This window comes from Crinia signifera, chromosome 6 (assembly GCF_055691185.1).
Source record: "Crinia signifera chromosome 6, ASM5569118v1, whole genome shotgun sequence".
In the NCBI taxonomy this organism is placed as follows: domain Eukaryota; kingdom Metazoa; phylum Chordata; class Amphibia; order Anura; family Myobatrachidae; genus Crinia; species Crinia signifera.
Window position 1 is genome coordinate 100,390,048 of NC_139222.1, and position 144,179 is coordinate 100,534,226.

At 44.5% G+C, this 144,179-nt stretch overlaps 2 protein-coding genes across 5 annotated transcripts; both read left to right on the forward strand.

Annotated features, from left to right (window-relative positions):
* Positions 1–48,770: 48,770 nt before the first annotated feature.
* On the forward strand, positions 48,771–80,484 carry SPO11 (SPO11 initiator of meiotic double strand breaks). 3 transcript variants are annotated; one of them, XM_083146546.1, is made up of 14 exons: positions 48,771–48,852; positions 51,136–51,274; positions 56,091–56,204; positions 57,366–57,454; positions 58,262–58,328; positions 60,933–61,041; positions 64,566–64,652; positions 66,310–66,346; positions 68,403–68,512; positions 68,940–69,039; positions 73,960–73,997; positions 75,657–75,733; positions 76,958–77,069; positions 80,048–80,484. In XM_083146546.1, the coding sequence occupies exons 2-14, from the start codon at positions 51,144–51,146 to the stop codon at positions 80,165–80,167; spliced, it is 1,191 nt and encodes a 396-aa protein (XP_083002672.1). In that variant the 5' UTR covers positions 48,771–48,852; positions 51,136–51,143; the 3' UTR covers positions 80,168–80,484. The 3 variants fall into 3 exon arrangements, with proteins under 3 accessions (XP_083002672.1, XP_083002671.1, XP_083002673.1); XM_083146545.1 differs by lacking the exon at positions 48,771–48,852 and adding an exon at positions 50,568–50,633; XM_083146547.1 differs by lacking the exon at positions 48,771–48,852 and adding an exon at positions 50,577–50,594.
* Positions 80,485–92,910: 12,426 nt separating this feature from the next.
* RAE1 (ribonucleic acid export 1) lies at positions 92,911–108,886 on the forward strand. Of its 2 annotated transcripts, none has more exons than XM_083146549.1 (13): positions 92,911–93,065; positions 95,470–95,566; positions 95,645–95,749; positions 97,531–97,623; positions 97,912–97,998; positions 98,136–98,222; positions 99,269–99,340; positions 100,544–100,651; positions 102,807–102,913; positions 103,014–103,089; positions 105,963–106,157; positions 106,242–106,331; positions 107,457–108,886. In XM_083146549.1, the coding sequence occupies exons 2-12, from the start codon at positions 95,477–95,479 to the stop codon at positions 106,326–106,328; spliced, it is 1,107 nt and encodes a 368-aa protein (XP_083002675.1). In that variant the 5' UTR covers positions 92,911–93,065; positions 95,470–95,476; the 3' UTR covers positions 106,329–106,331; positions 107,457–108,886. The 2 variants fall into 2 exon arrangements, with proteins under 2 accessions (XP_083002675.1, XP_083002674.1); XM_083146548.1 differs by having other exon boundaries at positions 106,242–106,327.
* Positions 108,887–144,179: the final 35,293 nt, after the last annotated feature.

The following is a 144,179-nucleotide window of genomic DNA, read 5'->3' on the forward strand; positions in this document are numbered from 1 at the left end:
ATTTTCCCTGCACAGAAACAAAATTACTCACCCAAATCTAATTCTCTCTGCACATGTTACATCTGCCCCCCCTGCAGTGCACATGGTTTTGTCCATCTAAGAAGGATTTTGTCAGAAAGAATGAACCAAAATAAGGCCCAGAGTGGGGCCAGTCATTTTAACAAGTAATTAAATGGTCTAACTAAAGTTCTCAGAAGAAGTTTACAAATCCTGGGAATCTTGTCCTTGTTAAAACAGCCCTGAAGTTTTACTGGCAGATCCAAGGTCTACAACCTCCAAGCATTGACCCGTGATGTTTCTCCTTTGCCCCAGCCCCACTTATATCAGTGTTTAATAGACTTGCTAGAGTGAAGTATAGCTGCTCATTCATGTAACATCTTTTCTAGCTGTTTTAAGGCTTTCTTTTGTTATTTTAGGTATGTTAAGCAGTTGTATTTTTCTTATAATAGTTTTTTCAGTGGTTTTATCCCTTTTGACCTCTAGGTCATTCCCCAACTCATTTGAACTGGATTTTTTTGTTGTTGCAATATATGGTTTTAGAACTTGTCATTTATAGATTTATTTAGCACGTTGAATTAAATATTTCCTTGAAATGCATTGTACACACATGCATGTACACACACAGTAAGGCTTACCATTACACCATCTGTACTACAGATGGAGCCAGCTTCAGCCAGCCCGCCAACGTGACATATCCAGTGCGGTAGCGGAGGCTTGCAGGGGGCGAGGATGTGCGGTTCCCTCGCTTGCGCGTCCCATCAGCAAGGCGACGGGGACCGGGTGCTTCCCTACCCATCTCCACTTCAGGGACACAGGCAAGGAGTGGGGAAGACGGGTAGCGGTGGGAGAAGGCTGCAGGGGTTTCTGACAGAATGGGGCCCGTGAACCCCATTCTGGCAGGGGACGGTGCATGGTGATAGAATGCAGTGTAAAAATAATGCAGGCCAGTATTTATCCTGCACAGAAACAAATTAACTGACACAAATCTAACTCTCTCTGCACATGTTACATCTGCCCCACCTGCAGTGCACATGGTATTGCCCATTTTGAGAACAAATTTGTACTGCGATCAGATCTGAATAAGGGCCATAGATTGTAAGCTCCTCTGGGGCAGGGACTGATGTGAATGTTCAAATATCTCTGTAAGGCGCTGCAGAATATGTGTGCGCTATATAAATAACTGTTAATAAACAAATAAATAACGGAGTGATTCTTCTAAGCGATTTTGACTTCATAGTCAAAAATGCTTAGAAGGTTAGTAAAAACTGCTGAGGGCGAAAATCACTAGGCGATCTGCAATTAAATGTCAACCCAGTATGTTAATTCTAGTATAGTCAAAATCGCCTATAGACAAAATCGCTGGAGAATCTAATAAAAAATTGCTGCTACAACTAGTCAAAATCGCTTAGTCACTATCGCTCACTAGCATAAATCACCCTGTGTGTGCACCCCTTTACAGAAGTTTCCCTGACCATGCCTGTACTCGTGGCCTAGAGCAGGTACTACAGCACTCAGTCAGATGATAGCAAACACTGCAATACAAGTTATTGTGAGGTTACATTTTTGGCCAGTCCATACATATTCCCAATTAGATATTGGGTTGGGATGGTGGCTCACACATACATGTTAATACATTGGGCAGTATTCAATGAGAATTTTGACGATGTGCAGCGAATCCCGTTTAGGATTCGCTGCACATTCGCCACTGCCCGCCGCATTCCGGAGCCTCGCCGGCTCCAGTATTCAACGAGTCAGGGGCTCACTGCCCCTGACCGGCGAATTTTAACTCCTGCAGTGATGCCGCAGGGAGCCTGAGGACGGCGGCAGGCAGGGAGATCGAAGTCTCACATGTAAAACCCTCTGTCTCACATCTGCACCTCCTATGGCAACCTTGTTTACTGTCTTTTGGTTTATTGTACGTGCTGTCTGTGCACAGACAGGTACATGCCTAAACCTTCACTTTTCATTGCATAAAATATTATTTTTTCCCACTAAATGCCACCGTTTAGCTATATCTGGTAGTTCCCATGTTTGCATTACTATAAGAGAGATAGCGGAGGACCTAGTAATCTGCTGATGGTTGTAGCATGAAAGACGTTAATGGAGCAGAGTTGTGTTTTATAAACACTTCCGAGCTTTCCCCAAGAGATGCATTGCCTGGAGCAGTGAGCATATTGTCAGAATTAAGTGTTCCTTTCTTTGGACTCACAAATAGGATTTGAATGAGGTCAATTTGAAAGACCCCGAAAACATTTTAAATGTATCTTCTAGGAGGCCGTACTGGGAGGTTGTACCGAATATAAAAAAGAGCTGTGTGTAATGGTGTGTGTGTGTGTGTGTGTGAGTGTGTACAAGGGCGGGCTAGATGTGCCAAGTGGTTCCTATCTGCTGTCAAATTCTTTGTTACAGCACTGTCACATTTATAGGGCAGTATTCAATGTGGCCGGCGAGGGGGTTAATCGTTGAAAACCCCCCACCGTTTAACCCCCACACTGGCCGTTCAACATATCCAATGTTCCGGGGGAACCTTTGCTGGCACATGATGGCGAGTATTCCCCCAAACAGCGAGGTCTGCAGCTAAATGCCTTGCTGTTTTGGCGGCTGCACATGCCATTTCCACGTAACTGTAAAAACCCAGTGAGGTGGAAACGGTGTGTGCAGGGGGGTCAGTTGAATACTGACCATGCGAGTTATGACAGTGAGCAGTCAGCACTGCTCGCTGTCACAGCTCGCAGAAAGCATTGAATACCCCTCTTAGACTCTGATCCAGCAACAGTTTAATCTCCACTTTCTTTTCTGTACATTGCAAGGGGAATGGCTCATTAGGTCGGCAGTCAACAGGTTGTCCACTATCGGTTGACACATGAAAAAGATTGACATGCTTTAGTTGGACATGGACATTATGTCGACATATAAATGGGAAAACATTGACACGCGGCTTTCATGTTTCTTGTGTCTATGTCAACATGGACACTGTATAAGTGCACCGCTGCGCTCCCTATGCTTCAGGCGCTATTACATACATGTTCCCCCTTTTTGCCCACGAGAATGGTAAAATAAATCAGTTACATTTTTTTTTTTTTTTTAGGAAAACCTCATGTCGACCTAAAGCATGCCGACATTTTTCAGGTATATACCTATTGCCTGTCAACCAATAGTGGTCAAGCCATTGAGTGTCGACAAAGACACTGTCAACCTGATGACTGCATACCATTGCGAGTCATGATAGCAGGGCACTGTTACCCTGTCCGTAAAATGGGAGCATATTCTCCACTTCACTTTATTTAAATAATCCCATCACAAAAAAGTGCAGTGTCTTTTTGTTGTTTGGTATTGACGGCAAAAGTAGGTGCATTTAGCATGGACCACCTCTGATCTCTTAACTCGGCTGTAAAGCTATGCACTCTACTGTTAATGAAAATAGCTGACATTACAAGAAATGTCTTTACCATGCACTTTTGCTGTTTATTAAATGTCTTTGTATTTTTACACTGAATGCATCATTGCAAGGTGTTTCTCACTAACGTGTGCTGGTGCCGCTACTGATACCCCTTTTTCCACTAGCAAAAATAAAGCACTGATTCCACTTAAAAGAGGAATGCGAATGGCAAGGCCGCTATTTTTAAAAGAGGCAGTATAACGCTTCAGCAGAGCGAGACATCCACCCAGGGAATGTTGCACTGCATTATATGACTTAGCCATTCTTTCCTGTATTACAACATGTACTTTTTAATTGCAGCAGTTTGTACCCACTTTCACCAGTGCCAATGATGAAATGCATGCAGCCAATCAATTCACCAGAAATCACACAGGCTTGCCAGCCAACAACAAATGCTTTTTTCCTGTTTGATCTGATTTTGCCCTGACTGAGGCTTTATGAATGAGCAATTTCATGAATGTAGTTCATAACACCACCTTAATATAATATTAATGACTCTGGTTAAAAACAAGCTCTGAAACAGGTTACCTAGTAATGATCCATTAATGCAGAATGGATAAACCCCACCAAAAGTAAACCTGGTATCCATAAAGACTACCTGACTGATTCAGGATCACTTGGTGTGATCCAAATTCATTCCCAGCCATGATTATCGGGGTTTGTGCATTTCTGCGAATGTGCGAACACCGAAAGCGAACGGCTTTGGCAAGTTGCACACTAGCTGGGCCCTTCACTGCCGGGAAAGAGGGCTGGGGTTGGACACAGGGCTGGACCGATGTAAAGCCCAGCGTTCAGGCAAGCGGCGTCTCGTCGCTCGGTAAGCGGCGATTTCGTTGCTTACCGATCCAACAAGAATCAGGCCTCAAGAGTGCAGCTCTCAGTAAGCCTTGGAATGGATTCAACATAAGCTTACTGATTGTGGTTACTTTTATGTTGTCTAGTCTGATTCTTAAGTGTGATATGACCCATATTAACATTGTGTTTCTCTATGACTTGCTGTATAAAACCATTGCTGTTGGAAGGCAAAAAGATGGTAATTTGCTTGTTGGATAACCACAGTTATCAGTACTTGTAAAATAATCTTGTCATAATGACATACAGTACTTGCAGCTGTATTAGACACAGTGCAGAACCAAGTGACCGGGTTCCTTGTAGAGAGTCTCTCTTCCCTGACCAGTAATGTGTAGAGAAAAAGTAATTTTCCCTCATGCTTTTGATCATTTTGTCTGGCAGCCAAACACTTGACTTTCCAGATAGAATAAAAAAAAAAAAAAAAAACAACAGATGACAGCATTTTATTTTCAGCTCCTATTACCTCTTTATTACATGTTACCATCCAGCCTCAAACACAAACCAGCTGTGTCCTCTCATTTAGCCCCAAATCACAGCTAGATACTGTACTGCAGGGTGCTAATAGAGCAGAGCTCCTCAGGCCAGAAGCAGAAGTATCCTATCCTGATTTACTGCAGCCCCTATGAATCTGTCATGCCCCTTCCCCCCCACCACTTGTGGGGGACAGTTACACTTTTTGGCATAGTTCCCCTGTGGGGTGGGGGTATGAGGATTTACTGGGGGGAGGGGGTGACTTTTTTTTGACCCAGCAGCACAGAATGCCACCAACCAAGTGTGAGGGAGAGCCTAAGGGGGAAGGCAGCCCAGCCCCAGCAGAGTGAAGAAAATGTGGGCATGGCACGGTGCCACACCACATCGCAGAACCACACCCCCTTTTTAGGCGCACAATTCCAGCACGCCTAGTGTCCTCAATTTCATCTGCCAGATGTTGGGAGGCATGGTCTCTGGAACTGATTCAACAAAAGCCTGCTGCTGATTGTGGCCACTTTAATGTCTATGGTAATTCGTACCCTATGTTACCATAGTTTACTCTGATTAAAGAATCACACTGGAAATATCCTATACTCATTTACTTCCCGTTCAAAGAAAGGTATACTGTTTAAAAAGTACAGATATATATTAACTTATCTCCATTGTCTTTTTCCATAAATTCAACTTTTCAATGTTGGCAGTACAGTTAAGTGCGTGTGCATACATGGGCAGACTAGAAAGGCCAAGTGGTTCTGATCTGCTGTCAAATTATATGTTTCTATAATTCTGCAATATAGTTGATTCAGATCTCAAGTCATAGAAGTTATTTTTTGTCCGTGCATTGTTTCCAGAGGAGTTATGCAGGATTGGCAGTCTGATTCCTTTTTATAAAACAGCTCAAAGGACATTTAGGGCAGAGCATGGTCAGATTTCTTTAAAATCTAGGAGCCAGGATGAAAGTGTAAAAGACAGACTAAAAATAGGGACAGTTTGCGCAATTTGCATCGTAATGCCTATTACACATGTCACACACCCATTACATATTATACCACATGCCATAATGCTCATTACACATTATGACACACACCATAATACCTATTGCATATAATGCCGATTACATTTTTTGCCACATAAGTTCTGCTTACCTACATGCTCGTTGCTATGGGTTTCATGCTTGATACCAGGGGTTGCATGCTCTTTGCCAGAAGTCACATACTCTGACAGAGGTTAACATGTTTGTTGACATGGGGTTAGCATGCTCTGCCAGGAATCACATGCTCTGCCAGGGGAAAATGCTGGTTGCCATTGGGTGACATGCTATGCCAGGGATTACATGCTCTGCCACAGGTTAACATGATCTGGAGGGGGTTTACATGCTGCTCTGTCACGGTTTTTCATGCTGCTCTGCCAGGGGTTTACATGCTCCTCTGCCAGGGGTAATTATCCCTCCTCCTCCCTGCCATTACCATGCACAGCAGCTGTATTGTGATACCTTCTCAGGTAAGTATCGTCTCCACTCTAGGATATAAGGTCCAGGATTCTCTGTCTTTCTTGGTGAAGATCGGTTTGTATATGGATGATTTCTTCTCTTGCAGATGACATACAGCGACACAGTACTTAATTAACTGAATTTATTACAATTCATGAATCACAGAAACAGTACAATTTCAACAAGTCATGTAGTGAATCATAAAGAAAACACTCTTGCAAACATATAGTCAATTTATTATACTGGAACCAGAAGTTATTCCTCCAGTCTCCAAGCCGATTCTCCTTCGCTCCTCACATTAAACATACTTCGACTTACCGTACATACTATAAGGAAAACACCAATATCAACATGTATACAATGTGTAAGATATAACTATGCCGGAATTCCGGACTCCGCTTTAATACTACGTTATGAATAACTTTAAACTATTATTGCGCAATAATTTGGTACCCTCTTTTAACTAACACAGAAAAACAATATTTGTTTTTTTTTTACAGAATGTCACCCTGTGGCCACAGTTCACTCAGTAGAGATACACTGGATATTCACGGTAAGTTGGATACAATTACTGTTCTGTCCTTAAAATAAGGGTAATCCACACAGTACTACAAATGTTAACTCCTTTCGGTTCTCATGGACAGTAATGTGGGGTGGTTAGAAATAACACTACCACTTTCCAGCTGGAGTATTTACTACAATGTATCCTGACTCTCTATCCAGTATTATTCACTTCTCTCGCTGCAAGGGGTCAGAGAATGGTTTCCTTCACAACCTCGGTTTACAGTGGGTGGCTTTACAGTACTGTCTCAGGTCACCTCTCGGATTATAGCTGGACGCTGTTTAGTTAATAATTAACATTTCCTGAGGGGTCAACTATTGTAGAACAACTCACTGTGCTATGGCTTGTATGTGATGCCTGTGGAAGAATTACTAGCAACCACCAACTATTTTCTGCTCTGCTGACCAGTCCTTGGTGACATGCCAGTTTTACAAGCACTAACTATGCTTCTGGTGCTTTGCACGTAGCCTGTTTAGGGGCGTCCCCTGACCTCTTAGAAGATCGGGTTTAGCCCTCTGCTGATGCTCTTTCTAGGTACCACTACCAGGGGCGTCCCCTGGCCTCCGGAACACCGGGTTTAGCCCTCTTCTCTGGTATTTTACTGTGTAGGCGTGACTAATGTCGAGCTGTCTTACTAAATGCTGCGCTAGGCTGGTAGGGGCAGGGTTAAACACTTACCACTCCCCCGGACGCCGTCTCTGTCAAGCACAGCCGATTGCCTCCCTTCAGGACACTGGAGCCGCGTCACTCTCGTCAGCTCCGCCTCCGTCAGGCACCGGCTCAGGTCTCAGACTAGGGTTTGGCCTCCAAATGCCTCCGCCGCCGCCTCTTGTGACCGCTGATGTCCCCCAGTGCTGAGGACGCGGCCGCTGACACTCCTAGGATCCCGGAGCTGCCACTCCAGTCTATGGTGACGCCCCCTGACGATGCGGCCCGCCTCTTCTTTGGACGCCGTTCACCTCCGCCCTTGCTGTCGCTGCTGTCGATGCCGCCCAGCGCTTTCGGAGGTGAGATCAGCCACAGACACCGGAGCCTCCGTTACCGGTATTTATTCTCTCAGCACCGCTGTCCGCCTTCCAGTCCAGCTGCGTAGCTCTGCCCAGTCTGAATCCCGGAGCGAACTGCGCAACACCTCAACGGCTCTCCCCTTCTTTTTCTTGGTCCTCGCGCTGGGCACCGTTTTTCCCTCCCCAGCGCGTGCCATATAACTTTATTACACCTTGTCTGAGTGGGCTCCATGGGGGCTCGCGCTGGTCGTGAGTCCCCCAGCTTCATTGATGTGTCCATCACTAGCCTCGTTCCATGTATTAAATAATAAACGTGCTGCTTTATCTTAAAGTCCATTTTGCCCTCTGTGAGGGCCTTTATGTGTAAATAGTTCCAGCATACCTTTAATATGCCCTGCTGGGAGGGCATATGTTCAGAACATACAAAATACAGTATCTTATATTAGGAATATTCAGTAGGGCCTTATATACCCCACATGAGCTTATCACATTTTTCCGGGGTGGAATCTTGCATGTCCTCATGCACTTTACTTCCTACATTACAAACAACATAATATCACTACTACATATATACTTCTAAATCAGGAGAATTTACATTTCTACTCTTAACTATTTTTTCTTTAAACAGGTTTGGCTCAGTCTCTAAACCGGAGGGGTTTCACACCCCTTGTACTCCTGGCTGGTCTTTCCGGCCTTTGCTCTGGATCAGCTTGTTCGGGGGCCAAGTCAGGACTACCCGGTTGGCTTATATCTGCGGCCCTCTTATCACTTGTGCGGTTGGACGTTGCTCTGTTTATTCCGCCGTGCGGAATAGCACTATTCATGAATAGTAACAAGTCCATTGGGTCCTGCATAAAGTCTTCGAAGCTTGGACTATGATTCTTGGTTTCTGGAGGAGGCATTTCCGAAACGTCTTGTTCCCTCCGAGCTTTATAGAGTTTCAGGTTGTTACGATGGATCATTTTGACATTGCGAGTTCCTTCTCCCTCTTTCCTTATTCCATACACGACAGTCTCAGTTGACGGGAGGTGAACAACCTCATATGGCGTGGCTTCCCAGATGGGGTCTAGTTTGCTGCTTCTCTGATTATTTTTCTTTAAAACTCGATCTCCAACTTTCAAGGGTTCTGCCTTGGCGTTCTGATTATAGTCACTTTCCTGCCGATAGTGAACCTCTCCCATTCTCTTGGTGACCATCTCTTTGGCAAGGTCCATCCTCTGTTTGTGTTCAATCACCCAGTCGGTTTGAGGAGAGTTTACATTTTCGGTGAAGGCATTGAGTTCTAAGTCCGCCGGCAGTTTCCCCTTTCGCCCAAAGAGCAAATAATACGGGGTATGTCCAGTTGAGGCGTGTTCGAGATTATTGTACAGATACGTAAACTCGGGTAACAACGAGGGCCATTTTAGTTGGTCAGCTGGGGATAGGGCCCGGATTCTTCCTAACAGGGTCTGGTTAGCTCTCTCACAAAGTCCATTGCCCTGTGGATGATAGGGCGTAGTTCTGATTTTTTTGCATCCATAGGTGTCACAAAGTTCTTTGAGTAGGTGTGCCTCAAATGCTGGACCCTGATCAGTAAGAACCTGTTCTGGGAACCCGTAGGGTCGGATAAAGTTCTTTAAGAAGGTCTCCGCTGTGGTCTTAGCGGTCAAGTCCCTGACGGGGACCGTCACCATAAATTTTGTATAATGGTCTACTATCATCAACGCATATTGATATCCTGCACTGCTGGGTCCCACTTTGACGTGATCCAACGTCACGATTTCTAGCGGATAGTTACTTTGGATGGGTTTCAATGTTGCCTTCTGATTTGGTTGCACATTTCTCTTAATTGCACAAGCGGAACACTCTTCAATCCACTTTGCGACATCAACATGTAGTCCTACCCAGAAAAAGTTCTTCCTTATAGCATTTTCCGTTTTCTTCGTTCCAAAATGTCCAGATTTTTCATGGTAAGCTCGCAGAATTTGAGTTCGCTGTTCTGCTGGAACGAGTATTTGATTCAGATGGTCATGCGTGCAAGGGTCGATGCTACTCTTAACCAACACCCCGTTAATGAAGCTTACTCGATCTCTGTGTCTTAATAGTTGGATCAGTTCAGAAGGAAGTCTTTGCCGTTCTTCTTTGTTGGGGACTTTCTGGGTGGCCAGGAGGAGTTTGAACTGTTGTAGCACATTGTTTTTGCCTTGCAAGTCTCTCCAATTCCATTCTTGGTGACAAGATGCATCCTCCTGTACAGCCGACAAAATAATCTCGGTGTTTCGGAGAGTAACTGTGTGTTGCTTGATGGGCATGGGACCAAATAAGGGAATTTCGACTTCTTCCCATTGGTCTTCCTTTTCTGATTCTGCCTCCTGGGGTAGCCTCGAGAGAGCATCAGCATTGGAGTTCATTCTTCCACTCCTGAATTTTATTTTATACTGGAAGTTCTCTAATCGGGATACCCATCTTTGTTCCAACGCCCCTAATCGAGCCGTTTGCAGGTGTGCCAGTGGATTATTGTCGGTATATATAGTGCACGGAGTGGCAGCGAGGTAGTCTTTGAATTTCTCCGTTACTGCCCATATCAACGCCAATAGTTCTAATTTGAAGGCACTATAGTTCTGGTCATTCCTTTCAGTTTTCCTCAAGCCCCGGCTAGCATACGCTATGACCCTTTCCTTGCCGTCCTGATCTTGGGCTAGCACAGCTCCTAATCCTAGGTTGCTGGCATCGGTGTAGACCTTAAAGGGAAGATCATAATTTGGATATGCCAGCAAGGGGGCCTCGATGAGTAAATTCTTTAGTGTCTGGAATGCTTCTTCCTGTCGGCTACCCCAATTGACAACGGCGTTCCCTCTGACGTCCTTCCCGGATACGCTTCTCAGGAGTTCATGCAAGGGGTTTGCAATCTTCGCGAACCCGGCTATAAATCGCCGATAGTATCCGACGAAACCTAAAAATCTTCGGACATCCTTTACAGTGACAGGTGTTGGCCATTCTCGAACTGCTTTTATTTTTTCGGGGTCTGCGGTTACTCCCTCTGAGCTGACGATATGTCCCAGGTATTGAACACTAGTTTTAAGAAGATGACACTTCGAAGGTTTTAGCTTGAACCCGTACTCCGCAAGCCGTTCAAAGACTTCTTCTAAGTGTTGGAGATGCTGCTCGTAATTACTGGAGAAAACGATAACGTCGTCTAAGTAAATGAGCAACGTATCAAAGTTCTTAGAGCCCAGACAGTGCTCCATGACCCGTTGGAATGTGGCTGGAGCGTTGGTTAATCCGAAAGGCATCTGATTGAACTCAAATAACCCCATTGGGGTGGTGAACGCAGTCTTTTCTATATCATCTGGAGCCACGGCGACTTGCCAGTACCCGCTTGTTAGATCGAGGGTCGAAAAGTACACAGCCGATCTTAGAGCCGTCAAGGATTCTTCTATCCTAGGGAGTGGATAAGCATCCCTATGCGTGACTGCATTCAATTTTCTATAATCAATGCAAAACCTTAGCTCTCCGTCTTTTTTCCTGACCAGCACTATCGGTGCAGCCCACGGGCTATAACTGTCCCTGATCACTTTGGAGGTTTTCATTTCTTCTATCATCTTTTTCACGGGCTGGTACAACGCTGGAGGAATCGGACGGTGACGTTCCTTGATGGGAGGAGCAGACCCAGTTGGAATGTGGTGATAGATGTTCTTGACCCTTCCGAAATCGTTAGCACTCTTACTGAAGGTTTTCTCGTTCTTCATCACCAAGCGCAACACTCCGGTCTTTTCTTGTTCGGTGGTATTCTGGTCCCCAATCTGCAGTTTCTCCCACCATAGGGTTTCTTTTTGAACTGCCAGTTCGTCTTGGTGACTTATTGCCTGTTGGAAGCGGGGTTCTTCTGCGTCTATGATGTCCTGAAAGTTGACCTCATAAACTTGTGCCAAGGCTTGAAATCTTGGTATCTTAATAGCATGGTTGTGGGGATTTAGGACTCTTACAGGCACTCTCCCTTGTACCACAGTTACTAAGGCTCTGGCCACTATGAATTGCTCACCCCAGGCGGTGTGCCTTCTCTGGATAACTGCATCATAGTCTTTTCCTTTGGGCCCGATCTTAGTCTTGCACCATAATACAGTTTCCGAATTTGGAGGCAAGAGTACCTTCCGCCGCTCGGAAATACGGACACTTCCAATTTCTCCTCTATTGTCCACAAACCTTTGGTGACACTTCAGGAAGCGGATGGTCTGTTGTAGGGGTCGTCTTTCAGTAAGAGTTCTGGTGGATAATTCTTGTCGAAGGGCACTAATCAATTCCTCTGGGCAGTTCCTTAGGACATTCATTCCAATAATTATTGGTGGTAAACATTGATCTTTGACAGCTGTGACTAAGCATCCCTGACGGAGGAGTCTAGCTTGTCCGATCTCAACCTCAGCCTCACAATACCCACAGCATTCAATACTCTGTCCATTGCTTGCTAGTAGTTTCAACCAGGCCGGTGGTGGGGCTATGATAGTGTCCTCTCTCCAGTGCTTAATAAACTCGCCCCACTGAATAGTGGTCACTTGCGACCCAGTATCCAACAAGGCTGGCAGGTTAACTCCATTAACTCTAATTTCAATTATGGGACAACACCCGACGAATTTTGGCGTCCATTCTTGTGATGTGGGACCTTCTACTGCGGAGTCTCCCGACGGTTGGTCCCTGCCCTCGGGATTTCCTCGTTTAAAGGGTCAGTGCTGCGGCAATTCCGCTCTATATGCCCACTTCTCTGACAACGTCTACAGATAGGCCTTCCTTGTTCGTCGAATTTGTCCGTAGGCAGTCGTCTAGAGCTCCACGAAGCACCTCGCCCTGCACTACCGTAAGATGGTTCTCTCCCCATCCGCCATGATCTCTGGGGTGTCTGTGTCTCTTTCAAGGTTCTCAGCTCCCGACATAGCTCAGTCATTCCCTGGGTCAACTCAGCAATTTGCCCCTTCATTTCCGTGATATGATCTTTAGGGGTAGCAGACTGGCCTTGCTGGAGAGTGGTTTCAACAGGTGGGTTTACAGTTCCCTTCTTGTGTTTATCACCTAATACTTTTCTGATCAGCTCTTTGAAGTCCGAAAAGCTGATAGGTGATTCCTGTCGGTATAGCATTTTTACTTGTCCCTTGAGGTTTACATCATAAATGCCGTTAAGGAATTGATTGGTTAGAGTCTCATTTTCTTCAATAGGTTCTTTTGGGGCACACAATTTTATATCTTGTAACGCCTCCTGCAACACTACAGCATATTCTCTGAGTGTCTCATGCGGTTGTTGTTTCCTGGAATAAAACTGTGTTTTCAGTTCTGATAGAGTTTTGGTATCGAACACTTTTGCCAGCTTGTTCAATATAACTGTTGCTGATTTTCTTTGACCTTCTGGCCACGACTTCACTTCCCTTTTTGCGAACCCCTTCAGCTGAGCTAAAAGTATCTCTACTTGTTGCTTTTCATCCAATCTGTATACTTGAAACATGGTTTCAATCTGTTCTCTGAAGTCACGGAACACATTTGTTTCAGTCGTCTCACTATCTCCGGTGTAAGTGGGGAGCCATGGTGCCCCAAAGTAATAGGGCATGGTTATCGACGCCGGTTTGCGTATTGTAGAGCTTAATGTCTCTGTTGCACCATCTCCTTGGCCCTTGTCACCAAACATATCCTCTTGCTCCTCTTGAACGTCGTCTTGAGACATTTTAATCTCGGTTGGGGTTTCTTTCGCTTTTAATGTACGGATCCTGTTCGTCGGACGCCAATTGTGATACCTTCTCAGGTAAGTATCGTCTCCACTCTAGGATATAAGGTCCAGGATTCTCTGTCTTTCTTGGTGAAGATCGGTTTGTATATGGATGATTTCTTCTCTTGCAGATGACATACAGCGACACAGTACTTAATTAACTGAATTTATTACAATTCATGAATCACAGAAACAGTACAATTTCAACAAGTCATGTAGTGAATCATAAAGAAAACACTCTTGCAAACATATAGTCAATTTATTATACTGGAACCAGAAGTTATTCCTCCAGTCTCCAAGCCGATTCTCCTTCGCTCCTCACATTAAACATACTTCGACTTACCGTACATACTATAAGGAAAACACCAATATCAACATGTATACAATGTGTAAGATATAACTATGCCGGAATTCCGGACTCCGCTTTAATACTACGTTATGAATAACTTTAAACTATTATTGCGCAATAATTTGGTACCCTCTTTTAACTAACACAGAAAAACAATATTTGTTTTTTTTTTACAGAATGTCACCCTGTGGCCACAGTTCACTCAGTAGAGATACACTGGATATTCACGGTAAGTTGGATACAATTACTGTTCTGTCCTTAAAATAAGGGTAATCCACACAGTACTACAAATGTTAACTCCTTTCGGTTCTCATGGACAGTAATGTGGGGTGGTTAGAAATAACACTACCACTTTCCAGCTGGAGTATTTACTACAATGTATCCTGACTCTCTATCCAGTATTATTCACTTCTCTCGCTGCAAGGGGTCAGAGAATGGTTTCCTTCACAACCTCGGTTTACAGTGGGTGGCTTTACAGTACTGTCTCAGGTCACCTCTCGGATTATAGCTGGACGCTGTTTAGTTAATAATTAACATTTCCTGAGGGGTCAACTATTGTAGAACAACTCACTGTGCTATGGCTTGTATGTGATGCCTGTGGAAGAATTACTAGCAACCACCAACTATTTTCTGCTCTGCTGACCAGTCCTTGGTGACATGCCAGTTTTACAAGCACTAACTATGCTTCTGGTGCTTTGCACGTAGCCTGTTTAGGGGCGTCCCCTGACCTCTTAGAAGATCGGGTTTAGCCCTCTGCTGATGCTCTTTCTAGGTACCACTACCAGGGGCGTCCCCTGGCCTCCGGAACACCGGGTTTAGCCCTCTTCTCTGGTATTTTACTGTGTAGGCGTGACTAATGTCGAGCTGTCTTACTAAATGCTGCGCTAGGCTGGTAGGGGCAGGGTTAAACACTTACCACTCCCCCGGACGCCGTCTCTGTCAAGCACAGCCGATTGCCTCCCTTCAGGACACTGGAGCCGCGTCACTCTCGTCAGCTCCGCCTCCGTCAGGCACCGGCTCAGGTCTCAGACTAGGGCTCGGCCTCCAAATGCCTCCGCCGCCGCCTCTTGTGACCGCTGATGTCCCCCAGTGCTGAGGACGCGGCCGCTGACACTCCTAGGATCCCGGAGCTGCCACTCCAGTCTATGGTGACGCCCCCTGACGATGCGGCCCGCCTCTTCTTTGGACGCCGTTCACCTCCACCCTTGCTGTCGCTGCTGTCGATGCCGCCCAGCGCTTTCGGAGGTGAGATCAGCCACAGACACCGGAGCCTCCGTTACCGGTATTTATTCTCTCAGCACCGCTGTCCGCCTTCCAGTCCAGCTGCGTAGCTCTGCCCAGTCTGAATCCCGGAGCGAACTGCGCAACACCTCAACGGCTCTCCCCTTCTTTTTCTTGGTCCTCGCGCTGGGCACCGTTTTTCCCTCCCCAGCGCGTGCCATATAACTTTATTACACCTTGTCTGAGTGGGCTCCATGGGGGCTCGCGCTGGTCGTGAGTCCCCCAGCTTCATTGATGTGTCCATCACTAGCCTCGTTCCATGTATTAAATAATAAACGTGCTGCTTTATCTTAAAGTCCATTTTGCCCTCTGTGAGGGCCTTTATGTGTAAATAGTTCCAGCATACCTTTAATATGCCCTGCTGGGAGGGCATATGTTCAGAACATACAAAATACAGTATCTTATATTAGGAATATTCAGTAGGGCCTTATATACCCCACATGAGCTTATCACATGTATGAGAGCAGGTTTGACCGCAGATCGGAGCTACCACTGCTGCTCCTGATTGGTTGCTGATCCGTAAACTGCAATTGGCTCCCCATGCCAGCTTGAGCCTTGAAATAGCCATGGCAGGCATGCTCTCATACAGCCAGGTAGACTGACAACTGCTCTGCCCGGCTGTTACTGGCCACAACCAGATTCTGTTTCCTCCACAAAAAAAAACTGGTCTCCAAGAAGCAAAATCTGGTCATTGTGGCGACTTGGCCCCCCAGGGTTTGTCGAGCCCTGATTTAGGATCAAATATAGTAGGGTGTTAGACTCAGAAAGTGAGAGATTTTGGGAAAGTTTTCGCCAATCACTTTCACTGCAAAACCAGGTTGATTTGGCCATGTAATTGATCACCGCTTGAAAACAAATGGGAAAACTCTCCAAAAATCTCTCACTTTGTAATTCTCAAACCCTATTACATTTGACCCTAAGAATCATGCTTTATAGAAAATATTGGTACTTGTGTTAGTTTATTTTAGATAGTTGTGGCGAGCGGAGAAGCCATGCTGGCACCGTGAAACCAAAGTACCAAAATATTTATTGTACACTGCCGCAAAAACCTGGGTTAACCCAATATGTGGCCCAATGCAAAAGGAGTTAATCTGGGTCCAGTGTCCTAGCTGGCCTATAGAGGTGTCATGGGAAGGACCTGTGCTAAGTAAACAGATCTTGTTCACTGCAGTGACCCAAGCAGGACCCTGGAAGGTATAAAAGGCAGTGGAGCACACAGTGGGAGGTTGAGTACCCAGACACCCCCTCCCCAACAAGCCGAGAATATTTTTTGTGGGCAGAGCAGGATCGGGGCTACTTGTTTGTGGCTTCTCAGACAGTTCCGCTCATCAGGTGTATCAAGATATGGTGGGGGGAAGCTGCGGGCACCCAGACAGTGATGGGAGAGGCAGGTGTTCGGCAGCATTCAGCTCTGGAACTTAGGCTGCGGGTACACAGACAGCGGCAGCAGGCAGGCATTGGGCTACACTCAGCTCAGGCTGCAGGCAGTGGCGGGAGCAACAGGCACTTGGCTGTCAGAAAACTTCCAGGTGCAGATCTCTTATAGTGGGTACACATGGTGCGATTTTGCTTGCAATTCGATCCCGATTCGATTGGGATTGAATCGAATGGTGCGCAAAATGCATTAAATTTGACTATTTAGTACAGATCTTAAATTTGACTATATAGTACATTATACATCCTGATGACAGGGTCGCCAAACCCTGAAACGTTGATGACTATGGACTAATTTCTAATAAAGTCCAATCTGCTTTCACCTACAAAAAGTCTCCTAGTGCCACTTCTTCATCTGGTATACATTCAATATGACACCTTCCTCACCCAAGGAGGCACAGGAGCCAGTACATCACTGCAAGGATTGCAGCGCCAAGACCTGAGTGACAGGTCCTTTCTTCACTCGACATAGAGTGAACTGGAAGGCACCGGATCTCTACTTTTGAACAAAGGTGTGCTGCTACTGTGACTGTGTGTATATATATATATATATATATATATATATATATATAATAGTACTCTGCTCTCCATAATTTGTATGTACACAGAAATGCAATGGCAGTGCTGACAGTACATAATCCAAACAAAAAGGACTTGGAGCCCTTCTTCATTCAAGCCACTTTAACATAAATTTGAAGCGTTGTGTTACCTGAAGGTCTCCAAAGGTGGCTGCTTATATCAAAAAGTTGTCAAAATCAGTTTTTGTATGGTCTCAATGGCCACTTTTGCTGTAAGGAGCAATGTCAGAATCACAGACAAGAAGATTACTAATGTCTGTAATTACATTACTTCCTGACTTAATTGCATGATGTCATTCCTGCCAATATCTAGTTGCAGGGCTGTGAGAGATTTTGTGATGGAAGAGCATATGCTTCATATGCTGATCATTAGCACTCACACCCTGCTGGTTATAACATTTATTCAGCATGATATTGTCATACGATGCAGTGCTAGTGTTTAGTGCTATGGACCTTGCCAGTTTCACTACCCTGCCTGCCATTTGCCTGACTTCAGATTGCTATTTGACTATTCTGTTTGCTTCTTCTCAAACTTCAGATTGTATTTAGAGACATTCTTGGGTACGTGTGTATTATCACGGCGCCCATGCCCATGGATCGCATGCCTTATCGCATGCCATATCGCGGGGCTCGCCACGCTTCGGTTGATTATAAAATCAACTCCACGCCGACGTGGATAGTGGGGGTATGAACAAGTCGGGAGGTCGCATACTGTGTCCCCTGGCGGGGCTCGCTGCGCTCGATTTGCATACAATGCGATCCGCGGGCATGGGTGCCGTGATAATGCACAAGTACCCATTCTTGTTATCTGCCAGCATAGAGCAATTGTGTGTATTATCATTATGCTGCTAGCCTCCTGCCCTGACTGTTGGCCTATATATATTCTTTATGATATATGCTGCCTGGCCAAACTTGGTTATTAGCACAGTGACTCTCCCTGCATGCTAATTCTCCACCCCACCCCCAGCTGCAGCTCCAGCCAGGGCCCTGACACACTGCCCACTCCCCCCCCCCCCCCCCCCCCTACAGCCGTAGGATCCATCCTGCTGTGTTGTATAGGGAAGATGGCCTGTTGAGCCCTTCTGCTGCTGTGAGTAGCATGATCAAGATGGCGTCGCAAATGGCTGCCTAGGAACTGTACACTCAGCCATATGTTGACCCGTGTCTCCCCTGTCTCGTACATTGCACAGCAATCTATATCTGTACTGTCTCTGTTTATCTGTTACATGTGATATCTGTACTGTCTCTGCTTGTATTGTTGTCTGTCTAGCTGTTGTGGGAACCAGTAGCGCTGCTGATGGCTGCCTAGGTGCAGGGCTGCTCTTTGCTCTGCAGACAGATTTCTGTGGAGAGTGAGCAGCCATCATTCTTTCCTCTGGACGCTTCTCTGGACTTTTGTATGTATTTAAAAAAAAAAAATGTAAGACTTTTTTATTCTATTTTTGTATTTTTTTATTTTTGGGGGGCTATCTTTGGACTTATTGTGGAGAGTACTCCGGATGTTTTTGGGATCCTTTCATTGTTGGGGTGAAGGATTTTTACTGTTTTGCTACTGTACAATAAATAATTTTGAAGAGACTTTTTTCTGGAATATTTTGGAGTCCTATATTGGCATCAGAGATCCCCATTTTTTAAGGAGAAAAGATACCATTATATGTGGTAAAACGCCCCTACAATTGTGAGTTGGGTACGCTAACACAGCTTTTCCAGGGACCCCATTTCTCTTGGTATATATTTCCCCCATCTTTATCTTTCTAAAGCACAAGTGGAGTTACGGTGGAGGGAACCCCCTTCTACAAAAAGAAACCTTTACAAGTGTTTTTTTGCACAATCACGTATGAGTTATGGTACGATATGAGTACCTTCTGGTCACGCTAATATAAATACTCAACCACTTACCAATATTTCATACCTCTAATACAAGGAGGTATATTACTATTTATCTGACACAATTTTTTGTTATATTTTCACTATACCATTTGGAGAGAAATACGGACCATCGATTGAAGTTGAGCCTCACCAAATAAAGAACACGCTACGTGTATAAAGATACATCTTTCCACGTGAGTTGGGGTACGCCAATATATCATTGGTCTTCATATGGAAGAATAATCTCTCTGAGTAAAAGAAACCTTTATATGTGTGCCTTGCTTATACTGTTGGTGAGTAAGGTACGATCCAAGCACCTCTCCTTATTTGATAAATCAAGTCACAGGGTGTTGATTTTTGACACACAGTCAACATAGTATAAACCTATATACTGTACCTTTTTCTTCTTCACGTTTGTCGACGAAAATTGAGGAATATACCGTGAAAGGGAGTCACTGGAATAAAAAAGAAACTGCTACGTGCCTTTACGCTGCCCTACCTACCGTTAGTAGGGTACGCCTACCCATCTTTCACAAAATATCCATTGCGTTATTTTGGTTTGTCCTTGGGATGGTCAGATCTAACCACCATCTTCTCTTCTAAATTTTCCCCATATGGTCGAGAAACCTCTGAGGAGAACATAGGAAGATTCAGAGACTACAATTCACTTTGCGCCCGTGGTTGGAAATCCCCATTTGTGTATATTGCTCTGCGGTATGTGTTCCCTGTGTGATAACTGTACTGTCTCTGCTTGTATTGGTACCTACCTGGCTGTTGCAGGAACCAGTGGCGCTGCTGATGGCTGCCTAGGTGCCGGGCTGCTCTGCGGGTATATGTTCCCTATGTGATAACTGTACTGTCTATGCTTGTATTGTTACCTGCCTGGCTGTTGCAACGACTAGTGGCACTGCTGATGGCTGCCTAGGCGCTGTGCTACCCAGCAAATATATGTTCCCTGCCTCTATAGTCCCCAGGGTACATGTATGTATTATGTATATCTGTACTGTCACTGCTGAACTTTTACCTTACTGTCTGTTGCACAGCAATCCAAATCTAATTCCTAGTAGTAGTATACGCGAGTATACCTGGCCAACAAAGCTGAGTCTGATCATATACCTCCACACAAACGATCCCTACTCACCCCTTGTCCCAGCTGCTCTAGCTTTACCTCCTCCCTATCTGCCAGCACTGCCTGTCCTAAACATCCACCTTGCTCTAGAACTGCCCCCTGCTATGTGCCCCTAACCCCAGCACTGTCTGTTGCTAAACGTCTCCTAGTCGCCGCCCCACAAGTATTGTCCCGGTGGCTATCTACCATTATCCACTACCTATCTTCCAGCATTGGCTGTATGGCACATATTTGCCTACTCTCTGAGAACAACCAGGTGGCTCCCAAAAATTGAGTGAAGCTCTTGTCCTGCATGGAATTTTATATTGAATTAAAATACAGGCAACCAATGGAGGGACTGACAAAGCGGATCAGCAGGCGTTGAATGACTAGCTAGGAAGATCAGCCTTGCAGCTGCATTGAAAGATTTACTGAATCATATTAAATTGAATAGTCAAGCATACATTTTGGGAGCCAATGGACTTTATCTATACAAAAAGACAAAACTGGAAGAGATTTGGACAACCATGGAGGAGGTCCTTCCAAAGCAGTAGAGTTGTATTCACAGATATTACTGGAACATTTAGGAGCAAAACAGTCATCCCTGTGTTGTAGAAGGGGAATCAGTGTATCGTTACATGACAAGACCAGTGGAAAGTGAAACGTATAGACCCATAAAGGAAGTCTGCATTGTTTGTAACATGCATGTCGAATTGGTAATTACTGCGTTTGCATTTCAGATGGGAAAGATTAAGCTGGATCCCGGAGAGTGACTGCTTTCGTTTGTAGAGAAAACAAAAGGGCAATTAGAAATTAAAGAGGTCAGAGGCCGGGGGCAGTTTAAGAAACAGAAGCCTGAATGAATGAATTAATTTAGATCAAGTAATCTCAACTAAATGGGCATTCGCTTTGAAAGCACTTTGTATTGCCAAACAGGTGGATAGGACTAAACTGAGGGAAAGGAATGGGTTGCTCAGACATAAATAAGCAAATAAACATTTTTGAAGACATTAATGAGGTAATGGAAAAAATTGAAGAGAGTGACCCAAATATATAAATTTGATTTATTACAATTAGGAAGTACTTGTAGAAAGCATATAACAAAGATATGTATATGAATAACAGGCATAGCCATATTAAGGCGGGGAGTGCAGGGGATATTTTACCCCAGGGCCCCCAGTCTAAGCACAATGGCATATCTAAAGCCCGTACACACAGGGTGACCCATCTTTTTGGCTGAGCAACGTGCTTCAGCACGTTCAATCAGCACACATCGCGGTGCACCAATGACCGTGCTGAGCGGGGCAAAGCCATGCGATCTAGGGAAAGCCCTGTGGGCAATAGAGACCGCACCACTGCAGGGCATACACACAGCGATCAGTGCTCCATTTCCAAGGAAAAGGGCTGAAATCACCCTGTGTGTATGCCCCTTAACTCTCCTGATTCCTGTCCAAGGCCCTTATTCTGGTTCACTCGCAAAGGCAAATTCCTTCTCAAATGGACAAAACCATGTGCACTGCAGGTGGGGCAGAGGTAACTTGTGCAGAGAGAATTAGATTTGGGTGGGGTTTTACTGCAAAATGAAATCTACAGTATATTGCAGAGTAAAAATAAAGCAGTCAGTATTTACCCTGCATAGAAACTATGGGTGACATTTAATGTGATGTGAAAATTTGATTTTTGCGATTTTTAGGCAAAAAACGTCCAAAATCGCATGTCAGTGCGAGCTGTCTCTGCAGGAGGGAGGCAGCGCTGGACCCTGGGTCGGTAAGTATATTGGTGTAAAAGTGAGGTGTGTGTTTGTGTGTTTAAAAAAGTTCTACTTTTCTCTGTGTGTGTGTCTTTTATTTAAACACTATTTTTACAGGTGGACTACAAGTCCCAGCAGGCCCATTAATGCCCCGCATGCTGGGACTTGCGGTTCGCCAAGTCCCAGCATACGAGGGAGGCCTGCTGGCACTTGTAGTTCACCTGTATAAAGCAATGTTATGAATGAGTGTTTTAACCCTATCAGGCCGGCGTCCAAAGCCTGGGGATGCCGGTGACGGCCCCAGGCTTCAGCCCTATATGGGTGAAGCCTGGGGGGGTGGCTTTATTGGGGGGTCCCCAGGGACCCCGTCCAAGGCTGACCAGCCACTGTGCTCATGGCTCGGCCAGGGGACCTTATGTAAAAAGAAGTGTCCCCCGGCTGTGGCATGACTGTACCCAGGCATTACATTATTAATTTAATCTAATATAAATAGTTCATACCTCCCAACATTACCTATTCCAGGAGGGACAAAAACCTCTCTATGGTTACACAGTATCTCATTCTAAGGGTCAATTATGTGGTAATGGACAGGATTCACTTCTGGATGGACATAATTTGCTTACTGTATTACATTGGTCATAAATAATTTGAATTGTCATGGACCACCAAACCAGGGCAGCTCTGCAAGTCCCCCATGGCACCCCATGATACCATGGCACAGAGTTTGGGAACTGTTGGCATATGCCTTGCCCAGGTGGTCCATTGCTTGTCCTGCATATAAATTAGCTTTGTTACATTGCCAGTGCCCTTGAGTCTGCAATCTAACTCAGCATAAAACCCAAACAGGCATGTATTGTTAATGGAATGCAACCGCATTTGTCCTAAAGAGATTAGAGAGCATTTATCAATGTGTGCAATGTTGTTATTTATCCTCTGCATTGATGGTCCCAGGGAGGATTTCCAGCCTCTTTACAGAGAAGTGCTTTCTTTAGTCATTTCACGCCATTCTGGGCCAACACAAGCCTTCATTGATTAGCTCCAAATGGTAAAGTGGTTTTTGACAGATATATGAATAGCATGTCAGCTGATTACGCCACAGTTTATCCCAATTTATTGCACAGTAAGCACTAAATGTTTTTTTACTTTTAACAGTTGCTAGCTGCTTATTTTCTGTCAAATGGCAGGAACAGTGTGTATAAGAGGTATTAGCAGACAATCTTATGCAATAATCCTGTTTAGGATAAGGACTTATTCCAGTGCATCACTCTACCCATCCCATTGAATAGATTTATTTTTACTTGAGTAACCAGTAGCTTTTTTGGATAGATTAAACAAGGCTTCCCTGTGCATCTAAGATGACTATTAACTTTATATAACGTATTATGCAGCACTTTACAATTAGAGTGGGCAATCCCGGGATCACGGGATTGGACTGCACATGCGCAGTCTAATGCCGGGCAGCATCTGAGCAATTGCTCAGGCCCGGATGGTCCTGATGCCCAGCCTGCAGCATTATGCAGTGTGCCGGTCAGAGGTCATGATGTGCAGGCCAAACAGCCGCTCTGCCCACCCACAGCTACACTGCATGACTCCAGCTGCCCAGTCGGCGGTCCGGCTCCCAGCTACCCGGCTGCCCAGCCGCACAGATACCGGCTGCTCCCACCCGCACCCTGCCATAAAGGTAATGGTGGGGCATTTTTATATATATATATATATATATATATATATATATATATATATATATATATATATATATATATATATATATATATATATATATATATATATATATATATTAGGGAAGCCAACCCCGGCAATCCTGGGATTGGGCATTTTTCAATCCTGAATTCCGGGATTGAAAAAATGCCCCGGGATTGGCATCCTTAACAGATGTTTGAATCACATCACTTCCTTCTAAGGGGTATATTCAATGCTCTGACGGTGAGCTATGATGGCGAGCAGCGCCGATAGCTCGTTGTCAGAATATTCAACTGCCTCCTCTTCACTCGCCGTTTCCACCTCACTGGTTCTTTTCAACGAGGTGGAAAGGGCAAGTGTGCCCATTAAAACGGCGGGGCTTGCCACAAAATGCAGCGGGCTCACTGCATTTGCGGCGAACCTCGCTGTTTAAGGGAATCCTCGCTGTCCTCTGACGGCAAGTATTTTTGCTAATTATTGAATACGGCAAGGGGGGTTGGACGGTGAGGATGGCTTTTCCTCGCCCTCCAAAAAAACCATCCTCCCCGTACAAACCCCCCTCGCTGCCCGCATTGTATGCACTCCTAAGTGTAGCTAGAGGCAATTTTAGACCTTAAGGGGGCCCTAGCAGGATACCGGTTTTGGACACAGCGTTCCTTCACCAACAATCCATAGCACTATATTTTTGCTGTTGATTGCAGCCAGCATTGATAAAGTACCTTGGTGCATGGTCTACCGATAAATGGTCAGTCTTAATCGGGCTCTAGATCTTTAAGGAGGTAGGCTTACTACATGTGTCACATTTAAAGTAAACTGACTGCATTCAGTGAATGAAACAACTTTGTGACTCCAAACATTTTATATCCTATCAAATGGCAATAGGAGAGCAAGCAGGTCCATGTGATGTCATGCCAACATGCGATAGTCCTGCAATGCTCCCCTGGGACAGTTTTTGATGACCAGGATATCTTTATGGGCCCTCTTGGGACCTTCTGGGCTCTTGGCAGTTGCCTAGATTGCTTTGTGAAAAATCCGACTCTAATATACAGTCTAAAGGCCCCTATACATTAGGTTGACTGGTCCGGAGGACAAGTCGGTCCTAATTTTCCCGGCAGCTCCCCAGGATGGCTCAAATACGATTAGGCACTTGATGTGCCAAGTTTTGCATGTGATAAATCGCAACTCCTGGGGAGCTGCAGACGGAGAGCCAGGAGCCGAAACTGCGAAAAAAAACAAAACAACATACAGATTAGAGCTCTCAGTCAGTCAGTGACTGCCCATTAATTTGTATGTTGTTGGTTTTTTTTAATTTGCCTCTCCCGCCTGCCTTTCTGCACCTTTTACACACCGCACCAAAATTTAAAGCTGGGTACAAAGCTAAGGATTTAATTGTCCAATATACCTGAGAATCTAACATTTGTTACTGAACATTTTTTACTGTCCTTTCTTCCCTACATTCAATCTGTCTCCAAATCATGTTACATGCATCTAAAAAAGATACTAAAATACGACTGTATCTCACACAAGACACTACTTAGGGGGGGTACTCAATGTCAGGGGTACGGCTGTCAAGCAAGCTCGACAGCCGTGCCCCTGTCCCGTTCTCGCTTTGCTCGACGTGAGTTCGGCGGTCAGGATTCAATTTCCCGAGCGGCGAGAAGGGGGCGTGGCCGCGAGTTGAGGACGAAAATAGACTAACTCCGGCAGGGAGCTCGCCTATTTCCGGCTTTTCTCGGCAGAACGAGCCCGACAGCTTGTGATGTCGGGCTCGTTCTGCGGAGAACCCCTGTTCAATGCTGTCGGGGAAGACAGCATTGAATAGGGCCCCGCAGCCATCTCCCCCGTCGGGAGATGGCTGCGGGAGCACGACAGCGATTGAATACCCCCCTTAATCTCTTGTCCATGCACTCATTATATCCTGCATTGATTATTGCAATAGTCTCCTAACTGGTCTTCCCAAGAACAGACTCTTACCACTGCAATCCATTTTAAATGCTGCTGCTGATCTAGCAAGCGCTCATCGTCTGCTGATCCGCTCATCCCTCCATTGGTTGCCTGTATCTTACCATATTCAATATAAAACACTTCTACTCGCATATAAAGCTATTAACCATACTGCACCAGCATATATCTCTTTACTTATCACAAAATATCTCCCATCTCGACCACTCCGCTCTGCACAAGATCTGCTTCTCTCTTCTGCACAGATCACTAGCTCCCATTCACTATTACAGGACTTTCATCGGGCTGCTCCCATCCTATGGAATGCCCTTCCACGCACAATAAGACTCTCCACTAGCCTCCAAACTTTCAAGTGTTCCCTGAAAACTCACCTCTTCAGGCAAGCCTATCATATTTAAGTTCTTCATGCATAACTCTGAGGCACTTATGTATTATATAGCTTCCCTTCTGGACTTGTAACTTGGTGGGACTGCTATGCTATTACTGGTGCCTGTCCTTGTGTTTCCCTCCTATATCCCTATAGATTGTAAGCTTGCAGCAGGGCTCTCTTACCTCCAAGTCTGTCTGTTGTTACCCAGTTTGTTTTATCACTGTCTACTATTGTAAAGTGCAACGGAATCTGCTGCGTTATATAAGAAACTGTAAATAAATAAACACTGACAATGAACACTCAGACAAATTGGTTAATAAGTTTGATTTAATAAATGTAAAGCTGGCCATACATCTACAGATCGATTGTCAGATTGCGGTGGTTGGAATAAAATCCTGGAAATGGATGAGAGCAAATGACAGTTGACCATTTGCTTTGAAATGCTGGAAAACTGCCAAAAACTGTCATTTAGAAATTACCATTTATTTGTTCCAACCAACCCAATCTGACATTCGATCTGTAGATGTATGGCCACCTTAATTGAACAATCATTTTTGTTAGTTTCAGCATTTGGAAGCAAATGGTTTATAGTTATTTACTCCCGTACGATACCAGATTTTTGTTCCCACCAGACAGATTGGACAAATAAATCTGTAGGTGTGTACCCAGCTTAACCTCTCTGCACATGTAACATCTGCCCCACCTGCAGTGCAGCATGGTTTTGTGCATCTGCAATAATTGCAGCCTTGCAGTGTCCCGCGGCGGGAGGGGGGGGCAGTTGGGAGTCCCCCTTGTCCCCCGTGAATAGATGCTGTGCGCATGCGCATGCGCATAGGCTAAAGACATAGCCAGCAGCTCCTAGAGCCGCTAGAAATGCCCTCACATCGCCGAAAGTGACATGGCCTTGTGACAATAGGCCACTCCCCTTGCCGTGAGGCCACACCCCCAACAATTTGGACACGGTCCTCTGGTGTGAAGCGTCTCCCTTCGCTCCCATTCAATATTGGGAGGTATGCTCAAAGGGTTAAAGGAAAACAGTACATTGACAGGGGTAAAACCTCCCAGGCACAAATATTTGAAAAATGTTTTTCTTTTATTTAAATCACTGTAAATGTTATAATAAGAGGCATTACAAATATTACATCTTTTTGCTTACTTTTTGGAAATATGCTCCGTGCACTATTAAGGAATAACTTTGCAAAGTTTTTATGATGTGAAACCATTTAATCTGTGAGATGTAGCACTGCCCAAGTCCACTGAAGGTGCCGGATGCTGGCCAAACTCTGACATTTCTTTAAAAAAAAAAAGATTTTGGCCGGCATCTTGCACCTCCGGCGAATTCGGACAGTATTATTTCCTGCTTAATATTTGCTTTCTCTTTCACCAGAAGTCAACAGAATCCAGGATGTTAGTACTCAGTGTTAATTTAAATGTTGTTGTAGTTCATTGAGGTACATAGTACATTAGGAGTAAGTTCTGCCCCCTGGAGATTGGGCAGTAAATAAGGTAAAGTTACCTGCAGGTCAGACACCCTGGGCATGACACTAGCTATCGCGTCATCCACAACACATGTGTATTTAATAATATAAAATGACAGTCGGTAGACAAATAAAAAGCAGGCTTAGCAAATGCACATTGGCATCATACCTATAAATGCAAATTTCAGAAATATAATACACTGTACTGGGTACGTCTTTAGTTTCACGGTGGCAGCTTACGCCGTCAGCGTAGCGTTCCTGTCAGAATCAGCGTAGTGTTCCCACGGCCAGTGTAGTTAGCGTAGTTAGTCAGAAGTAGCGTAGTGTTCCCGTGGCTGCTACGTTATCAGCGTTGGCTGCAGCCATGAAACTGAACAAGTAACTACCGTACTGTTGCCGGGAACAGCATCTCAGTCCCCGGCATCCCTGGCAAGCCTACTCAGCGCCTCTCTCACACCGCCGGCGCCAGCATGATCCCCTCTCTTTGGCGGAGAGGGGATCATGCTGGCGCCGGGGGAGAGGCGCTCCATCTGTTTGATACACTGGAGCGTCTCAGACGCTCCAGCAATGAGGCACTCCTGCGTCTGAGTGGCTATTACGGCAGGGTACAGCAACCCTGCGTTACGTGTCCTCCCAACTTTTTCATACCCCCACTATCCACGTCGGCATGGAGTTGATTTTATATAGTGTGGCGAGCGCACCCTCGTGGTACTCGCTGCACTCTAGTGCGGTGTGAGAGAGGCACTGAGTAGGCTTGCCAGAGATGCCGGGGACAGAGATGCAGTTCCCGGCAACAGTACGGTAGTTACTTGTTTAGTTTCACGGCGGCAGCCTACGCTGATAACGTAGCTAAGGCAGCCGTTGAGCTACGCTGATAACGTAGCTTAGGCTGCCGCGTAAAACTACACAAGTAAGGCAGCCGTTGGGCTATGCTTATAGCGTAGCTTCAAACGTAAACGTAAGCTGCCGCCGTGAAACTAAACAAGTACCCTGTACAGTATTATTTAGAAACCGCCCTGCTGCAGGCAATAAATTTTATTAATTGTATTATTACATTTTAGGATTGTAGAGCATCACTATATATATATATATATATATATATATATATATATATATATATATATATATGACAGCAGGTAGTGGACCAACGGCGCTGACAGGTGCAACTACTCCAGCCAATTTAGAAGAACTTGGTAATCAGGTTGATTTAGCAAGTCAGCACTAAATCCAATTTTTAGGACTGCAGCCTCCTCCAAACTCCCTGGACTCTGGGAGCAAACAATGGATCTGTCAAAAAAGAGGACAGGAGGGGCGCTCCATAGTGCATAAATGACAGTTTTATTAAAATGATCATAAAACCACTTTCAAAAAAAGAGACAAACAATTGCTTGTACCATAAAAAAGAACGCTGTGGGCTGGGTACCACAAGGCTTTTGTATATACAACACGACCCGGCAAACTCCTACCAGCCGTCCGGAGCACTATCGCCAACCAGGATCACCCACTGGGAACACCGATGGTGAGAACAGCGTGTCGTTGGAAGCCGTAGGAACAGAGGTGTGCAGGGGAGCCGGGTACACACACAGCAGACGTCACAGGCCTCACCCTAACTAGTTTCGTAGTAAAACTTCATCAGAGGGCGTGGCCTGTGACCGTCAGCTCAGAATATTTATCAGAATGATCATCCAATCAGGACACTGCAAAACAGGTGCTCTATACTAGTGCTGAATGAAATGGTGCTAGTCATTAGTTTAAGCTGCCGCAGGTGGTCTAAAGTCAAAAGATTTCTAAGTATCTTCTATATAGGGAAAATAAAATAAAAGAGGCACTAACGGAAGGGGAATAATTTAACTTTACGTATAAATATAGTTTACACCTCAAATATGAGGTTTAAGAAAAATATCATCCAATTAGATTATACAGAAAAAAACTTTTTATATACAATGGCGGCCGGCAATAGCAGAACGCAGTGTTGATGACACAAATGATCACTCTGAGTCACAGTAATACAATCAATTGGATACATAGCAAACCATAAATAAAGAGGTACAAGAATACATACATAAAATGACCCCATTATATATAAGTATACACAATACATAATATTGAGAAAAAAATACATATATATTTATCATTCTATTGTATTGGTCGACACATGTCGACTATTATTAAAAAGCATACAAATTAGTCATAAAATATCTCTAAAAATACAGCTATGCATGAAGAATAATGGCAAGGATTCCAAATCTTACTAGGCATCTGAAAAACACGCACAAATATGGATAATTGTAAGTTATCAGAGACTGTGTTGATAATACCAAACGTACATAATATGACAGTTGATACATATACAGGCTGGCTCTAAACGAAGCAATAATATAAGGCAGATACAAGTATAATAGCAACAAGGTTGACATAAAAAAGGGGATAATATTAACGGTTAATAAAAGGAGTAATTTCGTACCCCTCGTTTAACCCAGCGGGGGTGAGGGTCCCGAGGGTTATAATCCAAAAGGTCTCACGCCTTAGGAGTGCCCGATCTCTATCTCCACCCCTTTTATTCGGGGGTACAATTTCAATTCCCTTCCATCTCAAACCACTCGGATCACTATAATGGGAGTGTTTAAAATGTCTAGACACCCCATGGTTCAGAACACCATGTTTAATGTTCCGTGTGTGCTCCAGTATGCGGGTTTTTAAAGATCTTTTCGTTTTCCCGACATACCGGAGGCCACAGGGACAGACCAACAGATATACAACGTAAGATGAATTGCAATTAATAAATTGCTTAATTTTTACACATTATTTGATGTTGATTTGAAAGACAACCCTTTATCAACTAATGGGCAGATTTTACATCTGCTACAAGGGAAACAACCTGTCAGGTTTAGAAAAGTGGTAGAACTTTCTCTGGGGTTCACAATATCTAGCTGACTTTTAGACACCAAGTTTTTAATGGTCTTTGCCTTGGTGAACACAATTTTGGGGAGATCTTGTATATGTGGCCCCAAAATCGGGTCTCGTCTCAAGATATGCCAGTTTTTCTTTAGAATATCAGAGATCTGCCTCTCAGAATCATTGTATTTTGTAATGAAGAGACACTCGTTAGAGGAACTTAGGGCTTGATCTTTCTCTTTATACTGAATAATGTCTTCTCTAGCTGAGTCTCTCGCCTTATTCAGGGCTGAGAGGACCACTTTCTGGGGATACCCCCTTTCTCTAAATCTTTGTGTATAGATTTCGGACTGAGCATCAAAAGTATCTATATTAGTACAGTTCCTGCGTAACCGCAGGAACTGGGAATACGGGATATTATTCTTCCACGGTTTATGGTGGCAACTTTCGTATTCAAGATAGCTGTTGCTATCGACACTTTTGAAAAAAGTGCATGTCTCGATGTGAGAAACTGATGGAAAATTCTCAACACTCAAGACTAGATCCAAAAATTCAATTTTAACCTCCTGAAAATTAGATGCAAAAACCAGATTAAATATATTGGTATTGATGTCATGCATAAATTCATCAAACGATATTTTGTCCCCTCTCCAAATAATCAAAATATCGTCGATATATCGACGGAAAAAGAAAATGTTAGAACTAAGGGGTCCACTCAGGACTTGGGTTTCCCACTCTGAGCTGACGGTCACAGGCCACGCCCTCTGATGAAGTTTTACTACGAAACTAGTTAGGGTGAGGCCTGTGACATCTGCTGTATGTGTACCCGGCTCCCCTGCACGCCTCTGTTCCTACGGCTTCCAACGACACGCTGTTCTCACCATCGGTGTTCCCAGTGGGTGATCCTGGTTGGCGATAGTGCTCCGGACGGCTGGTAGGAGTTTGCCGGGTCGTGTTGTATATACAAAAGCCTTGTGGTACCCAGCCCACAGCGTTCTTTTTTATGGTACAAGCAATTTTGGGGCCACATATACAAGATCTCCCCAAAATTGTGTTCACCAAGGCAAAGACCATTAAAAACTTGGTGTCTAAAAGTCAGCTAGATATTGTGAACCCCAGAGAAAGTTCTACCACTTTTCTAAACCTGACAGGTTGTTTCCCTTGTAGCAGATGTAAAATCTGCCCATTAGTTGATAAAGGGTTGTCTTTCAAATCAACATCAAATAATGTGTATAAAATCAAGCAATTTATTAATTGCAATTCATCTTACGTTGTATATCTGTTGGTCTGTCCCTGTGGCCTCCGGTATGTCGGGAAAACGAAAAGATCTTTAAAAACCCGCATACTGGAGCACACACGGAACATTAAACATGGTGTTCTGAACCATGGGGTGTCTAGACATTTTAAACACTCCCATAATAGTGATCCGAGTGGTTTGAGATGGAAGGGAATTGAAATTGTACCCCCGAATAAAAGGGGTGGAGATAGAGATCGGGCACTCCTAAGGCGTGAGACCTTTTGGATTATAACCCTCGGGACCCTCACCCCCGCTGGGTTAAACGAGGGGTACGAAATTACTCCTTTTATTAACCGTTAATATTATCCCCTTTTTTATGTCAACCTTGTTGCTATTATACTTGTATCTGCCTTATATTATTGCTTCGTTTAGAGCCAGCCTGTATATGTATCAACTGTCATATTATGTACGTTTGGTATTATCAACACAGTCTCTGATAACTTACAATTATCCATATTTGTGCGTGTTTTTCAGATGCCTAGTAAGATTTGGAATCCTTGCCATTATTCTTCATGCATAGCTGTATTTTAAGAGATATTTTATGACTAATTTGTATGCTTTTTAATAATAGTCGACATGTGTCGACCAATACAATAGAATGATATATATATATATGTATTTTTTTCTCAATATTATGTATTGTGTATACTTATATATAATGGGGTCATTTTATGTATGTATTCTTGTACCTCTTTATTTATGGTTTGCTATGTATCCAATTGATTGTATTACTGTGACTCAGAGTGATCATTTGTGTCATCAACACTGCGTTCTGCTATTGCCGGCCGCCATTGTATATAAAAAGTTTTTTTCTGTATAATCTAATTGGATGATATTTTTCTTAAACCTCATATTTGAGGTGTAAACTATATTTATACGTAAAGTTAAATTATTCCCCTTCCGTTAGTGCCTCTTTTATTTTATTTTCCCTATATAGAAGATACTTAGAAATCTTTTGACTTTAGACCACCTGCGGCAGCTTAAACTAATGACTAGCACCATTTCATTCAGCACTAGTATAGAGCACCTGTTTTGCAGTGTCCTGATTGGATGATCATTCTGATAAATATTCTGAGCTGACGGTCACAGGCCACGCCCTCTGATGAAGTTTTACTACGAAACTAGTTAGGGTGAGGCCTGTGACGTCTGCTGTGTGTGTACCCGGCTCCCCTGCACGCCTCTGTTCCTACGGCTTCCAACGACACGCTGTTCTCACCATCGGTGTTCCCAGTGGGTGATCCTGGTTGGCGATAGTGCTCCGGACGGCTGGTAGGAGTTTGCCGGGTCGTGTTGTATATACAAAAGCCTTGTGGTACCCAGCCCACAGCGTTCTTTTTTATGGTACAAGCAATTGTTTGTCTCTTTTTTTGAAAGTGGTTTTATGATCATTTTAATAAAACTGTCATTTATGCACTATGGAGCGCCCCTCCTGTCCTCTTTTTTGACATATATATATATATATATATATATATATATATATATATATATATATATATATATATAGGAGAGAAAATACCCAGCGCATGTGTGCAGCGAATGTGTGCAGCTCCACTATTAGGATCCAACCACGAATCCAGAAGGGGGTATGCTTGTAGAAAAGAGAAAAATGAAGCGCACCAATCAGCAATAAATTTATAGATATTTACTTATATATATGCTGACATACATTGGGTTAAAATCAGAAAGCTTGCCGTGTGGACAGAGCATAACAGCCGGACCAGGCGCCGATGGAGAAACTGCAGGCAGTGATCAATTGCAGGCGGAGCGCATCACAACCGGACAGTCAGCTGGGAACTTCCACGGATATAGCACAGACTAGACCAGGACGTCACCACGTCGGGAACAGGTAACCACGCCCAACGCGTTTCGTCACAGCTACGGACTTCGTCAGGGGCTGTGACGAAACGCGTTGGGCATGGTTACCTGTTCCCAACGTGGTGACGTCCTGGTCTGGTCCGTGCTGTATCCGTGGAAGTTCCCAGCTGAATGTCCGGTTCTGATGCGCTCCGCCTGCAATTGATCACTGCCTGCGGTTTCTCCATCGGCGCCTGGTCCGGCTGTAATGCTCTGTCCACACGGCAAGCTTTCTGATTTTAACCCAATGTATGTCAGCATATATATATAAGTAAATATCTTTAAATTTATTGCTGATTGGTGCGCTTCATTTTTCTCTTTTCTACATATATATATATATATATATATCTATATAATAAGTTGAAGAATCTGTGTGCGTGTGTGCGTGTCCGGCGCATTGCGGACACACCGTGGCACTCAGAGACACCAAATTCAGCAACAAGATACCTCTGGACCCGGTGGTGTGCACCTCAAAGCCGTTTTTGGGAAATTTCACTTAGAAATTTAAAAAACACCAAGTTGTAATTTACCTTCATTGATGTTCTGGGGAAAAGATCGATGATCTGGGAAACCGTTTGCAAAGGAACAACTCCACACCTGATTTCATTGCTGTCATTGAGTATGAATGACACATTCTAACATTATGGTGAAGGCTTTTAACAATTAGGAAATAATTGAGGATATACATAGACCACACAACACACACACATACACATTGTACACGCACACACACACACACAGTACACCACATACGCACACATAGCACACAACACACACATTTATACGTAGAGCACCTCACACACTTACACATTGGACAGATACACACACACACACACACAACACACCACATGCAGTACAATACAAATCCATACATACTACAACACACACCCAAAAACAGTACAACACAAACACACAGAACACACACACTTAAACATTGCCAGGATACGCAAAGCACACTACACACACATATATACGTAGCACACATCACAAACTTACACATTCGGCAGATACACACAACACTCACAGTACAACACACACCCACATTCACTACAACACACACCCAAAAACAGTACAATACACAAAACACACACTTAAACATTGCACAGATACACACAGCACACTACACACACACAGATTTATACATAGCACACCTTACGCACTTACACATAGGGCAGATACACACAACACACACACATAACATACCTCTAATAGCACAACACACACCCACATTCACCACACACACCCAAAAAACAGTACGACACACACAAAACACACTTAAACATTGCACAGATACACAAAGACACAACAAACACATACTGTATACACGTAGCACACCTCACACACTTACGCATTGGACAGATACATACAATACAACACACACAACCACATACACTACAGCACACACACAAAAACAGTACAACACACACAAGCACACAGAACACATAAAAAATAATTTGCCGTTTATTTAACCGTCTGTACCGGCAAATAAAAACTGTACCTAATGTACCGTTTCTACTTTGTTCCCCATATCCGTCTCTCCAGTCCTCCAGCCTGTAACTGCGCTCCCCGGCCAGTTGCACTGAGAAATCTTTGTCCTGGCCAATGCACCCATTGATCAATACAAAGTGGGTACACTGCACTCACCCTGTTAGTCAGTTGGATATCAGGCACAGCTCTGCCTTAAGGGTTTCTCAGACTCTTTGGGTTCATAGAAAATGTTTGGTCGATGGGCATGAGCGCCGCATGCATTTGTTTGAATGTTATGAGTGTAAGAAGTTGAAGAATAAGACTGAGATGAAGATTTGTCACGTTATAGTGTACAATTTACTCAATAAATTGTGAAAAAAATATGTGTACATAGAAGTACAGTACAATCAAGAAATGAAAGTAGGATTAAAAAATTAATTCTGATTCAAACTGATAATTATTTGGATGGCGGTGGGTTGCGAAACAAATCTATAGGTGGAGGGGGTATGGATATTGTTGGCATAATTGGTGTTTGGTACACCTACAGGGGGTCCCCAGTTGATGAGAAATTCTCACTACAGTGTCACTGTAGGGGGATTTCCAATTGGGGTTCAGGTGGTCTTTTAGGGACCCCTTTACAATCCCGTTGGTCTCTTCTCCTGGAGCCTACAGTCTCCCTCAGTGATTGACTATCATAAAGGGAGACTGTAAGCTCAAGGAGAAAAGACCTACAGGATTGTAAAGGGTCCCAAAAGACCACCTAGACCCCAGTTGGGAATCCCCCTATGGTGACACTGTGACCGTGACACTGTAGTGAAAATCCCATCAATTGAGGGCCCCCTGTAGGTGTAACAAACACCAATTATGCCCACAATATCCATACCCTCACCTATAGATTTGTTTCACAACCCAACCCATCCAAACAATTATCAGTTTGAATCAGAACTTATTTTTTAATCCTACTTTCATTTCTTGATTGTACTTCTATGTACACTTACATTTTTTCACGATTTATTGAGTAAATTGTACACTTTGTAACATGGCAATTCTTTTTCTCAGTCTTATTCTTCAACTTCTTAAACTCCAAACCTTATAAATGCATCCATTGATGATTGTGATGGCTGGATCAGTGGATTGGCCCGGTGGGTGTAGGGAAGAATTTGGCCCATTGCACCCATTCCCAGTGGTGCATTACAGTGGTGCGGATAGTGTGCATCGCGTCATGACATCATTTGGCCAGGCCCGTGGACCTGCTCCCACACTCAGGGGCTGCCCCACTGTTTGGTAGAGATGCTCGGTGCATGTGCTTTACAGATCCCCAGACCTCAGAGACTGCTGCAGGCAGGTTCGGTGAGGGGAGTGGCAGGGAGCAGTGAATTTTTAATTAATTATGGCGCAGTAAGTAACGCCCACCCCGGACCCCATGCACTCAGCGCCTGTAATTACACACCCTAGAAACTGTACCATTGAAAGTATAGAAATTGAGGTGTGGACATGACCCTTTCTGATTTTGTACCGATTTCTGACCCTCAGAAGGTAGGTGCTAAATGTCAGGAGTGGATGTGGATGTGGGTGCTAAATCTCAGGAGTGGATGTGGAATTCATCAACACATACAAGTTTTCAACTCAGGAGCGTTGTGTTTCAAACAACAACACCACACCTGATTTCATTGCCATCATTGAGTATCAATGCAAACACATTCTAACATTATGGTGGAATCTATAACAAATTACAATCTTAGGTCTTTGTCACAGCATACTGTAAGATGACATTTTTCAGCAATTTTGGAAATAAAGAAACCCCAAAGTTTTCCCGGGCAACGCCGGGCGGGTCAGCTAGTATATATATATATATATATACCCCTTGTAGTTACGCCCTTGGTGTGTGTATATTCCAGCTTAACTGGAATGCCTGGAGCAATATACACCAAACTTTATATAAATATGATTTACAATCTGGAAAAAAATACTGTGGGGGTAAGACACCCCTAGCACCCCCATGGAGGTCCCAGAAGCACAAAAAGTGGTCCAGCCACTACAAAAAGCGGGTCAGGGAAGCAAGAGGCCAGCATAACTCTGGAATGCCTTGAGCAATTTACACCAAACTTGCTACAGATATGACTTACTATCTGGAAAAAAATACTGTGGGAGTAAGACATCCCCTAACACTCCCGTGGGCAAGGGCGTGACTACCATAGGTGCAAGGGGTGCAGCTGCCATGCATCACTGTCAGTTGCTAACTAGGGGGCCCTTAAAAACTTTTTCTATGGGGCCTATGAATATCTAGTTACGCCCCTGCCCATGGGTGCAAAAAGGGGGCTGGCCACCAAAGAAAGTGTTGTCAGGGAAGCAACATATGGCAGTTTTGCATAACATAGAGGCGGTAGAGGACATGCTGTTTAAGAAAAAACAAACTGTGCTCAGGTTTGGGAGCCCACCACAGACAGGTATATGCCAGTCACACCATGGGCATGGTTAGCGGTTAAGCTTAAAACAAAAGAAGGATAAAGTTCAAGTAATGTTAATTGCACAACCAAACCCGAGCAACGCTGGGTGCCTCAGCTAGTGTCTAGGGCTATGAATTCTGCAGCATAGCCCTCATTAACAATCCGCTACATCATCTTTGCACACACAGATGACGGGAGGGGGTTGGTAATGACCCATAAGAGATCACATTGACTGTCAGGCAGGGCATAAGCACTGGGCGATATAATAAGTGATCTCCCTCAGAAGTGCCCAGTGTGTATGGAGCTTTAGATGCTTATTGGGCAACTTCTTTATCTCTCTTCAAGGCTTAATACATCTCCCCCTGTATCCTTTTCCACGCTATATCACTAGAGGCTTCCATTGCTGATGTTGATGTTAGTATGCAATATTAAAATATGATCTTAAAAACATGATATAGAAATGCATTAGTTTACAAACCGAAAAAATAACCAAAATCATATTCTTACGTCCCAACTTTTAAAAGTATTTAATTGGTACTTCTGAAAAAGGGCGTGGTGACCCGTCAAAAGGGGGATTGTGACAGGGGGACTCCCAACTACCACCCCACCACGGAACCCTGCTGCCTGCAGGTAGAAAGCGGGACAGTCCCAAAAAACTGGACTGTCCCATGAAAATCAGGACAGTTGGGAGGCATGGGATATTTATGAAAGCTATTGCACAGGAATGAGGGCTTAGTACAGACAGTAATTACATTCCAACTTTCCTTTATTTAAAATAGATTAACAAACAAAATAAAGGCTATTTGTAGCTATGTTTTCCAGGCTCCAGTGCACCGGTTTTAATTTGCTTTCTATCTGATTAGTGACTATGGTATGCCTGATGCTGGTTTAGGAATGCGCTCTGCCTATGAATGCAAAACATTAGTTTTAATACTTAGAGCTCCCTCTGCTGCTTATTGCCCAATAGGATTAGTTTAAAAGACTTTTTGAATAACTGTCAGTATTTTGCTAACTAGAAACTAATTTTTATTAATAGTTAAAGGAAATATCTCAATAAATATATTAAAGATTATTAGCATATAAACATGGGTAATGATTAGCGTAAACAACTTGAGCTTGTTTTTCAAGGTTTCTTAGAAAAGAAGAATGTTGGACCCTATCTAAAGAATAGAAACCGAAAAATCACTGCTACTGTTGTGTAAATACTGGACTGTGTAGCATGCGTCAGACCCATGTTGTACTATTGTAGGTACGTAGGATTCGTGTTTTCGTGTGTCTAAGTCACAAAGTCAATGGCATGTTCACATGGCTATTTGGCACAATTTGAGGATTGGCGTATGTGGACTTTCGTCCATAATGCCGTAGCAATGACATGGATTTGGGCCTTGACTGTGTTTACAGTAAATGCGTATGTTACATTGTCCTAATTGTACACAATATAATAATGTGATGAGGTGTCATATACACACATAGGAAAATAGTCCTATACAATAAGTGTGCTCCACTTGACAATTGATTACATTAACAGTCAAAACACAAAAGGATTTATTCATTTTATTTATTAACAGTTTCTTATATAGCGCAGCATATTCCATTGCGCTTTACAATAGGAGACAGTGATACAACAAACTGGGTATTTACAGTCAAAGGGTATGAGGGCCCTGCTCGCAAGCTCACAATCTATAAGGAAATAGGCATTGATACACAAGTATAGGTGTTCCTTATTGCATAAAGTCCACCAGAATGCAAAGGTTCCTGTTAGGCTGTGTTATATAGTGACCCAGCAGCAGTTTCAGGAGGATGTAAAGTGTGAATAAGAAAGAGAGGATATGTGTGGCCTGTACAGTACAGATGCAATTGGCTAGGAAAGGTATTTAAAGGGTATGTGGGGGTTCTGGAATTTGATAAGCTTGCCTAAAGAGGTGAGTTTTCAGGGAACACTTGTAGGTTTTCATGTAAAAATTCCCTTAAAATCTAATTGGAATCTGCTCCCTGCAGCCACTTAAATGGAAATGTGACATAGTTATGGCAAATAGAAGGTCATAACTTTGTATAATAAAAGCTGTAGGGGTCAATATTCCATCATCATTACTGCAGCAGCCCTCCAGCATCCTTAACAAATAAGCGTCATGTCAGTTATATATCTGCCTCCAAGTCCAAACGTAAAGCCTGGCTGAGTTGCCGGGCCCCTGTGACTCACTGCATACCAACGTGCACACCTCCTTGTAGTGGCATGTTAACTACAATGCCAAGGATATTTTAGAGCCCCAGCCCTGGCATTTTGACTACTCAATTCGGAAAAAAAATAGGCCCACAAACCTCCTGAACACACCTATATTTATGCAATTGTAGTACACTGGGCCGGGGTTTATGCAGGTTCTTGGGCTCCGGGGGGAGAGACACTTCGGATGAAGACAGACTACAGCTGTAGTTTATTTTGTTCACCAAGTGAATAAAGTACAAAACAGGAAATGTCTTATAATACTAAACAATAGCTCTAAACAACAGCGTGATGACTTTTCTGCACATATAGCATAGACAAGTCACCAAATTCGGATACCTGAGTTCCACTAAGTGTCAAAGCAGTGTGTAAACAGCAGTTAAGGATAATTAATACTTGAAAACTGTCACGGCAGAAGGGCTGGATGGAGTCGTGTGGTGCACAGAAGCTGGAGACGGACCAGGGCGAGTAGGATTGAAACGTGCAGGTTTAATAACTGATTTCATAAATAATAAGTTCACTTAAATACTACTTTAAGTGGCAAAAGAATAAATCAATAAGTCCAGCACAATATACTGCCAGTGGTAATTCTGGAACCAGTCTTTAGGTGAGCCAGAGTACATAGAAGAAGATGCAGGAAGAGGTTGATTTGGTGAGGGAAGAAATGGATCCGGAAGACTGGAAGAGGATGGAATGGATGGATGATGAAGAAAGGGAATTCTGGAACAAGCAGGGACCAGCACTAGATAGCGCTTGCAGCATTGGTGTCAGGAGAAAACCTTCCTTGGATAAGGTGCAGGGAGCAAGGCACCAGAGTCAGGAGAGAGAGAACCAGGATCCAGGAGTCAGCTCGGAGTTGTGAACGACTCAGAAGACTCATTGCACTGACACGGATCAGCCTGGGCAGCTCCACTAAATCCCCAGGGAGTGGCTGCCATTGGCTGTCCGTGCAGGATGAGGAGGAACTCTCTACTCTGGCCCAATCCGCTACCTGCCCTTACTCAAGATGGCGCCGCCGGCCTCCCGGCGCCGCAATCGTCAAGGACGCTGCTACCTGATGCTCCGTCGCTGCCGCCTCTGCCCAGCGCTGCCCCCACCTGCCCGCCTCAGAGTGGAGCCTGCACACGCTAGCCGGCGGCGGGCGCGGACGGGTGAGTACTGTACCCGCCGCGCTCCGTCGCGGCTGCGTGTGACAGTACCCCCCCTTTTCAGGGTGGCCCCAGGACGCCTATGGGCCTTGTGAGGATTTCGCTGCAGAAATTGCTTAATCAGCTTTGGAGCATGCAAATCAACGGAGTCCACCCAAGAGTTCTCTTCAGGACCAAAACCGACCCACTCCACCAGATACTGAGTACGAGCATTGCGGTGACGAGAGTCTATGATACGTCTTACCTCGAATTCGATCCTACTCTCGGAGTTAATCTTGGGTGGTTTGGGAACCTTCTTCTGATAAGAGTTCAATCTTAAAGGCTTGAGGAGGGACACATGAAAGGAATTCGAGATCCTTAGGGAAGGAGGAAGTTGAAGTCTATAAGCGACTGGATTAATGACTTGGGTGATAGCATATGGCCCAATGTACCGGGGAGCCAGTTTCATAGAAGGCAGACGGAGGCGTATATGACGGGTAGATAGCCATACCCGATCCCCGAGTTTTAATCTGGGCGCTGCTCTTCTTTTCCTGTCCGCCATTCTCTTGTATCGAGCAGAAGATTTAAGGAGAGCGGTGTGGACATCCGACCAAATCTTCGCAAAGCGTTGGAGGGAAGTGGTCGCTGCAGGAACTTCAGAAGAGGGTAATTCTGAGAAGTCTGGAGATCGTGGATGTTTACCAAATACGGTAAAGAAGGGCGTGGTTCCGGAGGAAGAGTGATAGGAGTTGTTATGCATAAATTCTGCCCACGGGAGGAGATCTACCCAGTCATCTTGAGAGGACGAGATGAACAATCGAATAAAGGCCTCCAAGTCCTGATTCACCCGTTCCGTCTGGCCGTTGGTCTGGGGATGAAAGGTAGTAGAAAACTTGAGATTAACCTTTACCGTGGCACAGAGAGCTCTCCAGAATTTCGCCACGAACTGTACTCCGCGATCAGACACAATTTCTTTGGGCAGACCATGTAATTTAAAAATGGTGGAAATGAATAGCTGAGCCAGTACTGGAGCAGAGGGAAGACCTTTTAGTGGGAAGAAATGGACCATTTTTGAGAATCGGTCAACCACTACCCAGATTGCTGTATGACCTTTGGAAGGAGGTAACTCGCAAATGAAGTCCATAGATAGATGAGTCCATGGTTCTGTGGGAATGGCCAGAGGACGGAGAGGACCAACAGGAGTTGTTCTGGGCACCTTATGCTGAGCACATTTTACACAAGACGCGATGAAGTTGGTGACGTCGTGACGAATGGTTGGCCACCAATAAGAACGTGACAGGAACATCAAGGTCTTCTGTATTCCTGCGTGACCTGCGAAACGGGAGGAATGTGCCCATGATAATATTTTTTTTCGCAGTTCGAGAGGCACAAACGTCTTGCCTGGAGGAGGAATTGGCTGTACGGACACTTGAGCAAAAACCACTGGATCAAGGATTGGACGAGGAAGAATCTCTATATCAGAAGTCGTTTCAAAGGAACGGGATAGGGCGTCAGCTTTAATATTAGTGGTGCCAGGTCGAAATTTAATTTGAAAATTAAAACGTTCGAAAAACATAGCCCATCGGGCTTGACGAGCAGTGAGGCATTGAACTTGTTTGAGAAAGGACAAATTCTTGTGATCTGAATACACGGTAATCTTATGCCGCGCACCCTCCAGAAGGTATCGCCACTCCTCTAACGCAGTTTTGACAGCAAGTAACTCTTGTTCCCCAATGGGGTAATTCTTCTCTGCCGGAAGGAATTTTTTGGAGAGGAAAGCACAAGGATGTAATTCTTGATCCTCTCCTTTTTGTGACAAGATGGCCCCAATACCTTCCGAGGATGCGTCCACCTCGAGGATGAAGGGCTTGTCGAGATCTGGTTGGAGGAGAATGGGTGCCGTCATAAACGCCCTCTTTAACTGTTGGAAGGCTGAGAATGCTTCTGGCGGCCATTGACTTGGATCAACTCCTTTGTGGGTAAGAGCTGTGAGGGGAGCAGCGATGGTAGAGAAGTTCCGGATGAATCGCCGGTAATAATTTGAGAATCCTAAAAATCTCTGAATTCCCTTGAGTGTCGTGGGAGGTGCCCAGTCTTGGATCGCTCTCACCTTCTCTGGATCCATCTCGATACCAGTAGCAGAGAGAATGTGGCCTAAGAATGGAATGGAGGTGACTTCAAAAACGCATTTTTCCAACTTACAGAATAGTTGATTTTGACGAAGACGTCGTAGCACCTCGGACACGGTCTGTCTGTGATGTTGAAGATTGGAGGAGAAGATGAGTATATCGTCTAGATAGACTACAATGGAATGGTACAGCAAGTCCCGGAAGATATCATTCACGAACTGTTGGAAGACGGCAGGGGCGTTGCAAAGGCCGAAGGGCATCACCAGATATTCATAGTGACCGTCTCTTGTATTAAAAGCCGTCTTCCACTCGTCACCGGAACGGATTCGTATCAAGTTGTAGGCCCCTCGTAGGTCCAATTTGGTGAAGACAGTCGCTCCTCTGATCTTATCAAACAGTTCTGTGATAAGGGGTAAGGGATAGCGATTCTTTATAGTGATGTCGTTCAGACCTCTATAGTCGATACAAGGCCGAAGACCGCCATCTTTCTTTTTCACAAAGAAAAACCCAGCCCCGGCCGGAGAGGTAGAAGGTCGGATGAACCCCTTGTTTAAGTTCTCTTGGATGTACAAGGACATGGCCTCAGTCTCGGGTAGCGACAGAGGATAGATGCGGCCACGAGGAGGAAATTTCCCAGCCATCAATTCTATTGGGCAGTCCCAAGGCCGGTGGGGAGGTAAAGTGTCAGCACCTCCTTTACTGAAGACATCTGTAAATGGACGATACGGTACGGGTATAGACAAGGGTGGAGCAGAAGAAGATGAAGAGCAGTTATCCTCACATTGTGGATGGGTCTGGTAGACCGGAAGGATCTGAGGAATGCAAGTAGACTGGCAGACTGTTCCCCAGGCCTTGATCTCTATAGTGGTCCAATCAATTTGTGGATTATGTTTGGAGAGCCAGGGAAGACCCAGGACCATTTGATGAGAAGATTGTGGAAGAATGAAGAATTGAATGGTCTCTTGATGTAAGGCTCCGATGAGCAACTTCAGCGGAATGGTTTGATGAGTGATTTGTCCACTCCGAATTCGACTCCCATCCACAGCCGTGAGGACCAGCGAATGATCCAGAGGTTGCACAGGCAGGGCATGCTGGTTGACAAAAGAAGAAGAAAGGAAGTTCCCCGCTGCTCCAGAATCCAATAAGGCCTGAAGTCTTCTCTCGCCTTGGGGACACACAAGAGTCACTGGAATAGTAGAGTCAGTAGAAGAGGGAGATGAAAACAATACTCCTAATCGGACCTCCCTCGGGGGGATTAGGAGCGGTCGTTTCCCGGCCGCAGTGGGCAGGCAGCCAATAGGTGAGCAGATGAGCCACAGTACATACACAAATTCTCTCGCCGTCTTCGGAACTTCTCCTCGAGGGACAGGCGGGAACGATTGATTTGCATGGGTTCATCAGCTGGTGCAGCAGGCGAAGGAATTGCCTTGGGACCCGGAGCAACATTGGGAGAGAAACGAGGACGAAGGCGATCAGAACGATTCCTCTCAAGTTGGCGTTCTTGGAGTCGCAGGTCGACTTTGGTACATAGGGAGATGAGTTCTGCCAGGGTGGAAGGAGGATCGCGAGTTGCTAACTCGTCTTTGATGCGCCCAGCCAGACCGTTCCAGAAGGCAGATACGAGAGCCTCTTCGTTCCATCGAAGTTCGGACGCCAGGGTTTGGAACTGTACGACATATTGTCCCACAGGGCGACTGCTTTGACGAATCCTCAGGATCTCCGTGGCTGCAGAGGACACTCTGCCGGGCTCGTCGAATATACGACGGAAGGAGGCCACAAACTCTTCATAATTATTGAGAAGAGGGTCTGCACGCTCCCAGAGGGGGGACACCCACTCCAGGGCTGGACCAGCCAGTAGGGATACGATGTAGGCCACCCGGGTTTTGGGCGAAGGGAAATTGGAAGGCTGGAGGGTAAAATGCACGTCACATTGATTTAGGAATCCTCGACATCCTCTCGGAGACCCGTCATATTTACTGGGTGTCGACAGCTGTAGATGGTGAGGAACAGATGGACTCGCAGGAGCAGGAGGGGCAGAGACTCCAGCAGTGGGTGCGGCCGAAGCTGAGGGAGCCGCCTGAGGTGGTGACAAGGACTGGAGGAAGTGAGCCACTTGACGCTGGGTGGTTTCTACTTGTTCCAGGCGAGCCATGATGCCTTGAAGAACATCCGTCATGGAAGCCTGTGCTTCACCCGATTCCATCGGGTCAGTGCAAACTGTCACGGCAGAAGGGCTGGATGGAGTCGTGTGGTGCACAGAAGCTGGAGACGGACCAGGGCGAGTAGGATTGAAACGTGCAGGTTTAATAACTGATTTCATAAATAATAAGTTCACTTAAATACTACTTTAAGTGGCAAAAGAATAAATCAATAAGTCCAGCACAATATACTGCCAGTGGTAATTCTGGAACCAGTCTTTAGGTGAGCCAGAGTACATAGAAGAAGATGCAGGAAGAGGTTGATTTGGTGAGGGAAGAAATGGATCCGGAAGACTGGAAGAGGATGGAATGGATGGATGATGAAGAAAGGGAATTCTGGAACAAGCAGGGACCAGCACTAGATAGCGCTTGCAGCATTGGTGTCAGGAGAAAACCTTCCTTGGATAAGGTGCAGGGAGCAAGGCACCAGAGTCAGGAGAGAGAGAACCAGGATCCAGGAGTCAGCTCGGAGTTGTGAACGACTCAGAAGACTCATTGCACTGACACGGATCAGCCTGGGCAGCTCCACTAAATCCCCAGGGAGTGGCTGCCATTGGCTGTCCGTGCAGGATGAGGAGGAACTCTCTACTCTGGCCCAATCCGCTACCTGCCCTTACTCAAGATGGCGCCGCTGGCCTCCCGGCGCCGCAATCGTCAAGGACGCTGCTACCTGATGCTCCGTCGCTGCCGCCTCTGCCCAGCGCTGCCCCCACCTGCCCGCCTCAGAGTGGAGCCTGCACACGCTAGCCGGCGGCGGGCGCGGACGGGTGAGTACTGTACCCGCCGCGCTCCGTCGCGGCTGCGTGTGACAAAAACTGTCACCTTTCTTGTTTATCCAGAGTGTATAAAACAGACCTAAGGTTATCGGTAACCTTGACAACGTACAATAAACATCACTTTACAACACTACCTAATGATCTGAATTTGCAAGCCCTAAGGACCCGACCTGTGCACAGGGGTTTTGGATGGGGCCCATGACGGTGGTCCTATCTGAATCCGTGGCGCGGGACTGAACCAATAATAGTTCCTGGATGGTTACTGGTGTCCTGCCAACGGGGTACTATGGTAGGCTGTGCATAAACACAGAAGGAGTCACTGACGTGTAGATCGGTTTCACTGAAGGGAAAGGAGGCCTCCGGGCCCTTATAGTTGCTGTTTTTCCTTACCAGCAAGAGTATAGTGAGAGGGACCTTAACAATGATTCCTCCATGTCGATGGTGTGTAGGGGCAACACTGGCCCGGTGTGCGGCAAGGGTTCTGTTCCGATGCGAATAGGCTCAGCGGGGGGGGTAAGGGATGGCGCAAACAAAACATAAGTCAGCGTGTGGGAAGGAGGGTACGTCCTTCCTGGGTCCCCCTGTTTCCCCTGAAGTTAATACTGGAGAGTGTCACTAAACTTAAAGTGGAGGATTCCGGGTCACTTTATCTCTTATGACTAATTGGGAGACCCGGGTGTATTGTTCCCAGGGGTTCCGGTTCAGTGAGGATGAGTAGGTGGCCAGGGAACTCGGGCGGAATATACCTGACTGGGACAGGCACTGAGACATTCGATGCCGCAAGGGCAGACTCACGGTTGGTGGAGCTGGGGTCACTGTTCTGTACCTGCCGTGCAGATGGATGCTGCTGCTTCCTCTAACTGTGGCTGGAGTGCATCAGGCACCACTGTTGCTGCTGCTGGGGATGTGCTGGTGGACACTGCTGCTGCTGGGCTCTGCTGCTCCTTCTCTCTATTCTTCTGCACCCCTCACACATGCATACCCTCCAACTGTACCGGATTTGCCGGTACAGTACCGTTTTTTTAACGGTCTGTACCGGCAAATAAAGATTGTACCGAATGTACCGATTATTTGTCTGCTCCCCCCGGCTCCTGTCAGTCACCGACTGGTGCCCTCTCCAACATGTCCAGACTCCGTCCTCCTCCTGGCTCCGGGCTCCTCCACTCAGTGTGACACTGGTGGGGCGCTCTCCCCTGGCCCCAGCACCCGTTCCCAAGAGTGCATTGTGGGTCCCATGCCAGCGTGATGACGTTACGCGCTGGCAATGCGGACCCGGCATACTCAGGGGAAAGGACTGTCTCAGCCCTCTCCGCATGCGCAGTGAGCACCTTCTGGGCGCAAAGCTGCCTCCTGCCTGTGACTGCTCAGCGTGGGGTAAGGTGGCCAGCGCGTGTGGGGATCATCCTTGTTGGAGCCTCAGAAGCAAATTAAACCAGCACTGACACACTACACTGCAAGTAAGGTGGCTGCACTTATTTAATAATATTTTAAATCTTCTCACCATATCCTCTTCATTACATCGTATGCATACCCTCCAACATGGCTTGGCTCCCCCCCCCCCCTCCCCTTCTCCTGCATAAGTACATATATCTGAAAAAATGCCGAGCCAGTATACATTCGGAAAGGGGGCGTGACCACGCCCTTTTATCCGTGGTTACGCCCCCTTTCCGAATGTGTACCGATTTCTGCCCTAAAAATGTTGGAGGGAATGCACATGCTTCCTCCTTCACCCCAGAGTACTCACTGCCCACTTCCTGTTTCTGTGTCTCTGCCTAAGGCAGCTCCAGCCTGTCACTCAATGGCTTTCCCCGCCTCTCCCTAAGGCCGGGTTAACCCCTTTCATGCTGGGGTTCCTGGTGTCTCAGAATTGTGCAATTGGGTCTATTACACAATGCTGTTCCCATTTTCAGTCATCGCAACCTTTTTTGTATTCATGAATCCAGACTTTTGCATATAGGGCCTGATTCTGGATCACTTGCCGAAGCAAATTCTTTCCCTAATGGACAAAACCATGTACACTGCAGGGGGCAGATGTAACATGTGCAGAGAGAATTAGATTTGGATGAGGTTTTTACTTCAAACTGTTATCTATATTGCAGTGTAAGAATAAAGCAGCCAGTATTTATTCTGCACAGAAACAAAATAACTCTGACAAATTTAACTCTCTCTGCACTGGTTACAGGTACATCTGCCCCCCCCCCCCCCCCTGCAGTGCACATGGTTTTGTCTATTAGAGAGAGAATTTGCTTTTGTTAGTGAACCAGAATCATGCCTATAATGTATGGGTTTGTGAATGTTAGGGAAGGGGCTGTACTATACTGTTTAACTCAGTCATGCCTACCCTCCCGGAATTGCCGGGAGGCTCCCGAAAATCGGGTACCCCTCCCGGCCCCCCGGGAAGGTGGGCAATCCTCCCGCATTGGCAATGCAGCCCCTGCAACCCCCCTTCGTTCTGCCTGCAATACCGTTTTTTGCGGGTCCGCGGCGAGGGGCAGGGCTAAAATGACGTGAATCGCGTCATTTTAGTCCCTCCCCCAATCCGCGGACCCACGAATTGCGGTGTTTGCCTGCCATGGGGGCGGGGATTGATGACATCCGCCTCCCCCCGCCCCCTGCCATACTACCATCGGGTCTCCTCTCCGGGCTTCTCCCGGAGAGGGAAAAGCAAATGTCGGCAACTATGGTTTAACTGTTTTTACTTAATAATGAAGGTTTATAATACAATGACTTGGGGGAACGGTGTAGTGGTTACTAGAATAAAGAAGAGACCTTTTCCTCAGTCCATAATAAAATGTAGATTTTTATGATGGAGCATTTATGATTTAGTATATGAGTGCTTGAACATATCAAATTAAAGCTAATGAAATTTAAGTGTAAAATAACTGAAAATATTGGGGGGAGTCATTAGCGGATATGTGATATTTGTCTTTTTTTTGTAGGCCATGCATGCAGAACTGAGGAGTTTATGTACTCAGTGGGAATAAAGATAGATAAAATTGCTTCTCAATATGTACTACAGGTAAGTGGTTTTCTATGCTTTCAGTCTGCTAATGCTAAGAGCAGGTTACAGTATTGTGTTACCATAGGCACCAGGGGCGTAACTAACTATTTAGCGCCCCCCCGACGCACGTTTATTCGGCGCCCCCCCCCCCCACACACACACACACACCTAACCTGCCCCCCCCTTCTTACCCGCGGTCTGCGTCTCGCCCGGCTCTCTGTCAGGACCTTCCTGAGGTCACGGTCCCGGCCGGCTCCTGCTGCTACAATGAAAACGGACTCTTAGAAAATGGCTGCCCCTATGCTGCAGACAGAAAACCGTCTGCAGTATGGGGGCAGCCATTTTCTAATTGTCAGTTTTCATTGCAGCAGGAGCCGGCCGGGACCGTGACGGTCAGGCAGGTCCCGGCAGAGAGCCGGGCGAGACGCAGACCGTGGGTAACAATAGCCCCGAAGCCCCCCCGGCGGCGTCCCCAATTTCTCTGCGCCCCCCCGCCACCGCGGGGGCTGCGGAGCTATAGTTATGCCACTGATAGGCACCTAAGGCAGCGCTTAGCAAACCAGATATTAAAATCTTTGAAAAATATACAGTACCAGCCAATCAGTTCCAGACTGATATGTTAAAAGGTGTGTTTGTAAAATGACAGTTAGATGCTGGTTGGTTTGTGCTATGGGGTCTCTTTATTAAGTAGAGAAGTCAATAATTTTATCCAATCCCAGCATTTGGGATTGAAAAATGCCCAATCCCAGGATTCCCGGGTTTGGCCTTCCTAATTAAAAAAAAAGCTCCCTGGCCCCTCCAAAGCAGACATGCCACACATTTACTTATGTGCACAGCTGCAGGAGGCAGGGGTGTGCGGGGTGCCCCAGAAAGAGTTCATCCGGGTGCTGGGTTGATGGCGGAAGGGAGCATGCACGTCTAATTCAGAAATCCCGGGATTGGAAACTCCAATCTTCGGGATTGAAATCCCAACAATTTGGGAACCAAATCCCAGGATCCCACGATTCCCAGGATTGGCCACCCTAAAATGAAGCCTTAGATGGAGATAAAGTACAAGCCAAGCAGCTCCTGTCATTTTTTTCAAACAAAGGCTGTGCCATGACAATTAGGAGCTGATTGGCTAAAACTTTATCCATACTTCCCAAATGTCCCGCTTTCCACAGGAACGTCTTTTTTTTTTGGGGGGGGGGGGGGGGGGGGAGGCGTGCCCCCGTCCCTCCCGGAGTCAGCAGTTTCCTGCAGCATGCAGTTGGAAATATAATGAATAATCTGCGGTAACTGAACACTATATAAAAGCCTTTGAATGCCTCAAATAAGTATACCAAGCCATCCATATTGCCATATAAAATATTTATTTCTATTTTTTTTTATGATTATATGTATGCATATGTTTTATTGGTTATGAATTTTAACAAAAGTGTCTTTTTATTATATATGTATGATTAAAAGGGAAATATTCCAAAAGTATTGGTTTGTTGTAAATTGTCTGATTGAGCAGTGGTTCATTTCCATAGTGGAGTAAACCACTATAATTTTGGTATTCTGAATAAGGCCTCATAAGGTGAAGCCTCAGCCCAATCATTGTTGTTAGTTAAAAATTATTTTTGCCATGAGATTCAGACCAGTGCTTAGGCAATTGTTTGTTGTATGGTGTTTATCTTCTCATTGGAGAAGCAGGAAAAGGGCTCTTTGTCTTTTTGTCTGATTGTCAATAAAGTTTATACAAAAAAACTCACTACTGCAGCTGCAAGGGAGCTGAGGTGAGATTCCTCACACTCTGCAGGAATTTATAGGCTAAGGTACTTGGCTTGTTGAGTGAATATATTAATATGTGAACGGCCATGTGTGGAAACCCACCAGGGAGCGAAATGCGTCAGGATGCAGCCAATGCCGAGGACCATTCTTAGTCAAATTTGCAGTAGCCGCCTCCTGCTGCTCACCAGTAACAGATGAGGCAGGACCAGACATGGGTTAAGCCATATTTAACAACAAAAGCTCCCAAACACATAAATTATTTACATAGATAATGTAATAGTGTAATGCAGTTGTTTTCAAACTCGGTCCTCAGGACCCCACACCCTTCACGTTTTCCAGGTCACCTAACAGGTGCACTCATTACTGACAGACACATTTTCAAAGATCACAGGTGGAGCTAATTATGTCACTTGATTCTGTGAGGAGACCTGCAAAACATGCACTGTGTTGGGGTTCAGAGGACCGACTATGAGAACCTGTGGTGTAATGCATTGATAATGCAGCAATATAATAAGTGTCCTGCTTGTGGTCTAATCCAAATCACAGGTTTACATATGGCCTCTATGCAGAGTCCTGACTTTTTGCACTGTATAGAAAAACACAAGGCAACCTTGCTGAAGACCTTGCAGAAAATGGAAGATCAAAGGTCTGGAGCACAAGGCATTATACAGGAACCTGTTAGCAGGTAAGATAAACTGTATGCCGTCATTAGATCTACATTGTCTAGGCCTGGGGTAGCCAACTCCAGTCTTCGAGAGCTATTAACAGTTCATGTTTTCCAGATCTCCTCACAGAATCACAAGTGAAGTAATTGGCTCCACCTGTGGATCTTTTAAAATGTGTCAGTGAGTAATGAGTGCACCTGTGCAGCAGCTAGGTTGTCTGGAAAATGTGAACTGTTGGTAGCTCTCGAGGACCGTAGTTGGCTACCACTGGTCTTGGTCGACAGTCACAAGGTCAACCACTATTGGTCGACGGGGTGAAAAGGTCGACAGGGTCAAAGGGTCAACAGAAAAAGGTGGACAGGGTCAAAAGGTCAACATTCTAAAGGTTGACATGAAAAAGGTCGATATGAGTTTTTGTTACAAAATTTTGAGCCGACATGTGCCAACAGGCGGTATTTCATACACTACCATACACTACAGCATGGAGGGAGTATATAATAGTGTGCCCTAAGTATGGCAAGCGTAGCGAGCCATGTGAGGGGATGCGGTACACTTAGAAGGTGTCCATACCGATCTATGTCAACATAGACACCCCAAAAAACATGAAAAACATGTTGACCTTTTGAATGTCGACCTTTTGGCCATGTCAACCTTTTAACTGTCGACCTATTGACCCTGTCAACCTTTTCACTGTTGGCCTTTTCACTGTCGACAAATAGTGGTCGACCATATGACTGTATATCTAGACATTGTAGATCTAATATACCATAACCAAGAGAAACTTGTCACATTGGCCCTTATTCTGATCGGTGCGGCCCGATCAGAATATGCGGCCGCAACCGTGCAGGCGAATCCCCGCCTTCCATACGGATCGCCACCTGCCGTCTGTATGCGGATATGTGGCGATCCGCATGAAATTGGACGGGGATACGCCTCCTCCGTCTTGGGAGCAGCCCCTGCATTAGATGGTCGCCGAACATCGAATGCAGGGCCGCACGCTCCACCAGGTCCCGCAACACAAGACCACACGGACACTTGTCCGTGTGAAATCATGTATGGGGCGGGCAGCTGACATCCGGCGATGTCAGATGCCCGCCCCATACCCACGCGTCACGGCCTCATTACCATGCATACGCCCCGCGTTTGCATGGGAACGCCCATGAAACGCGGGGCGTATGCATAGGGTAATGAGGCTAAGTAGCCCCTCACGCCCCTCTACGCCCCCTGTGCGGCGTATAAAGAATCCGTGCGGCGAAATCGCCTGCACATGCGCAGAGTGACCTCTGCACATGCGCAGACGATCAACATCGGCGGTCCGTCCGCATGCGGGAATTTCCGCACCGATCAGAATAAGGGCCATTGAGAAGAATCATCTGGGCACAATGCTCTATTTAGCATGTAATCAGGGCCCTAATATTCAGTACAGGCTTCCCCTGTAATATCTCCAGGTGAGTCAGGAACATGTAGCTAACAGTCGCCCTCACTCATGGTTTAAAATTAATCCGATAAATGTATTTTGAAAACAAAAATGTGACAGTATAATGCCCCTTTCCCACTGCAGCTAAAAAAAGGTAAATTGCCGATTTTCAGCGCAATTTACCGTTTTAAGGCTGCAGTGGGAAAGTGCCAGAGTTGAAATACCGTTTAAAGCTAAATGGTATTTCAACCCGTTTTTAAGTCCTACACGTTAAAATAACGTTTAAGAGGCAGTGGGAATGCCTCTTAAACGTTATTTAGCCTCCAGGCAGTCCCAGTGCCTGATGAGACCTAGTAGTTCTCACTTTGTGCATGTGTAATGAGTGCACGTGCATAATAAAGAGCCGCTCATTACATATGCACATATGTAATGAGTGGCTCATTATTATGCACGTGCACTCACTACATATGCGCAAAGTGAGAACTACTAGTTCTCATCAGGCACTGGGATTGCCTGTACCCTGCATGGACCCCCGCTGCCTCCCCACTGCCCTGCATCCCCGTGCAGGTAAGTACAAGGGGAGGGGAGGTGGGGGCACAGGGCAGGTACGGGGGGTTAGGCACTCTTTACACTTGGGGGGGGGGGGGGGGGGGGATTAGGCTCTTTTTACACTGGGGGGGGGGGGTTAGGCACTCTACATTTTACTGCAATGGGAATGGTACTTAAATGGTATTTAAAACGGTAATCTGCTGCAGTGGGAATGCTAATACCATTTTAAATACCATTTAAGATTACCAGTACTTTAAACTGGTCTGCAGTGGGAAAGCAGCATAACTGAGCAGGTGGGTGCACCAGTCTCAGTGGATTGCACTGTAGAAATGTTTTTCCACCATGCATATTGTCAAAGGTGCAGTCTCCGAATAGTAAATCACTTGTTATAAAATAGACAATAAAGTGTATTCCACTGAACTTTCAGTGTTTGGATCCCAGGGGCGAAATGTAATAGGTTGCGATTTTTGGACGAGTTCCAAACTCGCCAGAAATCGCACCTTTAAAAATCGCGTTTTTTGCCGCGAATTCGCATATGCCCATCATGGGGGTTTTCCCGGACCATCATTGGCTGGTAGGCGGGGCTAAGTCCCGGTCTGGGGGCGGAGCCCCAGATGTAAACAGAACACCGGACCGTGGGAAGAATGCTGCTGGGCACCCGGAGAAGCGCTGAAGACGTCCGGTGAGTATGAATTCTCTCCACAGGCACCCCAGTGGATTCTACTGGACAAGGGGAACGATCCTTCGTGGCAACATAGGTGAGTATTGGATGTATGGGCTCCGAATGTAATAAAGTTTTACTGTCAGTGTGTTTGTGTACTTTTTTAACTATTTGTACTACTGTGGGACTACAAGTCCCAGCGGGCCCTTTATAGCCCCACATGCTGGGACTTGTGGTTCTCCAAGTCCCTGCATGTGGTGCAGGCTTGCTGGGACTCATAGTTCCACAGCAATATACAATAGGATTTCAGCTATTTTTTACACCAATCATCAGCTCGATGCCCATAGCCCAGGGGCATCGAGGACAGCCCCGGGCTTCAGCATGGGCTGGTAAGTTCTGGAGGGGGGGGACCCCTTCTTTGGGGGGGTCCCCACTCCCCCAGGACCCCTGCCCATGCTGACCGGTTAGAGGGCTGAATGCTTTGGCCGGGGGGACTTGTATAAAAAGTCTCCCCCCGGCTGTGGCATTACCCTGCTGGCTGGTTGGGCCCGGTGCTGGTTCTTGAAATACGGGGGACCCCTAGTCATTTTGTCCCCCGTATTTTGGGAACCAGGACCGGCCCTTGAGCCTGGTGCTGGTTTTATAAAATGCACGGAACCCCGACTTGTTTGTTCCTGTGATTTTATGAAACCAGGACCGGCTCTTTCAGCCCGGGGCTAGTTATGCTCTGGAGGGGGGACCCCACACCGTTTTTTTCCCGTATTTTTTTTTAAACATTTTTTTGGACAGAACTATGCACAGATCACAATGATCTGTGCATGGTTCTGGCAAATTCGCCAGCCAGAATCTGGTCTATTTTTTTTGCGATTTTTGGTAACCTTTACCAAAAATCGCACCCTATTACATGTGCGAGTTAGATGCTTTCCAATGAGAAAACATCTGGATGCGAATATAAAATATGCGATTTTCGGGAAATGCCCGAAAACGGCATATTTTGCGGGAAAAAACGCAAAAAAAAAAATCACCACCCATTACATTTCGCCCCAGGAGTCCACATCGGGTTCTGCACAATTCTAATTGACTTCTATTTTATTGCCGAATTTTGGGGTTAGTAAACCTTTCCCCTAAATTTTGACATACCTTGGAGAATATTGGACTACTACCTCACTATGCTTTACTGCCCCTACTGGTCCCCAGTGATTATCCGCATAAGCTATTTCCAGCATATACTGTTTCTCGCAAGAAAACTTCTGCTGTTTTTTTTTTAAAAACAATATCTAAGAAGGAAAATCTTTAGTGTGAAATTGCTTTGTATTGCTCTGCTTCCAATGCCCCTGATGAAGTCAAGCTGTTGACGAAACGCGTTGGACGTTTATCACCATTTGGAAGACTCCAGAATAAATGTTTTACGAATACCTTTTGGACTATTGTATTGTTGGTTCAACAAACTTGTCATATATGTAAATGAATGGGCGCACTCTGAAACTCCTTCCCCTATATATATATATATATATATATATATATATATATATATATATATATATTATCTGATTGAGACTTTGCCTCACATACTGGAAGAGAATTTCGGGACACCACCACCATCTTATTCTTTGGGATGCATACCATCAGCCTGTGAGTCTATCACTCAATTGGGAAGACAGTAACACCACAACACAGCGGCAAAAAATCCCAGCATGGTTTATGGATACCCACTACTACGATCTCCAGTAAAAAACTAAGGAGGACAGGTCGACTCAGAAATATATGCAAGCGGGAGACCACAATAAGTATATTGCTCAGTCCAATTTTTTTATTTTAATCTTTATATTTGCTCATTGTTTAATTTTATTTATTCAAAATAATATTGGTCAATAACCACTGAGATTTTCTTAGGTGTATAATAAATATTGTCATATTTTGTGATACCCAATTGATCGTTTTTTAACAGGCAAATTGTTATCAATTTAATTCTAATATTTAGCGCTCCACTCCCCCTCTTTTTTCTTGTTGATATATTTTTAAGAAACTGACTATTCCTTGGTGTGAGCTGCTTGAATCTCATATACCCTATTTTTGGCGTCTACTTTTTACCAATTGGTAAATACCCTTTTTCCATTATACAGATATACCTCACAATGTTCGACCCGCTGAAATTGTGCATTCGGCTCTGATAACGTTCTGATGTACAATATTTTGTATACAATCTTAGTCCTCAGGTTCTTGCTGCAATTGAGAAGATTGTGCAGGAGGTGTTGGATAGCCTGGGTAGAAATGAAGCCCCCGTCCTCACTGTGGAAAACAGAACAAAGTGGACCAACATAGAGTAAGTGTGTTTTATTTACAGCTAAAAAGCTTCTCTGAAAATCACTTTTTATGTGTAGCTGCCAATGATAATTAAAAATATCAGCATTAATGATCATTTCTCTATAACATGGGAACGCCACCTGGCAAGAACATTCATGTATATTTATAAAACCGATTACACAGACTTGAACAATGACTGGACAGTGACCGATGCTTTTTAAAAATAAGAAATTACATATTTAATTATTGTTCCCCAGAAAGAAGCTTGTACTTGTCCAGCACCCACTATAACCTGGCACAGGACAGGCCTAGGAAATGTTCTTCTTTTTGTTTGTCAAACAGAGGCTAGTTAGGACAGACAAATGTTTTATTGTGTTATAAGTGGAACACAATAAGGATAATCATTCATTTCAGTTTAGTCTTGTTTAGTCTACTTTGGTAGCACATGCGTTCCATATACCGGATCTAATGTCCCTGTATTATTACTGAGCCCCCATTTATATACTTAGATTTCTCTTATATTAAAGTATTTTGTGTGTGGATTGAGTCTTGCTCCTATTTACACAATGTAATATATATATATATGTCAGTTATATGTTCTGATTAATAATAAACTAAATACTGTAGAATGGATTGATTCAACATAAGTGATAACATGCTACCTGTTGGACAGATATAATTTCTGAACCAGCCACACAGTGCATTACCTTTGAAAAAGTTGTATATAATTACAATGCCCGCATTGAGGATTCAACACTTTTAAACTATGAACAGCGGTGATATACTGTAGTGTAACACCATATGCTTGGACATGTGCCTAATATTTTAGTAGTTAGATATCATCTAGTGTCCTATGACTTCAGTCCAATGAGAAAAACCTGTGTATGTGCGTATGTGTCCCAGATTATGTGGGTCATTTTATCTATATCTTCTTAACCCTTGTTTTAACAAATATATATGAGATCCTATAACAGACAATCCATTCCGTGCTATATTTTACTTTCTGTTTGTTTTAGCATTGTATTCTCTAGGAATTGATGATTCCTGTTAGTAGCTGCTCCTTGGACTAACTACCCTGACGCGTGCTTCATTTTCAAATTTACTAATCATTTCTTGCACCCTGTATTACTAATGTGCTGGATCTGCGATGGGCATTTAATTGAATTTCACTTTCTTCCAGATTTAACAATGTGGTAGGATTGCAGATGGTGAAAAACTGCAGTACCCGAAAAATAAGGAGTGATTGCCCTAAATCTGCACAGCGGTTTGGTAAGAGCATAAAAAAAACTACCCCCATTCTCTCGCACCATTGCCACAGAGCAGATGGACATTTACAAACTGCCCATTTAATGCATTAGGTAGATAGAAGAAGATAGAATCCCTTTATTCGTCTCACAATGGAGAAATTTCAGTGTTACAGCAAGGTTCAAGTACAAGAGTAGTAGCAAGAGTAGTAGCATAATAATAAGAACACACATAATAAGATAAGATCCAAACAATATAACTCAAGAATCTAGGAACATGCAGGTGCATGGATGCCCAAGTCAGCATGTGCAGATGTTGTGGTCAGTTTCACATTTTACAGATATGCGGGAAGAAGATTATTTTTTTGTTATGGGTGGGTTTTTTATCTTTTAGGATTTTTTTTTTTAAACAATGAGGTAAAAGCTTAGATGTTTAGGTGAATTTGTTAGAGTTATAAGTTTTATGCAATGCTTCTTATGGATAATGCACAGTGCTGCATGGGACGGAGAGTAGGATGATGAATATGTCTTTCTGTCTATTCAGAGTTAAACCATGCAAATACTGTACACCAGATGTTAGAAGCCTCAATCATATTCATAATCATACTCAACTTTCCATGACCTTCAGATGGTCCATCCAATATTCTATTTCTTCAGCTAATTATCATAAGCAAACTAATATAGAAAGTTGAGAAACTACAAATGTCTCAGTTGGGTTCCGGGATACATTTTGTTATGCAGAGGATGTATCATATTATAAGACCTTTTGACATAACATTATTATATGGAGTGCATTAATGATTTATTTCTAAAACCCAACTTCCACCCTCAGCCCTGACAATGAAGATCCTGTCTGTAATCTACAAGCTGGTGCTGACTGATTCATACGCCACCAAGAGGTAAGTGTTTGTATAGAGCAGTCTTGGTGGGGGCTTGTGCTCCCATGCTGTTATACGCTCGCAATGCATTGTCCTATTGTCTATTGGTCGTTCTGTACAACACTGAAACAACCAGATCTGTGACAGCTGAAGAAGAAACAATTATAGGGCTTTGAATATTGATAGTCAGGAACAAGAATTGCATTGAATTTAACCCATTTATTGTGGGCAGTTGCCTAACTTTCTTGGCTAAAATGGAGAACGTGATTGCAGTTTTATGGGGCCAACTGAGCAAGAATGTCTCAGTTTAGTTTACCATATTAGCACATGTGTGAATAACTTAAAGGTGACCATACACGGTAGGATTCTCGCATGCGGTTTGAACTTTTTTATTTTAAATCACATCTAGTTTAAAATGGCCCCATGTTTATTTTGCCTTGTGATACATGCTTCTATGTAGTCCATTTTGCAAAGCAAAATAGTATGCGCTGGCAGGTATTTTTGTACTACATTGCATCGTGTCTAGTTAAAATTGCACCCTGTGTAGGGAATCCCATGCGATATGTACATTAAATATTTAAATTACATATTGTAGTCTAGTCCAAATCTTATGTAGTCCTCCAAATCTTATGCAGTCCAATAGCACAGTGTATATAGTTCAAATTGCATAGCACTGAAGTGCAAATTGCCTAGCACACATTGTATAGCTCAAATCGCACCAGCACACATCTCACATGTGTAGACACCATTAGACAAAATTGGGGGGTGAGACTGACTATCAGAAAATTATGGATAACTCTAAAAGTCGAATCCTTGTGAACTAGGGTGGCCAATCCCGGGATCGGGATTGGCGGGATCCCGGGATTTGGCCCCCAAAAGGCCGGGATTTCAATCCCGGGATTGGAGTTTCCAATCCCGGGATTTCGGGATTAGACTGCGCATGCGCAGTCTAACGCCGAGCAGCGTCTGAGCACCCGCTGAGACGCTGCCCGGCTTCTCCCAGCACCCGGCAGAACATACTGCGCAGCGTGACCTCTCAGCGTGACAAGATCAGAGGTCACGCTGCGCAGGCAGGTCACGTCATGCCCGGCAGTATGAAGAAGCCACGCCACTCGCCCACCCGCCCAACTAGCCAGCCAGCAGCAGCAACATTAACCACCCGGCAACCCATCCACCCACCCGGCAACCCAGCTGCACCTGAATGTAAGTAAATGCGGGGCAGTCAGGGTGTTTTTCTATTAGGAAGGCCAATCCCGGAATCCCGGGATTGAGCATTTTTCAATCCTGAATCCCGGGATTGAAAAAATACCCCGGGATTGGCTTCCCTATTGTGAACTCAAAGCAATATGACAGGTGTTGAACTTCTAAGACCATCTCACTCTCACATGCAGGGGGGTTTCCAAGTACCTGGAACTCCCCCTATTTTCCCTGCCTGCTGATCCTTCAGCGCAATTACTTTTTTTAAAGAGGGAACGGAGCAGGGGCCAACCGCAGTCACAGTTCGGCATAACGGCTAGTTCCTTCCTTCTATAAAGAGCAGAGGCCACTGGTGCTGCCTGTAGGAGGAGGATTAGTAAGGCATTACTGAGTTGCACTGGCCGGGTGAGGCAGCAAAAGTCTTGGGAGGGAGAGACACTGTAGGTACAGTATATGTTGTATGCCATGGTGCTGGGGGGGGGGGGAGTTGTGTCTATAACACTAAATCTTGCTGGCTATGACTTTATTTTATTTATTTTGTCAGCTGTCTGCATGTATTCTGTATGTGTGTCGGTGTGTGTGTATGTATACTATGTGTGTGTTTGTAATACATTATGTGTTGTCTGTGTATGTATACCAGGTGTCTGTGTGTGCGTGTATGTATTCTGTGTGTGTGTTGGCTGTGTGTACTGTATGTATAATATGTGTGCATGTTTCAGCTGTGTGTATGTATATTTATTTATTACCAGTTTCTTATATACTGTAGCGCACACATATTCCGCAGCACTTTACAGAGAATATTTGAACATTCACATCAGTCCCTGCCCAAGTGGAGCTTACAATCTATATTCACTACCACATGTACACACACACACACAGACATTCTAGGGTTAATTTTTTTGGGGGGGGAGCCAATTAACCTACCAGTATATTTTTGGATTGTGGGAGGAAACCGGAGTACCCGGAGGAAACCCATGCAAGTACGGGGAGAATATACAAACTCCGCACAGTTAGGGCCATGATGGGTATTAAACCCATGACCCCAGTGCTGTGAGGCAGTAATGCTAACCATTACACCATCCGTACTGCCCCATATACAGATATGTATGTATGTGTGTATGTATACTACTGGAAAGGTAGCCAAGTGCCCCAGACCTCTGTGTGTGTGTGTGTGTGTGTGTGTGATATATGTATATATGTATATATATATATATATATATATATATATATATATATATATATATGGACCTCCACCCTTCTACCTCAGGATCTGGAAAGTCGGTATTGGTGTGTGAGTTGTTTTTGGAACAGTAAGTTGAAGTTTTGTCTAGGTGTCAAAAAACCTTGCATTGGCCCTGCACAGAGTCATGTGGAAAAACAAAAGTAAGGGGTCATATATTGATAATAATTACTTATCTTTTGCCACAGGGATATTTATTATGAAAATGTTCAGCTTTACGGGAGTCAAAATGTAGTGGACAGCATTGTCACGGATATTTCCTGTATGCTAAAGATCCCAAGGGGAAGGTTACACATTGTAAGTTCTCATTTAGAATTACTATGTATAAGATACAGTATACTAATAAAATGTATATGAACTACATTCTGAAGCACAAACCGACAAACAGGCTAATTTTTCTGCCACTGGAAGGTCCCAACTACAATTTATTTGCATATGTCTGCCACAAGGAGGAAGCGTTAGGATAAAACATAGGAAATATGGGCATATTAATGAGAATGCCTGCACACTGCACAGTATTGTGACCTTTTGGCTGATATTTTCTGTTTAGGCCAACCAATGGGATAGTTGACATTCCTGTACTGCTGCCACATTCACAAGAGCTCTCAATATCTCCTCCATTTCTAGGCTGGAAAGAAAAGCCTAGTTTCCCATATCATCTCACAATGGCCCTTCCGATTTATTTCGGAGAGGTGCGCACGCCACGCTGTGCGGACATCGTACGAAGAAACGCCCACCGGTCCTCTGCATTCGGACAGACTCACTCTTTAAGAAGAGGGTGTGTTTACGGACGACATACAAACCTTTGCGTGTGCGGTGGACACACACATATTCTGCACGGTCTTACCGCGTCTGCACGGTCTTACCGCGTCAGAACGGACGGGAACCTGCCCGTACGCACCGATGCGGTGTATTTCCGCAAAAATCACCACTATTACATTTATTGGTAAATGTACAAGTGACATGTATATTTATATTAGTGATAGGAAGTTCTGTCCATTACTTGCAGTGTAAATGTGTGTCAAAAATGCAGCATATATTTGTGTGTTTAGTAATGGTCCATTTAAGCTGCAATGGTTCCAATTGAAGCAATGACAAGAGTGTAATTAATGAGTAAAGGAGTGGATTGTATTGTGTTCAGCTGACATTGGTTGAGGTGCGCCCGTACTGATTGGGCGTTCCGAATGCATAGCGCATGACCGAGTGGTGTCCGCAAAGCAATACTTGCTTATGAAGACCGCATATTTCCTGCCTTTTTGTTCGCGTGCATTCGGTGTGCTGTCCGAATGTACGCGTACCATAATTTGTGCACTCCCTCGTGTATGCCCATGTTTACTCCCAGTTTAGCCCACTTTGAAACTACGCCCCTGTGTAGTTCCGAATGAAGCCCATAATACGCCCATATTTCACGAGTGAATGCGGTGCACATTTCTGTATGGTATTGGTGAGAACAAGTACGGAGACCTTGCGTGGCACATGCGCATAGCGTTGCCCACGCATGCGCAGACAGCTAAAAACCGCCATCCGAAAGAGTGCGCGAAAGTACGCACAGACCAGAATAAGGCCCCATGACACCACTTGAAAGGTAGTCCAGGATGACTACACTGCACATTGATATGCTGAACATATTTATCAAGAGTGTAAAACAGAATGCCTACTCAACACCAAACTGCAAAACATCCCAAAATCTGACCATGTCTCCTTAGTACACATAGATCAACAACTCAGCATCAACCAATAATTGGCATTGGTCACATCCACAATGGCAATAAAACACACTTAAATACCTCCACCCAAGAACTAATTAATACACAGCTGATTCACCTCTTTATCTGACTGTTTATAATGCACAGCTCACATCCTGTAGAACTACATATCCAATATGTACTGTCGACCCTTCATGCACATACCAAGGCTTAAGTTTGGTAGACAACTTGCCTGGGCTGCTCCGATTTGTTCAGATCCCACAAGCTGGGAATTCCAATCAGAAATTCACTTTCTGGAGATCCCAAACGTGCCCCCCAATCTCCCCCTGGTTCCTAAGAATTGACCACTACATGCTCATGGAGGAATATACATTTTCCTTCAAATTACCTTTATTATCCTCTAATACCTTTACCACTACTTGGTCCCCATGGCTGAATTTTAAAGAAAGCTCTGACTATGCTTCATACATTACTACACCCTCACCTTCAAATGCCCCACAACCCTAAATAAGACACTGGTTGAATACCCCGGTTCCTTCTTCCCTTTCTTAAGCCCCCCATACACGGTCCGTTTAACGGATCCGTTCTGTGCTGAAACAGCACACACCGGATCGGATCGCATCCCTAGTGCATGCAGTGTGCATGCACTGCGATCCGATCCGATGTGTACCTAGTACAAAAAGTATGTGCAGCACATACTTTTTGTACCGTACTATGTGATGCGCGGGAGCGCGCATCGCATAGTACAGAACGGAGCCATACACAACGGAACGTGTATGGGCTCCTTTAGGATTTATCACTATTTTATTATTTTCCTTTTTCCTCCACATTTCCCAGCTATTACCCACACTTTTGTATAAGGCATATATATACACAACAAAATATGTTACCTTTTAGTTTTGTGATGTCTATATATGCGTTCCGCTGAACATTCTCAGTCGGGACTGTATGTTTATTTTGTTTATTTGACTTGACATCCTCTCCACTCCTTGATGTCCCTTTGGAATTATCTACATCACAATGTATGTTTGTTGTTCTATCATCATAAAAACTGATTGTGTAAAAAAAAAGAAATTCACCTGCAAAGAAAAACAAGGGGCCCCACATTTATGCCAAGTAGATACCTAACATAAAAATTGGTTAAAGGACAAATGTTTGCTTTGCTTACAACTCAGAATTAGACCCTGAGGGGTAAATTTACCAAAGCTTTTAAAAATGAAAAGAAGTGATGTTGCCTGTAGCATCCAATCAGATTTGGTCTATCATTGCACCCTAGAAAATGTACATATGTTTACCTGTGGCGCTATGCCACAAAAAAAAAAATAATAATAATTGTTTGGTTTTTAACTATAGACTGTAAGTTTTTTGCAAAGGGACACTGGTTCTTATTCAGAAATGTACGCAGATCACACAGCCTCTGTGTATTTGTTCGCAGCAGCTGCGTGATAATATGCTTATGCCACAGGAGGCACCTTGTGCAAACAGACACCTCCAGCCGGCTTCCCTAATCAGCTGCTGCGTCCAGGGATGCAGCATCTGCTCATTTGTGTGAACATCGGTCACCTGAGTATAATCAGGATGGCCAGTGACGCAGCACTGGCTTCAGCACACCCAGAAAATTGGGGGCTAATATTCCTACACTTTCTACAATACTGTTTGTTGCCCTCCCCACACGCCAGCAGCCTGCCGATCATCACAGCCCAGTTCTGATTTAGGCCATATACTGGAAATGTAATGATACAATTAAGCAGTCATATATTCAGATTGTCAGAATATCTTAGAAATTCTGAAGCCGCTACACTATTTTGTGAATCTTAACAATGATGGTATAGTCAGCAAATATTTTCAATATATTTTCAAAATTATATGTATTTTACATTGTATTACGATAATATGGTGTCCAGCCAGTCAGCTCATAACTGCCATGTAATAGGCTGCATTTTAAAAATGGCAAGTAGGAGCTACTTCGTTGGTAGTTCTAAATCGTACATAGCCAAAATCTCCCCTTCAGTATGCACCTTTAGGGCATAAATTTCCCCCAATCCCTGCCCCCAATCACCAAATTTATCTGCAAGCAGGTGTCTGTAAATTGTCAGTAATTACCTTGCCTTTCAGCTTTCGACTTCCAAGGGCTGTCTGGCTGGTGACTTGATGTTTATGGAAGAAGATGGGACTAGAGTGGACTGTAGCGGTAGCTCATCGGTAAGGTGTTACAATTTGATGTTTCTATAATTAAAGTAAGCCAGCCATTCTCTTACAAATCGTAAAGACCACTATTTTGAGCCAATGTTCAACCTACTAATTTACTAGATATCCGTGATTTCACTTTGTGGCTTTTGTCTTTTAGTGACACTAGTATATCTATATGGTGCAGTATATGATAAATATTGGGGATAGCTGACAGCAGTAGAGCATGCATTGTTAGACTCTCAGGGTATTTCTTGTGAAAAATACCTGAGCAGTTCGGTGAGAGGATCTGCAGGGACACACGCTCTGTCCCTGTATGCCATAATTGATTCATCCCTGCGATTTATTAAATTACCACATTGCGGATTCAGGCAAATTTATCCCAACCCATCCGCATCTGATACATGGATTGTGATAAATATGCCCAATAGTGTCATCCTGTCAGGGAGAGTTATTTTTTAAAAAGAGTGTGCTAGCTACAAGAATAATCCCACTGATTTTTATTTCAAATGAGGACTTGTGTAGGCCTGTCACAGGGGTTTTATGAATTATAAAAGGGAAGGTGACCAAAAGAAATAAACAAAATGGACAGAAATAGTGTTTGTGTTTAATTGTGAATTTAATGTTTTTACCTACTAACCATAGGCATGCTTAGTAGGCAACAAAAAGACCAGGGTAAGAGATATTCGTAGAAGCGGGAAAATTATGTTATAAATTTAGATGTGAACTGAGGAGGCGGAGACTGCAGACAGGTTTGCGGAAAGAAAATGGTGATGGTGTGGAAGAGGACAGCAAAATGGTGTTGTGAGGCAGGAGGGAGAGAAGGCTTAAACTGAGTAAATGATGGAGATCAAGGGATGGAGGGTATATAGTGAAGGAGAAATGGAGAATAATAATGACTTACTACTTTACACAACACGCTCATAAACTTACTGTCACAAACTGGTTCAGTGCTCAGTGTCCCTTTTTCATCAGCAACCAGAGAAGGTCGCTGATAAAAACTAGACTCTCTTGCGGTGAATATGGCTGAAATCGCTATGTGTGTACGGAGCTTTAGTCTTTTATTGCCTGTATGGTGCAGCCATATTGAGATGGATTGCGCTGTCCCTGGCTTGTCACAGCATCCTTGATTGTTGCTTAGCCAGCTACATGTGTGCAGCCATGTTGTTTTCAAGTCATGTGAACACACCTTCCAACCGGGTTCCTGATCGTTGAGTCAGCCCTGTGTGCTGATGTGTGTCCGAGATTAGAAGACACAGCCCATATGTCCAGCCTAAGTTCCTTAAAAGTCCAAGTGCCAGTCTGGTTACAGTTCGCTGAGTTCCACAATTACGAAGCTTACTGTTCCAGCTTCACAGTTCTGGGATTCAGGCCTGAAGTTGAGTTCCTCTCTTTATGTTCCAGGGACTGGCTGGTAAATTCCAGTCCCTGGTTCCATAACCATTATGGGCCCCAGTCTTTCCTACCTCTTATGTCATGCCAGTTAATGCACATAATTTACATACATCCATTTAAAATGAGACTTCATAAAAATAAGTTACATCTGTGCATGTTACAATGCAGAAAGGGTAATCGTATTCTCATTTTATCATAATTAAATAATTTATGAGGAGAATCATGTTTTAATTATGTGTTATTCGGAACCATAAATCTGTTTTCCTTTTTACTTTAGGGAGTCCTTGTGCCATCTAATGTTGAAAGTATCACAAGTATCCTTTTAGTGTTGCTGCCAACATTGTTATGAAAATAAAACATCCAAATGCAAACAACTGTCTTGTATAGTGACCTTGCAGTGCTTTTCCCCTCCTGACTGTTGCTCATACAGATGCTGGGCAGAGATAGGGTGAGAGATGCTGGGCAGATGCTAGGCAGAAAGAGGGAGGAACAGATGCTGGGCAGAGACAGGGGACAGAAACCACAGAGAGGATAACAGATGCTGGGCAAAGAGGAGGCAGTTGCTGGGCAGAGAGGATGAGACCAATCCTGGGCAGAGAGAGTGGGCAGGTACTGGGCAGAGAGAGGATGGTGCAAATGCTGGGAATATAGCTGGAGGAAGAGATGCTCTGCAAAGAGAGAGAGAGAGAGATGGAACAGATGCTGGGCAGAGAGAGGGTGCAGATTCTGTGTAGATAGAGAAGAGGGACAGATGCTGAGCAAAGAGAGAGGGGGACAGAGGCTGAGCATAGAGAGAGGGGGCAGAGTCTGGGCATAGAGAGGGGCAGGACAGATACTGGACAGAGAGAGTGAGGGCGGACTGATGCAGGGCAGAGAGAGAGTACAGATGCTGGGCAGAGAGGGGGCAAATGTTGGGTACAGAGTGGGGGGGCAGATGCTGGGTAAAGTGAGGGGGCAAATGTTGGTCAGAGGAGTGAATAAATGCTGGGCAGAGAGGGGGGTAGATGCTATGCAGAAAGGGTGGTACATATGCTGGATATAGAGAGGGGGCAGATGCTGGGCAGAGAGAGGTGGGGGAAGATGTTGGGTAGAGGGGGGGGGGGCAAATACTGGGTACAGACTACAGAAAATAAATCTAAAAGTAGAAGTGTGTGTGTGTGTTTAAGAGAGAGAGAGAGAGAGAGAGAGAGGGCAGATCCTCAGTGTTGCAGGGGTCTGCTAGGCATTAAGCAAGTGACCCACTCCTCTAATCAGGAGGGGCTTCTATTCTATTCAGCATGTGCAGAGCTCCTCCAAACACAGCTCGACACATGCACTTCTGACGATGATGCTGAGATCAGTGGGGGAGGGGCTCAGCACAGCTGTGCGGGAGGTGCAGGGACTTCCCCTGCTGCTGCTCTCTCCAATGTAAACCATTTTGCCCCTATGCTGCCAGCACCGCAGCTTGTCATACACTGTGACAGTTGCAGCCACTGTCGCATTCCTGCAGTCAGTAACAGAGTGCCAGAGCAGGGATCTAGCCTGGTGCCTTTTTGCCTTACAGGCTCTGGTGAGTGAGTGGAGACAGGTGGCCATGACTCTCTTAGGGACATGCACATCGAAAATTCTTAGGAAATCGATTTTCTGAGCATTGACATGTGTTAGAGAGTATAGGCCAGAAGTATATACCTTACACCAACATGTAGCCTCATTGTTTCCTTGTGAACTCTTTAGTGTAATTCAATTCCCAGTTCCTTCTGCCTCTGTGTTCTATTCCTGGCACCTGACATGCCCTGTGTTCTGTTACCTGTTCCTGTTGCCTCTATGGTCTGTTCCTAGTTCCTGACCCTGTTTTCTGTTTCTGGTTCCTGTGATGACTGTGTTCTGTTTACCTGTTCCTGCTGCCACTTTAGTCTGTTCCTATTTCCTGACATCCCTGTGTTCTGTTCCTAGTTCCTCACATCCCTGTGTTCTGTTCCTAGTTCCTCACATCCCTGTGTTCTGCTCCTGGTTCCTGACATCCCTATGTTCTGATCTTTTTTTCTGCCATCCATGTGTTCTGTCTCTGGTTCCTGCTGCCTCTTTGTTCTGCTCCTGGTTCCTGTCACTGTTCCTGAGTCTCCCATTAGGTTTTGTCCCAGTATGTCGACTCACATTATATTATTTGATTGGTCTCCCACGTGTTTGCATGGGGAACCAATGTTGAAGCACTGCACATGGGCATAATCGGTTATGCGCATGTGCAGGGCTTCTGTGCGGGTACCTTTGCCGACCTGCACAGTCAGTGTAGCACTCGTGCAGGGGAGGGGGGGGGGGGGGATTTCAAATATCATCAGCTTTTCAAATATCATGAAGCGATGTGTTGAATGTATTTGCGGTTTAACACTAAAGACATGAGAACCTGTGCAAGGTTTGTCCTCATTATTGAAAAGGATGCAACATTCCAGAGGCTTCTGGATGACAACTTTTGCAGGAAGTATGGTCCTTGCATCCTTATCACGGTAAGATCTAACCATCTGCCCCAAGACAGTATCTTCCTAGAGCCGGTCCTAGTTAATCGGATGCCCTAGGCAAGATTTTGGTTTGTGTCCCCTAGCACTGCTGCTAGTTCTGCCCCGACCCATTGCACCACACTGTATTGCCCCTTATTCATATTACACCACCCTGAATTTCTCCTTATTCACACTGCACCACACTGTAGTCCCCTTATACAAGTTAAACCACACAAATGTGCAGGAAAGGTAGCCATTTTTGTTACTGTCCATTGCTGCACCCACCCATTGGCACTCCCGCTACTGCTGGCTTAGTTGTATGAGCTGCATAACCGTATGCATTCTAAATGCCCTAGGCATTTGCCTATGCCTGAGGCCGGCTCTGTATCTGCCACTAAGGGATGTTGGTAACCTCAGATTCTTTTTTTATTTCCAGGGTAAAGGAGTCCCTGATCTAAACACCAGACTGTTCATCCGGAAGCTGTGGGACACTTTCCATATACCTATTTTCACCTTGGTTGATGCTGACCCTCATGGTATGATATTTATATATTAAAGAAGTAAATCATCTCCTGCAAAAATGTTTGATTGAAGAACTACAAGGATAAGCAATTATTGCTCCAGGGTCTGGAAACCATCCTGCCAATGCATGCTTATCCTTCCACATCTTTATTTTGAGGTACCTGCATCTTAAGAAATACAAGCAATGAGATAGCACTCCAGGGGTAATGTAATACAGTCTGAGTTGCAGGAGGTGTTGGACTTCTGGTGAGAATGTCCTATTTTTAAAGCAGCAATCATTTATAAGGCAAAAGCAACTTGTTTTTCCTTGCAAATGATTGGCCCTTTAAAAATACGGGCATTCTTGCTGAAGTCTTACACCTCTGAAAACTCATACATTTATCCCAATGCTTCTCTTCCATCAATCATCCCCATCATTAAATTACATCTCCAAATTTAAATAGTCTTGTGTCTCACATCTCTCGAACAGGCAAATTTTTGCACGCTCTTGAGGTTATTTCAGGCTGTGTAAAAGTAGTATCAGAGAAGTAAAAAAAAAAAGGGGGAAGTGAATAACAGAAGAGGAGGGATTGAACAAAGATGAATTTAAGAACAGGTGGGGAAACTGCTGGACTAATGGATCATCAACTTGCTGTCACTGTTATGTCCCGGTTTGATTCCATCACTTTGGTGGGTGTAGGATGGGCCCATATATCAAAGGGACAGTGCAGGGCCCACCTGATTTATAGACCTATGTACAGTGGCGGATCCGCCTCGGGGCCCCCACACTCCAGTCTACGGTTGGTGGGTGGCAGGCAGTGGGGTCTGGGCAGTGCGGGGAAGCCCATGCGCCGCAGCGTGGAAGCATTGCAGCAGTGCTGGGGGATAGATGCTGTGTTCTCCCACTCATCTGCCAGCCCTGCATTTCCCTGCTGCCCTGCTCTTTTGTCACACTGTTCCTACCCCGCTCTCCCGGCCTGATCACCCCATGTCCCAGGCGCTAGCTGACCATGAAGAGGCTGTGCCCGAATAGCAGCTCTGACTCCGACCTGGATAAGACCATCAATGTTGGCAGCGAGAATAACTACTCCAGGTGAGTAACAAAGAAAAGAAAGAATGTCTCTGTGTGGTGCACCTAGAGATTTATAAAATATAACTTTTATTCATATAATTTTAAAAATACTGCGAAATATAAAACACACATACATATAAGACACGGACAATGGAAAATAAAAAGGATAAAAATCCTCACACCGTGGTTCCCCAGGGTGTGTCTCCCTTATTTATTTCAATTATCTGTATCAATACATAGATAACTGTTTAATAAGCGTGTAGTTATACTGCTGATGACTGTACTGTAACTTCAAAGATACTGTTTGTAAATATATCACATAAGAACAAGTATGTTTTCCACAATAAGAGAATAATATTATCCCATTAGTTTGTTAGTGCTCAGAGATGATCTCTTTAATTCTGATTCAATCAGCATCAGGCAGTAATACACAGTATGTAGTGGCGTCCTGGAGAGAGGCTCATCCTTAATACAGGTATATACTTAGTATGAATTAACTTTAACAGTAACCATGGTACTTGTTTCCTAGCACGGCGCCAGCGATTTTAATTGCAGGCATCGGGACCCAAAAAAATCGTGTTGATCGCATCGCATGCAACCAAATCGCATTCCGATGCGATCAACGCGATTTTTACATTGGAATCAATGTAAAATGGCCCCTGAGACCCAATTTTACATTGGGACCAATGTAAAATACACCCTAGACCCCAATTTTCATTGCATACCCGAAGCGTGGCGAGCGCAGCGAGCCCGCGAAGAGCGGCGGTATGTGTCCTCCGACCTTTTCATACCCCCACATGGAGTTGATTTTATAAAGTGTGGTAAGCACAGCGAGCCACCGAGCCCGAAGCGTGGCAAGCGGACGGGCATTACTTCACAGGTATTACCCGTGCGCTCGCCACGCTTCGGGCTCGGTGGCACCCATAAGGGTGGGTATACAATAAAAAATTGGGTCCATTGGGCCATTTAACATTGTACCCTATGTAAAATCACGTTGATCGTGTCGGTCGCATCGCATGCCATAATAATTTTCTCATTGCCGGCAATAAAGGCTCAAAATAGACAGAAAATTGGGTCCCACGACGGGTGCCGTGCTAGGAAACAAGTACCAGACCCATTTGTTTGCAGCGGCTGTTACAATAAGTTGCCGTGTCCTCCTAGTATCTGTGAGTTTATAGCACTCAACAGTCAGCGGGGAGGGCAGCAGCCGCAGCTTGCCTGTTTGGAGTGACAGCGGTGGAGGTACACCGCTTCACTCCCGAAGATACGTCTGCCTGAGGGAAAGCAGGACGCGTTGTTCAGCGTTACACACCACGTCTCAGGCTGAGATGGATGGGGTAGCTGAGACCGCACCAGAAGTTTAAGCTATACAGATCAAAATGTCAACATTTTAAAGGGGAGGGGAAGGCTGGGAGCACAGACACGGTGTGTACGGTCTGCGTACGCTTCGCAGAAAGATCTTCAAAGGACCAACCTGGCAGACATCCGGAGGTTCCTGAAGTACCTGTGATTCATGCATATTCATGACATGTAAATTAGAGGAGGTGTGGCAGTGTTAATCAACCTGTATTGAGCTGATGTTCTTGCAAAAAAAGTTTATATATTATCCTGGGGGAAACAAATGAATATGTTTGGATAATTGTGTAAATAGGAAGACAATTATATGGAAATAGGGAGAGGGACCTGGGAAAAAATATAAGTATATAAATTTGTGTGGGTTTTGGATTTTGATGAAAAGAAAATAAATATAAAAATAGGAAATAAATAATGTTGTAGACTCCTACATGGGTCTTGTCAATGTCGATCATTTATGTCTATACCATTCAGGTTACTGGAAACAAAATTGTTATCTAGAACATGTGATATATAGTGGTAGTGTGTATAATAGATTTTCTTCATAAGACTTCTCACGTTGAAATATGAAAGTATATTATCAGTTGTGTGCCAAGTGTAGTGTTAAGAGTGGCATGGATATTCATTTATAAGGCTTGTTATTATATCAATAACAAAGTTGTGAAGAATGGAGAATCCATAAGTTATCAAAAGATGTTGTTTTTTTTGGTACTTGTGTATTATCACGGCGCCCACGATTTCCATCGCAGGGCATTGTACAATGCGCGATGCGACACGATTTTACCCAATTTTTAATTGTATGGCTTCTGACCATGTTAAATGCCCCCCCCCAGACCCAATTTTTAATTGTATACCCACCCTCATGGCTCATGAGTATACAAAATGCCCCCCATTGTTAACGCCACCCCACTATCAATGCCAACCCGAAGCGTGGCGAGCCCGTGAGGGACGTCGGTACGCGTCCTACGACCTTTTCATACCCCCACTATCCACGTCAGCGTGGAGTTGAGCCCGAAGCGTGGCGAGCGCAGCGTATACCTGTGAAGTTATGCGAGTCCGCTCGCCACACTTTATAGAATCAACTCCACGCCAACGTGGATAGTAGGGGTATGAAAATGTCGTAGGACGCGTACCGCCGCCCCTCGTGGGCTCGCTGCGCTCGCCACGCTTCCGGTTCGCGTTGATAGTGGGGTGGCGTTAACAATGGGGGGGCATTTCACATACTCATAACCCATCAGGGTGGGTATACAATTAAAAATCGGGTTTGGGGGGCCCATTTAACATGGAAATCAATGGAAAATCACGTCCATCGCATCGCATGCCATTATAATGGCATGCGATGCAACGCAATATTAAAATTGTATACACAGCCCCGGGAAAAGGCTGAAATCGGGTCCAACGCATGCCATCGCATACCTTAATTAGTGGCATGCGATGCGATTGACGCCGTAATAATACACAAGTACCTTTTTTTTGGGGGGGGGGGGGGGTTTGAATAGAGAAGACCTGTTGGAACTGATAAGTATATAATATATATAATAAGTGTGCTGTTTAATTCTCAGATGAATGTCATTGTGTTTATGAGATTGTGCTGGAATGTGAGATGGTGAATGCTGTACATTAAATGAAATTCATATTGGGGCCCCACGGTGTGAGGATTTTTATCCTTTTTATTTTCCACTGTCTGTGTCTTATATGTATGTGTGTGTGTTATATTTCACAGTATTTTTAAAATTCTATGAATAAAAGTTATATTTTAGAACTCTCTAGGTGCACCACACAGAGACATTCTTTCTTTCTTTTCTTTGTTACTATAATCTAACTGTGTCCCGTGGTAGCACACCCCTAACTTGATACACGTCCTACCGACTAAGATCTATCTATAAGGGGTCCACCCAAAACAAACCCCAGATATTTTCTGTGCGATCGGTCACCCCACGCTGCATACTCACACACACAGCGACACAGGTCTGTGCGGGATACATCACATCCCATTCACTAGTAGGCTGTAGGGAGGGCTCACCTGGGGGAGAGGGGGTTTGAGAGGAGGGGGACCCGACAGTTTTTGTTGTCCATGGCCCCCACAGACCTTATTCTGGCCCTGCCTATGTACATGACACCCAGTGCCTGATCAACCAATGGGCTGATTATGCTGCAGCCTAGGATGCCAGGACTGGGACGAGTGGCAGTGCCATGCAAGTGACAGCAGGGGAATAAAATGATGGCCTAATTTATTGCATCTGTGTGGGCATGTGTGTGTGGGGGGTGACTTCCAGATGGCTGTGCCAATGTAACTTGATCTGCCTAAAGCCATGGTCTCCTTCCCACTCCACAAGCATTAGATCCTACATGTCAGTTGTATAACCTTTGCTACATGCACATGGGCAGTAGGAATGGCGAGTCCCTGAGCGCCCATACACACGTGTATTTAATGCAGCTTAACTGGAAATTATTTTAATATGTTATACGACTACAGATAGTTTGTACATGTCAAAGCTCCATCTCGCTATATGTTTTATCTTATAAATAGGGATTGAGATAATGTCCATCTACAAGTACGGCTCTGTGGTGAGTATACACTGACCTAAAACAAAAGCTGCAATTATATACAACAATTCATATTAATGGCTAATTATTTAAGAATTTCTGTTGTTCACTAAATGGGAAGTCAGATTGTGGAATTCTCCATCATTTGCTGAGATCATGGGCAATTTATACAGTCACTACATCGACGAGGGGAAGGTTGACATGCATTGGGTCCACCACTGAAGGTCGACATGCTTCAAGTTCTACACTCCTGAATGTCGACAGGGGCGTAGGTAAACAGGTCACTAGGTCAACATGGGCTAGATTGACAGTCAAAAGGTTGACATGGGTTTTTTTTTATAGCCAACATGTGCCGACAGGAGGTAATTCATGCCCTACAATCCACTAGTGTGTGGTTATGCGACCTAATCCCATGTCGACCTTCAGGTGTGTTACCTTGTTGCATATCGACCTTCAGTGGTCGACCCAATGCATGCCGGCCTTCAGTCTGTCTATGCTCCATACCCATGGGCTTTCTTTCCCTGAATTTCAAAGTGTATTGATGCTTCCCTTTAAAAAAAAAAAGTATTTTAGATACAATTATTAGGAGTTGGGTATGAAATCCCTGTGCTCAGCAAGAATACTGACAGCAGAATTATGACATTCAATATCCCGATGAGTATTCTACTCTATCTCTAACCCACCTCTCCTACAGCCTGACATCTAAGGGTACATTTACCAAGATCTATTGAAGATGGGATGTTGCCCATAGTGACCAATCAGATTTGACTTCTTATTTATTTAGCGCCTTATAGAAGATAATAGATAGAATCTGAATGGTTGCCATGTTCAGTAGAACTCCCATTTTAGCAAATATACCCTTAACCGTCCCCTTCGACAGCCGACCCCTGACTGTCCCCTCCAAAAGCCTAACCAGCAGTGGTGTAACAATAGCCCCTGCAGACCCCGCAGTGGCCTGGATGTGCCTGGGAGCATGTCAGCAGGGGCTATTAGTAGACGGGACCTGTCTGCTTCCCCTGCCATTGAAAATGTCCCTTACAAAATTGCCGCCACCTCACAACAGATAATTGTGTATACCTAGATGAGGTATTGTAGGAGCCATTTTGGAAATGGGATATTTTCAGTGGGACATGACAAGTTATCTGCAGGTATGCCACCCAGCGCCTACAGGAGATCCTCAAAGATGGCGGCAGCAGCCAGAAGGGGTGAAAACCCTAACAAGGAGCAGTACATATGGCAAAATGAGCTTGTACTCACAGTTATTGATACCCAACTGCAGGGGTGCACCTGTGGAATCTTAGCAGCATAGTGTCTATCCTTGTAATTATACATAATCCACAGAGCAGTGGCGGAACCTCTGAGTAGTTGGCCAAAGTGCAAAAATATAATTTAGGCCCCCTCCACTGCTCCAACCCAAGTTCACAATATGCCACACAGCAATGGGTGGCAACAGTGGGCCCCTTAGTCCTCTGGGTTCCCACTGCACTACTGTATATCTGCAGCAAAGCTTGTTGTGCCTTGTATATGTTTTAGACCTTGTATAAAACTGTTCTTTACATATTGTTTGAAAACCAGTGTTGGAGAAGCAAACCTGGCTCTACATTAGCTAGCATTTTCCAACTACTGAAATTGTTGAACAAAAGGCAAATTTGATAATTAATTCATAGCCTTTTCTTTCAGTCAATGTCATTTGAGGCTCATAATTTAACAGTACCTTCTATTGCCTGGCTCGGCATTCTGCCTTCCGACTTAGAGAGGTAAGAGACACTATAGTTGTCTTTGGTGGGATTGGTCCCTCTGTATAACATTGGGTCCCAGTGCGCCACTCTCACTTTCCTTTTTTATTTTTCATCAAACTATTTTATTGAAAAAAGCAGTAAATGTAAAAACAAAAATATTTTAGACCAAACGATAACAATAAACAGCGCAAGAAAGTCTTGTCAATAGACATAAAGAAAGAAAAATATACATAATTTACCAGTATATGAAGGAAAATACAGAAATATCTAGGAAAAGGTAGGAAAACATTCCAGAACACTCGGACCCAAAATTCAAAAAACTAAATTCTGAAGAGGAGGATGGGGGAGGGTGAAAGAAAAGTAAGGGTACGAAACTGAAGTCATTATGTATAAATAAGTTGTAATAAAGAAGAAATAATAGGTGTACAGAAAGGACCAAAACATATAGGTGGAAGAAAACTAAATAGGATAGGTGGGAAGACATCAGGAGGAGAAAGGGAGCGGGGGGGGGGGGGGGGGGAGCATGGTAGAGTGATATATGTAGGTGAGCAGTGGTGGGTAATAAAAACAGGGGACATATAGTTTAAGCAATGCCAAAAAGGGTTCATTATTGTGCAGCATACCACGGGTGCCAAAGGCACATCACAAAATGGGGTGTGGTCTCACAAGGAAGGAGCAGGGCCACATAATAGTACACTGAAGGGTACAGGGAGATATTGGGTTATGGGGATATAGTGGGAGGCTTGGGTGACAAAGAAATAGATGGCAAGTGACTGGGGTGGCAGGGGTGACCGGAAGATAACTGGTGACAGGGAGATAGTGGGTGACTGAGGCGGCAGGGGTGAGAGTGCTTGACAGGGATATATATATAGATTATCTGGTCTGTGAATGGAGTATTTTATGCCTATTTAAACCTGGCATGAATAGTTTATGCTGGCTGTTGTGTGGTTCCACACCATATATATATACACATGGCTGCTCCTCCTACCCCAGGCCTCCACCCTCACCTTGCCTATTGGTTTTGCTCCCCCCTGGCTGCTATACACTGCTTCTGGTCGTTCTCCTGTGACAGGCAACTCTGCCAGCTCTGTCTTCTCCCAATCTTTTCCCAGCCTCCTTCTGTATGGCTCTGGTATTCACTGGCAAGCAGGGAGTAGGATACACTGGCATGTGGGCAGTGGGAGACACTTGTCAATTGTCTCACTGGACAGGTAAGTGTACTACCTCCGATTTCTATTTCAGACTGAACATCCCCTGCCAAGCCTTAATTCCATTGTCAGCTCTGGACCAAAGGAAGCTGCTGAGTTTGCAGAAGAGGCCATATATCTCCTGCCAGCCACTATGGAAGAAAGAGGTTTGTGTGTACGGCCTCATCTGGAATACTGTATCCCGTTCTGGAGACCATGGGGGAAATTTACTAAAGGAAATTTGTAAAAAAATAGGTGTATTTGTATTTAGAAATACACTTATTTTGGACATTTAGGGGGAAATTTACTAAAGGAAATTTGTAAAAAATAGGTGTATTTGTATCCAGAAATTCACTTATTTTTGACATTTACTATCCCCAAAATACGGCAATTCGTATTCGTATTGATAGCACATCAATATGAATATGAATTGCTGTATTTTCGGCATAGTAAATGTCAAACATAAGTGTATTTCTGGATACAAATACACCTATTTTTACACCTATTTTTTACAAATTTCCTTTAGTAAATTTCCCCCTTACTATCCCGAAAATAAGGCAATTCGTATTCGTATTGATGTGCTATCAATACGAATTGCCGTATTTTCGGGATAGTAAATGTCAAAAATAAGAGTATTTCTAAATACAAATACACCTATTTTTTACAAATTTTCTTTAGTAAATTTCCCCCCATATCTTCAGAAGGATATAAATACATTAGAGAGTGTACAAAGAAGGGCAACTAAAATGGTTCATGGCCTACATCACAAAACTTACCTGGAAAGACTAAAAGATCTTAACATGTATAGTTTGGAGCAGAGAAGGGAAAGGGGGGACATGATAGAAAGCTTCAAATATATCAAGGGTTTTAACATAGTACAGGAGGGAAATTTTCTTCAAAAATAAGTAATAGAACACGAGGACATGCACTGAAACTGGAGGGAGGTAGGTTCAGGGGAAATGTTAGAAAGAATGGTACTTATGTAGTATCTGGGCTGCCGATTTCTAAATCGGGTCGGATCGGGAGATCGCATCGCATCGCATGCGATGCGATGCGATGACCCGATTTTTCCATAGGAATCAATGTTAAAATGGACTGAGTCCATTTTAACATGGAATTCAATGGGAAAAATGGGTCCTTTTCATACCCCTACTATCCAAGTGGGCATGGAGTTGGATATAAACCTGTGGCGAGCGTAGCGAGCCACCGAGCCCGAAGCGTGGCGAGCGAAGCGAGCCCCGCGAGGGGACGAATACCGTCCCCTCGCGGGGCTCGCTTCGCTCGCCACGCTTCGGGCTCGGTGGCTCGCTACGCTCGCCACAGGTTTATATCCAACTCCATGCCCACTTGGATAGTAGGGGTATGAAAAGGACCCATTTTTCCATAGGAATCATTTTAACATTGATTCCTATGGAAAAATCGGGTCATCGCCTCCGATATCGGATGCGATGCGATGCGATGCGATATCGCATCGCATCGCATCTGATTGTATGCCTTAACTTAAGGCATACAATCAAAAAATCGGCAGCCCAGATACTACATAAGTACCGAAAGAATTACTTCACAGAAAGGGTAGTGGATAAGTGGAATAGCCTCCCATCAGAGGTGGTAGAGGCTAAGACAGTAAAACAATTTAAACATGCTTGGGATAGGCATATGAATATCCTTACAAAGAAATAAGGATCAAAAAGGGTTGAGATTACCTGAAGGATAAAAAAAGGTGCACACTAGATGGGCCAAATGGTTCTTATCTGCTGTCAAATTCTATGTTTCTATGTTACACCGCCCAGCACCTCATGTTTATCTCGTTTGTGCATGCAGTTCAACATTCAACATTAGGTAGAACAATCAATTGAGATGAATATAGAGTATAGATTACAGTTATAAAAGCATACTGTCTAAAGGGGAAGCAAATATGACATCCACAGTACATTGGTCAGTCATCCAGCAAATGATCTGGTACTTGTTTCCTAGCACGGCGCCCATCGCATACCATTACATAAGGTATGAGATGCGATTGTACAATTAAATATCGCACAGCATCGCATGCCACCAAATGGCATGCGATGCAATGCGATTTTTAATTGTACAACCCTGATGGGTGCTTACAATGTTAAATGCACCCCAATTGTCCACGCCACCCCCACTATCAACGCCAACCAGAAGCGTAGCGAGCCTGCGAGGGGCGGCGGTACGCGTCCTCCGACCTTTTCATACCCCCACTATTCACGTCGGCGTGGAGTTGATTTTAGATAGTGTGGCGAGCGCAGCGAGCCACCGCGCCCGAAGCGTGGCAAGCGGATGCGGTATACATGTTAAGTCATCCGCGTCCCCTCACCACACTTCGGGCTCGGTGGCTCGCTGCGCTCGCCACACTATGTAAAATCGATTCCACGCCGACGTGGCTAGTGGGGTTATGAAAAGGTCGGAGGACGCGTACCGCCGTGCCTCGCAGGCTCGCCACGCCTCGGGTTGGCGTTGATAGTGGGGGTGGCGGTTACAATGGGGGTGCATTTAACATTGTAAGCACCCATCTCAAGGGCGTAACTACCATAGGTGCAGGGGGTGCAGCTGCTATGGGGCCCAGAGCTGAGAGGGGCCCGCTTTGCCTGTCAAAGTATCATGTGCTGTATACATTTTTCAGCATTAGGTTATAAATAGGGGCCCTTACAAACTTTTGCTATGGAGCCCACATATATCTAGTTACGCCACTGCCCATCTGGGTGCTTGTACAATTAAAAATTGCATTACATCGCATGCCACTATATTGTATGCGATGCGATGAGATGTATAAGATGCTGTAAGATCAAAATCGTGGGCGCCGTGCTAGGAAACAAGTACCAATGATCTTGTAAAAGTTACGGCACTGATACTGCTGAAAGCCCAGATAGTTGTGTATGAGGAAAATAGCTGCATTATCACCAAACATACTGTATTATGCTTTAGAACAATGTGCAGTGGAAGAACTCGCACTACAGCATAACCTGTTCTCTATGTTATCTTACAATTGCTGCAGAGCTCAACAGTTTTTATGATTGCAAGAAAAGATTGTCTTTATTAAATGGTAACATATGACTTACTGTATAAAACAAGGTACAAAACCACCTTTGTTTTACATTTATTATACCTTTATTTTTCTATTTAGCTGGAGATTATGACTTCAAGGAATATGAAGGCTGAAATTCAAGTGCTGACATCCCTCTCCTCCAGTTATCTTTCCAGGGTTTACTTGCCCAACAAGCTACAGTACGGTGGCTGGATCTGACCTAATTCTGCAGATGCAAAAGTTTAAAATCACTTTTTTTGTCTCCTAAGGTTTTTGCTTGCACTAGTCATATACAGTTTATCAGTCAGTTTTCCTTTCAATCACTTATACATTGTTACCACAATAAAGTTACTAAAAGCAGACAGAATAGGAACCTACTCTTTTTGGAAATGACATTGAACACTGGTTGAGTTGCTTACAAATTATGGGGGTTATTCTGGTTGATTTGCAAGGCTGCAAATTCAGTCTTGCGAGTCCGCCAAACCCCATCCTGCAGATGCCGGGCTGCCCGCCCCCCTCGAAGCGTGTGATCGCACGTACTGGGGGAACACCCACATGTTTCGATGGTCACCGACCATCGAAAGATGTGGTGCGTTCACGCATATATAAAGTGACTCTCAGGACTTGCGCTTCGGGCTAAAATGGGCAGGCAGCTGACATCCGGTGATGTCAGCTGCCCGGCCCCGGTGCCCATGCCACCCGGTGACTACCATATGAAGGCGTTCCCATGGGCGAATACCACAGCCCATGCCGCCCACAATGTTGGGTGCATGCACCTGGCCGCACGCACCCAGCGTATACACATACTCAGAAATGCGGCTGCGCATATGCAAATATGCAAAACATCGAGCTCGCATGCAAATTTGCATTCGAGCGAACGGACATAAATATGGTATATATATATATATATATATATATATATATATATAGTCAGGGAATTCAGGCGGCACTCCAGGATTTCATAAAAAAATTTGTGAATTTTTATTGTGAAGTCATCCAACATGTTTCGGGCAACAATGCCCGTCCTCAGGGATCCAATATATATATATATATATATATATATATATAGAGTTTTTGAAAGGAGGGCACTCACCAATTCGCAGATAAAATTTCTTTTATTCAGTTCATTAAAATATTGAACTCAAATAGTTGTCATCAACGTTTCGGTCCGCATTTCAGACCTTCGTCAGGACAGACATCAGGGCAACAAGAGATCTTACTCCAACAGAGACCTAATGGGAAATGGTCCCATGGTGAACCCATATACCCATCCAAACAGGAAGTGTCACCCACCAACCAATGGGATTCAAATCACTCCTAATCAACCCATTCATGGATATAGATCTATTTTAGAGACCATCTGGGTGTATTAACCCCGTAGAGAGCAAGATAATGTTAATCACACCACAAAATTAACAAGTAAAACGGCAGCGATACACACCACCTATATCAGATTTAGCGTGCGTTCCATTCCAATGGAACGCACCGCCATCTTGTTTCCGTCACCGGCGTATATAGCAAAAAGACAATTTCTTAATAATAACAGACACGACACACATACTTAGTGCGCCCCCTCACCTCAATCTCAATCAAAATATAAATCTGCGGGGCTGTCGGACCGATCGTCCGCATAGCCGCTTCAGCATCATATAGTATATGCGTCCTCCCCGAAGTGACGCGTAGCACGTATATCCGGTTGTCTTGCGGTGCACAGCGCGATGTATGCGCTCCAGCACCTAGCAACTGTATGGGCTGAGGTGATTGGGCACAATGTCTATGATGTGTTCAATTAACTATATGGTGGACAATACGATGTATATATTTCAGTAGCTCGCCCACATAGGGACTAAATTTGATGGGATGTGGGCATCAGGTAGATAGAATGGGCATTATACAAGATATGCATGGTATGCGAGGATGGATATTAGGTTCACAATAGGATCACCACTAACATATGTTAACCTAGTTCAATAAAGACAAACATAATACATACATACATAAAACAAAGAATCAACCCATAGGTGAATTCACCCATAGGTACTGTTATTTATACCAGAGGGGAAAGAATTTATTTTCACCCTCCCTGCTCCACTGTACCTACCAAAAAGGATAGATAAAAGTTGGACTGTATAGTCGTAAAGTCCTCCAAATCTAAAGGTGCTGTCCAAACCTATATGTAACAACATATGAAGAGGAAGTCCACCATTATAGAAATACGCCATATGGCAAGTGTTCGTTCAAACCCTTTGGTGAACAAGTATCGAGTTGCTGTATCCATTTCACTTCTCTTTGTTTCAAGAGCTTTTCGCGATCACCCCCGCGTGTTGGGACGGGTATGTGATCGATAATCATACTTTTAAGACTTGCGATGGAATGTCCTTTAAGGAGAAAATGGCGGGCGACCGGCTTATCGGAATTCTTCTTCTCCAGTGCCTCTCTTATTGAACGTCTGTGGTTCGCCATTCTTTCTCGAAACGTTCTGGTCGTTAGGCCAACATAATAAAAGCCACAAGGGCATACCAGAAAATAGATAATAAAAGTAGACTGACACGAGACTCTGTATTGTATTTTGATCCTCTGGTTGGTGTGAGGATGGGCGAACGTCGGTCCCACCAACATTGACCTACATGTCGTGCAATCTGCACAGCGGTAACAGCCATTTCTACCCGTCTGGATCCAATTCTTGTCCTCACGGGCCGGCATCAATGTTGGCCTCATTAGCATCTGCTTAAGGTTAGGACCTCTTTTAAACGAGATCATAGGTGGTATCTTGCTAATTGCCCCCAAGGAGGGATCCCTCGAAATAATCGGCCACGATTTTTTGATTGATTTTTGCAGCCTGTGGGACGCTGTGTTAAATGTGGTTGAGTAGATCATCCTTTTGTCATCAAAGGGTGCCTTTTTGGTCTTGTCCTGAAATCTTGATCTTGCTTTTTCAAGACATCGCATAACCACTTCACCTTTGTAGCCACGGGCCAAAAACCTGTTGGTCATCTCGGCTATTTGTCTTTCCGCTGTCTCTGGGTCTGAATTGTTGCGGAGAACCCGTAGGTACTGCGAAATCGGTAGCCCCTCCTTTAGTTTCTCCGCATGATGGCTCGTAGCATACAGAAGCCCATTGCGATCAGTCTCCTTTCGATAGAGTCTATAGCCCAGACCACTCATCTGTTTGAAGACCGTTACGTCAAGAAAGTTCAATTCATCGGTCCCCACATGTGAAGTGAACCTGATTGGGGAGTCCAGTAGGTTGAGATACCGGATCATCTCATTGAGCTCCACCAAAGTACCCACCCACACAATAAAAACATCGTCGATGTAACGCATATAACTCATTATGTGGGTACGATATCTAGAGAGGATGAACTCATGCTCGTAAAAGTGCATATAAAGATTAGCGTAAGCTGGCGCGAGGTTAGACCCCATGGCCGTGCCCCTGTTCTGGAAGTAGTAACCCCCGCCATAACTAAAATGGTTCTTAGTCAGAACCAGCATGGCGAGTTCCAGAAGAAATTCCACAGGGAGGCGGCCATGGGGTTCCTCACCCAATGCTTTTCTCATGGATAACAGACCTCCCTCGTGGGGGATCACGGTATATAGTGACGATACGTCGAGTGAGACCAAGAGGGCCTCCTGTGGTATTGGACCCAGTGTCATAATTTTCCCAAGAAAATCTGGTGTATCTTGTATGTAACTCTCCATTTTTTTCACACAGGGCTGTAGGAAAGTATCTACAAATACTGCCAAAGGCTGCAAAACCGAACCAATGGCCGATATTATTGGACGCCCCGGAGGTGCACTCATAGACTTGTGCACCTTCGGGAGCGTGTACAATATCGGACAAATAGGGGCATCAACCGTCAGATACTTGAAAATCTTCTCGTCTATCCATCTGTTGTTAACAGCACACTTCAGTCTACTGTCAACAAGTTTTTTCACATCATACATGGGATTGGTTCCCACTTTAGTGTATGTTTCAAGGTCCGATAGTTGAGACATCACCTCGGTATGGTAGGCGGTCCAGTCTTGTACCACGACTGAACCGCCCTTATCCGCTTGGCGGATAACTATTTGGTCATTCTTTTTCAAATTACCGAGGGCCACCCTTTGGGCTTTTGAGAGGTTGTCAAATGTTCTCGTTGCTTCAGCCCCTTGCATATCACATTCAATTTGTCTTAGAAAAGTTTTAATGCTCGGATTCTGTGAGGGAGAATCCGAGCATTAAAACTTTTCTAAGACAAATTGAATGTGATATGCAAGGGGCTGAAGCAATGAGAACATTTGACAACCTCTCAAAAGCCCAAAGGGTGGCCCTCGGTAATTTGAAAAAGAATGACCAAATAGTTATCCGCCAAGCGGATAAGGGCGGTTCAGTCGTGGTACAAGACTGGACCGCCTACCATACCGAGGTGATGTCTCAACTATCGGACCTTGAAACATACACTAAAGTGGGAACCAATCCCATGTACGATGTGAAAAAACTTGTTGACAGTAGACTGAAGTGTGCTGTTAACAACAGATGGATAGACGAGAAGATTTTCAAGTATCTGACGGTTGATGCCCCTATTTGTCCGATATTGTACACGCTCCCGAAGGTGCACAAGTCTATGAGTGCACCTCCGGGGCGTCCAATAATATCGGCCATTGGTTCGGTTTTGCAGCCTTTGGCAGTATTTGTAGATACTTTCCTACAGCCCTGTGTGAAAAAAATGGAGAGTTACATACAAGATACACCAGATTTTCTTGGGAAAATTATGACACTGGGTCCAATACCACAGGAGGCCCTCTTGGTCTCACTCGACGTATCGTCACTATATACCGTGATCCCCCACGAGGGAGGTCTGTTATCCATGAGAAAAGCATTGGGTGAGGAACCCCATGGCCGCCCCCCTGTGGAATTTCTTCTGGAACTCGCCATGCTGGTTCTGACTAAGAACCATTTTAGTTATGGCGGGGGTTACTACTTCCAGAACAGGGGCACGGCCATGGGGTCTAACCTCGCGCCAGCTTACGCTAATCTTTATATGCACTTTTACGAGCATGAGTTCATCCTCTCTAGATATCGTACCCACATAATGAGTTATATGCGTTACATCGACGATGTTTTTATTGTGTGGGTGGGTACTTTGGTGGAGCTCAATGAGATGATCCGGTATCTCAACCTACTGGACTCCCCAATCAGGTTCACTTCACATGTGGGACCGATGAATTGAACTTTCTTGACGTAACGGTCTTCAAACAGATGAGTGGTCTGGGCTATAGACTCTATCGAAAGGAGACTGTTTGCAATGGGCTTCTGTATGCTACGAGCCATCATGCGGAGAAACTAAAGGAGGGGCTACCGATTTCGCAGTACCTACGGGTTCTCCGCAACAATTCAGACCCAGAGACAGCGGAAAGACAAATAGCCGAGATGACCAACAGGTTTTTGGCCCGTGGCTACAAAGGTGAAGTGGTTATGCGATGTCTTGAAAAAGCAAGATCAAGATTTCAGGACAAGACCAAAAAGGCACCCTTTGCTGACAAAAGGATGATCTACTCAACCACATTTAACACAGCGTCCCACAGGCTGCAAAAATCAATCAAAAAATCGTGGCCGATTATTTCGAGGGATCCCTCCTTGGGGGCAATTAGCAAGATACCACCTATGATCTCGTTTAAAAGAGGTCCTAACCTTAAGCAGATGCTAATGAGGCCAACATTGATGCCGGCCCGTGAGGACAAGAATTGGATCCAGACGGGTAGAAATGGCTGTTACCGCTGTGCAGATTGCACGACATATAGGTCAATGTTGGTGGGACCGACGTTCGCCCATCCTCACACCAACCAGAGGATCAAAATACAATACAGAGTCTCGTGTCAGTCTACTTTTATTATCTATTTTCTGGTATGCCCTTGTGGCTTTTATTATGTTGGCCTAACGACCAGAACATTTCGAGAAAGAATGGCGAACCACAGACGTTCAATAAGAGAGGCACTGGAGAAGAAGAATTCCGATAAGCCGGTCGCCCGCCATTTTCTCCTTAAAGGACATTCCATCGCAAGTCTTAAAAGTATGATTATCGATCACATACCCGTCCCAACACGCGGGGGTGATCGCGAAAAGCTCTTGAAACAAAGAGAAGTGAAATGGATACAGCAACTCGATACTTGTTCACCAAAGGGTTTGAACGAACACTTGCCATATGGCGTATTTCTATAATGGTGGACTTCCTCTTCATATGTTGTTACATATAGGTTTGGACAGCACCTTTAGATTTGGAGGACTTTACGACTATACAGTCCAACTTTTATCTATCCTTTTTGGTAGGTACAGTGGAGCAGGGAGGGTGAAAATAAATTCTTTCCCCTCTGGTATAAATAACAGTACCTATGGGTGAATTCACCTATGGGTTGATTCTTTGTTTTATGTATGTATGTATTATGTTTGTCTTTATTGAACTAGGTTAACATATGTTAGTGGTGATCCTATTGTGAACCTAATATCCATCCTCGCATACCATGCATATCTTGTATAATGCCCATTCTATCTACCTGATGCCCACATCCCATCAAATTTAGTCCCTATGTGGGCGAGCTACTGAAATATATACATCGTATTGTCCACCATATAGTTAATTGAACACATCATAGACATTGTGTCCAATCACCTCAGCCCATACAGTTGCTAGGTGCTGGAGCGCATACATCGCGCTGTGCACCGCAAGACAACCGGATATACGTGCTACGCGTCACTTCCGGGAGGACGCATATACTATATGATGCTGAAGCGGCTATGCGGACGATCGGTCCGACAGCCCCGCAGATTTATATTTTGATTGAGATTGAGGTGAGGGGGCGCACTAAGTATGTGTGTCGTGTCTGTTATTATTAAGAAATTGTCTTTTTGCTATATACGCCGGTGACGGAAACAAGATGGCGGTGCGTTCCATTGGAATGGAACGCACGCTAAATCTGATATAGGTGGTGTGTATCGCTGCCGTTTTACTTGTTAATTTTGTGGTGTGATTAACATTATCTTGCTCTCTACGGGGTAAATACACCCAGATGGTCTCTAAAATAGATCTATATCCATGAATGGGTTGATTAGGAGTGATTTGAATCCCATTGGTTGGTGGGTGACACTTCCTGTTTGGATGGGTATATGGGTTCACCATGGGACCATTTCCCATTAGGTCTCTGTTGGAGTAAGATCTCTTGTTGCCCTGATGTCTGTCCTGACGAAGGTCTGAAATGCGGACCGAAACGTTGATGACAACTATTTGAGTTCAATATTTTAATGAACTGAATAAAAGAAATTTTATCTGCGAATTGGTGAGTGCCCTCCTTTCAAAAACTCTATTTGATGGTCCTGTGCCTTGGAGTGAGCACAACTGTGATGACCCTATGAATTGTGTGCGGATTCCAAAAATACATATATATATATATATATATATATATATATATATATAGAGAGCAGCAGACAGGTGGGTGGCACTCCCAGAAAAAACGACACTAAGTCCAACGGATAAACCAACGTTTCAAATGTATTGTGACATTTTTCATCAGGGTGTACAGTGTGTGAAATAAGAGCGGTATTTATACTTTACCACATCAGTGAGAAGGCTTCCCGGCACCTGGTCCTTCCGGCGAGCGTCAGGGGGCTGGAGCGCACTTCCGTGTCTGGCTTGACAGCGTAATGCGTCAGCGCGTCAGGCCGACGGAGGAGAATCAGAGGACCAGCGTGATCCAGCTTGCTGAGGTCATGTGGTATCCAAAAGCTTCCCCGTTGCCTAGCAGCGCATCGGCTTTTGTGTTTACCCGTCAGCGGCGGCTTCCAACTTGCTGCGGCTCAAACAGGGGGACCTATGGCGGCAGAAAGACGTGATTAACATCTAAAAAAAACACATCTAAGGACAATGTAAATGCCTATTAAAAAGAAACAGGCTAATCTAGAAAAAAATTATTACGGTGAAAGCATGAACAAACAAAATTGGCTGCATCTAATGGACAAGTATAGGAACTGACTGTCACAAACATAGTGCTAGCTGCTGCATGTATTATGTTGAAATATATAATGATCAAGTCCAAGAAGACCCTGGTTCAAGCTGTCATGTGTTACAGGAAGCAGTTTAAGCTACAATTTTCATTCAATCCCCTAGGGGCGAGAGTGTCCATCTTCTTGATCCATTGGACCTCCTTTTGTAGTAATAGGCGAGCTCTGTCGCCACCACGTTTGAGGGGGGGGGTACATGATCCACTAATTTATATCTGAGTTGGGCCAAAGAGTGTCCAGCTGTTTTGTAATGTTTGGCCACTGGTTGGTCAATATCTCTGCCTGCAAGTGCCAATCTCTTTCGCGGAAACTGCATACCGTCTTGCCCACATAGGCGAGTCCACAAGGGCATTTAATCACATAGACCACAAATTTATCATGGCAACTTAGCACATGCCTAATTGCCAGTCTTTTGCCGGAGTGGGGATGAGTGATGTCAGGCCCTATCTCTAGATGGCTACAAGTCGCGCACCCTGTGCATCTGTATGAGCCGGGTTTTTTTGTAAGGAAGTGACTTCTAGTCACTTGGCCTGTGGTGGACACATCATTTTTCACTAGTAGGTCTTTGAGATTTTTTCCTCTCTTTTGGCAATGCAATAACCTGGTCTTCTGTAAAGGTTTTAAGTTGGGGTCATTTTGGATGATGGGCCACAGACGTTTAGCAGTTTTCGAGATGGTTGAACTTGAGGTGGTATAGTGGGTGACAAAAGGGAGGATCTCTTCGTTTTTATTTTTGATTTTTGGGGATCAAGCAGGATGCTCTGGTGATGGACAGTGCTTTCTGTTTTGCTTATTCCAGATCTTTTTTTTTTTTTCTGTAGCCGCGTTGAAGAAATTTAATCAGGAGATCATCCATCTGGGCGGAAGCAAGATGTTCATCGCTTGTAATTCTTCTGATTCTCAGAAATTGTGAAAAGGGCAAATTATACTTCATGGTGACAGGATGAAAGGAGGAGGCATGTAAAAATGTGTTTTTATCTGTAGGCTTGTAATAGGTTGACGTGGAGAAACGCACTTCTTTTTGTTGGATCAAGACATCAAGGTAGTGAATTTCAGTGTAGCTGCAGGAATAGGTGAATTTGATCGTGGGATCCTTCATGTTGATCTCCTCCATAATTTTATGGAATTCACTTTCATCTCCAGCCCACATAAGCAAGATGTCATCGATGTAGCGGCAGAATAAACCGGTACCTGCTATCAATCTAGGGTTTTCCAGGAAGAGTTGTCTCTCCACCTCAAACATATATGAATTGGCCAGCTCTTTCGCGGAAACTGCATACCGTCTTGCCCACATAGGCGAGTCCACAAGGGCATTTAATCACATAGACCACAAATTTATCATGGAAACTTAGCACATGCCTAATTGCCAGTCTTTTGCCGGAGTGGGGATGAGTGATGTCAGGCCCCATCTCTAGATGGCTACAAGTCGCGCACCCTGTGCATCTGTATGAGCCGGGTTTTTTTGTAAGGAAGTGACTTCTAGTCACTTGGCCTGTGGTGGACACATCATTTTTCACTAGTAGGTCTTTGAGATTTTTTCCTCTCTTTTGGCAATGCAATAACCTGGTCTTCTGTAAAGGTTTTAAGTTGGGGTCATTTTGGATGTGGGCAAGACGGTATGCAGTTTCCGCGAAAGAGCTGGCCAACATAGGTCAGCCATCAGATTGGCACTTGCAGGCAGAGATATTGACCAACCAGTGGCCAAACATTACAAAACAGCTGGACACTCTTTGGCCCAACTCAGATATAAATTAGTGGATCATGTACCCCCCCTCAAACGTGGTGGCGACAGAGCTCGCCTATTACTACAAAAGGAGGTCCAATGGATCAAGAAGATGGACACTCTCGCCCCTAGGGGATTAAATGAAAATTGTAGCTTAAACTGCTTCCTGTAACACATGACAGCTTGAACCAGGGTCTTCTTGGACTTGATCATTATATATTTTAACATAATACATGCAGCAGCTAGCACTATGTTTGTGACAGTCAGTTCCTATACTTGTCCATTAGATGCAGCCAATTTTGTTTGTTCATGCTTTCACCGTAATAATTTTTTTCTAGATTAGCCTGTTTCTTTTTAATAGGCATTTACATTGTCCTTAGATGTGTTTTTTTAGATGTTAATCACGTCTTTCTGCCGCCATAGGTCCCCCTGTTTGAGCCGCAGCAAGTTGGAAGCCGCCGCTGATGGGTAAACACAAAAGCCGATGCGCTGCTAGGCAACGGGGAAGCTTTTGGATACCACGTGACCTCAGCAAGCTGGATCACGCTGGTCCTCTGATTCTCCCCCGTCGGCCTGACGCGCTGACGCATTACGCTGTCAAGCCAGACACGGAAGTGCGCTCCAGCCCCCTGACGCTCGCCGGAAGGACCAGGTGCCGGGAAGCCTTCTCACTGATGTGGTAAAGTATAAATACCGCTCTAATTTCACACACTGTACACCCTGATGAAAAATGTCACAATACATTTGAAACCTTGGTTTAACCGTTGGACTTAGTGTCGTTTTTTCTGGGAGTGCCACCCACCTCTCTGCTGCTATATATATATATATATATATATATATATATATATATATATATATATATATATATATATATATATATATATATATATACAATCCTGGGGTAGACAGTGGCACTCTGAGACTTCCAAATGGTGACACAATGGTGAATTTTTATTGTCTACATGTTTCGGGGACTATACCCCTTCTTCTATAGTCCCCGAAACATGTAGACAATAAAGTTTCACCATTGTTTCACCATTTGGAAGTCTCAGAGTGCCGCTGTCTACCCCAGGATTGTCTATTTCAAGCTATTCAGGGAGGGGGGTTCGGAGTGCCGGGTTTACTGGATACATATATATATATAACAAATAGAAAGTGCGTAAAACTTTTCAGAGCATGTCCACAAATAGAACCTCGATAAGTCCAATACGTTGAAATCGTTGTCAGCACTTTAGGTCAGATTTATGACCGGCAGCTCCACTTGCAATCACCTGGATTCACAGGTCACAGTATTATTCTAAAAAGAACAAGAGCGCTCCATAGTGCGTTTATCACAGGTAAAAATATTTTATTGTAAAATCACAATCCCACATTGAGCAAGGGGTACTTGTTTCCTAGCACGGCGCCCATCGCATGCTATATACCATAAGACTAAATATGGTATGCGATGGCATGTGATGCGACGCGATGTTGTACAATAAAAAATTGTATGGCATCGTATGCCATACAATGCGATGGTATACGATTTTTTTATTGTACAACCACCCTGATGGGTCCTTACAATGTTAAATGCCCCCCACTATCAACGCGAACCCGAAGCGTGGCGAGTGCAGCGAGCCCGCAAGGGGCGGCGGTACGCATCCTCCGACCTTTTCATACCCCCACTATCCACATCGGCGTGGAGTTGATTTTAGATAGTGTGCAGAGCGCAGCGAGCCCGAAGCGTGGCGAGCGCACGTGGAATACATGTAATGTAATACGCGTCCGCTAGCCACGCTTCGGGCTCGGTGGCTCACCACACTATCTAATATCGACTCCACGCCGACGTGGATAGTGGGGGTATGAAAAGGTCGGAGGACGCGTACTGCCGCCGCTCGCCACGCTTCGGGTTCTCGTTGATAGTGGGGGTGGCGTGGAAGTGCATTTAACATTGTAAGCACCCATTAGGGTGCTTATACAATTAAAAATCGTATGGTGGGTGCATTTAACATTGTAAGCACCCATTAGGGTGCTTATACAATTAAAAATCGCATTGCATGCGGCTATATGGCATGCGATGGCATAAGATGCCATAAGAAGGAACCCATAGCTTATGGCATTGCAACCATACACTCTATTCATTGAACTATGTGATCCCTGAATGCTAGAGTATTCTAACTATTTAAAGCTCATTGTACTTTGGGAAACAAATAATCAGCATTGCAGCTAAGCAGATCTATGTAGTCTGCGGCTGCAAGGGATTCTACGTGTGGCACACCACATACTGTACATCTGCTCAATTGTAATGCTAGTTATATTTTTACAAAGTACAAGTAGCTTTATATAGTTAGAAATCTCACAGTTCTTATTATGGATGGCCATCGACTATCGATGTTCCCAAAACATTGATGGTCGGGACCTAGTTCTCAATGCTTTGGGCATCGATAGGCGAGGATCAAATAGTTTTTTGCCATCGATGGATGGCATCCAATGGTGATGAAGGCTTTGTGCGCATGCGCTGGCTTCCGCTCGGCTCTATGTATTCATAGAACACGGTGGACCCTGCCCCTTCTGCTTGTGTCCGTCAGTCAAGGTCCCCCGTCCGTCCCACTTGTCTCCCTCCCTCCCTGGCTCGAAACCCCCCCCCATGCATGCGCAGAAGAAACTTTGTTAAGATCGGGGCAGTCCGCCTCGTTCCTCTGCGCATGAGTGGCTAAGCGAAAGCAGGAACCATCGATGGCTGGTGATAGAATGTTTTATAGACATTGATGGATCCTGCTTAAAAATCCATCAACTGCAACCATCGATGTGGGATGTGTCGATGGCCATCCCTAGTTCTTATACAGTATCAAATAACTCAATTAGTAGTTTGTTGACTGGAATACAACAGGTTACGAGTTTGAATATTGAGTGCGGCAGTATATTGAAATGAGGTAAATCAATACAGTACAAAAAATTTTTTAAATACATTTTATTATGGTTCTGCTTGCATAATTCTTTTTTGTGTGTTTTGTTGATATTTCACAAATTTCTAATAAACAACTCGATTTAAAAACAAACACACACAAACACAAATAAAAGTGATGCAGGATGCACACACAATTGATCCTTACCACATCTTGTTCACTTTACACTACAGTACACAGCAAATCTACACCGCAGCAGTCATCCTGGCTGTGCTATTCCGTCTGCCCCCAGCAGGTGGTGCACTGCGTGTTACCAACATGCATTGCGCTGGACTGCGCAGACTCACTAGCACGGAGCTACCGGCGCCGCCGTGTGACGTCGCTGGCCAGCAAGCGTGGAGCGCGGGAGGCGCTGCTGGTTGGTTTGCATCCGCCCAACACCAGTGCCCGTACCGGACGCTGCCCGGAGCATAGCCGGTGAGAGCCGACGATTCTTGGCTTCAGGGAGCCGGGAAGGGAGGGGGAGGAGGTCATGGCAACAGAACGATACTGGTGTTAAGTGAAGAAGAGGCAGGAGAGACGTTGACAGGGCGATAGAGGGGACTGGAGAGAGGGGAGGCCCGAGATAAATAGGCTGGAGAGGGGCGATGGTTGGGAGAGACCGTTTACATGAGAGTAGGAGAAGCTGGGGCACGATGAGTGGAGAGAAGAAAGCTGGAGGGGTGATCGCATACCCTACAACTAACATCTGAAGAGCAAAAATAGGTACACACTCGGAGAGGGGCGTGGCCACGGGTAAAGGGACATGGTCCCGCCCCTTTCCTATACTTACAATGGGCAGTTGGAGACCTCCCAAAAAGGTACAGGCCATAAAAACACGGTACTGTACCTACCAAAAAAGGTACATTTGGAAGGTATGTGATAGGAGCAGGGCTGGATGTGGGTGGTCACCAGAGGCTCCCCTCATGTCACCCTACTTACACCTCTTCTTTCCCCTCCTGTCAGGTGAAAGGGGGTGGTTGCTGGTGGGAAGAGGGTGACAGGTGAAGGCTGGGGGAGGGGCATGGCAACAGCAGGAAGGAGGTGGTGGGTGAAGGACAACCAGAGTTGTGTTGAGATGGTGTGGAGGGGGGAGACTAAAGCTGGCCATACACCTACAGATTTATTGTCAGATCTGGCTGGTGGAACAAAACTGGTAATTTCTGAACGACAGTTTGGCAGTTTTCCAACATTTCCAAGCAAATGGTCAACTGTCATTTGCTCTCATCCATTACCAGGTTTTTGTTCCAACCAGCCAGATTGGACAAAAAATCTGTAGTTGTATGGCCACCTAAAGGGAGATAGGGCAACAGGAGGGGGAGGCAGAGACTTGGGGAGGGCGCAACAGGAGGAGGGAGGTGGACACGGGGGGGGGGGGGGGGGGGGAGGGTGTTGAAGGCTAGGGGAGAGAGGGCAACAAGAGGAAGGAGGTGGTGGCAGGGGCATAACTTCCAGAGGAAATGGAGTCACCTCCCTCTGGGCTCCAAGCCCTGAAGGGGAACCGGCATGTGCAGCAGCACCTGTGTTGACTGCAGGATCCGAGTTTGACAGCTTCTCTTCCAATAATGCTCTGCTGCCACCCGCTGCTGCAGAGTTCCTTGGCTCCATCGCTGGAGACCTGCGATAGGGGACAGCTCCTGTTTGGTACTGTTGGACTGGAAGATTGGATGGTGGTTGGGATGGGGGGAAACATGGAGATGGGGGAGAGGGCAAGAGGTGGAGACAGGGGGGTGGCCAGAGGAGGATGGAGGTGAAGACTTGAGAGTGGGAGGGAGGTGTAGACTGGGGGGTGGACAATAGGAGGAGGGAGGTGGAGACTTGGGGAGGAAACGGCGACAGGAGGGGAGAGGGCTACAAGAGGAAGGAGGTGGAGATTAGGGGAAGAGGGCAAAAAGAGGAAGGAGGTAGAGACTGGTGGAGGGAAGAGGGTGAGGATGGAGGTGGAGACTAGGCGAGAGAAATGGAGACTGGGGGGGTGACAAGAGGAGGGAAGTGGAGATGGGGAAAAGGGCGACAAGAGGGGGAAGGGCGACAGGAGGGAGGTGGTCGACAGAAGTAAAAATGGCCAGTGACAGGATGGGAAAGGTGGCCACATCAGATAATAAAATAAGGGGAGACTAGTGGAGGACAGCAGTCCTGGAGAAGCCCCTAGCCCACGTGCACCCCTCACCCCCTCCCAGCCCTCGTCCGGGAGGTAAATGGCTGCCGTACTCAGGCATCCATTCACCTCCTCTGCAGCTGCTGTCTGCAGAGTGTAGCAGACAGCAGTGGAGGCTGTGTGTGCCTCGCCCAACCTGCGGACGCTGCGGTGCGCAGGTTGGACATCCACCATTGATGTAAACAGGAGCCGGGTCGGATGACCCAGCATAACCGTTTACACAGCCCTCTACCCAGGTCCTAGCCGTGTTCTACCCAGGTCAGGACCTGGGAAGAAGTCCTGTGTAAATGGACACGGCATGATCTATTTACACCGTTGCTGACCCGGGTTTTTGCGGCGGTGTAAAAGGGGTATCATTTATATTGTTTACTCTGGTTGCAAACAGTGTGATGGAACAATTGTGACTTGTTAATTGTGTCTCTTTGGCACATGCTTATTGTATAAGTTTTACTTTGTTTTGTTTGTGCACACATTTTCTGACATCATCCTTTAATTTAAATGCATGCTATTGTTTTGCGAGTGCAATTACTACATAGACACAAGAGATGCAGATGAAATATTAAGAACCTAAAAGATGCAGATGAAATATTAAGAACCTAAAAGAACTGTGGTTTAATAAGTTCATGTTCTCAGTTGTTGTGAAGGATGTCACATGATATTTTAGACTGCTCTTTCCCCTAATAGGACCAAAATGAGCTTGTTTGGAACTACTGGGGGATTTGGTACCGGAGGAGCAAGTATGTTTGGCAACACGGCCACCGATAACCACAATCCCATGAAGGTATGATTGGAATATATGCTTATTTGTTTATGGATGTACCTTTTGATCTTCCTTATACATTGTTTTAATTGTGTACAGGACATAGAGGTCACTTCCTCCCCAGACGACAGTATCGGGTGCCTCTCCTTCAGCCCCCCAACGTTGCCAGGGAATTTCCTTGTTGCTGGTTCCTGGGCCAATGATGTAAGTTGCACTCTATAAGTCATGCAAATATATATACTGTATTCCTTTGATTTGGTGTTATTGAAAACTGTTTTTTTGACAACTCGTGCGTGATGTTAGTAAATGTAATTTTTCCTGAAGGAGCAATAGATACAAAATACAGAAGGGATTGTGATAAATAGCTATGAAGGTTAAATTGAAGGAGCAATAGATGAAAAAGGGACAAACTAGATGGATCAACTGACCCATGTGCTGCTACTTCCTGTTTCATTCCTATAAAAATAATAATACACAATCCTATTGAACTTGTGGGCAGTGAATTACGACAGCTGGTAGGATTGGAGTTGATAAAGTGCACTTTGGGTATAAGATCAGAAGGAAGAGATGATTGCTGCTATGAATTGGTGGTGAAGTTTTTATAAATAAGGGACCCTATATATGTGAGTAATATACAGAGGCATTCGGAAGGTGAACGATTATCCCCTTTTTGGGGATGTAGTGTTCATTCTAGCACCTGTCATCTTTGGAAACCCATGCAGTTCCTTTTCCATGCCTGTGGTGTCACTGTCTGCTGTAGTGCTTCTAGCACAGTGCGGTCTGTATATCAGCACTGATATGCAAACCAGACCTGTGCTAGAAACACCACAGCAGACAGCGACACCCCAGGCAGGGAACTGCATGGGTTTTCAAAGATGGCAGGTGCTAGAATGAACACTAGGTATATGTCCATTGCACATCCAATGGGGAAAGGGGTGGTAGGAAGTGGGATCCCACTAAGGTTGGGAGCCAGGTGGAGTTTCTTTTTTAGGAACACCTTTGGGCATAGGCTACTATTCCTGGAGTCTATGCTTCCCCAATTGCAAACTGTGCTGTCAGTCTGCAGCATTGTGCATGGCGGGAAATATAAATGTTAAGGTAGCCGTACATGGAGCGTTTTCCCCGTCTGGTGCTATGCACGCTCCCGCGCTCATCACATCGCACAGTACAAAAAGTATCTATTACAAAAGCACGCTGCTGTAGCACATCACAGGTTTTTTGTTCTAGATGCAATGGGATCTGATCTAGTACAATAAGTACGGAGCACAACGCTCCGCGTAAGTGTCGCATCACAGCGGCGTCCCTAACCTGTCCAGTTTCTGATGTTTGGTGTGGGTCCTACTGGTGGAGTGTTGTCTGATCACTGTAGGTGTCGGGTGTTTCCACTTTCCTTCATATCACTATTTACCTATATAATTCCTCCTTCCCATAATCCATTTAGCTCTCTCAGTATGCTTAAGATGTTATACCTCCCAAGCAGTAGCTCTGGAGCATTGCATAGTATCAGTGTATATGTGAGATGTCATTGGAGCGGGATATAACACCATTTGGGGCATGGCTAGTTCCCAAAGAGCTGAAACAAGGTAGTAAGTAGGCAAACCTGCTGAGTTGTTGTTTTTTTTTTTATGGTCTGAATTGTAGTTCCTCAATATTAGGTATAATTACTTAAAAAATGATTTGTGATCCCTGCTACTGAGGGTGCAGTTCCTAAAGTGTTGCTGAGGTGGCCATTTATAGGCTGCACCAGAATGAATGTGATACTTTCTATTTACCTCATGCTGCAGAAAATCCTGCACAATGGAGGCCCGAGTGACACCTCTTTTTTAGGAAAATACTAAAATGTTAATTTTAGTAATCATATTAATGGTTGTAAACCAAAATGTACAGCATATTTATTCTTAAAGTTCTCTTTGAATGAAGGAAGCCTTTGAACCCTTGCTGTACATAGTACTGTTTCAGATCCCTTCTCTGCTTCCTCCATATAGGTCCGTTGTTGGGAAGTACAGGATAACGGGCAAACCATCCCTAAAGCCCAGCAGATGCACACGGGACCAGTGCTGGATGTTTGTTGGAGTGATGTATGTATTACATTAGGCTCCTAGATGTTTCTGTTAGAGCAGCAACATGAGAAACTGCTGATCTGTATTGGGCTGCTGATAACTGAAGAAGGCTTATTTATTCTGTATTGTTCTGCTTTTGTAATACTGTTCTTCAATGTAGGTGCCTTTTGTGCATAGTTTATAAGTGTCATCCTATTGTGTTCCATGATGAAATGCATAACTCAGACTAGGCAACCCAGACCCCATTCCTATATAATATGGATCACCATACAATTATTTCTCCATACCTATCTTCTCTATACACAGGATGGCAGTAAAGTGTTCACAGCATCTGGTGATAAAACTGCCAAAATGTGGGACTTGAACAGTAACCAGTCCATACAGATTGCCCAGGTAAATAAACCACAGATTCATTTGTACACTGCTATAAACAACGAGTACATGTTTGAGTGCAAGAATCCTGATATTATTACCTCAGTATAATGATTCATTTTGCTGACAAATAACATTGAATCTTTTTTTTCTTACAGCACGATGCACCTATAAAAACTGTTCACTGGATTAAGGCACCAAACTACAGCTGCATCATGACCGGAAGCTGGGACAAAAGCCTAAAGGTAAACCTCTTTCCTACCACTATTTAAAATGCCAGAGCAGAGGCGTTTATTCTCACCTATGGTTTTAAGCATGCTGTGAGCACTATTCTGAGGGGCAGATTAGTTCACTGTGGTAACACCAATTAATCCATAGGGCTCAGAATCTATGGGTACCCAAAGGGTACATTTAATGCAGCTCTTGAGGCTTTGAAGAAAAGTCTGCGTTAAGTGCATCCCTGTGGTATTAAGTCACATAAATCTGCCCAATAATTAAATATCTTACCCTGCAGGTAACTGAATCTGGCCCGAGTGTGCTGATGCCACTAGTTCTAATGGTCAGTGTCTGCCAAGGGAACCAGCTAGGGTGCTAGGCACAATTCATCCTGGCAGCCCTGTCACAGTGGGGCAGATACATTAAGCCTGGAGAAGAGATAAAGCATCAGCCAATCAAATCCCAAGTGTCATTTTCAAACAATAGGGAATATTTATTACGCTCGGTAAAGTGATAAAGTGTCTGGTTTTTATCACTGGCCAATCAACTCCTAACTGGGAAGTTACAGGCTTGGTTTGAAAAATGACAGGTAGGAGCTGATTTTCCGGTGATAAAAAGCAGACGTTATCACTTCACCGAGCTTAAAATATCTATCCCAATACATCTGCCCCATTGCATGAAATTGAAAGTGAGACCTTTGTGTTGTTTCCTTTTTGAGAAGGAAATGCACTGTAAATGATGCAGTTATGTGCCTCCCAGTAGAGTGCTACCGAAGGCTGGCGCAGTCGAGACCTGTAAGGAGTGAGACTGGAAAGAAAAGAAAAAGAGTAGAAGAAAAATGGGTATCTTCTGCTTAAATAAAATCTGATCCCCCAGCCCCTGAGTGCTTTAGTGCTTGCAAAAGAAAGGATCTCTCAAACAAACCAGAATGTCCAGAGATTAAAATAGGAAAGATAATAAAATATTTATAGCTGTCACTATTTAAATGAAACGGTGAACTTTTTCTTTACCTACTTGCACCGTTTTACTGTGTTACCATTCTTAATTCTGAAGTTTGAATGTTTTACATCCCTAGTTTTGGGACACACGTTCCCCTAATCCTTTGATGACACTTCAGCTTCATGAAAGATGTTATTGCGCAGATGTGGTAAGTACTCCGCTACCCATTCTCCTCTAGCTGAAGGATGTAACATACGAGGGTATAAGAAATCAATTATTTTAGTGTCATGGGCTCCAAGATGAATTTGTTTTTTATTAATGATACATTATGTCTTTATAATAAATATTAGTTTTATTGTAAATAAATCGTGGGTCATTCAATGAAAATTTATTTTTCATGGAACGTTTTTTTACCAGTTTTCATGATAAGCTTTGCAGCAAAATGAAAGCATATCATGTACCACACAAACAACGTTTGCACAAAATAATCAGAATGCATGCTCAAAGAAAATATATAATTCACATGATCTGTCTAGTCAAACGGTTTTTGTAACATTTGTTACAATGGAATGACCCATTTTATAGATTTAAGGGTATATTTACTGAAGTGCAGGTTTATGTTGCCAATTTAAATAAATACAATCTGATTGGTTGCCATTTGCCGCTTCATCTCAATAAACCTATACTTTAGTAAATATGCCTCTTATTTTTTCTTTCTAGTTTATTTTGTTTCAGCGGTGTTGTACTTGTTCAATAAACACTGCAGTATTTTGTTTGGTCTGTTTACCCTAAAGTATATTATACTATATTATAGTGACTTGTTATTTAGCAATTGAGACACATTCTCTTCCGGGGTGTCAAAACAGCCTTAATAATAATCATTGTAAAGTTAAAAACAACATGATCCGTTTAGAACAGTGGTTCTCAACCTCGGTCCTCAGGAACCCCCAACAGTGCATGTTTTCCAGGTCACCCTGCAAGTGCACAGCTGCACTCATTATTCACTGACACATTTTAAAAGATCACAGGTGGAGCTAATTATTTCACCTGTGATTCTGTGTGGAGACCTGGAAAACGCGCACTGTTTGGGGGGTCATGAGGACCGAGGTTGAGAACCACTGGTTTAGAAGATAACCAGCTGCTTTCTAATGTTCTGTTCTGTAATCCACTCTCTCCCCCTGTTTCATAGAACATTAAAATAATCACCTCCTCAAAGTAACTTCATCTTTTGTGGGTTATGAGAAAATAATTCCCTGATATTTCTAGCCTAGATTTGCGTAGCATGCTCCATATAGTACATTCACTTAATGTTTTGTTTCTGATAGAATTTAGACTTTCACTCAATGTTATCCAAGAGTACGTTGTTAATTTACATTTATATGTCCTTTTAACTTTTATTTCTTCCACTCAGGTTTATCCAATGGCTGTTGTAGCTACAGCAGAGAGAGGGTTAATAGTTTATCAGCTAGAAAACCAGCCCTCTGAGTTCCGTAGGATTGAGTCTCCGTTAAAACACCAGGTAATGTTTTACATGCATACACCTTGTATACTGAATGCAGTTCAAAGTTATATGTAAAGAATGGATTATCTTGGTGCAGCTAACAATCTGCTGATAGGTGTATTAGCTAAATGGTAGCAATCCCTACACATTTCACAATTTAACAGATTTTCGAAACTGAGTTTCTGTACTGTTCAGTTTTACCCCAACTAGTCAAGAATGCCCTGGTCCTCGGATACCTAAAGGGTGATGCACAAAAAACTTTGAATGTGGACACTCTTGTAGGGTGATTGTCTAAGGCTACTCCAATGCCTGGCCCATATACTGCAGCCTTTAGTGACAGTATTGATAAAAAATGCAGGATCATTCAAGAAAATATTTGTGTAGAAGCTGGTGATTTTAGAAAACCCATTTCAGTCTTGGCCTGTCAACAAAGCTGTGGCAGGATGGTCCACAACTTTTGGGTTGTCTGCTGCAGGCCTCGTAAACCTGCATTGTGAAACTGCAAGTTCCAGAATGTCCTTCAAAATTTTTATTTTAGAGAATGCTATAAATTGTGGCAGGGCATGCTGTGATGTGTAGTTTCACAACAGCTGGAGAGCCACAGTTTGGCTGGGCCTGGTCTACGAAGGACAGCTAGGTCTGAACCAGTGACCATAGTTAAACACAATGGAGAAGTGTCTAAATATTAGAGAGATTCATCTCTAGATATTGGTTTCATCAAATTTAATTACTCTCAGCCCTCACCACACTGTAGCATTTAGATCAAGGCTTAGGAACGGGCTCTGAGTCTAATGGGGCTTACAGACGTAGCGATGTTTGCATATAGATTGCTCAGAAATGAAGCACAAATCGCTGTGTGTGAATGCCGATAGCTTGCCTCTGCGTGTTGCTATCGTCGGGCTAGATATTTCACGCACACTTGAAATATCTAGCCATCGCCTGTGTTCTCTCTATTGAGAAAACTGGCTTTGACGGATCGCTCAGCACACATTGCTGGTGCAGCGCTGCATGCTGAGTGATCTGTGCAAAGCTCCCATCACTACGTGTGTAGGTCCCATAAAACTACTCTGGAATCTTTGCCCTGTTGAGCAATTGGACATTCCGTTTTGGTTGTTTTGTCATGCCAGTAAAGGTAGGCTAACATTACTTTAATGTGGGGCACTTATGATTTACACAGGTTATGTGGCTGATTAAAATTGGGTGTAATCCTTACTTTAAATTAACTAGTCACAGAACCTGTGTAAATCAGAAGTGTCCCAGATTAAAGGCGTGAATTGGAAATGGAGAAAGCGGTTCACTTCACCTCAGAGTAGACAGCACAGAAGAACATTGCTTCACAACATTTCAGCTCTTTTGTACACCGTACTTGCCTTTCCTAAGATTTGAACGAACATTTTGGATAAATGGGCTCTTTTGTCTTGTCAGAGATATATAAACTTTACTCAGACTTCCAAACCACAAATACCATCCCAAAAGCTGCTGTTGATCACTTCACTTGTACCATGCTTCACACGTTAGATTACCCTGGATCAAGTCACCTCTGTCCTAATGGCCAAAAAATTGGTCAGAAAGAAACAATTGCTTTAACAGCCTATATTTCTGAAGTCAGGGGAGTGATGAATTTTCCTTGCCTAGATGGGTTCTTTATGAATGCAGCGTCTCCAATTCTACCTCGGGTGAAATACTAGGTGGCAACACAGATTCCAAGTACAGTTGGAATATCAACTACCAAAAATCCAATCTGGTTCCTACCCAAACTATTCTTCCTAGGTCAGTTATTCAGACACCAGGGGGCAAGATTAACTTGATACACTACACAAGTAATGATCTGGCTATCGCTTGCAATTTAGAAATGGCTCAAGCATTGGGTCAATCCAAACGTACTCTCTGTATTACCAGTGTTCATCCCAGGGGTGGAAAACTTGGGAAGTTTATTATCTCAGCAGCAGAACATCATGGTATTTTTGGTATTTTTATCAGATCCATAAGGTTTTCTTGTCAACACATTGGCAGATCCCAAGAATGAATAATTGCAGTGAATACTTTTAAATAGTACTTCTTATACAGGTTCGATCCTTTGCTGCATTGTCTAGTTTGTTGACAGTTTGTGTATAGCTATTTGTATGCATTATCATATTAGCCTATTTATCAGGTGTTCTCGCTTTCATTTCAGCACCGGTGTGTAGCCATCTTTAAAGATAAACAAAACAAGCCAACTGGTTTTGCATTGGGCAGCATTGAAGGTAGAGTTGCCATCCACTACATCAACCCTTCCAATCCGTGAGTATTTCCTGCATATGTTCTGCTCTATTGATCTTATTCTCATGTTATCCCGTACCCCACATTCTTGGGAATTGTAAAATTAGTCTTTCTGTTCTAGAGCCAAAGACAACTTCACATTTAAATGTCACCGATCCAACGGAACAAATACCGCGGCTCCACAGGACATCTATGCGGTATGCTTAAAATGCTAAACATTGTATCAATCCCGTCGTTTTGGATGTATGTGCCTCCTCATATGACCTTTTGTCAAGATTAAAACTTAATCTCTGTCTATACATACATACATACATACATACATACATACATACAGTTGCAAGAAAACGTATGTGAACCCTTTAATTACCCAGATTTCTGCATAAATTGGTCATGAAATGTGTTCTGATCTTCATCTGTCACAACAGTACACAAACACAGTCTGCTTAAACTAGTACCAAATCAAGGGCCAGATGTATCAATTTTCAAAAAGTGAGAAACAGCCAGCCAATCAACTCCTACCTGTCATTTCTCAAACCCAGCCTGTAACATCACAGGTAGGAGCTGGTTGTTTCTCACTCTCCATTTTATCACTTTTTGAAGCTTGATACATCTGGCCCATCCAATTATATGTTCTCATGGTTTTTATTGAACACAGTATGTGAACCCCTAGGCTAATGACTTCTCCAAGAGCTATTTGGAGTCAGCCAACCCGGAGTCCAATCAATGAGACAATATAGAGGTGTTGGTTTAAGCTGCCCTATTAAAAAAACACCAGTTTTGAGTTTGCTATTCTCAAGAAGCATTTCCTGATTCAAACCATGCCTCGCACAAAAGAGCTCTCAGAAGACCTTCTATTAAGAATTTTTGACTTGCAAAAAGCTGGAACGGGTAACAAAAGATTCTCTAAAAGCCTTGATGTCATCAGTCCATGGTAAGGCAAATTGTCTATAAATGTAGAAAGTTTAGCACTCTTGCTACTCTCCCTAGGAGTGGCCGTCCTATTAAGATGACTGCAAGAGCACAGTGCAGAATGCTCAGTGTTGGCTAAAGATTACACAAATTTGGCACATGCTAACATCTCTGTTGACAAATCTGTGATACCCTAAACAAGAATGGAATTCATTGGGGACACCATGGAGGAAGCCACTGCTGTCCACAAAAAACATTGCTGCACATTTGAAGTTTGCTAAAGAGCACCTGCATGTTCCACGGCACTATTGGCAAAATATTCTGTGGACAGATTAAACCAAAGTTGGGTTGTTTGAAAGGAACACACAACACTATGGGCCTTATTCAGATCTGAGCTCAGTACAAATTTGTTTGGAAAATGAGCAAACCATGTGCACTGCAGGTGGGGCAGATGTGACATGTATAGAGAGAGTTAGATTTGGGTGAGTTATTTTGTTTCTGTGGAGGGTAAATACTAGCTGCATTATTTTTACACTGCACTTTAGATTTCAGTTTCAGCACACCCCACCTAAATTGAACTCTCTCTATACATGTTACTTCTGCCCCACCTGCAGTGCACATGGTTTTGCACATTTTCCAAACAAATTTGTACTGAGCTCAGATCTGAATAAGCACCTATGTGTGGAGAAAAAAACGCACACCAACATCAAAACCTCGTCCCAACTGTGAGGTATGGTGGAGGGGGCATCATGGTTTGGGGCTGCTTTGACAGATTGCTATCATTGATGGAAAAATGAATTCCCTAGTTTATCAAGACATTTTGCAGGAGAACTTAAGGCCATCTGTCCACCAATTGAAGCTTCACAGAAGATGGGTGATGCAACAGAACAACGACCCAAAGCACAGAAGTAGATCAACAACAGAATGGCTTCAACAGAAGAAAAAACGCCTTGTGGAGTGGACCAGAGTCCTGACCTCAACCCGAGATGCTGTGGCATGAACTCTAGAGTGATTCACACCAGACATCCCAAAAATATTGCTGAACTGTGAACAGTTTTGTAAAAAGGAATGGTCCAAATTCCTCCTGGCCGTTGTGCACGTCTGCAACTATAGGAAATGTTTGGTTGAGGTTATTGCTGCCAAAAGAGGGTCAACCAGTTATTAAATCCAAGGGTTCACATACTTTGGCCACCCTGCACTGTGAATGTTTACATGGTGTGTTCAATAAAACATGAGACCATGTAATTGGTTGTGTGGTTGTTAGTCTATTGTTGTAACATACATAAAGAGCAGAACACATTTTATGACCAATTATTGTAGAAATCCAGGAAATTCCAAAGGGTTCACATAAGACAGATGTAGCGTCTGCCCTCCTTGGCCGACGCTCGCCAGATCCCTTGCACCGGTGATAGACTGGGATGCGCGTGCGTCTCAGTATCACGGCGGCTGGGCAGCCTCTCCCTGCCCGTCTCCGCTTCAGGGAGACGCTGCCCAGTTCGGGGGGGTCAGGGCGGCGCGGAGGAGGTGGCGGGGACCGGCGGCAGGCTCCGTTTGCCAAGGTGTGCGCAAGCGTCTCGTGCGCGCGCCCCTGGCGGTAGCCGGCCCCTGCAAAGCTAAGGCCGGCTCCATCTGTATCTCTTGCAACTGTATATAATATCTGGTGTGGTTAAAGTCCTGTTAACATTTTTATTGCGTGTTCTTAAATGTAACCTGTTGACTCAATAGCAATAAGTGTTTGGCTGCAGTACTATTGGTATGCAGTCGTTTCTGGGCTTGGCTATTTTCAGAAAAATTGCTAATTGGGTGCTTGTGTCATCAGTAGTAAAGGTCTATCTGCACTGTGCTATAGCTTAGCCAGCAGGTGGAATCATGCTGAACATTTGGCTGCCCTCTGCTGTTGGGTAGGATCTAGAAATCCTCCCAGGCTTCTGTTATGGTGAGAACAGAACAGTGCCTGACAGATGTACTATTTTAAGGTAGAGGAAAATAGTTTTAGTATTGCAGCGCAAGTTTGAGTTAATTTACCTAATATTGTAAATTCTCAGTCATTTAAACTAATTAAATGTTATTAAAGGGTATGTGTCGGGAGCAGCTCCATAAATGTATGTATATTTTATGTAGTGGCTTAAGGTTTATAGAACATGTCTGTCTACCTACCCAGGTAAATGGTATTGCTTTTCATCCGGTACACGGCACTCTGGCAACAGTCGGTTCTGACGGGCGATTCAGCTTCTGGGACAAGGATGCACGGACCAAACTAAAAACCTCAGAGCAACTAGACCAGCCCATCTCCGCCTGTTGCTTCAACCACAATGGAAATATTTTTGCCTATTCCTCCAGTTATGACTGGTCCAAGGTGAGTAGTACGGCCTTCCCATCCCTGCAGTGTTTTCTTCATCATTTGGTTTTCGTGTCATACCAACAGAGTCTCATCTTCCAGGGCCACGAGTTCTACAATCCACAGAAGAAGAATTATATATTCCTACGAAATGCAGCAGAAGAATTAAAGCCGAGGAATAAGAAGTAGTAAGTAGTATTTGTCTATTGGGTACTTGTTTCCTAGCACGGCGCCCATCGCATCGCATACCATAAGCCATACAATGGTATGCGATGCGATGTTATGCGATGGCAGCCGATGTCATACAATTTGAAATCGTATACCATTGCATTGTATGCCATATACAATGGTATACGATTTTAAATTGTATAAGCACCCTAATGGGTGTTTTCAATGTTAAATGGGCCCCCTATAAGATTATTAATTGTATAAGCACCGTAATGGGTGCTTACAATGTTAAAAGCATCCCCCCCCCCCCCCCCCCCCCCCCCCCCCGCTATCAACGCCAACCCAAAGCGTGGCGAGCGCAGCGGTACGCGTCCTCCGACCTTTTCATACCCCCCACCATCCACGTCGCCGTGGGGGGGGGGGGGGGGGGGGCATTTAACATTGAAAAAAACCCATTAGGGTGGTTATACAATTTAAATTTCAAATTTGCCTGCTGGAGTGGAAATTCTGACAGTGGCCACATTGGTCTGTGCGCCATATGTGGGTGATAAATAACTTGGGCACGTTTGCTCCATTTATTGTGCCTATCCACAAGAACACAGTCTGCCAAATTTTTAGCCTGAACTTGAGCAAATAAGATCAGAGAAGACACTTGCCCAATTTCCTTAGATATGTCACAGTGTATGGCCATATCTGTGTTACTCCTCTGGGGAGGAAATGTTTCCTCCATTCTGAAGGAACGGTGGATATGATGGGCTATTCTCTGCGGCAGTGCATACACTACCAGATGCAGTCGACTGATCATCAGATCAGTCAGACATATTAGTAGAGTTGTCATGCGCAACCATTCAATCATTACTGATTGTTGGTCAAGGCCAAGCACTATGGCAGTGATGGCCAACCTGTGGCACTCCAGCTGTTGTGATACTACACATTCCAACATGCTCTGCTAGAGTTATAGCATTCTTTAACAGAAAAACCATAGTAGTGCATGCTGGGATGTGTAGTTTCACAACAGCCGGAGTTCCACCGGTTGGCCATCATTGCATGATGGGATTATCGACCCAATCGTAAATTGTATAGTGTATACTTGCCATTGTTTGGATTGTATTAATACCTTGGACATAACTGCTTTTTTTTTTCTTATAGGTGGTTAATGGAAGAGAAGATCTCTGTCCAGACATTGCCTACACAGCGATGGCTTGTACCAACCAAGTGCTGCAATATGCAGTTTGGTACTGGAACGCAAACATTATGCCTCAAGGCTGACTTCAGTTTCGGTGGCTGTGAGCGTGAAATATCTGTTTACCCCATGTACAGACCAGCTTGTAAGTAAAGAAACCAGTGACCGCCTGCACAGCGTTCTCGTGTCTTCAGACTCTCTATTTCCAAGCGCCGACAAGTGATTGACTGTTGTGAGATGACGTGGGCACAGCATGCGGATAAACTGCCTTAAGCATATCCATGTATGCAGAATGAAACGTAACAAGGCATTGGTTTTTATTTCATATTTGAATAAAATGTAATATTTGGAGGTCACAACTGTTTGCTGTATGTTGCATTTATACATTATAGTTATATAATTTCCTGAACTATTCCAGATGTCTGTGTTTTTTACATTTTTTTTTCTTTACAGCCTGCTATAATCTGTTAATTATTTTTGCCTGTATGTACAAGACTCCAATTGATTTAATGATTAAATGTTATTTTGGTTTAATATAATCACACATTTCTTAACAAACTGTCTACTTTAATTCTCCGTAGACTAGGCTTAATATGAAATGGATATAAATTTCTACAATGTTCTATACATGTGAACCCTTTGGAATTACTTGGATTTCTTCATAAATTGGTCATAAGAGTTCTGATCTTCATCTAAATCACAATAGACAAATAGTCTGCTTAAACTAATGCCACACAAACATTTATTTGTTCTCGTGTTTTTATTGAACCATGTAAACATTCACATGCAGGGTGGACAAAGTATGGGAACCCCTAGGTTAATGACTTCTTTAAGAGCTATTTGGAGTCAGGAGTTGGCCAACCTGGAGTCCAGTCAATGAGAAAAGATTGGAGGTGTTTGTTAAAGCTGCTATGTCCTATAAAAAACACACATCAGTTTTGAGTTTGCTATTCTCAAGTAGCATTGCCTGATGTGAACCATGCCTCGCACAAAAGAGCTCTCAGAAGACCTTCTATTAAGAATTGTTGACTTGCATAAAGCTGGAAAGGGTTACAAAAGTATCTCCAAAAGCCTTGATGTTCATCAGTCCACGGTAAGACAAATTGACTAATAAATGGAGAAAGTTCCGGGTCAACCAGTTATTAAATCCAAGGGTTCACATACTTTGTCCACCCTGCACTGTGAATGTTTCCATGGTGTGTTCAATAAAACATGAGACCATGTAATTGTTTGTGTGGTATTAGTGTGAGCAGACTGTGTTTGTCTATTATTGCAAATGTATTTGGTTCATAATATGTATGGAGAAATTTCAATTCGATTTTGATGTCCCACAGATACCGTCAACTAAACCATTCTTTAAAAGAATAAAGGCACACTACCATTGTTTCTACACACCATTAAGTGATATTCTTCAGTGTACATTACCACAATTCTTTTCAACATTGTATGCAAGAATATGAATGGGGAGAAGACTTTGGTAAAGTAACAGGTTAAGAGTGGGGTGTCATGTTGCCAGGGATGCAACAACAATGCTACATAGTGTGTGAGACTCCAGGAAACCATTATATATGGGGTATATCTCACTTCACTTAGATTATTAAAATGGAAAATTAATTTGAATTGACCAAGATGTGGAAATACATTGTGGTGTATGGGGGTCCAATGTGATCCATAGACTCTGGGCATCTATCCCACAAGCTGTATTCTGGCACCATTCCATCATAACCAGTATTCACTTTTTCAGCAATTTGTGCTCCAATAGCTCTCCTATGGGATAGGATTGATGGCCTAGCTGTCACTCAACAGATGTAACCATGACCCTATCACCGGTTTACTAGCTGTCTTTCCTTGGTCTACTTTTGGAAGGCACTAGTCACTGCATACTTGGAACACCCAACAAGACCTTCTCGGTTAGATTCTGTAACTAAGTAGTCTAGCCATAATAATTTGGCCCTTATCAAAGATGCTCAGTTCCTTATGCCCATCTTTCCTGCTTCCAACACATCACCTTCAAGAACAAGTGTTAACTTGCTGCTTTATATATCCCACCCCTTGGAAAGGCAATTTTTTTAAAGTATATTTCCAGAAATTTCCCCGAAATTGTTGATCTTTTGGCATTACCAAATTATGCATATAGTTTTTTTTTTTTTTTTTTACCCCTAAAGATATTAGCCAGTAAAGTGATTACAGATGTGTGAGGCAACCTCTCGCAATACTTCCCATGATGCTGGTTAGAGAGGATTAACTGATAATATGTTTTAAACAGAATTGTAGATGCTGGACTACAATACAATTTTGTGTATTGATCTTAGCAGCTTCTTGAGTCATCCAACAGGCCTCCACTTAGGGAGACCAGGTCTGAAACTAGACCGTAAAACATTTCTGCTGTGTTATCTGATTTTTATTTGCAGATGGACAGTCTGGACTTCCCAGATAATGAAGTTATGGCTTAGGCTTTGACCCTGATCTAGTTGCTCATATAATAGGATAAGCAAAAGCTCTCTGAATTGAAGAAACTTCAAAAGAACCCAGTGACGCAGATGCGTAGTCCCTTCTTTGGATCAAAGTAAAGAGGCTCCTGCTTCCATTTGATCTAGAATCTGCAAGATTCAGATTGGCAAGGTTCTTTCTCTTTAAGCCTGGAGTCTCTTGATCAGGGGCCACCACCACCAGCAGTGGACATGTCTATTTCTTATACCCCTTGTACACCAAAACGCCTGGTCGCACCCGGCTTTTTTAGACCCAGGTTCAAGCCGGGTGCGACCCGGCGTTTAGTGCTATTTACACAGGGCGGACAGCCCGCCCCGCCCCCCCCCCTGGTGCTTGGAGATGACAGGATGATGTTATCTCCAAGCACCAATCACAGCCGCCGCCGGACCAGAACGCTGCTGGGGGCAGCCCAGCACTAAGGTAAGCTGCTGGGCTGCCCCCAGTCCCCGCGCACACTCCCACCGCCGTCGCACAGGAGGTGAGTGGATGCCGCACACAGGCATCCATTCACCTCCCCGCTGCTGCTGCTGTCTGCAGGGTATAGCAGACAGCAGCGCCGGCTGTCAGTGTCAGGCTGACAACCCGTCCAACCTGCGGTCCGCAGGTTGGACGTTCCCCATTCATGTAAATGGGAGCCGGGTCATCCGACCCGGCGTTCCCATTTACACCGCCCTCTACCCAGGTCCTAGCCGTGTTCTACCCAGGTCAGGACCTGGGTAGAAGTCCCGTGTAAAGGGACATGGCGTTAGGGATTTACACCGCCGAAGATCCGGGTCTGACCCGCCGCTGACCCGGATATTTCGGCGGTGTAAAAGGGGTATTAGTTGGCAGAATTATCCTTGCCTTTTGAGGACATTACTGCTTTTAATGAAGCAGTGAATTTGGAGCTGGTTGGCTCTGCTTCTGTTTTCGTTTTGCTTTCCAGAAAACTGAACTTCTATGATTAATGAAACTACTTTGGTATAAAAAGAAGCAATGTAGGAGACAAAAGAACTCTGCTCTCTATAGGTGATATTCCAAATCACAGCTTTGGGAGGGGATATAGAAACGAATAAAGTTTTAGAGAAAGATCTGTTTTATGAGTCTAGGTGTAATTTTCAGTAAGGATGAATTTTACGTTTGTCCAAATCACAGGCTATAACTTGTGGGCCAGGGTTTAATGAGGCCAAGTTGTAATAACACTCTTCTATGTGTATGATTAAAAAGTTTAAACACAAAATCTGGAAGTCCTTTACTTACACCCCTTTCGCATTGCAAATCTTGGGTCGCACCTGGGATTTGGACACCGGTCCATCCCAGGAGCGACCCAGCATTTGCGGGGTTTAGCTGCTCACAGCAATGTCATCTGGGGGGTGGAGTGGTGCATAGGGGGAGGGGCCCTAAACTGCACACCCTGGACATATGAGGTGCTACCTGCTGAGACTTGTAGTGCAGCAAGCAGGAGGAGGAATTTGCAGGTGCACACTAAATATATATGCTAGACCTTTTAATATCTTGCTATATTGCATTTGAGGTTATTAGCATAGTAATGGCCATTAGTATCGGCTTGTCCACCGCGTCCAGGTTACCTCATTAGGACAAGTCCCTAACACTACTCTGGGACAGGTCCAGGGCACAGGGCCCCCCAGGCCTGCCCAGCAGAACCACCCCATGGCATCACATAAGTGTAAAATTAAAGTGATAGTAAAAGGGATAGGGGAAATTATATGTGATAGGACTTACCAAGGTAAGAAGTAATAATAAATGTGAAGGGTGCTACATATATATTAAACAAACTAAAGGGGTGATTGAAAGTATACGATATGATGCCATGGAGCAGCCCAGCAACAGCAGCCCAAAGAGCCCTGAGCCCCAAACACGGTCCCACAGACTAACACTCAGCATATATGTATAGTAGGACTTACCCTCATAGTGCCAAGCTGAGGTGTGCAGTCTTGAATGTTGGGACTCCAACCTAATTAAAATCAATTTGGGACAGGTGGGTGGGGTGCAAGTTTAGGAGGAAGGCGTCTCTAGTTCCTTCCAGTGTGTATGAATACACAATATATAGTACATAGGGGGAGGGGCCCTAAACTGCACACCCTGGACATATGAGGTGCTACCTGCTGAGACTTGTAGTGCAGCAAGCAGGAGGAGGAATTTGCAGGTGCACACTAAATATATATGCTAGACCTTTTAATATCTTGCTATATTGCATTTGAGGTTATTAGCATAGTAATGGCCATTAGTATCGGCTTGTCCACCGCGTCCAGGTTACCTCATTAGGACAAGTCCCTAACACTACTCTGGGACAGGTCCAGGGCACAGGGCCCCCCAGGCCTGCCCAGCAGAACCACCCCATGGCATCACATAAGTGTAAAATTAAAGTGATAGTAAAAGGGATAGGGGAAATTATATGTGATAGGACTTACCAAGGTAAGAAGTAATAATAAATGTGAAGGGTGCTACATATATATTAAACAAACTAAAGGGGTGATTGAAAGTATACGATATGATGCCATGGAGCAGCCCAGCAACAGCAGCCCAAAGAGCCCTGAGCCCCAAACACGGTCCCACAGACTAACACTCAGCATATATGTATAGTAGGACTTACCCTCATAGTGCCAAGCTGAGGTGTGCAGTCTTGAATGTTGGGACTCCAACCTAATTAAAATCAATTTGGGACAGGTGGGTGGGGTGCAAGTTTAGGAGGAAGGCGTCTCTAGTTCCTTCCAGTGTGTATGAATACACAATATATAGTACATAGGGGGAGGGGCCCTAAACTGCACACCCTGGACATATGAGGTGCTACCTGCTGAGACTTGTAGTGCAGCAAGCAGGAGGAGGAATTTGCAGGTGCACACTAAATATATATGCTAGACCTTTTAATATCTTGCTATATTGCATTTGAGGTTATTAGCATAGTAATGGCCATTAGTATCGGCTTGTCCACCGCGTCCAGGTTACCTCATTAGGACAAGTCCCTAACACTACTCTGGGACAGGTCCAGGGCACAGGGCCCCCCAGGCCTGCCCAGCAGAACCACCCCATGGCATCACATAAGTGTAAAATTAAAGTGATAGTAAAAGGGATAGGGGAAATTATATGTGATAGGACTTACCAAGGTAAGAAGTAATAATAAATGTGAAGGGTGCTACATATATATTAAACAAACTAAAGGGGTGATTGAAAGTATACGATATGATGCCATGGAGCAGCCCAGCAACAGCAGCCCAAAGAGCCCTGAGCCCCAAACACGGTCCCACAGACTAACACTCAGCATATATGTATAGTAGGACTTACCCTCATAGTGCCAAGCTGAGGTGTGCAGTCTTGAATGTTGGGACTCCAACCTAATTAAAATCAATTTGGGACAGGTGGGTGGGGTGCAAGTTTAGGAGGAAGGCGTCTCTAGTTCCTTCCAGTGTGTATGAATACACAATATATAGTACATAGGGGGAGGGGCCCTAAACTGCACACCCTGGACATATGAGGTGCTACCTGCTGAGACTTGTAGTGCAGCAAGCAGGAGGAGGAATTTGCAGGTGCACACTAAATATATATGCTAGACCTTTTAATATCTTGCTATATTGCATTTGAGGTTATTAGCATAGTAATGGCCATTAGTATCGGCTTGTCCACCGCGTCCAGGTTACCTCATTAGGACAAGTCCCTAACACTACTCTGGGACAGGTCCAGGGCACAGGGCCCCCCAGGCCTGCCCAGCAGAACCACCCCATGGCATCACATAAGTGTAAAATTAAAGTGATAGTAAAAGGGATAGGGGAAATTATATGTGATAGGACTTACCAAGGTAAGAAGTAATAATAAATGTGAAGGGTGCTACATATATATTAAACAAACTAAAGGGGTGATTGAAAGTATACGATATGATGCCATGGAGCAGCCCAGCAACAGCAGCCCAAAGAGCCCTGAGCCCCAAACACGGTCCCACAGACTAACACTCAGCATATATGTATAGTAGGACTTACCCTCATAGTGCCAAGCTGAGGTGTGCAGTCTTGAATGTTGGGACTCCAACCTAATTAAAATCAATTTGGGACAGGTGGGTGGGGTGCAAGTTTAGGAGGAAGGCGTCTCTAGTTCCTTCCAGTGTGTATGAATACACAATATATAGTACATAGGGGGAGGGGCCCTAAACTGCACACCCTGGACATATGAGGTGCTACCTGCTGAGACTTGTAGTGCAGCAAGCAGGAGGAGGAATTTGCAGGTGCACACTAAATATATATGCTAGACCTTTTAATATCTTGCTATATTGCATTTGAGGTTATTAGCATAGTAATGGCCATTAGTATCGGCTTGTCCACCGCGTCCAGGTTACCTCATTAGGACAAGTCCCTAACACTACTCTGGGACAGGTCCAGGGCACAGGGCCCCCCAGGCCTGCCCAGCAGAACCACCCCATGGCATCACATAAGTGTAAAATTAAAGTGATAGTAAAAGGGATAGGGGAAATTATATGTGATAGGACTTACCAAGGTAAGAAGTAATAATAAATGTGAAGGGTGCTACATATATATTAAACAAACTAAAGGGGTGATTGAAAGTATACGATATGATGCCATGGAGCAGCCCAGCAACAGCAGCCCAAAGAGCCCTGAGCCCCAAACACGGTCCCACAGACTAACACTCAGCATATATGTATAGTAGGACTTACCCTCATAGTGCCAAGCTGAGGTGTGCAGTCTTGAATGTTGGGACTCCAACCTAATTAAAATCAATTTGGGACAGGTGGGTGGGGTGCAAGTTTAGGAGGAAGGCGTCTCTAGTTCCTTCCAGTGTGTATGAATACACAATATATAGTACATAGGGGGAGGGGCCCTAAACTGCACACCCTGGACATATGAGGTGCTACCTGCTGAGACTTGTAGTGCAGCAAGCAGGAGGAGGAATTTGCAGGTGCACACTAAATATATATGCTAGACCTTTTAATATCTTGCTATATTGCATTTGAGGTTATTAGCATAGTAATGGCCATTAGTATCGGCTTGTCCACCGCGTCCAGGTTACCTCATTAGGACAAGTCCCTAACACTACTCTGGGACAGGTCCAGGGCACAGGGCCCCCCAGGCCTGCCCAGCAGAACCACCCCATGGCATCACATAAGTGTAAAATTAAAGTGATAGTAAAAGGGATAGGGGAAATTATATGTGATAGGACTTACCAAGGTAAGAAGTAATAATAAATGTGAAGGGTGCTACATATATATTAAACAAACTAAAGGGGTGATTGAAAGTATACGATATGATGCCATGGAGCAGCCCAGCAACAGCAGCCCAAAGAGCCCTGAGCCCCAAACACGGTCCCACAGACTAACACTCAGCATATATGTATAGTAGGACTTACCCTCATAGTGCCAAGCTGAGGTGTGCAGTCTTGAATGTTGGGACTCCAACCTAATTAGAATCAATTTGGGACAGGTGGGTGGGGTGCAAGTTTAGGAGGAAGGCGTCTCTAGTTCCTTCCAGTGTGTATGAATACACAATATATAGTACATAGGGGGAGGGGCCCTAAACTGCACACCCTGGACATATGAGGTGCTACCTGCTGAGACTTGTAGTGCAGCAAGCAGGAGGAGGAATTTGCAGGTGCACACTAAATATATATGCTAGACCTTTTAATATCTTGCTATATTGCATTTGAGGTTATTAGCATAGTAATGGCCATTAGTATCGGCTTGTCCACCGCGTCCAGGTTACCTCATTAGGACAAGTCCCTAACACTACTCTGGGACAGGTCCAGGGCACAGGGCCCCCCAGGCCTGCCCAGCAGAACCACCCCATGGCATCACATAAGTGTAAAATTAAAGTGATAGTAAAAGGGATAGGGGAAATTATATGTGATAGGACTTACCAAGGTAAGAAGTAATAATAAATGTGAAGGGTGCTACATATATATTAAACAAACTAAAGGGGTGATTGAAAGTATACGATATGATGCCATGGAGCAGCCCAGCAACAGCAGCCCAAAGAGCCCTGAGCCCCAAACACGGTCCCACAGACTAACACTCAGCATATATGTATAGTAGGACTTACCCTCATAGTGCCAAGCTGAGGTGTGCAGTCTTGAATGTTGGGACTCCAACCTAATTAAAATCAATTTGGGACAGGTGGGTGGGGTGCAAGTTTAGGAGGAAGGCGTCTCTAGTTCCTTCCAGTGTGTATGAATACACAATATATAGTACATAGGGGGAGGGGCCCTAAACTGCACACCCTGGACATATGAGGTGCTACCTGCTGAGACTTGTAGTGCAGCAAGCAGGAGGAGGAATTTGCAGGTGCACACTAAATATATATGCTAGACCTTTTAATATCTTGCTATATTGCATTTGAGGTTATTAGCATAGTAATGGCCATTAGTATCGGCTTGTCCACCGCGTCCAGGTTACCTCATTAGGACAAGTCCCTAACACTACTCTGGGACAGGTCCAGGGCACAGGGCCCCCCAGGCCTGCCCAGCAGAACCACCCCATGGCATCACATAAGTGTAAAATTAAAGTGATAGTAAAAGGGATAGGGGAAATTATATGTGATAGGACTTACCAAGGTAAGAAGTAATAATAAATGTGAAGGGTGCTACATATATATTAAACAAACTAAAGGGGTGATTGAAAGTATACGATATGATGCCATGGAGCAGCCCAGCAACAGCAGCCCAAAGAGCCCTGAGCCCCAAACACGGTCCCACAGACTAACACTCAGCATATATGTATAGTAGGACTTACCCTCATAGTGCCAAGCTGAGGTGTGCAGTCTTGAATGTTGGGACTCCAACCTAATTAAAATCAATTTGGGACAGGTGGGTGGGGTGCAAGTTTAGGAGGAAGGCGTCTCTAGTTCCTTCCAGTGTGTATGAATACACAATATATAGTACATAGGGGGAGGGGCCCTAAACTGCACACCCTGGACATATGAGGTGCTACCTGCTGAGACTTGTAGTGCAGCAAGCAGGAGGAGGAATTTGCAGGTGCACACTAAATATATATGCTAGACCTTTTAATATCTTGCTATATTGCATTTGAGGTTATTAGCATAGTAATGGCCATTAGTATCGGCTTGTCCACCGCGTCCAGGTTACCTCATTAGGGCAAGTCCCTAACACTACTCTGGGACAGGTCCAGGGCACAGGGCCCCCCAGGCCTGCCCAGCAGAACCACCCCATGGCATCACATAAGTGTAAAATTAAAGTGATAGTAAAAGGGATAGGGGAAATTATATGTGATAGGACTTACCAAGGTAAGAAGTAATAATAAATGTGAAGGGTGCTACATATATATTAAACAAACTAAAGGGGTGATTGAAAGTATACGATATGATGCCATGGAGCAGCCCAGCAACAGCAGCCCAAAGAGCCCTGAGCCCCAAACACGGTCCCACAGACTAACACTCAGCATATATGTATAGTAGGACTTACCCTCATAGTGCCAAGCTGAGGTGTGCAGTCTTGAATGTTGGGACTCCAACCTAATTAAAATCAATTTGGGACAGGTGGGTGGGGTGCAAGTTTAGGAGGAAGGCGTCTCTAGTTCCTTCCAGTGTGTATGAATACACAATATATAGTACATAGGGGGAGGGGCCCTAAACTGCACACCCTGGACATATGAGGTGCTACCTGCTGAGACTTGTAGTGCAGCAAGCAGGAGGAGGAATTTGCAGGTGCACACTAAATATATATGCTAGACCTTTTAATATCTTGCTATATTGCATTTGAGGTTATTAGCATAGTAATGGCCATTAGTATCGGCTTGTCCACCGCGTCCAGGTTACCTCATTAGGACAAGTCCCTAACACTACTCTGGGACAGGTCCAGGGCACAGGGCCCCCCAGGCCTGCCCAGCAGAACCACCCCATGGCATCACATAAGTGTAAAATTAAAGTGATAGTAAAAGGGATAGGGGAAATTATATGTGATAGGACTTACCAAGGTAAGAAGTAATAATAAATGTGAAGGGTGCTACATATATATTAAACAAACTAAAGGGGTGATTGAAAGTATACGATATGATGCCATGGAGCAGCCCAGCAACAGCAGCCCAAAGAGCCCTGAGCCCCAAACACGGTCCCACAGACTAACACTCAGCATATATGTATAGTAGGACTTACCCTCATAGTGCCAAGCTGAGGTGTGCAGTCTTGAATGTTGGGACTCCAACCTAATTAAAATCAATTTGGGACAGGTGGGTGGGGTGCAAGTTTAGGAGGAAGGCGTCTCTAGTTCCTTCCAGTGTGTATGAATACACAATATATAGTACATAGGGGGAGGGGCCCTAAACTGCACACCCTGGACATATGAGGTGCTACCTGCTGAGACTTGTAGTGCAGCAAGCAGGAGGAGGAATTTGCAGGTGCACACTAAATATATATGCTAGACCTTTTAATATCTTGCTATATTGCATTTGAGGTTATTAGCATAGTAATGGCCATTAGTATCGGCTTGTCCACCGCGTCCAGGTTACCTCATTAGGACAAGTCCCTAACACTACTCTGGGACAGGTCCAGGGCACAGGGCCCCCCAGGCCTGCCCAGCAGAACCACCCCATGGCATCACATAAGTGTAAAATTAAAGTGATAGTAAAAGGGATAGGGGAAATTATATGTGATAGGACTTACCAAGGTAAGAAGTAATAATAAATGTGAAGGGTGCTACATATATATTAAACAAACTAAAGGGGTGATTGAAAGTATACGATATGATGCCATGGAGCAGCCCAGCAACAGCAGCCCAAAGAGCCCTGAGCCCCAAACACGGTCCCACAGACTAACACTCAGCATATATGTATAGTAGGACTTACCCTCATAGTGCCAAGCTGAGGTGTGCAGTCTTGAATGTTGGGACTCCAACCTAATTAAAATCAATTTGGGACAGGTGGGTGGGGTGCAAGTTTAGGAGGAAGGCGTCTCTAGTTCCTTCCAGTGTGTATGAATACACAATATATAGTACATAGGGGGAGGGGCCCTAAACTGCACACCCTGGACATATGAGGTGCTACCTGCTGAGACTTGTAGTGCAGCAAGCAGGAGGAGGAATTTGCAGGTGCACACTAAATATATATGCTAGACCTTTTAATATCTTGCTATATTGCATTTGAGGTTATTAGCATAGTAATGGCCATTAGTATCGGCTTGTCCACCGCGTCCAGGTTACCTCATTAGGACAAGTCCCTAACACTACTCTGGGACAGGTCCAGGGCACAGGGCCCCCCAGGCCTGCCCAGCAGAACCACCCCATGGCATCACATAAGTGTAAAATTAAAGTGATAGTAAAAGGGATAGGGGAAATTATATGTGATAGGACTTACCAAGGTAAGAAGTAATAATAAATGTGAAGGGTGCTACATATATATTAAACAAACTAAAGGGGTGATTGAAAGTATACGATATGATGCCATGGAGCAGCCCAGCAACAGCAGCCCAAAGAGCCCTGAGCCCCAAACACGGTCCCACAGACTAACACTCAGCATATATGTATAGTAGGACTTACCCTCATAGTGCCAAGCTGAGGTGTGCAGTCTTGAATGTTGGGACTCCAACCTAATTAAAATCAATTTGGGACAGGTGGGTGGGGTGCAAGTTTAGGAGGAAGGCGTCTCTAGTTCCTTCCAGTGTGTATGAATACACAATATATAGTACATAGGGGGAGGGGCCCTAAACTGCACACCCTGGACATATGAGGTGCTACCTGCTGAGACTTGTAGTGCAGCAAGCAGGAGGAGGAATTTGCAGGTGCACACTAAATATATATGCTAGACCTTTTAATATCTTGCTATATTGCATTTGAGGTTATTAGCATAGTAATGGCCATTAGTATCGGCTTGTCCACCGCGTCCAGGTTACCTCATTAGGACAAGTCCCTAACACTACTCTGGGACAGGTCCAGGGCACAGGGCCCCCCAGGCCTGCCCAGCAGAACCACCCCATGGCATCACATAAGTGTAAAATTAAAGTGATAGTAAAAGGGATAGGGGAAATTATATGTGATAGGACTTACCAAGGTAAGAAGTAATAATAAATGTGAAGGGTGCTACATATATATTAAACAAACTAAAGGGGTGGTTGAAAGTATACGATATGATGCCATGGAGCAGCCCAGCAACAGCAGCCCAAAGAGCCCTGAGCCCCAAACACGGTCCCACAGACTAACACTCAGCATATATGTATAGTAGGACTTACCCTCATAGTGCCAAGCTGAGGTGTGCAGTCTTGAATGTTGGGACTCCAACCTAATTAAAATCAATTTGGGACAGGTGGGTGGGGTGCAAGTTTAGGAGGAAGGCGTCTCTAGTTCCTTCCAGTGTGTATGAATACACAATATATAGTACATAGGGGGAGGGGCCCTAAACTGCACACCCTGGACATATGAGGTGCTACCTGCTGAGACTTGTAGTGCAGCAAGCAGGAGGAGGAATTTGCAGGTGCACACTAAATATATATGCTAGACCTTTTAATATCTTGCTATATTGCATTTGAGGTTATTAGCATAGTAATGGCCATTAGTATCGGCTTGTCCACCGCGTCCAGGTTACCTCATTAGGACAAGTCCCTAACACTACTCTGGGACAGGTCCAGGGCACAGGGCCCCCCAGGCCTGCCCAGCAGAACCACCCCATGGCATCACATAAGTGTAAAATTAAAGTGATAGTAAAAGGGATAGGGGAAATTATATGTGATAGGACTTACCAAGGTAAGAAGTAATAATAAATGTGAAGGGTGCTACATATATATTAAACAAACTAAAGGGGTGATTGAAAGTATACGATATGATGCCATGGAGCAGCCCAGCAACAGCAGCCCAAAGAGCCCTGAGCCCCAAACACGGTCCCACAGACTAACACTCAGCATATATGTATAGTAGGACTTACCCTCATAGTGCCAAGCTGAGGTGTGCAGTCTTGAATGTTGGGACTCCAACCTAATTAAAATCAATTTGGGACAGGTGGGTGGGGTGCAAGTTTAGGAGGAAGGCGTCTCTAGTTCCTTCCAGTGTGTATGAATACACAATATATAGTACATAGGGGGAGGGGCCCTAAACTGCACACCCTGGACATATGAGGTGCTACCTGCTGAGACTTGTAGTGCAGCAAGCAGGAGGAGGAATTTGCAGGTGCACACTAAATATATATGCTAGACCTTTTAATATCTTGCTATATTGCATTTGAGGTTATTAGCATAGTAATGGCCATTAGTATCGGCTTGTCCACCGCGTCCAGGTTACCTCATTAGGACAAGTCCCTAACACTACTCTGGGACAGGTCCAGGGCACAGGGCCCCCCAGGCCTGCCCAGCAGAACCACCCCATGGCATCACATAAGTGTAAAATTAAAGTGATAGTAAAAGGGATAGGGGAAATTATATGTGATAGGACTTACCAAGGTAAGAAGTAATAATAAATGTGAAGGGTGCTACATATATATTAAACAAACTAAAGGGGTGATTGAAAGTATACGATATGATGCCATGGAGCAGCCCAGCAACAGCAGCCCAAAGAGCCCTGAGCCCCAAACACGGTCCCACAGACTAACACTCAGCATATATGTATAGTAGGACTTACCCTCATAGTGCCAAGCTGAGGTGTGCAGTCTTGAATGTTGGGACTCCAACCTAATTAAAATCAATTTGGGACAGGTGGGTGGGGTGCAAGTTTAGGAGGAAGGCGTCTCTAGTTCCTTCCAGTGTGTATGAATACACAATATATAGTACATAGGGGGAGGGGCCCTAAACTGCACACCCTGGACATATGAGGTGCTACCTGCTGAGACTTGTAGTGCAGCAAGCAGGAGGAGGAATTTGCAGGTGCACACTAAATATATATGCTAGACCTTTTAATATCTTGCTATATTGCATTTGAGGTTATTAGCATAGTAATGGCCATTAGTATCGGCTTGTCCACCGCGTCCAGGTTACCTCATTAGGACAAGTCCCTAACACTACTCTGGGACAGGTCCAGGGCACAGGGCCCCCCAGGCCTGCCCAGCAGAACCACCCCATGGCATCACATAAGTGTAAAATTAAAGTGATAGTAAAAGGGATAGGGGAAATTATATGTGATAGGACTTACCAAGGTAAGAAGTAATAATAAATGTGAAGGGTGCTACATATATATTAAACAAACTAAAGGGGTGATTGAAAGTATACGATATGATGCCATGGAGCAGCCCAGCAACAGCAGCCCAAAGAGCCCTGAGCCCCAAACACGGTCCCACAGACTAACACTCAGCATATATGTATAGTAGGACTTACCCTCATAGTGCCAAGCTGAGGTGTGCAGTCTTGAATGTTGGGACTCCAACCTAATTAAAATCAATTTGGGACAGGTGGGTGGGGTGCAAGTTTAGGAGGAAGGCGTCTCTAGTTCCTTCCAGTGTGTATGAATACACAATATATAGTACATAGGGGGAGGGGCCCTAAACTGCACACCCTGGACATATGAGGTGCTACCTGCTGAGACTTGTAGTGCAGCAAGCAGGAGGAGGAATTTGCAGGTGCACACTAAATATATATGCTAGACCTTTTAATATCTTGCTATATTGCATTTGAGGTTATTAGCATAGTAATGGCCATTAGTATCGGCTTGTCCACCGCGTCCAGGTTACCTCATTAGGACAAGTCCCTAACACTACTCTGGGACAGGTCCAGGGCACAGGGCCCCCCAGGCCTGCCCAGCAGAACCACCCCATGGCATCACATAAGTGTAAAATTAAAGTGATAGTAAAAGGGATAGGGGAAATTATATGTGATAGGACTTACCAAGGTAAGAAGTAATAATAAATGTGAAGGGTGCTACATATATATTAAACAAACTAAAGGGGTGATTGAAAGTATACGATATGATGCCATGGAGAAGCCCAGCAACAGCAGCCCAAAGAGCCCTGAGCCCCAAACACGGTCCCACAGACTAACACTCAGCATATATGTATAGTAGGACTTACCCTCATAGTGCCAAGCTGAGGTGTGCAGTCTTGAATGTTGGGACTCCAACCTAATTAAAATCAATTTGGGACAGGTGGGTGGGGTGCAAGTTTAGGAGGAAGGCGTCTCTAGTTCCTTCCAGTGTGTATGAATACACAATATATAGTACATAGGGGGAGGGGCCCTAAACTGCACACCCTGGACATATGAGGTGCTACCTGCTGAGACTTGTAGTGCAGCAAGCAGGAGGAGGAATTTGCAGGTGCACACTAAATATATATGCTAGACCTTTTAATATCTTGCTATATTGCATTTGAGGTTATTAGCATAGTAATGGCCATTAGTATCGGCTTGTCCACCGCGTCCAGGTTACCTCATTAGGACAAGTCCCTAACACTACTCTGGGACAGGTCCAGGGCACAGGGCCCCCCAGGCCTGCCCAGCAGAACCACCCCATGGCATCACATAAGTGTAAAATTAAAGTGATAGTAAAAGGGATAGGGGAAATTATATGTGATAGGACTTACCAAGGTAAGAAGTAATAATAAATGTGAAGGGTGCTACATATATATTAAACAAACTAAAGGGGTGATTGAAAGTATACGATATGATGCCATGGAGCAGCCCAGCAACAGCAGCCCAAAGAGCCCTGAGCCCCAAACACGGTCCCACAGACTAACACTCAGCATATATGTATAGTAGGACTTACCCTCATAGTGCCAAGCTGAGGTGTGCAGTCTTGAATGTTGGGACTCCAACCTAATTAAAATCAATTTGGGACAGGTGGGTGGGGTGCAAGTTTAGGAGGAAGGCGTCTCTAGTTCCTTCCAGTGTGTATGAATACACAATATATAGTACATAGGGGGAGGGGCCCTAAACTGCACACCCTGGACATATGAGGTGCTACCTGCTGAGACTTGTAGTGCAGCAAGCAGGAGGAGGAATTTGCAGGTGCACACTAAATATATATGCTAGACCTTTTAATATCTTGCTATATTGCATTTGAGGTTATTAGCATAGTAATGGCCATTAGTATCGGCTTGTCCACCGCGTCCAGGTTACCTCATTAGGACAAGTCCCTAACACTACTCTGGGACAGGTCCAGGGCACAGGGCCCCCCAGGCCTGCCCAGCAGAACCACCCCATGGCATCACATAAGTGTAAAATTAAAGTGATAGTAAAAGGGATAGGGGAAATTATATGTGATAGGACTTACCAAGGTAAGAAGTAATAATAAATGTGAAGGGTGCTACATATATATTAAACAAACTAAAGGGGTGATTGAAAGTATACGATATGATGCCATGGAGCAGCCCAGCAACAGCAGCCCAAAGAGCCCTGAGCCCCAAACACGGTCCCACAGACTAACACTCAGCATATATGTATAGTAGGACTTACCCTCATAGTGCCAAGCTGAGGTGTGCAGTCTTGAATGTTGGGACTCCAACCTAATTAAAATCAATTTGGGACAGGTGGGTGGGGTGCAAGTTTAGGAGGAAGGCGTCTCTAGTTCCTTCCAGTGTGTATGAATACACAATATATAGTACATAGGGGGAGGGGCCCTAAACTGCACACCCTGGACATATGAGGTGCTACCTGCTGAGACTTGTAGTGCAGCAAGCAGGAGGAGGAATTTGCAGGTGCACACTAAATATATATGCTAGACCTTTTAATATCTTGCTATATTGCATTTGAGGTTATTAGCATAGTAATGGCCATTAGTATCGGCTTGTCCACAGCGTCCAGGTTACCTCATTAGGACAAGTCCCTAACACTACTCTGGGACAGGTCCAGGGCACAGGGCCCCCCAGGCCTGCCCAGCAGAACCACCCCATGGCATCACATAAGTGTAAAATTAAAGTGATAGTAAAAGGGATAGGGGAAATTATATGTGATAGGACTTACCAAGGTAAGAAGTAATAATAAATGTGAAGGGTGCTACATATATATTAAACAAACTAAAGGGGTGATTGAAAGTATACGATATGATGCCATGGAGCAGCCCAGCAACAGCAGCCCAAAGAGCCCTGAGCCCCAAACACGGTCCCACAGACTAACACTCAGCATATATGTATAGTAGGACTTACCCTCATAGTGCCAAGCTGAGGTGTGCAGTCTTGAATGTTGGGACTCCAACCTAATTAAAATCAATTTGGGACAGGTGGGTGGGGTGCAAGTTTAGGAGGAAGGCGTCTCTAGTTCCTTCCAGTGTGTATGAATACACAATATATAGTACATAGGGGGAGGGGCCCTAAACTGCACACCCTGGACATATGAGGTGCTACCTGCTGAGACTTGTAGTGCAGCAAGCAGGAGGAGGAATTTGCAGGTGCACACTAAATATATATGCTAGACCTTTTAATATCTTGCTATATTGCATTTGAGGTTATTAGCATAGTAATGGCCATTAGTATCGGCTTGTCCACCGCGTCCAGGTTACCTCATTAGGACAAGTCCCTAACACTACTCTGGGACAGGTCCAGGGCACAGGGCCCCCCAGGCCTGCCCAGCAGAACCACCCCATGGCATCACATAAGTGTAAAATTAAAGTGATAGTAAAAGGGATAGGGGAAATTATATGTGATAGGACTTACCAAGGTAAGAAGTAATAATAAATGTGAAGGGTGCTACATATATATTAAACAAACTAAAGGGGTGATTGAAAGTATACGATATGATGCCATGGAGCAGCCCAGCAACAGCAGCCCAAAGAGCCCTGAGCCCCAAACACGGTCCCACAGACTAACACTCAGCATATATGTATAGTAGGACTTACCCTCATAGTGCCAAGCTGAGGTGTGCAGTCTTGAATGTTGGGACTCCAACCTAATTAAAATCAATTTGGGACAGGTGGGTGGGGTGCAAGTTTAGGAGGAAGGCGTCTCTAGTTCCTTCCAGTGTGTATGAATACACAATATATAGTACATAGGGGGAGGGGCCCTAAACTGCACACCCTGGACATAGGGTGGGTGGAGTGGTGCGTCAGACGAGGGCATGGGTGGAGTGGAGTGGTGCGTCAGACGAGGGCATGGGAAGACGTAGCACTGAGGTGATGCTTCCTGCTCCATAGAAGTGAATGGGACCTGGGTCATGCATTCACACTGCCCAGCAACCCGGGTCTGAACCGGGAATAACACTTCTTTTATCCTGGGTCGGATTGGTGGCCCTTTCACACCGCTCGGCAACAACCTGGGATGGACCAGGGTTATTTGTAGGAGTTGAAATATGTATGTATGAGCCCTTCTTTGGATTTCTTACTCTTAACAATATTATAAAACGTTTCATACAGGAAGGCTAAGAAATGTGATTCCAATATAGGATCTCACTGATTTCTTACAGGACAGAGGTGGTCTTGGTGCTTGACCTTCCCTTCTACCAAAGCTGCTCATAATCTATCATTTCTGACATTACCAGGGATATTCAATCAGCTGGGATCAGCAGCTGCATGTGAATCCCACATTGGGGGACTGTTTATGAGCTGCAAGAGATCGGTGGCACAATCAGGATTTCAATCCTGCTGGGACTTGTGTTTCTACAAAAAAAGAGGGGATGCGGTTAATTTCCCGGCGGTCGGGATCCCGGCGGTCGGAATCCCGACACTGGAATCCCGACCGCCGAAATCCCGAAACTTTCTCCCTCCGTGGGTGTCCACGACACCCATAGAGGGAGAATATAATAGCGTGCCGAGCGTAGCGAGGCACCGGGCCCGCTGCGTGGCGAGCGCAGCGAGCCCGCAAGGGGGGGCGATCCATGTCCCCCCCTTGTCGGGATTTCGGCGGTCGGGATTCCAGTGTCGGGATTCCGACCGCCGGGATCCCGACCGCCGGGATATCATATCGGATCCAAAAAGAAACATACACTGCTCATGCTCATAATTATGATGAGCTTTCCTATACAATATTGAGCTATATGAGGCTCTTGGTATATTTTTTGGCCAAGAAATACTATCCCATCAACCAGCATCTAGGTGACCTCGTCTCTGGTGTGTCCCTAATACTAAGTTTGAATTTGAGGGCTGGGACTAATAGCAGACAGGTGATTTTAGCTACTAGAAAACATTCTAAACCTCCAATATGATGCCTATGAGTGTAGAGATGACATACGCTATGCTGATATTTTGCAATTAAATGCCAAAGCCTATCACCATTAGGCTTTGGCATTTCATTTGATTCCTTTATGCAGTGTTGACAGTCTGGCATCGTTTGTGGGGGAGTGGTGGCAAAAACACACGTGTCATTTTTGGATGTGCCTGCGAATCCATGCTGAACTCTGAGTGTCAATGCTGCTGTAAGAGATGTTCAAAATATCTGCTAAAAATGCCAGGGTCGAAGTCAAGGAATATGAATCTCGTTAGTTATTGCCGGCAAATGATCTGAAGTCAATTAGCATGTCACTGGCATCACTGTTCTGATTAAGTTGCCAATTATTAAGGGAACTGGGAATGTGTACACACTTGCTGTGCCTTTACAATGGCTCTGCTGGGCGTCTCCACTTTTCAGGGCTACTGAGTTTTTGTTGTTTTTATCAATTTTCCACATTGTCGTATCGCCATAACGTCTTTCAATCAGGCCTGATAATAATAATGTAAATGCTCTATATGGCAGGTCCAAAGAACAATATAGATATTTTATACATTTTCAAGAAACTCTTGAGAGTCTGTTCACATCTCTAATAAAAGAGGACCCAAACATGTGGTTTACATGTAGCTGTAGGAATTTTGGGCCTCATTCAGAGATGTAGTGCAAGTCCTGCATCTGTGGATTCCCCACCCCCAAACAGTGACAGGCTACAGGTTAGGGGTCACGGTGTGTGATGATGCAGGACCCGTTCTGCACACCTATTTGATTTTGCATTCACTGTTATAGGTGATTTTGACATTGATATCCTAAAGCAGTGGTTCTCAAACTCGGTCCACACAGTTCACAGTTTCCAGGTCACCCGGCAGGTGCATTCATTACTCACTGACACATTTTAAAAGATCCACATCTCCCCACTTCTCTTCAAAACTTTAAAGGGCTCTCAAGGCCCACTTCTTATTAAACATGGCCATCTCTTCTCCTTATGTGCCCACACATCGATTTAAGTGCGCGGCCCCGCCGTTCTGAATCTGCCCAATATTCAGAACGGACCCGTTGGACAATTGAGAGCAGTCACTCAGAAGCTCCTGCTCATCTCAGGGTATGGAGAAAGGACAAATTGAACAAATTGGGATTGTTTACGCTAGAGAAGAGGCGTTTAAGGGGGGACATGCTTAATATGTACAGGGGCCAATATACGGAACTGTCAAGCTCCCTTTTTACCACAAGGAAAGACTCTAGGACACGTGAGCACGAGTTTAGATTAGAAGAAAAAATATTTTGTTCCCTTAGAAGGAAACAGTTTTTGGTACTTGTGTATTAGCACGGCGCCCACTAAGCAATTTGCTTAGTGGGGTATTCTGTGTAGGACAATCGCATTGCATGGGCCATTTTAAGATGTGATTTATTCACTGCTCTCTCAGCCCCGGGGGACCGCATCGCATGGCATCGCATCTCCCGCAAAATCGCATGCAATCGCATGGGATTTTAAATCGCATGCGATTTTATAAGGTGTGCGATGCCATGACATTACCTATCCCATAATATGATTGTATAACATACAATGATGTTTTAGGCACTCCAACGCTTTCATTACCCCACTATCCATGTTGGCGTGGAGTTGATTTTCTATAGTGTGGCGAGCGCAGCGCGCCACCGAGCCCGAAGCGTAGTGAGGGGACGCGGAATACATGTAAAGTAATCCGCGCCCCCTCGTAGGGGATAGTCCTGGGCTTTATTTGGGGGTGGGGATCCCCACTTCCCCAAAAACTCCCGGCCTGGGCTGACTAGTTAGGCTAGTTAATGCTTTGGCAACGGGACCCCGTCAAGCGTGTCCCCTGGCTATGGCATTACACCCCCTGCTAGTGGAGCCTGGTGCTGCTCCACAAAATACGGGGAACCCCTACTCATTTTGTCCCCTGTATTTTGGGGACCAGGACCTAATCAAGAGCCTGGTGCTGGTCCCTAAAATATGGGGGACCCCTACTCATTTTGTCTCCCATATTTTAGGAACCAGGACTGGCCCAAGAGCCCGGTGCTGGTCTCTTGAATATAGGGGGACCTTATGTAATTTTTTCCCAGGACTCGCTCAGAGAGCCCGGGGCTGGTCCTGCTCATGGTGGGGACCCCACACCATTTTTTTTTACATCATTTTTTTAATAAAGACAAAGATGACACTCCCCCAGGCTTTATTCCAACCCATTATTTAAATTTGAAGATTTTTTTTTATTCCCCTGAATTCGCCAAAACTTTGTAAGAGATCTGATATCTCTCATGCTGAATCTCCCATTATGAATCTCTGGCACAAATCTCTCCGTGTGTAGGGCCATTAACTTTCTGTTTATGCTCACTTCTACCCTTCTGTGTCACCCCTGTCTGTGCTTCCCCCTATAGAATGTAAGCTCTCACAAGTAGGGCCCTCTCCCTTCATGTGCTTTTTCTTCTTTTAAGGTGCCCATACACTGGTGCGATATGGCCAATTTTCATGTGATTGCGACGTATGAAATCTGGCACATTGCAGGTGGTTTTGGTGCGATTGCGATGCGTCTCGCATCTCAATTGCAGTTCTCACTGGCTGCCACAAAGATTTGTCGCAGCCCTAATAGGATTGCATGTGATACATTGCATGCAAAAGGACCGCAAACAATGTATCATATGCGATCCTGTCCCCCCAGCAAGGTCCCGCCCACATTGCAACTAAATTAAATTGCATGCAACCAATTGCTGAGATACATCTGACCAGTGTATGGGCACCTTAAGACTATTTTATTGAATATTCCTTTGAATGGCACCTAACCCTAGGTCTCTGCCACCCTTGTGATAATTACTTCAATGACCATCCTTTGATGCAACAATCTCTATTGACCATGTACTTGACCATGTCTTAAATTGCCTTGCATTATGATAGTTTTCTTGTTTTTGCTCATATATGTATTAGGTGATGCAGAACCCTTGTGGCATTATATAAATAAATTATGATGATAATAGTAGCAATTATAATAATAATTAAATAAATTATTTGAGCCTGTTATACTTTTATTTTGTCCCAAGGTGGCAGTATAGCTCCTTCAATGTTCTTACTGGTCTCATCCAAATAATTCAGTACAATGGAATTGCCAATTAAACTGTGGCAAACGGATTTTTATATATGTTGTAATAGTGGAATAACAGACACTTGCTTCTTATCACAGTACTACAGACAATTTTTAGTAGTTTTTTTATATTGAATGTATTAAAAGCCGTGTTTCAAATATTGTGATCTGTTTCCTTACACATCGGCTTCTCCATTTGCTGTGGCCACAATGTAATTGGTTGTGTTTATTTACTAGCCCTGGAAACGGAGGACCCCAGCTGTGCACTGTTCTTTTATGTATAGAGTCTGATCTTAGCCCCATACACACTAGGCAATATTGTTTAAAAATCACTCAGAAAGGGCTTTATGAGGGATATTGTAGACCAGACTGTCTAGTGTGTACACTCCCAATGCAATGTATTGCAATGGTCCAACCTCCGGATCCTATCCGATGCACACAGGACTGCGCATCGGATCCGATTTAGGCCGATTTTACAGCTCGATCCGTTAGAATAGTGTCAAATCATCCCAATTTGGACTAGAGTATGGGGGCCTTAACTGTCCACTCCGACAGCCTGTCCCTAACTCTAAAGCGCATCGGGATCGATCCAGCATCGAACTGGGACAGAAAACCATTGTATATAGTCAATATCTAATCAAAAGCTAGTCAGAATCCCATCATATGTACAGGGCATAACCCCTAACGCTAAAAATCCTGAAAAACCTTCTGATCCTGTTGGCCATGCTGACCAATTACCTGCGGAGCTATTGATTATCTATTTACTATCTATCGTCCATCCAGCCCACTGCTCTTTATCTGCTTTGAAAATGGGGATTTTGGAAGTATGTCAGAAAAATGGAACTCTAAGTGTAATTTCCCTAGCCTAGAGGCTGGCTGTTTTAATCAGAAAAACGTTAACTTGCCTGTACAGTATGTATGTTCTCCTGGAAGACACCCTGCTGGAAACAGCTAGGACATATATACATCACAACTACTGTACCACCCAAGCATCTACAACCTGATTCCTGGGAGTAATGTCTACCACTGAGCACATTCTAATCTGCTCTTGGTGAGATTTAGGTCATCAAATTTACATACAGTCTCCTACAAAAAAGGGCAACGGCATTGATTTAACAATTTGATTTACTGATGAGGTTTCTGGGGTAGATAATGTTACACGCTTATGCCTTCATCTCAACAATCAAGTACACCCCTAGGTTGCATCAGACTTTCCGTAACTTTTTTTTTTTAATAGAAATACTGTCAGTGCTGGAATAATTTGTACAAAACAAGAAAAACGACCTGTTATGTGTCTGGAGTGGATTAATCTGTGTATTGCAAACTATAAAGTTATTAAGTACACAGTGTGACATATGTTCTAATGAATGCAATGCAAATTGGCATATAATCCAGCCACGGACTGACAGATGGTACTGCCGAGAGCATTATGTAGGGATAAGTCTCCTATAGGCATTGTACTTAAGTGACGAATACTTAGGCTATCTATAATTAAAAGAGTAAAATTGTGTTTCAGAATGTTAGTTTAAAGAAAATAGGAATCAATGGTTGTGTCTGTTTAAAGCAATATCAGTCCGCGTTGTAGCTAATGAAGAGCTGCTGGCAAAATGCACACAAATAACAAAAAAATATGCAAAAACTTCATCACATCCCCAAAGCTGTACACATGCTGAGATGTATGTGTAAAGGGGTATACACACAGCTGTAGCAGGGAGAGTCAAGCGATTTTTGAACGTCTAAGCGATTTTTGCCTGGTCAAAATCGCCCAGTTGCTGACAGAGATAAGCCGGCGGCTATCTCCAGCAGCAGTCTGTGTGTACAGCCTAATAGACACTGCAGCATCTAGCAAGAATATTCTTTCCTGCAGTGTCTATTTGACCAGGCGATATCGATGCTGCGGGGCCAGCTCAGTGCTACCGCCCGCTTTGTACACACGGGATCGATTCAGGGACACATTCTAAGCGATTTTGACTATGTAGTCAAAATTGCTTAGATGAATCGCTCCGTGTGCACATGACTTAAATCTCTGCATTGACATCATATGAATTTTCTTAAGCCGCATTTGTGTAAACACGTACTTGGTGAACTTTGACTGTGTGAGAACACCCCTTATCACTCCCACCTTATAAGGCTCGCTGTGTCTATAATCATTTTCACTTTGCAATTGCACAATTACATTAATTCAATTTCTGGTCAGGCACAGTGCGAAAATGCACAAAATGGCTGCCTGGCACAGTGTTTGGAAACTTTATTAACAGAAACACAGGATCGTGACATTTATAGCTTTGATAAATGGATAATTCAGTATTGCCTGACAAAGCCTTTAGCCAGTAGATTACATACTACTGGCTAACGTTTTTATAAACTGTAATAAAACTGGTAAAGATGTGTTCTACATTATATAAAAATAACAAGAACAAACCTTTAGTTATTATTCCATAATCTGTGGTTTCAGCTTCATTTGGAAGCTTGTGCCTTATGAATGGGCCTCTCACATTGTCATGTAATTTATTGGTTTTCAGTTAGCTATTAAGTAGTAACACTGCCATATTACCTTAGTTATCCTCCACACGGAGGTGTGCAATTTCTTGTTACTACAAGAGTGTGACGATGCAGCAATGAGATTGCACTGAAGTTAAATGAATAAATCCAGGAATCTATTACATTGCCCTCCTGGCTAATATCCAATCAGTTGCATGAGAAATTGGCCCTCATTTGATTTTGAATCGTATCCCAGAAAGCACCCCTCCTAGCTGCCCTGATCTACCTCCCAGCTGCTACACTGTAAACCGAAACAAATTCCTAGTATACGCAAGTATACCTGGCCAATTGAGTTGATTCTGATTGTAATTTAGGTGTGACATTCCCATACCTACCAACTTCTTCATCCTGAAAAGAGGGACACTCTGAAAAGGGGTGTGACCTATGCAAAAGAGGGTGTGTCATATGCCGGTAGTGTCCCACCCTGCGGGACACTACCGGTGGGGGGGCGAGACCATCCCAAAAAACCAAGACGGACGCGCGAAAAACAGGAGGTATGCAATCCAGGAAGCTATGACTTTGGCCCAACTGGAGAGAATGTCGGGAGATGACCATTCCCATCACAGGAATACAGTCACTTTCCCTTCTCTGTGTCCCAGTTGCAGAAATAGAATGTTATGAGTTTGAAGAAGCCTATAGTCACATTAATAAGGACAAAGACACATGTGTGGTTGCAACACATGTACTTCCTCAATGACTAAATAGTAAGCTGTCCTTTTGTTTTACCCATACAAATTGTTACTGTCCCACATTGTAATGGAAGTCAATACACCCCTTCTGTGACCCTGTATTTTCACCCTTGATCCAAATCACCAAATATAGACTGAATTGCTGAGACCTACTTGTCTGCTTAGATAAGTACCTTACTGCTGCCAAATGTCATTTATTTGTCTTGGCTGGAGAGCAGCTGATAGAGCTATGATTTCATTGATTCTCCTCACTTGTGTTTGTAGATAGATGCTGCTGACTAGGCCGCAGCAGGGATTCACAGTCTCTGATACTGTATGTAGCTGAGTGCACAAGTCACAGTAAGAGGACCAGGGTAGCATGCCTTGTATAGAGGGAAGACATTACATTTCAAGACAAGTACAGGGTATATAACTTCGCTACAGTGCATCAGCAATTGGCCCTGAAATGAGGGTGGCAGAAAACATGGATTTGGTGCAATCAAATGAAGTATGGAGTAGAAGATAGTTAATTAAGATTAGAAAAGGCACAAAAGGAAAGAGGGCCCTGCATGTGAGGAGCTGTCTGGATGTAGTGACTGTGGCACTGATGGGGTAATGAGCATGATCATTTACTGTAACTCTCCACATGCTCCTTATTCATTCTGTACCTGTCTCCCAGTCTGCAGCCAGAAAGTGAATGACTGTCAGCATACTGATTGTTGGATGGTGGAGCTATCCACCAATCAGAGAGCTGAAAACCATTTACTGTATGAAAGCATGTAGACCAGGGTTCCCTACCTCGGTTTCAAGGCAAACTGACAGTGCAGTTTTTATTGATAACCAGGCTCCAGCACAGATGGTTGAATTAAATCAACTGAGGTACTCTTTAAGCCACCTGGGCTAAAGCCTGAATATCGCACAGGGCTAGATGTATCTAGCTTCAAAAAGTGATAAAATGGAGAGTGATAAACCGCCAGCCAATCAGCTCCTACCTGTCATGTTACAGGCAGGGTTTGAAAAATGACAGGTAAGAGCTGATTGGCTGGCTGTTTATCACTCTCAATTGTATCACTTTTTGAAGCTTGATACATATGGCCCTAAAACATGGATTGTTAAGCCCTGTACACACACAACGTGTGATAACATGAGCTGTACATGTACAGATGAGGGAGCGGATTGTTAACATGGGCCATGCTGCATGGCCCCACTACCTCCAGCCGTCGCTCATCGCCCACCGGCATCGGCAAGTGTGTATTCAATTGCCAATGCCCACACACTGGCGGGTCTCCGCAGCTGCATATATCGGCTGCAGTGGGAATCTTCATGTGTGTACTGTGCCTAAGTGTGCTTTGAGGACCATGGTAGGAACGCCCCATGTGGAGAGAAGGCATGGAATAAATTATAAATGTGTTTTTAATTGGTTCCAATGAATGGGCCTCAGTGTATTGCTGGTCAGCACACAGAGAACACCAGACTGCATATACAGCGGGTATCAGAACGTTTATTATTAAATATAAACTGAAAATATACACTTTTCTTAATGGTTTTACATTGAAGCATAGATGTGTGTGGTTCTAGCTACACAGCCATGAGCCATCTTTATACGTAAATGATTCATTGGTGTATCTGTAACATTATTACATCTCACAAAGAGCTTACATAAATCAAAATAGTAAAAAAACGTAGGGTTTATGACCTGTTCAAGTGGTGTGTATAAACCAGAATACAGCAGAACTAGCCTCAAATACTGAAAATGCGCTTTGCGAACACTCCCTTATAATACCATTTGTATATGTTTCCCATCTCAGTTACACGTTGGAGACTATTACAAAGAAAAATATCTGAACAATTAGCATTTCTGTAACTTACAGCTCTCCCTCTCCTCAGTACCTGCTCCGTTTTGTCAAGATCCACTTCTGTTCTTTGACAAGGATGTTACGTTAGGTGAGGGCGAAAGTAGTTAGATGCCCTCACAGCGTTTTTTATTTAATCTATAATTTACGTAGGTGTAGGTTATTTTATTTTATTACAGCTGGATTGTACCCTTGCAGGCTTGCTTCGCTCGCCACACTTTTATATTGGGAGTGACATTTTTAACGGGGCACACGTCACAGACAACGGCAGCAGGAGGGAGGGATCCCCTTCAACAATTAGATAAATGAGGGTGATGATGAGGGGGCTGCCTGAAACTTGCCTGAGCGATTGCAATTGGATGGGGGCAGACTATGTAGTGGTAGCAGTAGCCCCCCATGACCCCCAGCGCCCACAAGCCACCACGGGATCTCCAGGAGCTATAGCTATGCCACTGTAGGATGCTCAAATCTCTAACCACTGTCAACCACTTTGTCAAGAAGGCACTTACTTGAGCCTGTATGATGTGGGTCTGACAGAGTTAATAAAAAACAAACAAGCAATCAACTGGTCTGTTTACAGCAATGATTACACTTCCCAGTATTTCTCATATTAGTATATTCATTTCTCAATAATTGCCAATATAGAAGTTGCTTCAGGGGCAACATACTTGAAGTAGGAAATAAGAATTACAGAGACACATCTTATTAAATGAAGATTAATATGGGAACAATACAATGCTACATTTGTGTGCAAAAACAATAATAATAGAATACTGAGATAGACCATGCAAAAGGAAAAAATTGCATAAGTCTCCACGGGATCCAAGTAACTGGGGGGGGGGGGGGGTTACTGGGCATCTGATTGAATAAACAATTGAATAGTTCAAATAGGCGACCATATGAGGCATATGCCACAATTGAATTGCCCCCATTATCCGCCACAGAGAAAAAAAATAATTCCACCACAGGAAACATTATAATTCTCCAGAAAAAAATATATTATTCCTCAGAAAGAAAAAAAAAGTTCCACCCCAAAAAAAAACATTATTCCAACAAAAAAATCCACAACAAGAATAACTCTGCCGCCTTGCCTGAGGTCACAGCCAGGCCATGTCAGAGCTGCATGCACAAGGCCAGCACTGCTCTGGCTGAGATTACTGTAGGACTGGCAGAGCGGCTGGTGCATCGGTTGGCCTCTGGCACCACCAAACTTTATGGGCCAGGGTACTGGTGGCAAATGATGAATGATATCAATGAATGGTCTTTGAGACGGCCTTGTGCAGCATGTGCCCCTTTAATAGCAAGCGCCTTGAGGCCAATGTCTCCATTGCCTCTGGGAGTTCCGCCAATGGCTGTGCACAAATACTGTAAATCAATGCTGATATCACATAGGACATGGCTGAATTCAGTTACAGATGACTTGTAAATATTATTTCTCTTTTCATCATGGGCTTGATTGTAAAAGATGTCTGCAGTTTCCTTTAAGATTAAGGTATATTTTTGGCCTTTACAGTTCTTTCAGGAATTTTCTTTAAAAGGGGTTGTAACTTCCACATTTAAATCTTAATTGTTGCTTAGCTCAGGGGAACGAATGTACTGTATATACTAAATATAGTTTGATACCCCTCTGGGCACGCTCTGAACAAACACGGTGAGGAATTGTGTTTGACACCACTTTGCCAACTCTGACATAATTGCAGTCCTTTAATGACCTGGGGGTAGATTTACAAAAGCCTCTAAAAGGAAAAGTGTAGGTGTTGCCCACAGCAACCAATGAGATCATTTATCTAGTGCATTCTAGAATGATAGTTTTAATCTTATTGTTTGCCATGGCAACACCTACACTTTTCCTTTGCAGCTTTTTAAATAAAGCTAAACTATGGTCAAGGCCCTAATGACATCAAACTCATATACAGTGATGTCACTTATACTTTGACACAAGCCACACCCCCAATAATGATATTTTCGAGATGACCGTGTTTCAGTATGATGAACAACTGACCTCTGGGAGGGAAAAAAGTCACTAGCAAGGCAACGTCAACTACATTTTCCATCTATACCTTCTTTTATTTTAACTATCTTAAAAGAAAAGATGGTACTCTTTACCTAGAACGGCGCCCGTCGCGGGCATCGCGGGTACATTTATGCCTGCCCGCGATGCGACCGACGCGATGCCCGCGATTTTCCCATTGAAAACCATGTTAAACCTGAAAAATCGCGTCGGTCGCGTCGCGGCCGGCCATAAATGTACCCGCGATGCCCGCGACGCGATGCTCCCGATTTCCCATAGGAAGCAATGTTAAAAGCCGCGATGGACCCGATTTTAGTGTTAAATGCCTCAATCCACCCGATTTGGCCATAGAAATCAATGTTAAATGGGCCACAGAGCCCATTAACCCTTAAATGTCCCCCCAATTTTTGTACGCCACCCCACGATCCACGCCAACCCGAAGCGTGGCGAGCGCAGCGAGCCCGCGAGGGGCGGCGGTACGCGTCCTACGACCTTTTCATGCCCTACTATCCACGTCGGCGTGGAGTTGAGAATAGAATAGTGTGGCGAGCGCAGCGAGCCACCGAGCCCGAAGCGTGGCGAGCGCAGCGAGCCCCGCGAGGGGACGCGGATACCTTCACAGGTAAGCGCGTCCCCTCGCGGGCTTCACAGGTGTCCGTGGCCACGCGGACACCTGTGAAGCCCGCGAGGGGACGCGTATAACTGTGAAGGTATCCGCGTCCCCTCGCGGGGCTCGCTGCGCTCGCCACGCTTCGGGCTCGGTGGCTCGCTGCGCTCGCCACACTATTCTATTCTCAACTCCACGCCGACGTGGATAGTAGGGCATGAAAAGGTCGTAGGACGCGTACCGCCGCCCCTCGCGGGCTCGCTGCGCTCGCCACGCTTCGGGTTGGCGTGGATCGTGGGGTGGCGTACGAAAATTGGGGGGACATTTAAGGGTTAATTGGGGCTATTTGGGCTCTGTAGCCCATTTAACATTGATTCCTATGGGAAAATCGCGGGCATTGAGGCATTTAACGCTAAAATCGCGGTGAATCAGGCTTTTTAACATTGTTCTCTATGGGAAAATCGCGGTAATCGCGGGTACCCGATTTTGATGTACCCGCGATTTACCCGCGATTTACCCGCGATGCCCGCGATTACCGCGATTTTACCCGCGATGCCCGCGATTTCAATCGTGGGCGCCATTCTAGGTAAAGAGTACCGAAAAGATAAAACAAATGAAGACAATTCTATTGTTGTCATAACAATCACCAAAGGCAGAAAAACAATTTCTAAAATAGCATCTCACTTCTGGCCTAGCAATAGATAAATAGGCTAATTGCTACAGCTGGCTGCTTATTTATGGGCTGCGATGCAAAGCAGCTGGATTTTAGGAGGTTAGTCGGGTGTATGTACCTCTTCCTAAAATACACACATCGCCAGGAGTTTGACAGCTCTATGATAAATAGCTGGATGAGGCCTTTCTTAATTTTATTTTGTTTACATGCAATGCACCGGCAGGCTACCAAAAAAGGAATTGGTTCAGGCAAGTGTTCCACAAAGAGCGGCCCATTAAATTCAGAGTGAGAATTCAGTCATGAGAAAATCTCCCAGCTGCTGACTGCTCTGTGCTCAGACGTGCTTTTATTTGAATGAAACAGGCCACTATTTCTTTCAGCTCTGTCCCATACTAGACGGAAGGACTCCTGCACTGGGGGCAAAGCTACTAATCTGCTTGCTGGTAGCTGACTTATGTGGAAATCTATATGACCATTTCTGCTCGGTGACACTTTCATCAATTTAACTTTAAATAACGCAATGACTTATTAAGAATAGTGCACAAAAGTTTCCATATGATTTATTTAAACTGGTATACAACTTTCTGCTTCAGTGTTTACCAATTAAAATAATATATGGCTATAGTCTACAGAGGCAGCTACTTTTGGTCTGGACAGATATTCATGGAGAAAACAGCCAATCAGTTCACTAGGAACATATTACATCATCGAGGGACTTTGGGCCTGATTCAGCCCTGAATTTGCAGCCCTGGCTATCATTAGAGGGCAGTGCATGTGCACGGTCTGCAGTGTGCATGAGGGAGTACTACACCCACCACAGCCATGATTGCAGGTCAAACTCTGGCTGATTGACAGACGGACATCCTTTCTGGGCGGCACCTAGCATTTTCTGGGCGTGCCGCACAAAAATGCAGACGAGCCCGTCCATCAGGAAGGAGGGAGGGCCGCTCATGTCATCAGCGGCCCGATCTCCCCATGGCCACAGCAGCACCAATTGATTTAAGGTCCATACACACTGGGCTACTATGCCCAGCGTGTATGGACAGTGATATAAGCATATATTTTGGGGATAGTGCTGCGCTCATCTTATGTGCTTGATATTGTGTAATTAAGGGAATAATTAATAAATGGATGTGACACAGTGTTTACTCTAAACAGAATTTACTTAAGGAAGTTTTTACATTGATACAGTGATGCACACAATATAGGAAATTTGCCACTTTGCGTGCACTGGCCTTTGGCTTCTGTACACGATTTGTGTCTGAAATCTCCTGGTGTGTGTGCTTGCACAGTTCCAATTGTCCAATATTGGCTGCCGGATTGCAGCGTTTAAAAAGTCTCAGTCTATAGACTATACTCTGTATGCGGCGTCCCGTCAAACAGTAGTATAGTAATGCAATGAATCTTCGGGTACCCCTTTAGATTTTATACCTTCTTCTGCGGATTTTCGGAGGAGGGGGGGACTGGTGCAGATTAGGGTGCCGGTGTCTTCTCTGCTGCTACTTGGGATGGCGGAGGTGCCGCGCGAGTGGTATTGCACTCAATGCGTCACACGCCACTGACACCCGTTCCCTACAGGGACTTAGGATAGAGGGGGTCAGTGTATTGGGCAGCAACGCCGCCGTCAACGCTGCCTCGCTTGGCCGCCCGGGAAACCTCCTGCCTCTCTAGTCCCTCTCTGTCTCCTACTTACCCTCTCCACGCTGACGGTATATCGTGCACGCTCCAGCCGGTCTCAGTTCTTACGTCTGGGGATGATCTCAGCCCGTTTCTTTTGCTTGGTTCAGTGTATTAGATAATGTCTCCAACGCGTTTCAGCTAGTTGCCTTCTTCAAGGAGGCAACTAGCCTTGAAGAAGGCAACTAGCTGAAACGCGTTGGAGACATTATCTAATACACTGAACCAAGCAAAAGAAACGGGCTAAGATCATCCCCAGACGTAAGAACTGAGACCGGCTGGAGCGTGCACGATATACCGTCAGCGTGGAGAGGGTAAGTAGGACAGAGAGGGACTAGAGAGGCAGGAGGTTTCCCGGGCGGCCAAGCGAGGCGGTGTTGATGGCGGCGTTGCTGCCCAATACACTGACCCCCGCTATCCTAAGTCCCTGTAGCGAACGGGTGTCAGCGGCGTGTGACACATTGAGTGCAATACCACTCGCGCGGCACCTCCGCCATCCCAAGTAGCAGCAGAGAAGACACCGGCACCCTAATCTGCACCAGTCCCCCCCTCCTCCGAAAATCCGCAGAAGAAGGTATAAAATCTAAAGGGGTACCCGAAGATTCATTGCATTACTATACTACTGTTTGACGGGACGCCGCATACAGAGTATAGTCTATAGACTGAGACTTTTTAAACGCTGCAATCCGGCAGCCAATATTGGACAATTGGAACTGTGCAAGCACACACACCAGGAGATTTCAGACACAAATCGTGTACAGAAGCCAAAGGCCAGTGCACGCAAAGTGGCAAATTTCCTATATTGTGTGCATCACTGTATCAATGTAAAAACTTCCTTAAGTAAATTCTGTTTAAAGTAAACACTGTGTCACATCCATTTATTAATTATTCCCTTAATTACACAATATCAAGCACATAAGATTGAGCGCAGCACTATCCCCAAAATATATACTATATTGTACCTTGGGATATAGTCAGATCCCACAGTGCGACCGCAGCTCATCGAAATTTATCTTTCAGTGCGCAGGTATTTCAAAGAAAACTGTAAAAAGTGATATAAGCATAGCAGTGCTATGCAAAGCCGTCCTCGAAGGTTATACCAGCAGATGAGCGGCTTTCCTGGCAATTTTGTGGGAGCGCGCAGCAGCACTCACCGCTCATCGCCGGGGCATACACACGGGAGCCAGACAGCTCCCCGACAGTCGGGATTCTGACAGTCATTCCTCCGACGTCGGAATCCCGACTGCTCCCTCGTGGGGGTCCACGACCCCAATAGAGGGAGAATAAAATAGGTGGTGAGCTCAGCTAGCCACCGTGCCCGCAGCATGGCGAGCACAGCGATCCCGCAAGGGGCTTCATTGCACTCCCTACGCGGTGCAGTCGGGATTCCGACGTCTGACTAATGACTGTAGGAATCCCGACTGTCAGGGAATTATGCCACACCCATACAATCTGGGCAGCTTTGAGCTGAAAGCCGCTCAAACTTGCTGTTTTGATTGGCTTTCAGCTCAAAATCTCCCAGTGTGTATGGGCCTTTACACGTTGCTGCACAAGAAGGGGGGGGGGGGGGATTTCCTATCAATCTTTATTTCTCAACATAGTCTCATTGAAGGCGATACATTTGGTCTAGTGAGTTTACAATTTTTTAATACAATCTTAAAGGTAGGGTGTCTCAAAACTTGCAAATTACTAATTGGCGGAGGTGGTGACTTCCTCATTTGAAGAGAATTTCTTGCCACTGAGTCAAATTTGGAAACAGGACAAAGTGCCACAGGGGCCAAATCTGGAAAATAGGGTGGACGTGGAATCAATTTGAAGCATAAAAGTACAATTTTGCCATTGCAAAAGTCAACTTGTGGGACTGCATGTTATCTTGGCGTAAGAGCACTTTTTTGCACCCATTTTTTTTAGCTTCTTTCAAATGGTCCAATAATGTTATGCAGTACAGGCTTGGGGGAAATTTTGGGGAAAGGGTTTTAGAACAGCCGCACAGGATTAGGTATGTCAGAAGTACATGGATTTTACCCTCATAGATTTATTTCTTTATTATATACATGAAACAAGTAGAGGGTGTGCTACCACTGGACACAAATGTATACAGTAACAGGGAAAGGAAAGGATGTCGCTGTGTGGTGCACAGAGAAAATTGGTTGATCTAAAATGTAACTTTTAATATATATATTTTAAGATAGTAGCGAAGTATAGACACAAACATTACACAACATGAAACATAAAGGTGATTTAAAAAGGATAATATATCCTAGTCGATGTGACTGCAATACTTTATCCCAAATAACAAAATTATTTGTATATGTATTTGTCTCCACGTGTTCAAGAAAATAAATTTTGTTATTGGAGACTGATATGTCCAGCTTTGCCTATGCACTAGTTAATAGCAGGTATAATAATAGTGATACATATGAGCCCGCTTGTAAGTCAGTGGCAGGTCCCGGGTATGGGGTTGCGCCTCGGTGCCTGTGCGTGGATGTGAGCTGCCACTTTCACAGTCAGACCACCGTGCCGCCGCAGGGGTCCTGATGAAGCTCCCATAAGTGAAGCGTACGCTGACCCGTCAGCTAATTGTTGTGACTCCCTACTCCCTTTCCCCACATATCAATGTTTAAATAATTTGTGAATTGTAACCAGCTGAGCTGTGCCATACAAGCATGCGCCAGTCGCCACTGGGCACACCAGGTCAGAGACGCAGTGTTTGGCGTCAGCACTGTCTCTCCTGACCGCTAAGACGGGCTCCAAGCCTCTGGCACATGACTCAGAGACGCCACGGCTTACCCCGTATCTCAGCGGGAGGTGATTGCAAATCTGTGTCACAGACTGTGGCGGCACGGTGGTCTGACTGTGAAAGTGGCAGCTCACATCAGACACCGTCCACGCACAGGCACCGAGGCGCAACCCCATACCCGGGACCCGCCACTGACTTACAAGCGGGCTCATATGTAGCACTATTATTATACCTGCTATTAACTAGTGCATAGGCAAAGCTGGACATATCAGTCTCCAATAACAAAATGTATTTTCTTTAACACGTGGAGACAAATACACATACAAATAATTTTGTCATTTGGGATAAAGTATTGCAGTCACATCGACTAGGATATATTATCCTTTTTAAATCACCTTTATGTTTCATGTTGTGTAATGTTTGTGTCTATACTTCGCTACTATCTTAAAATATATATATTAAAAGTTACATTTTAGATCAACCAATTTTCTCTGTGCACCACACAGCAACATCCTTTCCTTTTCCTGTTACTGTAATGTTATGCAGTACACTTCTGTAATTATCTTACCGTTTTGCAAGTAATTAGGATAATTCCTTGTGAATCCCAGAAAACAGCGTCCATCACCTTTCCAACCGACAAAACAGTCTGCCTTCTTCTGCACACTTTCACCATTGTCCACTGCTTTGACTGCTTCTTCTACTCAGGAATGTACTGTGGTCCAAGTTTCATTCAATTTGGCTCCCATTTGAATTTGGGGAGATTCTAGGTATTGCAAATAGTCCTTCATCTACCAATCAAAGGAAATATTCAGAAGCTGCAGTAAGGAATCAGAACAGGCTTGCCTACCCTCCCGGAATGGCCTGGGAGGCTCCTAAAAATTGTCTTCTCCTGGAGAGGTGAAAATAAAAGTACGCAAGTACAGTATGAATCAGAAGCTGCTTGCTTCAGGCACCATGGGCCGTGGTCATGTAGGGCTTTAAAAGTTAGTAAATAATGAACACTAATCAGTAATCACACAGGAAAACTGCATTAATTCTGGACAATTAGAAAACATGATATACTTTATTCCTTAGAGCACCTTAACAACCAGGTTTTAAGAATGTCCATGCTTGAGCACAGATGACTTATTTAGTACCCTACTTAATTTCGATATAACCATCTGTGTTCAGTAACAAATATTCTTAAACATATTTAAAATTCTGAGTTTGAGAACCAATGGTCTACCCTGTTATACAGATTCAGAGATAGCAAGAAGTATGCTTTCTATGTCATGTAATACTTCAGTCATCAGATTTTGGCAGTGAATAGCCAACTGTCATTTTGTGCCAATGATGTGTGACTGTGTACACCTC

What these genes read in the sequence shown, in the direction of transcription:
- SPO11 (XM_083146546.1), top strand. Translation starts at nt 51,144, where the DNA reads ATGGCCTCTATGCAGAGTCCTGACTTTTTGCACTGTATAGAAAAACAC. An exon ending in CAAGGGGAAGGTTACACATT is followed by an intron (nt 61,042 to 64,565) that starts GTAAGTTCTCAT and finishes CTTGCCTTTCAG; the next exon opens with CTTTCGACTTCCAAGGGCTG. An exon ending in GTCCTTGCATCCTTATCACG is followed by an intron (nt 68,513 to 68,939) that starts GTAAGATCTAAC and finishes TTTTATTTCCAG; the next exon opens with GGTAAAGGAGTCCCTGATCT.
- RAE1 (XM_083146549.1), top strand. Translation starts at nt 95,477, where the DNA reads ATGAGCTTGTTTGGAACTACTGGGGGATTTGGTACCGGAGGAGCAAGT. An exon ending in GATGTTATTGCGCAGATGTG is followed by an intron (nt 99,341 to 100,543) that starts GTAAGTACTCCG and finishes TCTTCCACTCAG; the next exon opens with GTTTATCCAATGGCTGTTGT. An exon ending in CCAGTTATGACTGGTCCAAG is followed by an intron (nt 106,158 to 106,241) that starts GTGAGTAGTACG and finishes CTCATCTTCCAG; the next exon opens with GGCCACGAGTTCTACAATCC.